General features: G+C 42.3%; 6 protein-coding genes and 3 long non-coding RNA genes across 16 annotated transcripts in view; 8 read left to right on the top strand and 1 right to left on the bottom strand.

The window, feature by feature from the left end:
* The window catches only part of LOC107307923 (uncharacterized), a 201861-nt gene extending 188044 nt beyond the window's left edge, over positions 1 to 13817 (top strand). The window contains exons 1-4 of one of the 2 annotated variants that reach the window (XM_085530429.1): positions 11752 to 11901; positions 12554 to 12625; positions 13003 to 13150; positions 13339 to 13817. In XM_085530429.1, the coding sequence (XP_085386555.1) occupies positions 11805 to 11901; positions 12554 to 12625; positions 13003 to 13150; positions 13339 to 13618 (597 nt within the window). In that variant the 5' untranslated portion in view covers positions 11752 to 11804 and the 3' untranslated portion in view covers positions 13619 to 13817. Of the gene's footprint in view, positions 1 to 11751; positions 11902 to 12553; positions 12626 to 13002; positions 13151 to 13338 lie in introns of those variants that run through there. The other variant, XM_085530430.1, reaches the window with a different exon arrangement.
* Positions 13818 to 24744: 10927 nt separating this feature from the next.
* LOC146753319 (uncharacterized) lies at positions 24745 to 25596 on the top strand. Its single transcript, XR_014939916.1, has 3 exons — positions 24745 to 24927; positions 25219 to 25290; positions 25482 to 25596. It is a non-coding gene; the product is annotated as an uncharacterized LOC146753319 (long non-coding RNA).
* Positions 25597 to 26712: 1116 nt separating this feature from the next.
* LOC146753318 (uncharacterized) lies at positions 26713 to 28950 on the top strand. 2 transcript variants are annotated; one of them, XM_085530425.1, is made up of 4 exons: positions 26713 to 26783; positions 26975 to 27758; positions 28138 to 28285; positions 28474 to 28950. In XM_085530425.1, the coding sequence occupies exons 2-4, from the start codon at positions 27440 to 27442 to the stop codon at positions 28751 to 28753; spliced, it is 747 nt and encodes a 248-aa protein (XP_085386551.1). In that variant the 5' UTR covers positions 26713 to 26783; positions 26975 to 27439; the 3' UTR covers positions 28754 to 28950. The 2 variants fall into 2 exon arrangements, with proteins under 2 accessions (XP_085386551.1, XP_085386552.1); XM_085530426.1 differs by lacking the exon at positions 26713 to 26783 and having other exon boundaries at positions 26933 to 27758.
* A 19158-nt stretch (positions 28951 to 48108) lies between these two features.
* On the top strand, positions 48109 to 53135 carry LOC146753317 (uncharacterized). The gene is made up of 7 exons (XM_085530427.1): positions 48109 to 49092; positions 49384 to 49455; positions 49647 to 50945; positions 51137 to 51199; positions 51871 to 51942; positions 52322 to 52469; positions 52657 to 53135. The coding sequence occupies exons 3-7, from the start codon at positions 50909 to 50911 to the stop codon at positions 52934 to 52936; spliced, it is 600 nt and encodes a 199-aa protein (XP_085386553.1). The 5' UTR covers positions 48109 to 49092; positions 49384 to 49455; positions 49647 to 50908; the 3' UTR covers positions 52937 to 53135.
* Positions 53136 to 63841: 10706 nt separating this feature from the next.
* LOC146753316 (uncharacterized) lies at positions 63842 to 64953 on the top strand. Its single transcript, XR_014939326.1, has 3 exons — positions 63842 to 64363; positions 64655 to 64726; positions 64918 to 64953. It is a non-coding gene; the product is annotated as an uncharacterized LOC146753316 (long non-coding RNA).
* A 59-nt stretch (positions 64954 to 65012) lies between these two features.
* Positions 65013 to 68409, top strand: LOC146753315 (uncharacterized). The gene is made up of 5 exons (XM_085528691.1): positions 65013 to 66223; positions 66415 to 66477; positions 67142 to 67213; positions 67591 to 67738; positions 67927 to 68409. The coding sequence occupies exons 1-5, from the start codon at positions 66187 to 66189 to the stop codon at positions 68204 to 68206; spliced, it is 600 nt and encodes a 199-aa protein (XP_085384817.1). The 5' UTR covers positions 65013 to 66186; the 3' UTR covers positions 68207 to 68409.
* Positions 68410 to 71812: 3403 nt separating this feature from the next.
* SRFBP1 (serum response factor binding protein 1) lies at positions 71813 to 106821 on the top strand. Of its 6 annotated transcripts, XM_085530420.1 has the most exons (9): positions 71813 to 71876; positions 73452 to 73526; positions 82889 to 82977; positions 83943 to 84015; positions 93508 to 93579; positions 103634 to 103715; positions 104030 to 104753; positions 105170 to 105207; positions 106084 to 106821. In XM_085530420.1, the coding sequence occupies exons 3-9, from the start codon at positions 82898 to 82900 to the stop codon at positions 106269 to 106271; spliced, it is 1257 nt and encodes a 418-aa protein (XP_085386546.1). In that variant the 5' UTR covers positions 71813 to 71876; positions 73452 to 73526; positions 82889 to 82897; the 3' UTR covers positions 106272 to 106821. The 6 variants fall into 6 exon arrangements, with proteins under 6 accessions (XP_085386546.1, XP_085386545.1, XP_085386549.1 ...); XM_085530419.1 differs by lacking the exon at positions 73452 to 73526; XM_085530423.1 differs by lacking the exon at positions 73452 to 73526 and having other exon boundaries at positions 71813 to 72016.
* Positions 106822 to 109721: 2900 nt separating this feature from the next.
* Positions 109722 to 121195, bottom strand: LOX (lysyl oxidase). Its single transcript, XM_015850056.3, has 7 exons — positions 119969 to 121195; positions 119767 to 119875; positions 118815 to 118952; positions 116516 to 116672; positions 114788 to 114883; positions 114524 to 114639; positions 109722 to 113564 (listed from the first exon to the last, which is right to left on the bottom strand). Exons 1-7 carry the CDS (start codon positions 120609 to 120611, stop codon positions 113558 to 113560), a joined length of 1266 nt encoding a protein of 421 aa, XP_015705542.1. The 5' UTR covers positions 120612 to 121195; the 3' UTR covers positions 109722 to 113557.
* Positions 121196 to 128361: 7166 nt separating this feature from the next.
* Positions 128362 to 141970, top strand: LOC146753314 (uncharacterized). The gene is made up of 2 exons (XR_014939905.1): positions 128362 to 128863; positions 138711 to 141970. It is a non-coding gene; the product is annotated as an uncharacterized LOC146753314 (long non-coding RNA).
* Positions 141971 to 142855: the final 885 nt, after the last annotated feature.

Below are 142855 nucleotides of genomic sequence, written 5' to 3'. Positions count from 1 at the left end.
GAAAAGAAGTAGAGAAGAGAAAGAAATAGAAAAAAAAAAAGAAATAGAAAAAGGCAGAGGAATAGTAAATGAAGAGAGGGGAAAAAAGGAAAAAGACAAATAAAAGGATCAGCCATGTTCTGGATTTCTCAGGTGTCCAGGTTTCTCTTTATTTTGGTGTATCTCACTTTGGGACTCATGATGACTTTAGCTGCTGTGACAGTGTCTGACTCTGAAGCGTATCAGGATTACCTTTACTTAAGCTGATCCTGTGCTATGGAAAAGCTGATGACACTCCCACTTTTCTTTGGCAAAGGAAAAAAATTAAAAAATAAATAATTTAAAGAAAAAGTAAATCTTACACAGTGTGTCCTGATAAAAACGGTGTTGTTCTGTCAGTTTTGTAGAGCGGACACCAATCATCACCAAACTCCATCCAGACATTGAGCCACTGACCAGCTCTCTCTGGACCCAATCCTACATCCAATTCTTCATTCATAGAAAAGTTCACCAATCAAATTTATATCTTCCCAAAGTGGAGAGAAGGATGTTGTGAATTACTGTGCCAAACGCCTTACAGAATCACAGAATCACAGAATCACAGAATGACCTGGGTTGGAAGGAACCTCAAGGATCATGTAGTTCCAACACCGCTGCCTAGCAGGGCCACCAAACATACACATTTACTAGATCAGGTTGCCCAGGGCCCCATTCAACCTGGTCTTGAACACCTCCAAGGACGGGGCATCCACATCCTAACCACTCTCCTAGTGAAGAACTTCCCCCTAACATCCAACCTAAATCTTCCCTCATTTAACTTAAAACCATTTCCCCATGTCCTGCTATTGTCAGCCCTTTCAAAGAGTTTACTCCCCTCCTGGGAGTAAGTTCCCTTCAGGTATTGAAAGGCTGCAATGAGGTCACCCCACAGCCTTCTCTTCTCCAGGATGAACAAGCCCAACTCCCTCAGCCTGTCCTCATAGGGGAGGTGCTCCAGCCCCCTGATCATCTTCGTGGCCCTACTCTGGACCCTTTCCAAAATCTCCATGTCCTTACAGAAGTCAAGACAGATAGGCATTGGTGACTCTTCCCTTGTCTATTGATGCAGTGATGCAGATGGGGCCTCACAGGAGGGAGACAATCACTTCCCTTCCCCTGCTGGCCACCCCTTTTCTAATTCAGCCCAGGATATGCTTGGCCTTCCAGGCTGCCTAAGAGAACAGAAGCTACGGTCAGATAAGTTGGATTGACCAGAAGCTGCATCAGCAGTGCAAGAACCCTATTCTTTCCATATGCACGGTGTGGCCAGTGCAAGGGAGCTCTTTGGTGGCTGCCTGTGCTGGGAGGGCAACGGACGCTATTCTGCAGCCTTGGTCATCCCTGCTTCATGCTGCCTTCCCCATCCCCATCCCCACAGACCAGGCTGGGATGACTCCTGGATCACAGGCCAAGGTGACCAAAGGACTTGCCTTGCAGCACCTCAATGTGCCAGCCTGCAGAAGGAGCTGACAGGCTGTTCCTGGTGCTGTGGGAGCCTGCAGTCCCCTTGCAGTGTCAGGACTTGGTGCTGTGCCTCCAGATGGGTCACAGAGCCCCAAGCTGCACCCAGGGCACGGCCACAGGGGAGGAGAAGCTCCAGCCACCTTGCCGGGGCTTGTCCTCATCTGCATGTCCTCCTGTGGAACACACAGCTTCCCTCCTGAGCCCATCTCCCCATTCAATCCCCAGGAAGGCCCTCATAGAGAAAGCTCTTAGGCACTTACTTATTTAGGTATATAGAAAAAATTATCTATAGATAAAGAAATATTTATTTAGGTAGGCTTATTGGGGTAGGTGGTGGTTTTCTCTTCCACTCCCCAGACCGTTACTCTGGTAGTTGGAAAGCCAGTGCCCTTCACTTCGACGTTCCAGTTGCTTTTGCCTCTGCTCAGGGACTTCTTCGACAGGGTCCGCTGCTTTTGTTTTTTGAGGCCTACCTCAGCCCAAGATGCCATGGATGTTGCAGTCACATATGAGCTGGTAGATTCTTCCTCCTGGGACACTGCAGGCTTTGATGGACTGGCTGAGGTAAGGAGGTTCTCACAGCGCTTCAACTTCAGGGAGCGGATGTGCAGCTCCAGGTTCTCGCGTGTCTTATTCAGGAACCAAGCCAGATGGCTGGGGAAGTATCTGTGAACCAGCTGGGATTTTGATGCCATGGTGCCAGCTGGGCGGGTGAGGGACATCCCACGCTGCCGCCACATGGACTTCTGCATTAACTCAGGTAAGCAGTGAAGCTTTATCTCCAGGCATTTTCTGGCCATGTGCATGGAGAGCTTCCCAAAGGTTTTATGACCGAGCTGCAGCTTTGAGATGACAGCATGCGCTTTGCTGACGCACTGGCTCCTGGATTTGATGTCAGTCATGCAAAAGCTTGCACAGTCTGTCTGACAGCTGGCATCCTTTATCTTTGATGTGTTGTCTGAGCCAGGAAGTGCTATGGTAGCTGTGGGATGCTCTTGCTCCTTGTCTGCTGCGTGGCTCGGAGGCAAAGCATTCTCTGCCGACTCCTGGGGGCAGCACTGCTTCTGGGGATGCTCCTGTGCCTCAGCCTGGCCCTGGCTGTGAATCTGAGCCTTCTGCTGGATGGTCTTCCTGGCTTGACCCACATTCCAGGGCAGCAGAATATAGGGGGGGCATGGCACCAGTATGGGGAAATCTCCAGGGCTGGGTACACCACGGTCACTCTTCTGTTTCTTCTTGAGAACGTTGCCTGCAATGCATTTGCCCTTGGCCTGGGTCTGCCCTGGCTTGATGGGCTTGGGAAGGACATGGCTGCATTGTGTTTCCCGTGCCAGCTGATGGGAGATCAAGAGCAATTTGGGCAGGGCGGCCATGCGCACTTCCAGGCTTTTCTGGGCCATATGGACCGTGAGGGCTTTGTAGGTATCAGCGCACCACAGGCATCCAGTGGGGCAGACTGGCATCAGCTTTGCCTGTGCTCTGCTGGCTGCTTTCAAGGAATCCATGTTGCCTTTTCCAGTGCAGCTTTGGATCTCAGCTGAACTGCAGTGTGGAGAGTGTTTATGCAGAATGGCTTCGTGAGAAAGGACATGATGAAATTCCATTAGTTAAATTGTAAGAGAAGGTACGTGACTGGAGGCAGCAGCTGAGGGGAAATCAGGATGTGAAAGACAGGATATGTAGCTAAAGACAGAATATGTATCTAAAGGCAACGACGGCCTAAGGGAAAAACAAGATATGTAGCAATGTATAGACATAGCTGTGAAGAAAAAGTAACACACGGACATGGCTCAGTCATGCTCTTGGGTGGTCTCGAAAAACTGCTCCTGACTCCCCCAGCCCCAAATCCCCCAGATGCAAGTCATCCCCACCCTCAAAATATCCCCTACCTGCAGGTTTCCCAGTAAACAGTGACCCCAATGTGATATCAGGACCAGCACAGCGACGCAGAGAGAGACCTCAGCAGGAGCGGGTCAGCTGGACTGACCTGGGATAAAGAAATCACTGATCATTGGAGTGGTGAACACAGCCGAGGGCAGGATGGGGTAGAGCACATTTGCTGAAGAACAGGCAATTATCGGACCCCTCCTGCATATCCTCACTAAGAGAGAGGTTAAGCATTATGCTGCAAGGGTCTGCTGGCTGATGGCATCGTTCAAAGCCAATGGATTTCTGGCTACAGCTGGCACTACTGTAGCCAGAATATAACAACAATATAACAACGGGCTGCAGATGCAATTTGGAAAGCTATAGGACAAGGAGGCTGGGATGCTTCTCCTTGGGACCCATAGACTTGTGGATGTTCAGATTCCTCAGGTGCTCATGAACCTGATCTTTGCTTACAGTGAGGATGTAGATTCCGAAACCCCCTCCTACCAAACCCAAAGTTTGAGGGCTGCGTGGTGAGTAGTTATCAGAAAAGACTGAGGCAAAAAAGTTGCTGAGTTCCTCATCCTTCTCCTCATCTGTTGTACAGGCCTGCGTGTGTCACTGACAAGGGGGATACGCCCTCCTGGATTTTCTTTTTCTGGTTGAGGTACATGTAGAAGAGTTACATGTTCTTTATGGCATCCCTTGTGAAGTTCAATTTAAGCAGGGTTTTGGCTTTCCTGAGCCTATCAACAGGCTCTGACTGATCAGGTGGCCTATAGTAGACACCGCTCACAAGGCTCTCTTTCCTGCCTTGGTGTCTTAACTGTCACCCATATGACTTCTTTAGGGACAGCTCTTCACATTCTGTTCTTTCCTGTGTAGGTAGCAATGCCCACTCCCTTCCTTCCTCACCTGTGCCTTCTGAACTGCTTGTAGCCACCAATAGGCACACTCCAGTCAAGATAATCATCCCACCAGGTTTTGGTGACAGCAACTATATTGTGGTTTTACAGGAGCACAGTAGCTTCCAGCTCCTCCAGATTGTTTCCCAAGCTGTGTGCACTGCTGTAGAAGCACTTCAGCTGGATAGCTGGTCTTCTCACTTCCTTAAAGGATAACTCCTTAATTCCTTTTAGGTATTTCCCTTGATTTTCCCCATTGGCTTCTCCTGTTGCTCCAGCACAGAATCACGGAATCACAGAATCATAGAATCACCAGGACTGGAAAAGACCCATGGGATCACCCAGTCCAACCATCCACCCATCACCAAGAGTTCTCACTAAACCACGTCCCTCAGTACAACTTCTCCCAGGTCTAATTCCTGAAAACTCAGCATGACAGGAGATAAGATCCAGAGGTACTGTGTTTATTCTGGGGTTTAAGGAGACCTGGAAAACAGCAGTAAGTAAAGAGCAGTGGAGGAAACGGTGCTTTGGAAAGGTGATTTCATGTAGGAGATGTTGGGGAGGGTGCAGAGGTCATCAAATCACTGTTATTTGCCTATGGAACAGCATCTCTGCTTCCTACCGGGGAAAACGGTGCAAATTTGTCACCACGACAGGTGCCAAGCACATACCCAGCACACAGCGCTGTTCAAGCACTTTGGTTTTGCAGAGGCTGCTCTTTGTAGATGTCACAGAGTTCTCTCTAGAGCTCACTCCGTGACAGCGGGAACAAACCCGGGCAGAGAAGGAACAAAAGTACCTCCCCTCTCTAACTGCACGGTGCGGCGGCCAGGCCTGGCCCGGCTACGTGCGCTCGGAGAAAGGGGAAGCGAAGGGAGATTGCGATTGGATCTAGGAAGGAAAAATATAAAAAAAAGAACGTTCTGAGAACAAGCGGCAGTTTAATGAACCCAACGTCACTAAACAACAACGAGAGAATTTCAACAAGGAGAAAAAAATTAAGTCCCAATCTCACCGGCGGGCTGTGGGAGGGTGGAAGGTACCTCCCCTCCGGTGCTGTCCCCTCCCCCCATGCCCATTTAATGCACCGAAAAGCAAAGAGGGGAGGGGAGGGGATCTGGACTATGCTCTCAGCCCCAGGGTTTCAATTCTGGGGTGCTCCTGTGTGGAGCAGGGTGTCAGTCCCTTCCAGTGCAGGATATTCTCTGATTCTTTGATTCTTAACAGTAACATGAAGTCGTTCTTTTCACCTTGCATTAGTTCCTGGTTTGTGGAAGCTTCTTCAAGCTACCTAATACTTATGACACGATGAATCAGTTCACCTCTGCTGGTGTCCTGGTTTCAGCTGGACAGAGCTGATTTTCTTCCCAGTGTCTGGTACGATACTGTTTTGGCTTAAGGAGAAAAACAATGCTGGTAGCACACCAGTATGTCACCTGTTGCTGAGCAGCACCTCGGACTGTCCTGCCAGCAAGGGGTTGCTGCTGACACAAAGAGCTAGAACGGGACAGAACCAGAACCACTGACCTAAAATGGCCAGAGTGACATTCCATAACGTACGAAATCATGTGGAAAAAAAACAAACAGCAGAACTGAGGAGAGAGGGCTGGGGGGACAGCTGCTGTGTGGGGACTGGCTGCACATCTTACTTTCATTTATACAACAGATTTGTTACCGGGGATGGTTGCATGCATTTAAAAATCAAAGAACAAGCGGAAAGCTATGCAAGGAAGTTTAATAGCAAATACTAAATACTTTTTATTGTGATTACATGACTGGCAAAAACCAACCTCTGGCAGTGTTCAAGAGGCACAATATAATTGAAATTAAGCTAACGAATCAAGCAAAATAGGAGAGAGAATGAGTCCCAAAACCGAGAGGCCTACTGTAAAACTCTAGGCAAAACGGCTGAAGGCTCCCACACACTCCCCTGAATGACAGAACTCAAAAGACGTCAGTCCAGCCTGGGAGTCAGATAATACAGTGTCCAGGTCCCATGACTTATCTCTGACCGTGCTGTTGTCTGGGATATGTAGTCTTCTTCTGTAAGTTGCACATTCAGTAAAATTATTCATGCTTTATATGATGTTATGATGTGGAATACTGATGGCAAAATTACAAAATTATTAAACTATGACATTCCACCCATTATTCAACATCATTACATTATGCTTAATACACACACACACACTCAAATGTATAGTTGTGAGTAATCAACAACCTTATTTTCTTATCAGTTTATATCTAGTCCACACAAATCCCTAAGCTGAGAATAAAACTTCATAACTTAACTCATTATCATTTATTAATTTTGAGAAAAATGGCAAAACTGCCAGAAAAAGGAAAACATGACAGCAGTGGAGGGGAAAGGCAGCTCTATTAGGGCGTCCCCCACATCAAGGTGCACTCATCCTTTCCCAGCTTCCACAGCAGATTCCTTTTGAATTATACTTCTTTCCATGTGTGCTCTACACATGCATGGCCAGTGCACGATATAGAGCCCAGATGGAAAACCTGCTTACAGAAAGCCTAGTTAAGGTATACAGAAAAAGTGTTTCCTTAACATTAATCCACTCTATCTCAAGTCCTGTACCTAACTGGACACTCGTCAAATATTTTCTGAGACTCTACCTATATATCTACAAGAAAATCATTGGCTGCACTCCCCCAACATCAAATTCCCTTGTGGTACACATTGGACATTCCCATTTTTGTCCATCACCCACCATGTACACCCAGGTCCCTGTGCAAAGACAGTACCCCAGAGAGGTTTGCCCTTTCCAGATGCTGGAAGGACCCAAACTGTTTTTCCCAACACACGCTTTATGTGTACTACAGGAACCTTATCTCCCTCCACGGTACGTAGGGAGCTGGATTGGTTAGGACCATTACGATTACTAGATCCTCGAGTGTTGACCAACCAGGTGGCTTCTGCTAAATGGTTCTCCCAATTTTTATACATTCTGCCAGTCCAAGTCTAAAACCTCTGCTGCTGTATGGCTCCACACGACAATATCATCAATATACTGCAAGTGTTCAGGAGCATTACCCTGTTCCAAGACAGCTTGGATCAACCCATGGCAAATTGTTGGGCTGTGCTTCCACCCTTGAGGTAAACGGTTCCAGGTATACTGAACAGCTCTCCAGGTAAAAGCAAACTGTGGCCTACATTTTGCAGCCAATAGGATGGAAAAGAAGGCATTAGCAATGTCAATGGTGGCATACCACCTAGCTTCTTTTGACTCCAGTTCATACTGGAGTTCTATCATGTCTGGTACAGCAGCACTCAATGGAGGTGTGACTTCATTCAGGCCACGGTAATCTACCGTCAGCCTCCATTCCCCACTGGTTTTACGCACTGGCCATATGGGGCTGTTAAAAGGCGAGTGAGTTTTGCTAATCACTCCCTGATTCTCTAATCATCAAGCCCCACAGCAGAAGGATCATCTGACAGACCAGGTAAAGCTGACAGCTGCTTAACACCGTTTGTGTTAACAGCAGTTATCCCAAAGGCCCATCGATACCCCTTGAAATCCTTAAAATATCCCATCCTAAGGTAATCGATACCCAAAATACATGGAGCCTCTGGACCAGTCACAATAGGGTGTTATTAAACCATGACATATAGTTATACATTTAGTTATGTTACATTTAATTGTACTATTTAGCTATCATAGTTTTACATACGTGTATATATGTATATATATCAACCATGACGTAATAATGTAGAATAAGGGGTGGAATGTCATGGTTTTGTAATTCTGTAATTTTGCTATCAGTATTCCACATAATAATATCATGTAAAGCATGGATAATTTTAGCGAATGCGCAGTTCACAGGAGAAGACTAGATATCTCAGAGAACATCACAGTCAGGGATAAATCATGAGACCAGGACACTATATAATCTCGCTCCCAGGCTGGAGTTCTCTCTCTCTCTGACTTCTCAGAGAGTGGGAAGCGTTCCAGCCGTGTCGCCCAGAGTTCACAGTAGGCCTCTCGATTTTCGGGGACTCTCTCTCTCTGTTTCGTTCTATTTATTAGCCTAAATTATTTTATATTATATTGTGTTATCCTGTATTCTGGTATCATATTTAGTAAAATAAGTTTTCCTCCTTAGATTGCTGCTGTTTTTATCCCATTCCCCTTTTTTCCTTTACTTTCCGGGCCAGGGAAGCCCTACGGGGTGGCTCCCCTCTATCACAGGCATAGGTAAATCTAGGTAACCCGTGACACTTGCCTCATGAACCAGATTTTCTCTTGTCTGAATTGTTGCCTGCAAAAGGTCCCATAAGGCTGCATTGGCAGGTCCATTAAGTGAAAGACATGTGGAACGCTACCTACTGGAATTTGTAACAGTAGAAAATACTACAATAAAATTAAAAATAAAACCTTGACTTGGAAAACTACAATGCATTGTCACGGTTTTGTAATTTTGCTATCAGTATACCACATCATAATATCATGTAATGCATGGATAATTTTACCGAATGTGCAGCTCACAGAAGAAAACTACATATCCCAGAGAACATCACGGTCGGGGATAAGTCACGGGACAAGGACACTATATGATCTCACTTCGGGGCTGGACTCGCCCTCTTGAATCCTCGGAGCCAGGGGGGAGCGTGTGGGAGCCTTCCTGCCGTTTAGCCTAGAGCTACAGTAGGCCTCTTGGTTTTGGGACTCACTCTCACTCCTATTTTGCTTGATTCGTTAGCCTTAATTTTAGTTATATTGTATTATATTGTGTTATCCTGTATTTCGATATAGAATTTAGTAAATAAGTGTGCCTCCTTAGATTGTTGCCTCTGTTCTCTTTTCTAATTTCCCTTTTTTCCCTTTCCTTTTCGGCCAGCAAACATGCAGGCCAGCTGTCCCCCCGTCACTGGCACAGGTAGATTTTCGCTTAACCCGTGACATGCATAAAGCAGCACACATTAATACTGTAGTCTTACTTGGTCTGCTTTTTAATACAGAAGTCACACTTAGGCTGTATTATTCTGCACAGGAAACATAGCTATATTTGTCAGGGGATGGGATCAGTGGGATTTCTGTTGTTTTGCATCCTGATACACTTCAGTCTGCGGTGAAGCTTGAGATTCCTTCAATGTGTACAGATGAATATGAAGACAGTATTGCACATCCAAACCAACTCTGCAGGAATACTAAAACAACGGGCCTTGTTTGGAAACATACTCCTTAATAAGGTGCTCAAAAAGTTCTAACTCAGAAAGGCCGAGCAGAGTTTTCTTGCCTCAAGGTGTGCCTCAAGAGGTGCTTTGTGAGGTCATAATGGGCACCATGGTGACGTTCAGGAACCCCATACTATGTCACGCCAGGAGGAACCAGTTGACCAGTCTTGCCTCAAGCCTCCAAGGAGGGTGCTTGCTGGTTGTGGACGAGAGGTAGCATGGGGCAACTACGGGAGACAACTGCTCCCAGGTGTTGCTTTTTGCTCTTCCTTCTCCTTTTCCTTGTGACTCCATGTCATGGGCGACCCCGCAATGTTGCGTGGGAAGGCCTTAGTCCAGGTAGGTTGGGCACTGAGCGAAGCAGAGGGGAAACAAACTCTTAAAGCTGCCTGGAAAGCAGTGTTGGATGGTGGGTCTGCCAGGGAAAAAACAGGCCCTTACATCGACTCTGTTCCCTTTGAAATGATGGCTTTCCAGCTTCACCAGGCATCCCACCATGGAGCAGAGAGGGACATCCTAGAGGGGAGAGCTGTGCCCACTGAGCACAGAGGGCCTGGAGCACAGCAAACTGATGGGTAAATGGTGCAGCAAGGAATATTGCATGGCATTTCTGCTTTTCTCTATTCCAGATTATCGTGTCGGTGACACGTATGAAGCAGATCCCATGGAAGGTGATCTGGAACGTCTCCAGGATTCCAGGGGTATGTTTTTCCTTGGGGATGCACCTGGTCCCTGGCCATGGCTCACCCAGGACACTACTCTAGGTCTGGCAAAATCTGGACCTACGTGTGGCTCACAAAACACTACGTGATCCCCTGCCAGGCTCTGCAGGCTCTTACCTTGATGCCTGGCACAAGATAGAAAGTAAGCGTTTCTTCTGTTTCTTTATAGATCTGCCTGTACGCCGTATATCTGGGCGGCACCATTTTCATCGACCTCAAGGCTACCCCAGGGGTGAGTGGTCTGTCTTTGTTCATTTCACAGCATCACCAGGTATTCTCAGTCTTGTCTTCCTGTGGAACATACCTTACAATGGTCTTTGCTGATGCTGGGATGTGGAGAAGAGCAGAGTGCCAATCAAGAGAGCACAGGGATATGGCCTGGGATTCTTTGCCCTGCACAGCAGTGTTTGCCAGCAGCTTCATCCCTGTGTCTCCTGAAGTGATGCCAGCAAGGGCAGAAGCATTTAGGGCATGGTTTAGAGCTTCCTTCTAAAAGGGACGTGGAGATTCAGAAAGCATGTATGTCCATGCTGCACTACAGGTCTCAGGCTGCAGAGAATGCCTGGTCCTGTCACTGCTACAGGAGGGCAGCAGGGATACCACCCGTGTGCGGTGTGAGCAAATGGATGATCTGCTCAGCCTGGTGGTAGAACTAAAGGGGGAAGTAGAAAAGTTTAGGAGCATCCAGGATTGTGAGAGGGTGACTGACTGATGGAATCACTCTGCCATACCTACAAGAAGGGTGCACAGGAGATGCTCTTCAGGCAACAGGGGATTATCTACACACTCACAGTCAGATGGGGAGGGCGGGGGGGGGTATCTCAAAGACAGCAAAAGATCAAAAACAAGTCCCTGTTCCGGGCAGCAAGCAGATCGCCTCTCAGCTTATCCCACCTTCCCAAATGATCTTACATAACAGCTATGAAGCTCTGGAGCTGCAAAACAGACTTGGATGGTGGGTCCACTGGAGAAACAACTAGTCTCTGACACACAGTCTGCTCACCCGTGCCCCAAGTAGGGGCTGGGATGGTGTCAGCAGAGCCGTTTGCTGTCCAGCAGGTTCTGCACTCACGACTAATGGAAATGCACACTTTTGTCCTTATGTGCTCCCCATGGGGTTTACGTATGCTTCAAGGATGTCACAGGGTCCCCAGTGAGCAAGGGCAGTCTGTCCTGCAGACAGGCTTCGAACTGCAGGCTGTTTCCTTGAGACAGCATCTGGGGAGCTGTCACGTCGAAGCCCACAGCTGAAACAGGCTCATGCACGCATTGAAAGAATGTTCATACGTGTGTGGATTCTGCCTGTTGCTCACGCAATCCATCTCTGGTCACTGCGGATCCCTTAAGAAGCAGCATATTGAGACAGCTCTTGACAGCTTTTCCGGTTTTCTCTATTCCAGATGCTGATCGTGTCGGTGACACGTATGAAGCATATCCCATGGAAGGTGATCTGGAACGTCTCCAGGATTCCAGGGGTATGTTTTTCCTTGGGGATGCACCTGATCCCTGGCCATGGCTCACCCAGGACTCTAGTCTAGGCCTGGCAGAATCTGGGCCTACGTGTGGCTCACAAAACACTACGTGATCCCCTGCCAGGCTCTGCAGGCTCCTTATCTAGAAGCCTGGCACAATATGGAAAGGAAGCCTTTCTTCTGTTTCTTTATAGATCTGCCTGTACGCCGTATATCTGGGATGCGCCGTTTTCATCAGCCTCAAGGCTACCCCAGGGGTGAGTGGTCTGTCTTTGTTCATTTCACAGCATCACCAGGTACTCTCAGCCTTGTCTTCCTGTGGAACATACCTTACAATGGTCTTTGCTGATGCTGGGATGTGGAGAAGAGCAGAGTACCAATCAAGAGAGCACAGGGATATGGCCTGGGATTCTTTGCCCTACTCAGCAGTGTTTTCCAGCAGCCCCAGTGTTGTGTAGGCAGAAGCATTCACAGAAGAGCTTAGAGCTTCCCGGGGATCCTTTTCCCTAGCTGATCTATACATGGTTTGTTTTGTGCCAATATGGTGCCTCTTTTGGCACCTGGTACCATATTGACACATACTTGTGAGTGGAATAGGGAAAGAAGTGTCTGTCAGTAGGAGTGTTTTTTGCCATTCAAGGCTTAACAGATTAATTGCAATGTATGTCAGGAGCTGTTATTATCTGCCTTTGGTTGCAGATGTGGCCTTGGGTGCTGGCTCTGCAGCTTCTCATAGGGTTCCTTATTTTGAGTCTTGGAGGAATTGCATGGCTAAGAGCTGTGTGTAGGTTTCTCTTGAGAGATGCCAAGTGCATCCAGAAGGCCAGCCTGACTCTCCTGAATTTGTTGATTATGAAAGAGTTACCACCATCTGAAATAAAAATGTTTCTCCTCTGTGTTTCCTTCTAGCTGTTGCACCTCAGATTCCTTATCCACGTTCTCAGATGGATCTTGATTTTGGGCCTGAAGAGTATCCCAAAGGTATGTTGTCAGTGCTGATTTACCTGAAGGAATAAACAGTTTCTTACTGAGAGGAGGATACAATCAACTGCTGTGGAGAGCTTCTGTAGAGGATGTGTTTACTGCCATTCAAAGCAGAAGAATTGCATTCAAACATGCAACTGGAGCTGTTTTGATGGTAGTGGTGGAGCTGGCCAAGTGGGATTAGTGGTACCATTGCAAGTAGGCTTGTGCTCAGGTGGACTGTAAGACATCATCCTCATCCTCTGCTACTAAGGCACAAGAATCAGGGATGATAATGGTGTGAATACTCCAATCACCTGCACTTCTTCACTACACTGTGATGTCGTCAGTAGTGCAGAACTCACGAGTGTGTTGCACTGTCTTGTGTTCTCCAGCTGCCGGAGGTGTGAGAACTGCAGAGCATGTGGAACAGAAACAAGGAGGATATAAATCTGCCTTTGCAGTGCTTGCCGTTCTGTTCTTTCTGATGGTTCTGGCTGCTTTGGCTTACCTGGCAAAACGTCTGCTGATGAAGAGACAAAAGTGAGTTGTTTCTCTAGTACTCTTCCCTAGGTGGCTGCGTTGTACAGGGAAGCTCTTGCAATGAGAGCCTACCAGAGCACAGTGAGCAATGGACAGCCATCTGCTGGGATTTCTGTTCAGGGATCACTTTGCCTCATAACTCCTACAAATTTGGAGTCTTGTCTAAAATCCCTTTCTTTTTGTTGCAGAAAAACAATGACATTTGAAGCTGTCATGAAAAATGAAGACCCAGCTCCAGCAGAAAAACGACAGCCAGTAGCTCGAATTACCATAGAAATTCAAGATGTTTCTGGGGATTCACAGTCACGTCGGAAGGGTCTTGTCCGATGTATATTCTCACCAATCACTGCCTTATTCAGACAGTCCCCACAGCAATCCTCTATGCTTGACCTTTGCAAGCAGTCAGGAATCGCTGGTACAAGCAAAAAGGCACTAACATCAGGAAAAGAGGAGAAAAATGCATCCTGATGTGGAAAAGCAGTGAAATTGGTTGAATCATAGAACTCCTGGTGGACTTTCCCAGTTCCAGCAGTCCATTTCCTGATGTCATTACTTAAGGATGACCATTATAGCATTCACCGCTTATTCCATATCATGACATCATGCCCAAGTTGTACAACACATATATGTATATCTAAATAGTCAATAAACTATAATTACCATCATATACAGATTTATGTACTTATGTGCACGTATACCTAAAACTTCTGACTGTTCTCTCCCATCATCAAGTCTCCTTCTGGTACAAACTCAACATCCCTGTTTGGTTTTTTGCATTTTCCACCATGTCCCTGAGCAAAATCAGTCCCACAGGTGGGCTGGCATTTGCCCAAGGCAATGGTGATCCAAACTGTTCTCCCTCATAAATTCTTCTTATGTACCACGGGGACTCCATCCCGTTGTTCAGTACATAAGAGGCTGGACTGAGCAGGGCTATCAAGACCGGCAGATCCCAGAGTGTTGACTAACCAGGTGGCTTGGGCTAAACGTTTATCCCAGTGCATGAATGTTCTGCCAACTATTGCTTTCAGTGTAGTTTTTAACACTCCGAAGTATTGCCTTTTCCAGAAGCTGGTGCATTGCAGAGGGTATGAAATGTCCACTCAGTGAAATCCTCTTTGGCCCAGATGTTTATGAGGGCATTATTAAAATGAGTTCTATTATCCTAAGATTTGCTATTCTGGTATTTTGGGTGGAGGTATGGGTCACAGGGTGTGTTTCCATACACACTCAGATGTTTGCTTCCACCATTGCAAGCACATTGTGCTTTCCATGGCAGGTTTATGGGAGTGAGATAGAATTCACCACCAGGCCTCCCCATATTTCTACTTAATCCACTGTCCCCTGCACCAAAGACTCTTCATGGGCTTGGCTTACTTATTTGCAGCACCAGCTTCACATTCACAGATTACCTGTGCAATAGTGTCCATGGTCAAGCCCACCCCTCAGTCCTGTGCCCATCCATATGTTTCATACCTTTCTTGATGGCTTCTGGTGTCATGAGGCCAGTGAGCTAGAAATGGCTTTTTATTACATTGCAGCGTAGATGTACCAGAGCACGAGACATTCAGCACACCCTGTGGACATTTTCACATTTGAAAGCATTTCTTTGGAGCTGCTTGCTTTCAAACAGGAAGGCCCAGGAATGTTTCCTGGCCAAAGACTGGCTGGTGCACCACTACTGATGATCAGCACCCCCTGAAACACAGGCAGTGCTGGATCAAAGCATGGTTACCTGCTTTGGTTTGCTGTTGTTAGGAAAATTTCTGTTCCAAGAAGCTTGCTCGATCATCTTTATCCCATAAAGAGACAGAGGAGAGTCTTCAGCTTTCTTTATTCCAATAGCAAGAGAGTCCACTAGGGCATAATGAAACATTTCATATGGCTTCTTGATGGAACATCAGGTGAAGCTGCCATTGACATCAGAAGCAAAGACCCTGCTCTCCTAGAGGAATAGCCAAAATGAAGAATTACCACAGATACAAAAGATCTTTCATGCACATCAAACCCACATCCGAAGGCTCATTTCAATGCCACATTCTCAGCACTCCCTGCCCTGTTTTTTCATACTCACAGCAGTCATCTCTCAGTCTGCTTTCACAGACCGAAAAAGATTGGTAAGCTCCTCTGCTGAGCTGCAAGCAAAGAGACACCACGTGTGGGAAAAGAGAGGAGTAATGTGGGCTGCAATGGTACTAAAGAGAAGTGGGGTGCACCAGACAGTCACTAGCAGAACAAACCCCACGGCAGCATGGCAAATGGCAGAAGACACTGTCCCCTTTCATCACCATCAAACGTGCAGAGGAGGTCCACAGTTGACGTGTTTCCCAGATCCACTGCCTAAAGAGAAGGCTGTGCAGGAGATGACAGAAGTTACTGATCTTGCTTTGGCTTGCTTGGAGTATGTTCCTGCTCAGTCCTTGATTTTCCACACTGGAACTTTCCTGGTCCCTGAATTTAGCCTACAGACACATGAGAACCTCAGGGTCTTCTGGAGACGAGGTCCAGTTGCCCTGAGGAATGCCCAGCAACCCTCTGAGAAACATGAGGATGCCTGTTGTTTTTAGGCAGGGATTAAGCTAAAGAAGATTAGTAGGGTGTATCTGAGGAAGTTCCAGAGGCTGCCACTGTGCTTTAGAGGCTCCTAAGGAGTGAGATTAGGTTTGCATCAAGGAAACACCGTGGGGCCATGAGCTCAACACAGATGCAAGACTACCGTGGCCAAATAGCCTACTAGGGGAGGAGCCTTGCCACCAGTCCTGCTGTTCATAAACTGTGAAGGGTTAGTGGGAGATGTGTTGTTTGGCATCTGTATTGAACAGAAGTGACCACAAAACTGTAGAGTTCTCAATTCCTGGTGAAGTCAGGAGGTGGGGAGGGTGGGGGAGGTTCGGGGCTGGCAGCATAACTGCTTCACTGGACTTCCAGAGGGTGGGCACATAACTGTACAGGACCCTGCTAGTGAAGGTCTAAGAGACTGAAGAGGCGTATTTCTGGCTCATACTCTGTGACAGTACTATACAGAACTGTAACGTGAATTCTGTCTCTTTCTGCACACTCTGCCTGGCAACACCTCCTGGCCCAGCTGAAGGGGTCCATCATATGAAAGGCATTGCAAACTTCACAGCTGGCAGTGCTCACCCCACTACGTCCTCAATCACCCCAAAAGAAGAAGATAGAGTAGGAAAGACGCTCAGGACATCACAGGGTCCACAGTGGTGACTTTCTTTTCTTTTTTTCCCCCCCCCCCTCTCCTTTTCTTCTCTTTTTCCTTTCTTTTTCCTTTTTTGATCTCCTGTATTTTAATAAATTAAAGCACAGGCACTAAGTTAACCCACAGGCAATATAAAATCGGGTAGCATAGAAAAGGAGGAGCCCTTCTCCCCATCTGTCCCAGCAACAAACTAGCACAGGCTCGGGAGAGACTCAGTATAGAACTGAGCCCCCAAGACAGATGGGACCTCTAAGTAAAGAGAAATTGAACTATGATGAGGAGAAGGGGGAGATCAGTCAACACTTACAACCAAAGACTCAGCCCAGGAGCTGGCTGAACTGCAGTGGAAGTACAGCAGGAATGCTAAGGAGACAGACAGAACTTGTGTGGAGAGGTTCCCTAATGGGAGGGGACTTCATACTTTTAATTGAGGAGGAGGCAGAAGGTTATTGGGGCCTGGTGTTTCCTTAACTACTGGGAACTACCAAGCCCCATGGTCCCTGACTCAGAAGGCAGCTCACTAGGCAGGAAGTCTCTACCCCACAGAAAAACACGACTGGGTTACAGTTCTGCAGGGGCTTGACCAACTGACTTGGAGTATTCAGAAAGCAGTCTGCTTACTTTAATGCATGAAAGAGCCTTAGTGTCAATCCAGAAATTTCCAGTGACGATACTAGTTGACCCAGAGGGAGGTTGGATATCAGGAAAAACTTCTCTATGTAAAGGGTTGTGAAGCACTGGAATAGGCTCCCCAGGGTCATGGTTGAGTCACCATCCCTGGATGTGTTTAAAATCCATCTGGGTGTGGTGCTCAGGGTCATAATTTAGTGGAGGGTTGTTAGGGTTAGGGTAGTATGGTTAGGTTGAGGTGGGACTCGATATTTAAGGTCTTTTCCAACCCAAACAATTCTGTGATTCTATGAAAACTCTGTTGATGTGGTCTACCTAGACTTCAGCGAAGCCTTTGACACTGTCTCCCACAGTATTCTCCTGCAGAAGCTGGCAGCCTGTGGCTTGAACAGGTACACTCTTGGCTGGGTAAGAAGGTGGCTGAAGGGCCGGGCCCAGATAGTGGTGGTGAATGGAGCTAAATCCAGAGGGCAACTGGTCACAAGTGGTGTTCCCCAGGTGTCGGTGCTGGGGTCTGTCCTCTTCAATATCTTTACTGATGCCCTGGATGAGGGCATTGAGTGCACCCTCTGTAAGTTTGCAGATGACACCAAGTTGGCTGGGAGTGTTGATCTACCTGGGGGTAGTGAGGCCGTACAGGATCTGGACAGGCTGGATAGCTGGGCTGAAACCAGTGTGATGAGGTTCAATAAGACTAAATGCCAAGCACAGCACTTTGGCCACAACAACTCCAGGCATAGTGCTACAGGTTTGGGGCAGAGTGGATGGAAGACTGTATAGAGAAAATGGACCTGGGGGTAACGATGGTTGATCAGCTGAACATGAGCCAGCAGTGTGCCCAGGCGGCCAAGAAAGGCAATGGCATCCTGGCCTGCATCAGAAACTGTGTTGCCAGCAGGAACAGGGCAGTGACTGCCCCCCTGTTTTCAGCTCTGGTGAGGCCACACCTCTAGTACTGTGTTTAGTTCTGGACCCCTCACAAGGAAGACCTCGGAGCCCTGGAGCATCTTTAAAGAAGGGCAACAAAGCTGGTGAAGGCTCTGGAGCACAGGCCATGTAAGGAGTGGTTGAATGAGGGGTTGTTCAGCCTGGAAGAGGCTCAGGGGAGACCTCATTGCTCTCTATAACTACTTGAAGGGGGGTTGTTGCAAGCTGAGGGTTGGCCTCTTCTCTGGTGTAACTGGTGATAGGACTAGAGGCTTCAAGCTGTGCCAGGGGAGATTTAGGCTGGACATGAGGAAATGCTATTCTTCAAAAGAGTGGTCAGGCAGAGGAATGGGCTGCCCAGGGAGGAGGTGTTTAAGAAACATTTGGATGTTGTGTTGAGGGACGTGGTCTAAGTCAAGGCTCTATTTTTATTTATATTCCATGTTACTTATCAGTATTACCCAGTTTCCACTGTAATATCCATGTCTCTGTTGTCTTTCGCTTGCTAAGCTGCAATTCATACTGCTCAAACTGCCATGCTGTCAAAAGGGTTTGAGTGTTTCATACCCAGATCTAATGGAAAAGAGAACAGAGTGCCCTGACAAGAAGATATTGGTGCTGCTGTTGCAGTCCATAGTGATCCTGGCCTTTCACGTGGAGTCTCTAAGTCTGTGAGAAATTTACCTTCTAGGTCCAAATACTGCAATTCTGCCTCCATTGGAAAATTTGGGCCAAGTGCGTTAAGAGTTGTATCTAGGTTACAGCCTGGTTTTGATCGAAATCAGTTGAGTCTGGAGTGGGCCTGTCAGCACCAGCTGCCCTACGCAGCAGATACTTGGCTGTTTCGGGACGCTGTTTGCTGCTATTGATATAATCTATGTCCAGTAATGTACAGTGTGGTTCAGTGCTGGTCTGGCCTGCATCATATGTATGACACCAAAAGAAATGTTGATGTTGCCTGTTTGCTGGTGTTGGACCTGAGCTGTCTCCCCGATATGATGGGGCAGCCCCAGGAGGGCCAAGGCAGTGGCTCAGGGCCAGTTTCTCTGTGGCCCAGGAGCCTTCAGAAAGACAGTCCCATCTGGGCAAGGGCATGGTCTGTTTTAGGCTGACCTGTTCACAGTGGAGATCCTGAAGTTTGTAGGCAGGAGTTTGGTGATAATTTTACCTGAGGTAAAGGCATGGCCACCTCTTCCAGCTGCTCTGGCCCAGAACTCCTTCTGCCTGCCTGCTTATGCTCAGCCTGATGCCCAGAGACCCGGGCTCGCAGTCCAGGCCAGGGGACATGGCTGCTGCTTTCCCTTTTGCAGGCACAGCTTGTAGCAGTGCAGAGTAGGTATCTCAGAGACATGCACACATAGAAAGGACACTGACAAGATGCTGACAAGCTGACTCAGCCAAGGGCTGCCTTCAATGGGACTCACGTAGCTAAGACACGATACCAGGCATGAGGGCTGTGACCTGCTGCCTCGCTGCAGCCATTGATGTGGAGCTCTAAGCTGGCCTCACTCACCACAGCACTGCCCATAGCTGATGTGGGAACACACACCATTCCTGTCCCAGTGGCTGGGATGGGAAGACCACAATCAATTCAGGATATGGCAACAGTCTGCAGGCCTACGCTACAGGCCTGACTCCAGTAGCTGCTTCACTCTCACACACACAGCCCCCACCGACGACTGGCACTTTTTTATGCTTTAATAAATGATGTTAAAAAGTAAAATGAGCTTTGTCACTTATATGCATTACTGATATCGTATATCTTATGAGGGCTACTCCCGAAGTAATGCCCCCTACTGTATATGTTAGCCCAAAACATCAGAGGTGGATGTGCATTCTTAAACAGCGCAATTGTGCTCTTTGTAGCAGTTGTAGTTTCCATTGAAATAAGTAGGAGGCATTAATTTTGGATCAGCCTACCTATATGTGTCCCAAGACAATTCCTCTTCACTCAGTGCAGCCCAGGCACACTAAAAGCTTGGGCAGTCATGCCCTACACACTCCAGTAGCTGGCACCAGAGTCTTGCTCCCCTGCGCCTGAGTCCAGGAGATGACACCAGCAGCTGGTTCACAGTATCCCGTGCTGCAAAGCCCAGGTAGCCCATCAGCTAGCATGACTGGGAAGTTTGTTGCTTGTCACTGTCCCTGTGTTTGCTTTGTCTCTGCCTCAGCATTTTGCTCTAACCTCCAGTCAAGACTGCTTGCAGATACACATTTAAAATAATGAACCGAGTCACTGAAATTTAGCTTTCGCATTCTGTCTGTGTCTGCACTGTTGTGTTAAAGAGCCTTAGCTAGAACAAGAGGAGTATCAATTTGTCTTTTTGGTCTTGTGTTACTTAACTGAGGAAATTAATCGACATGATGTTTTGAACACTTGCTTTAGGTGCTTTAGGCCTCATAGTTCGTTTTTATTCAGCTGAAAGACAGAAAATATTTTTCTATCACTGCATGACCTCAGATACCAGGGCAGACTTTGTCGTAATTTGTTGCTGTTGAGTTGTTTAGAATACAAAGGAAATCTCCAGTATGGCAAGATGTGAGAATTCACAATGAGACCCTGCACAAAACTAATGGTCTATTTGCTGCAACAATTTTGAAATCCAACAGTGCAAATTTGGTTTCATAGTTTATCAAACAGACCCTGACAAAACACTAAAAATTTAAACTTGTAAATGGTTCTAGACAAGCAGTCTTTTTCAGATGAAATATATTACACAGCACCAAGAAGGTGCAGTAATGTTCCTTGTAATAATCATAATGCATCTTCAGTGGAAAACCTGGAATTTTCAATTTGTAGTTAGTAGATGATGGAAAGATGTGCAGGAATAGCATGTAATTAATGAACTGAGAGGATAGGATTCCAGTAGAAATGCTGCTTATCCTGGAGGTCTCTCTCTACTGCTTTGGAACATCTTTGTCTATACTCTTTTGTTTATTTGTTTTTGTAGAGATTCATTCTGATGCTGAGTTTTGGATGCCAAAGGAATATGGTATACTGGGTGTAAACGACATGATACCAGCTGCAGCGGTGGCCACTGTGAGAAGGCACCAGGGGCTGCCCTGTGATGGATGCAGCCATCTCCATTTCACTGGCCACAGCTGAGCCCAACAACAACTCTTGATGATAACATATTTTAGATAACATACACAATATGTTATCTATCTGTCAACTAAGTCCAAAATAGACCTAATGGTCAAATACGTGCCAAGAGTAATCAGAAGTAAAGGCTGAGAAGAAGAGATGTGAGAGTCTGAGCCTCTTGAGGCTCAGGGCAGTGGCTGATGTATCCAAAACAGTGGAAGAATTGGCTGAGCTGAATGCAAAGTTGTCATTCCTGAAGTCTCATGGTACAGGAAGATGGAGGCATTTGGGAAAAGTAATAAAAGACTGATTAAATGCAGAGAGGGGAGGGTGCTTCTTTTCACAGCAGATAGCTGGTAATTTCAGCAGATTGAAAAAAGTGCTTAGGAGAATTAATGCAAACTAAATACATGATCATCCTCTAGGGGAGTGGTGGGAGCCCAAGGGGAAGATCCTGCAGGGAAAGGAGAGTTTGGCAGACTTTCTCGGCACAGCATTTGCTGTTGTCATCGGTAGGGATGAAGCTGTGCTTGGATAGACTATCACACCTATCCTGAGTGGCTTTCTGTGGTCCTACATGAATTCAAGGATGGAAGAAGAGAAACTTGACCTTTAGGTTTATACTGGCATAGGAACATATACATTTAGGCTGGATATGGAAACATTTATTTTGGCAGCTCTGGTGTAATTAGCCATTAGAGTAACTCAGTCACAGATAATCTTTTTTGTGAGAGTGGTGAGGAGAAATGGCATTCAGTGCTCTAAGGGTCAAGCTCAGGACACTGTTGGAAGAAAGTTCTTTGATATGGCACTGCCAATAGCGTGGATGCACCAGTCAGCTCTCTCAAGGTCTTTGTTCCTGTAAGCTTCCAATCTAGATAATAAGAGGTCTCCTTTGGGAAGTGGCTTTGAGCCCAGACCTAGGCTCCAGTGCCAGAAATGCACGTGTAGAGTTTAAAACATGAAATACAACAACAACTTTAAGTTGTTAGCAAAGCTTGGCAATTCTCCCTTGAATGCTGGAATTGCAGCACTCTGAATCAGTAATTAAAGGTGCTGTTCCTCGCTGTTTATTAGGAAAGCTTTTAGCACCTGACATAGGAGCAAGGTACTTATGAAGAAAGCAGTGACCTTCCTTTTCTTTGACCTTCTCTGTAACTACTTGCACAGGCTTTAAGGATAAGAGGGAATTTGGCTGCGTCTCACTGAATCAGGTCATTAAAGGACTCATAACTGCCACAGCCATAAATGCAGTCCTAGGGACAATCTAAAGAGAAGCTCTGCCGAGCATGAGTTTGCAGCAACTTGGAAGTTCCCATTGTTGTTGCAGAAATCACAAAAATCTTGCAGTTCTAGGATTTTCAGTCACTCAGAGTCACTGGCAAAGCAAAAGTTTCCTGTCACTGTTGAGACAAATAACACAGGAATGTCAAACACGGTGAATTATCAGTAATGCAGAATCTCCTCTTCTAATCAACAGAATTGCATGATTCCTTCCTTCCATTTGGAGATTATAACAGAAGCACAAGGGCCACAAATCATAAAGTCCTACGAAAGAAAGCAGTCTACCAGCAGTCTCTGGTTTTTATTGACTGGGGAGTGAGGGCAGTCACCAATAAGGAAATCTGCTGTCTCTCACACAACACCAGGGCTGCTGGAGACAGATGGGATGCACCTTTCTTACAGCAGAAAAAGGATTATTGTGCAGGAGATAGCAGGGCTGGCTGGTAGAACTTTAAAGTACATTCACAGGGAGAAAGGGATGAAACCAGGCTTGCAAGTGATAAGCTATGGAACATCCCATACAAACTCAGCATCAGAAAGGAATGAAGACCAGAGCTTTTGAAGCACTATTAAATCCCAAACCCACGAGCAGCTTCCACAAGTACCTGTTATCCACTGCTGTTGTTCAGAAACAAAAACAAGAACCTACAGTGCCTGCCTCGCAACTGTTTTGCAGTAGAGCCAAATTTGCAGTCTTATTTGATTATTTTTGTACTAGACATTTTGCATCATGAGACCTTTGCATTTGCCATTTTAGTTGGCGCGATTGCAGCTTGGTTCTGCAAGTGCTAGAAGAACAGATCTATTCTGTAATTATGCTAATAAAAATATGTTTCCCACTAGGCTTGGGTAGTTGCTGATGTTGGGACTGGAAGCATATTAACAGCATCACAGAGCAGTGAGAAATGGATCAAGCAAAATCTCTCCTTCCCTCTCCAAAATATTCAAACGTGACTAGAATGAAACACATTCCTGATAATTACACCGATTCCCATCTATGTAACAATCTGCCAACACATAGATTGCTGCATTGAACATACGAGGATATTTAGGGCTTCAATCTCCCTCCTGCAATATTTGTGCAATAGAAACAGCAACAACTACAAGGACTATACATTTTTTTACATGTGCCTACAGCTGAGCACCAGGATTTAAAGAACTGACAGAGCTGATGTGGCAATAACAATATATTGAAGATGCCAACAATGAATAGCGAGTGAGCCATCATTCATTGAGGAGGTTTGGAAGAAGTCTGGTAGCTGCACTCAGATTTCTAGAGGCAACATGACTTGGCAGACCTATAAATCTGATTCCTCAGAATAATTCAGATTTCTGCAATTTCTGCATCACTTGCCACATGGATCAGATTTTCTCTCGTCTGAATTGTTGCCTGCAAAAGCTCCCATAAGGCTGCATTGGCAGGTCCATTAAGTGAAAGACATGTGGAACGCTACCTACTGGAATTTGTAACAGTAGAAAATACTACAATAAAATTAAAAATAAAACCTTGACTTGGAAAACTACAATGCATTGTCACGGTTTTGTAATTTTGCTATCAGTATACCACATCATAATATCATGTAATGCATGGATAATTTTACCGAATGTGCAGCTCACAGAAGAAAACTACATATCCCAGAGAACATCACGGTCGGGGATAAGTCACGATACAAGGACACTATATGATCTCACTTCGGGGCTGGATTCGCCCTCTTGAATCCTCGGAGCCAGGGGGGAGCGTGTGGGAGCCTTCCAACTGTTTAGCCTAGAGCTACAGTAGGCCTCTTGGTTTTGGGACTCACTCTCACTCCTATTTTGCTTGATTCATTAGCCTTAATTTTAATTATATTGTATTATATTGTGTTATCCTGTATTTCGATATAGAATTTAGTAAATAAGTGTGCCTCCTTAGATTGTTGCCTCTGTTCTCTTTTCTAATTTCCCTTTTTTCCCTTTCCTTTTGGGTCAGCGACCCTGCAGGCCAGCCGTCACTGGCACAGGTAGATTTTCGCTTAACCCGTGACATGCATAAAGCAGCACACATTAATACTGTAGTCCTACTTGGTCTGCTTTTTAATACAGAAGTCACACTTAGGCTGTATTATTCTGCACAGGAAACATAGCTATATTTGTCAGGGGATGGGATCAGTGGGATTTCTGTTGTTTTGCATCCTGATACACTTCAGTCTGCGGTGAAGCTTGAGATTCCTTCAATGTGTACAGATGAATATGAAGACAGTATTGCACATCCTAACCAACTCTGCAGGAATACTAAAACAACGGGCCTTGTTTGGAAACATACTCCTTAATAAGGTGCTCAAAAAGTTCTAACTCAGAAAGGCCGAGCAGAGTTTTCTTGCCTCAAGGTGTGCCTCAAGAGGTGCTTTGTGAGGTCATAATGGGCACCATGGTGACGTTCAGAAACCCCATACTATGTCACGCCAGGAGGTACCAGTTGACCAGTCTTGCCTCAAGCCTCCAAGGAGGGTGCTTGCTGGTTGTGGATGAGAGGTAGCATGGGGCAACTACGGGAGACAACTGCTCCCAGCTGTTGCTTTTTGCTCTTCCTTCTCCTTTTCCTTGTGACTCCATGTCATGGGCGACCCCGCAATGTTGCGTGGGAAGCACTTAGTCCAGGTAGGTTGGGCACTGAGCGAAGCAGAGGGGAAACAAACTCTTAAAGCTGCCTGGAAAGCAGTGTTGGATGGTGGGTCTGCCAGGGAAAAAACAGGCCCTTACATCGACTCTGTTCCCTTTGAAATGATGGCTTTCCAGCTTCACCAGGCATCCCACCATGGAGCAGAGAGGGACATCCTAGAGGGGAGAGCTGTGCCCACTGACCACAGAGGGCCTGAAACACAGCAAACCTGATGGGTAAATGGTGCAGCAAGGAATATTGCATCGAATTTCTGCTTTTCTCTATTCCAGATTATCGTGTCGGTGACACGTATGAAGCAGATCCCATGGAAGGTGATCTGGAACGTCTCCAGGATTCCAGGGGTATGTTTTTCCTTGGGGATGCACCTGGTCCCCAGCCATGGCTCACCCAGGACTCTACTCTAGGCCTGGCAGAATCTGGACCTACGTGTAGCTTTCAGAACGCTACAAAATCCCCTGCCAGGCTCTGCAGGCTCCTTATCTAGAAGCCTGGCACAATATGGAAAGGAAGCCTTTCTTCTGTTTCTTTATAGATCTGCCTGTACGCCGTATATCTGGGATGCGCGGTTTTCATCAACCTCAAGGCTACCCCAGGGGTGAGTGGTCTGTCTTTGTTCATTTCACAGCGTCACCAGGTATTCTCAGCCTTGTCTTCCTGTGGAACATACCTTACAATGGTCTTTGCTGATGCTGGGATGTGAAGAAGAGCAGAGTGCCAATCAGGGGAGCACAGGGATATGGCCTGGGATTCTTTGCCCTGCACAGCAGTGTTTGCCAGCAGCTTCATCCCTGTGTCTCCTGAAGTGATATCAGCAAAGGCAGAAGCATCTGGGGCACAGTTTAGAGCTTCCGTCTAAAAGGGACGTGGAGATTCAGAAAGCATGTATGTCCTTGATGCACTACAGGTCTCAGGCTGCAGAGAATGCCTGGTCCTGTCTCTGCTACAGGAGGGCAGCAGGGATACCACCCGTGTGCGGTGTGAGCAAATGGATGATCTGCTCAGCCTGGTGGTAGAACTAAAGGGGGAAGTAGAAAAGTTTAGGAGCATCCAGGATTGTGAGAGGGTGACTGACTGATGGAATCACTCTGCCATACCTACAAGAAGGGTGCACAGGAGATGCTCTTCAGGCAACAGGGGATTACCTACCCACTCACAGTCAGATGAGGAGGGGGGGGGAATCTCAAAGACAGCAAAAGATCAAAAACAAGTCCCTGTTCAGGGCAGCAAGCAGATCGCCTCTCAGCTTATCCCACCTTCCCACATGCTTTTACATAACAGCTATGAAGTTCTGGAGCTGCAAAACAGACTTGGATGGTGGGTCCACTGGAGAAACAACCAGGCTCTGACACACAGTCTGCTCACCCGTGCCCCAAGTAGGGGCTGGGATGGTGTCAGCAGAGCCGTTTGCTGTCCAGCAGGTTCTGCACTCATGACTAATGGAAATGCACACTTTTGTCCTTATGTGCTCCCCATGGGGTTTACGTATGCTTCAAGGATGTCACAGGGTCCCCAGTGAGCAAGGGCAGTTTGTCCTGCAGACAGGCTTAGAACTACAGGCTGTTTCCTTGAGACAGCATCTGGGGAGCTGTCACATCGAAACCCACAGCTGAAACAGGCTCATGCACGCATTGAAAGAATGTTCATACGTGTGTGGATTCTGCCTGTTGCTCACGCAATCCATCTCTGGTCACTGCAGATCCCTTAAGAAGCAGCATATTGAGACAGCTCTTGACAGAATTTCTGCTTTTCTCTATTCCAGATGCTGATCGTGTTGGTGACACATATGAAGCAGATCCCATGGAAGGTGATCTGGAACGTCTCCAGGATTCCAGGGGTATGTTTTTCCTTGGGGATGCACCTGATCCCTGGCCATGACTCACCCAGGACTCTAATCTAGGCCTGGCAGAATCCGGACCTACGTGTGGCTCACAAAACACTACGTGATCCCCTGCCAAGCTCTGCAGGCTCCTTATCTAGAAGCCTGGCACAATATGGAAAGGAAGCCTTTCTTCTGTTTCTTTATAGATCTGCCTGTACGCCGTATATCTGGGATGCGCCGTTTTCATCAACCTCAAGGCTACCCCAGGGGTGAGTGGTCTGTCTTTGTTCATTTCACAGCGTCACCAGGTACTTTCAGCCTTGTCTTCCTATGGAACATACCTTACAATGGTCTTTGCTGCTGCTGGGATGTGTAGAGGAGCAGGATAGCAGTCAGGAGAAAACAAGGATATGGCCTGGGATTCTTTGCCCTACACAGCAGTGTTTTCCAGCAGCCCCAGTGTTGTGTAGGCAGAAGCATTCACAGAAGAGCTTAGAGCTTCCCGGAGATCCTTTTCCCTAGCTGATCTGTAAATGGTTTGTTTTGTGCCAATATGGTGCCTCTTTTGGCACCTGGTACCATATTGACACATACTTGTGAGTCGAATAGGGAAAGAAGTGTCTGTCAGTAGGAGTGTTTTTTGCCATTCAAGGCTTAACAGATTAATTGCAATGTATGACAGGAGCTGTTATTATCTGCCTTTGGTTGCAGATGTGGCCTTGGGTTCTCTGCAGCTTCTCAAAGGGTTCCTTATTTTGAGTCTTGGAGGAATCGCATGGCTAAGAGCTGTGTGTAGGTTTCTTTTGAGAGATGCCAAGTGCATCCAGAAGACCAGCCTGACCCTCCTGCAGTTGTTAATTATGAAAAGAGTTATCACCATCTGTAATAAGAACGTTTCTCCTCTGTGTTTCCTTCTAGCTGTTGCACCTCAGATTTCTTATCCACGTTCTCAGATGGATCTTGATTTTGGGCCTGAAGAGTATTCCAGAGGTATGTTGTCAGTGCTGATTTATCTGAAGGAATAAACAGTTTCTTCCTGAGAGGAGGATACAATCATGTGCTGTGGAGAGCTTCTGTAGAGGATGTGTTTGCTGCCATTCAAAGCAGAAGAATTGCATTCAAACATGTAACTGGAGCTGTTTTGATGGTAGTGGTGGAGCTGGCCAAGTGGGATTAGTGGTACCATTGCAAGTAGGCTCTTAGTCTCAGGTGGACTGTAAGACATCATCCTCACCCTCTGCTACTAAGGCACAAGAATCAGGGATGATAATGGTGTGAATACTACAAGCCCTTGCACTTCTTCACTACACTGTGATGTCGTCAGTAGTGCAGAACTCACGAGTGTGTTGCACTGTCTTGTGTTCTCCAGCTGCCGGAGGTGTGAGAACTGCAGAGCATGTGGAACAGAAACAAGGAGGATATAAATCTGCCTTTGCAGTGCTTGCCGTTCTGTTCTTTCTGATGGTCCTGGCTGCTTTGGCTTACCTGGCAAAACGTCTGCTGATGAAGAGACAAAAGTGAGTTGTTTCTCTAGTACTCTTTCCTAGGTGGCTGCGTTGTACAGGGAAGCTCTTGCAATGAGAGCCTACCAGAGCACAGTGAGCAATGGACAGCCATCTGCTGGGATTTCTGTTCAGGGATCACTTTGCCTCATAACTCCTACAAATTTGGAGTCTTGTCTAAAATCCCTTTCTTTTTGTTGCAGAAAAACAATGACATTTGAAGCTGTCATGAAAAATGAAGACCCAGCTCCAGCAGAAAAACGACAGCCAGTAGCTCGAATTACCATAGAAATTCAAGATGTTTCTGGGGATTCACAGTCACGTCGGAAGGGTCTTGTCCGATGTATATTCTCACCAATCACTGCCTTATTCAGACAGTCCCCACAGCAATCCTCTACGCTTGACCTTTGCAAGCAGTCAGGAATCTCTGGTACAAGCAAAAAGGCACTAACATCAGGAAAAGAGGAGAAAAATGCATCCTGATGTGGAAAAGCAGTGAAATTGGGTGAATCATAGAACTCCTGGTGGACTTTCCCAGTTCCAGCAGTCCATTTCATGATGTCATTACTTAAAGATGACCATTATAGCATTCACCGCTTATTCCATATAATGACATCATGCCCAAGTTGTACAACACATATATGTATATCTAAACAGTCAATAAACTATAATTACCATCATATGCAGATATATGTACTTATGTGCACGTATACCTAAAACTTCTGACTGTTATCTCCCATCATCAAGTCTCCTTCTGGTACAAACTCAACATCCCTGTTTGATTTTTGCATTTCCCACCATGTCCCTGAGCAAAATCAGTCCCACAGGTGGGCTGGCATTTGCCCGAGACAGGGGTGAACCAAGTCGTTTTCCCTCATTAATTCTTCTTGTGTACTACATGGACCGTTGTACAGTACATAAGAGGCTGGACTGAGCAGGGCCATCACGACTGACAGATCCCAGAGTGCTGACTAACCAGGTGGCTTGGGCTAAACGTTTATCCCAGTGCATGAATGTTCTGCCAACTATTGATTTCAGTGTAGTTTTTAACACTCCGAAGTATTGCCTTTTCCAGAAGCTGGTGCATTGCAGAGGGTATGAAATGTCCACTCAGTGAAATCCTCTTTGGCCCAGGAGTTTATGAGGGCATTATTAAAATGAGTTCTATTATCCTAAGATTTGCTATTCTGGAATTTTGGGTGGAGGTATGGGTCAAATGGGGTGTTTTCATACACACTCAGATGTTTGCTTCCACCATTGCAAGCACATTGTGCTTTCCATGGCAGGTTTATGGGAGTGAGATAGAATTCACCTCCAGGCCTCCCCATATTTCTACTTAATCCACTGTCCCTTGCACCAAAGAGTCTTCATGGGCTTGGCTTACTTAATTGCAGCACCAGCTTCACATTCACAGATTACCTGTGCAATAGTGTCCATGGTCAAGCCCACCCCCCAGTCCTGTGCCTATCCATATGTTGCATACCTTCCTTGATGGCTTCTGGTGTCATGAGGCCAGTGAGCTAGAAATGGCTTTTTATTACATTGCAGCGTAGATGTACCAGAGCACGAGACATTCAGCACACCCTGTGGACATTTTCACATTTGAAAGTATTTCTTTGGAGCTGCTTGCTTTCAAACAGGAAGGCCCAGGAATGTTTCCTGGCTGAAGACTGACTGGTGCACCACTACTGATGATCAGCACCCCCTGACACCCAGGCAGTGATGGATCAAAGCATGGTTAACTGCTTTGGTTTGCTGTTGTTAGGAAAGTTTCTGTTCCAAGAAGCTTGCTCGATCATCTTTATCCCATAAAGAGACAGAGGAGAGTCTTCAGCTTTCTTTATTCCAATAGCAAGAGAGTCCACTAGGGCATAATGAAACATTTCATATGGCTTCTTGATGGAACATCAGGTGAAGCTGCCATTGACATCAGAAGCAAAGACCCTGCTCTCCTAGAGGAATAGCCAAAATGAAGAATTACCACAGATACAAAAGATCTTTCATGCACATCAAACCCACATCCGAAGGCTCATTTCAATGCCACATTCTCAGCACTCCCTGCCCTGTTTTTTCATACTCACAGCAGTCATCTCTCAGTCTGCTTTCACAGACCGAAAAAGATTGGTAAGCTCCTCTGCTGAGCTGCAAGCAAAGAGACACCACGTGTGGGAAAAGAGAGGAGTAATGTGGGCTGCAGTGGTACTAAAGAGAAGCGGGGTGCACCAGACACTCACTAGCAGAACAAACCCCACGGCAGCATGGCAAATGGCAGAAGACACTGTCCCCTTTCATCACCATCAAACGTGCAGAGGAGGTCCACAGTTGACGTGTTTCCCAGATCCACTGCCTAAAGAGAAGGCTGCGCAGGAGATGACAGAAGTTACTGATCTTGCTTTGGCTTGCTTGGAGTATGTTCCTGCTCAGTCCTTGATTTTCCACACTGGAACTTTCCTGGTCCCTGAATTTGGCCTACAGACACATGAGAACCTCAGGGTCTTCTGGAGACGAGGTCCAGTTGCCCTGAGGAATGCCCAGCAACCCTCTGAGAAACATGAGGATGCCTGTTGTTTTTAGGCAGGGATTAAGCTAAAGAAGATTAGTAGGGTGTATCTGAGGAAGATCCAGAGGCTGCCACTGTGCTTTAGAGGCTCCTAAGGAGTGAGATTAGGTTTGCATCAAGGAAACACCATGGGGCCATGAGCTCAACACAGATGCAAGACTACCGTGGCCAAATAGCCTACTAGGGGAGGAGCCTTGCCACCAGTCCTGCTGTTCATAAACTGTGAAGGGTTAGTGGGAGATGTGTTGTTTGGCATCTGTATTGAACAGAAGTGACCACAAAACTGTAGAGTTCTCAATTCCTGGTGAAGTCAGGAGGTGGGGAGGGTGGGGGAGGTTCGGGGCTGGCAGCATAACTGCTTCACTGGACTTCCAGAGGGTGGGCACATAACTGTACAGGACCCTGCTAGTGAAGGTCTAAGAGACTGAAGAGGCGTATTTCTGGCTCATACTCTGTGACAGTACTATACAGAACTGTAACGTGAATTCTGTCTCTTTCTGCACACTCTGCCTGGCAACACCTCCTGGCCCAGCTGAAGGGGTCCATCATATGAAAGGCACTGCAAACTTCACAGCTGGCAGTGCTCACCCCACTACGTCCTCAATCACCCCAAAAGAAGAAGATAGAGTAGGAAAGACGCTCAGGACATCACAGGGTCCACAGTGGTGACTTTCTTTTCTTTTTTTTCCCCCCCTCTCTCCTTTTCTTCTCTTTTTCCTTTCTTTTTCCTTTTTTGAGCTCCTGTATTTTAATAAATTAAAGCACAGGCACTAAGTTAACCCACAGGCAATATAAAATCGGATAGCATAGAAAAGGAGGAGCCCTTCCCCCCATCTGTCCCAGCAACAAACTAGCACAGGCTCGGGAGAGACTCAGTATAGAACTGAGCCCCCAAGACAGATGGGACCTCTAAGTAAAGAGAAATTGAACTATGATGAGGAGAAGGGGGAGGTCAGTCAACACTTACAACCAAAGACTCAGCCCAGGAGCTGGCTGAACTGCAGTGGAAGTACAGCAGGAATGCTAAGGAGACAGACAGAACTTGTGTGGAGAGGTTCCCTAATGGGAGGGGACTTCATACTTTTAATTGAGGAGGAGGCAGAAGGTTTTTGGGGCCTGGTGTTTCCTTAACTACTGGGAACTACCAAGCCCCATGGTCCCTGACTCAGAAGGCAGCTCACTAGGCAGGAAGTCTCTACCCCACAGAAAAACACGACTGGGTTACAGTTCTGCAGGGGCTTGACCAACTGACTTGGAGTATTCAGAAAGCAGTCTGCTTACTTTAATGCATGAAAGAGCCTTAGTGTCAATCCAGAAATTTCCAGTGACGATACTAGTTGACCCAGAGGGAGGTTGGATATCAGGAAAAACTTCTCTATGTAAAGGGTTGTGAAGCACTGGAATAGGCTCCCCAGGGTCATGGTTGAGTCACCATCCCTGGATGTGTTTAAAATCCATCTGGGTGTGGTGCTCAGGGTCATAATTTAGTGGAGGGTTGTTAGGGTTAGGGTAGTATGGTTAGGTTGAGGTGGGACTCGATATTTAAGGTCTTTTCCAACCCAAACAATTCTATGATTCTATGAAAACTCTGTTGATGTGGTCTACCTAGACTTCAGCGAAGCCTTTGACACTGTCTCCCACAGTATTCTCCTGCAGAAGCTGGCAGCCTGTGGCTTGAACAGGTACACTCTTGGCTGGGTAAGAAGGTGGCTGAAGGGCCGGGCCCAGATAGTGGTGGTGAATGGAGCTAAATCCAGAGGGCAACTGGTCACAAGTGGTGTTCCCCAGGTGTCGGTGCTGGGGTCTGTCCTCTTCAATATCTTTACTGATGCCCTGGATGAGGGCATTGAGTGCACCCTCTGTAAGTTTGCAGATGACACCAAGTTGGCTGGGAGTGTTGATCTACCTGGGGGTAGTGAGGCCGTACAGGATCTGGACAGGCTGGATAGCTGGGCTGAAACCAGTGTGATGAGGTTCAATAAGACTAAATGCCAAGCACAGCACTTTGGCCACAACAACTCCAGGCATAGTGCTACAGGTTTGGGGCAGAGTGGATGGAAGACTGTATAGAGAAAATGGACCTGGGGGTAACGATTGTTGATCAGCTGAACATGAGCCAGCAGTGTGCCCAGGCGGCCAAGAAAGGCAATGGCATCCTGGCCTGCATCAGAAACTGTGTTGCCAGCAGGAACAGGGCAGTGACTGCCCCCCTGTTTTCAGCTCTGGTGAGGCCACACCTCTAGTTCTGTGTTTAGTTCTGGACCCCTCACAAGGAAGACCTCGGAGCCCTGGAGCATCTTTAAAGAAGGGCAACAAAGCTGGTGAAGGCTCTGGAGCACAGGCCATATAAGGAGTGGTTGAATGAGGGGTTGTTCAGCCTGGAAGAGGCTCAGGGGAGACCTCATTGCTCTCTATAACTACTTGAAGGGGGGTTGTTGCAAGCTGAGGGTTGGCCTCTTCTCTGGTGTAACTGGTGATAGGACTAGAGGCTTCAAGCTGTGCCAGGGGAGATTTAGGCTGGACATGAGGAAATGCTATTCTTCAAAAGAGTGGTCAGGCAGAGGAATGGGCTGCCCAGGGAGGAGGTGTTTAAGAAACATTTGGATGTTGTGTTGAGGGACGTGGTTTAGTGAGAACTATTGGTGACGGGTGGATGATTGGACTGAATGATCTTGTAGGTCTTTTCTAACCTTGGTGATTCTGTGATTCCTGCACAGCATAACAGACATCACCACTGTCTCAGTGTCTCTGGTTAAACTGAAGGCTTTCAGCTGACTGCAGTGTTCCAGCTGAAGCCCAGAATAAAGCAACTTTCTTTTGATATAATGGGCTGTGCTTTAGGCTGTCCTGAACAAAGCAAAAGCAAGGATTTGCAGCTCAAAACCCAAGGCTGAAATTCCTGAAACAGCCTTTAGAGGACAATGAAGAATTGCAAATGAAACGTTTTCATGTCTGGCCTGGGTCTGAGATCATTTAGGGCATGGTTGGGGTCGTGGGGGGGTTGTGGGGGGAAAGCAGGAGGGAGGGCTGTGTTTGCTTTTAGTTGTTTTTTATTTTATTTTTAATATGGGTTATGAGTCCTCATTTAAAATGCAGCCCATGTGTTTATTCTGTATTTAAAATGAAGACCAGATGTGACTACTGTGTTAATATGTGCTGGTGTATGTGTTATGGCTTTCTAAGTCAAGGCTCTATTTTTATTTATATTCCATGTTACTTATCAGTATTTCTCAGTTTCCACTGTAATATCCATGTCTCTGTTGTCTTTCGCTTGCTAAGCTGCAATTCATACTGCTCAAACTGCCATGCTGTCAAAAGGGTTTGAGTGTTTCATACCCAGATCTAATGGAAAAGAGAACAGAGTGCCCTGACAAGAAGATATTGGTGCTGCTGTCGCAGTCCATAGTGATCCTGGCCTTTCACGTGGAGTCTCTAAGTCTGTGAGAAATTTACCTTCTAGGTCCAAATACTGCAATTCTGCCTCCATTGGAAAATTTGGGCCAAGTGCGTTAAGAGTTGTATCTAGGTTACAGCCTGGTTTTGATCGAAATCAGTTGAGTCTGGAGTGGGCCTGTCAGCACCAGCTGCCCTACGCAGCAGATACTTGGCTGTTTCGGGACGCTGTTTGCTGCTATTGATATAATCTATGTCCAGTAATGTACAGTGTGGTTCAGTGCTGGTCTGGCCTGCATCATATGTATGACACCAAAAGAAATGTTGATGTTGCCTGTTTGCTGGTGTTGGACCTGAGCTGTCTCCCCGATATGATGGGGCAGCCCCAGGAGGGCCGGGGCAGTGGCTCAGGGCCAGTTTCTCTGTGGCCCAGGAGCCTTCAGAAAGACAGTCCCATCTGGGCAAGGGCATGGTCTGTTTTAGGCTGACCTGTTCACAGTGGAGATCCTGAAGTTTGTAGGCAGGAGTTTGGTGATAATTTTACCTGAGGTAAAGGCATGACCACCTCTTCCAGCTGCTCTGGCCCAGAACTCCTTCTGTCTGCCTGCTTATGCTCAGCCTGATGCCCAGAGACCCGGGCTCGCAGCCCAGGCCAGGGGACATGGCTGCTGCTTTCCCTTTTGCAGGCACAGCTTGTAGCAGTGCAGAGTAGGTATCTCAGAGACATGCACACATAGAAAGGACACTGACAAGATGCTGACAAGCTGACTCAGCCAAGGGCTGCCTTCAATGGGACTCACGTAGCTAAGACACAATACCAGGCATGAGGGCTGTGACCTGCTGCCTCGCTGCAGCCATTGATGTGGAGCTCTAAGCTGGCCTTACTCACCACAGCACTGCCCATAGCTGATGTGGGAACACACACCATTCCTGTCCCAGTGGCTGGGATGGGAAGACCACAATCAATTCAGGATATGGCAACAGTCTGCAGGCCTACACTACAGGCCTGACTCCAGTAGCTGCTTCACTCTCACACACACAGCCCCCACCAACGACTGGCACTTTTTTATGCTTTAATAAATGATGTTAAAAAGTAAAATGAGCTTTGTCACTTATATGCATTACTGATATCGTATATCTTATGAGGGCTACTCCCGAAGTAATGCCCCCTACTGTATATGTTAGCCCAAAACATCAGAGGTGGATGTGCATTCTTAAACAGCGCAATTGTGCTCTTTGTAGCAGTTGTAGTTTCCATTGAAATAAGTTTCCATTGTCACGGTTTGAACTAAAAATCCACCTGCGTCCGTGACAGGGGGCCGTAGGCCCCGGAGGGGCCCTAGGCCGAAAGGAAAAAGTTAATTAGGAAAAGAAAACGGCGGCAACGATCTAAGGAGGCACACTTATTTACTAAATACTATATCGAAATACAGGATAACACAATATAATACAATATAATTGAAAATTGAGCTAACGAATCAAGCAAAATAGGAGAGAGAATGAGTCCCGTAACCGAGAGGCCTACTGTGAATCTAGGCGAACGGCTGAAGGCTCCCACACACTCCCCTGAACGCCAGAACTCGAAAGATGACAGTCTGTTCTGCGACAGAGTTAATATAGAGTCCAGGTCCCGTGACCTATAGTGTTGTTCCCTGGGAGATGTAGTCTTCTTCTGTAAGTTGCAGATTCAGTAAAATTATTCATGCTTTATATGATGTTATGATGTGGAATACTGATAGCAAAAAATACAAAATTATTAAACCATGACATTCCACCCCTTATTCTACATCATTACATTATGTTTATACATACATACACACTCATATGTATAATTGTGAATAATCAGCAACCTTATTTTTCTCAACAATTTATATTTATTCCATACAAATCCCTAAGTTGAGAACAAAACTCTATAACCTAACCTACTATTTATTAATTTTGAGAAAATGGCAAAACTGCCAGAAAAAGGAAAACATGTCAGCGGTAGAGGGGAAAGGCAGCGCTAGTAGGGCGTCCCCCACATCAAGGTGCACTCATCCTTTCCCAGCCACCACAGCAGATTTCCTTTTGACTTATACTTCTTTCCATGTGTGCTCTACATATGCATGGCCAGTGCAGGATATAGAGTCCAGATGGAAAACTTGCTTACAGAATGCCTAATTAAGGTATATAGAGAAAAAGTGTTTCCTTAACATTAATCCACTCTATCTTAAGTCCTATACCTAACTGAACTATTCTGTACCTAATTGAAATATTTTCTGAGACTCTACCTATATATTTACAGGAAAATCATTGGCTGCACTCCCCCAACATCAAATTCCCTTGTGGTACACATTGAACATTCCCATTTTTGTCCATCACCCACCATGTGCACCCAGGTCCCTGGGCAAAGACAGTACCCCGGAGAGGTTTGCCCTTTCCAGACGCTGGAAGGACCCAAACCGTCTTTCCCAACACGCTCTTTATGTGTACTACAGGAACCTTATCTCCCTCCACGGTACGTAGGGAGCTGGATTGGTTAGGACCATTGCGATTACTAGATCCTCGAGTGTTGACCAACCAGGTGGCTTCTGCTAAATGGTTCTCCCAATTTTTATACGTTCCGCCACCCATTGCTTTCAACATAGTTTTCAACAACCCATTGAATCGTTCAATCTTACCAGAAGCTGGTGCATGATAGGGAATATGGTAAATCCACTCAATGCCATGATTTTTGGCCCAAGTGGTTACAAGGGAATTTTTAAAATGGGTCCCATTATCTGATTCAATTCTTTCTGGAGTGCCATGCCGCCACAGGATTTGCTTTTCCAACCCTAATATGGTGTTTCGGGCGGTAGCATGGGGTACTGCATATGTTTCGAGCCACCCAGTGGTTGCCTCCACCATGGTGAGTACATAACGCTTACCATTGCGAGATCGTGGCAAGGTGATATAATCAACCTGCCATGCCTCTCCATATTTATACTTTTGCCATCGCCCTTCCCCCCAAAGAGGTTTCATCCTCTTGGCTTGTTTAATTATGGCACATGTTTCACAATCATGAATAACCTGAGCAATAGCGTCCATAGTTAAGTCCACCCCTCGGTCTCTGGCCCACTTATATGTTGCATCCCTTCCTTGATGACCTGAAGTCTCATGGGCCCACCGAGCTAGGAATAATTCACCCTTGTTCTGCCAGTCCAAGTCTATTTGAGCCACCTCAATTTTGGCAGCTCGATCAACCTGATGGTTATTTTTATGTTCTTCAGTAGCCTTACTTTTAGGCACATGAGCATCTACATGGCGCACCTTTACAACAATGTTCCTTATTCGGGCAGCAATGTCTTTCCACAGTTCAGCAGCCCAAACAGGTTTACCCTTTCGTTGCCAATTATCATCTTCCCACTGTTGCAACCACCCCCATAAGGCATTTGCCACCATCCATGAATCAGTATAAAGATGAAGCATTGGCCACCTCTCCCGTTCAGCCACATCTAAAGCCAGCTGAACAGCCTTTACCTCTGCAAATTGACTTGATTCTCCTTTACCTTCAGTGGCCTCTGCAACTTGTCGTGTGGGGCTCCATACAGCAGCTTTCCATCTGCGATGCTTCCCTACAATACGACATGATCCGTCTGTGAATAGGGCAAATTTCTTTTCGTTTTCTGGTAGCTCATTGTATGGTGGTGCCTCTTTAGCACGTGATACCTCTTCTGTAGGTGGTATTTCAATTTTTTTACTCTCAGGCCAGTCCATGATCACTTCTAGAATTCCAGGACGGCTGAGTTTTCCCATTCGAGCTCGTTGAGTAATTAATGAAATCCACTTACTCCAAGTGGCATCAGTAGCATGATGGGTGGAGGGAACCTGTCCTTTAAACATCCAGTTTATTACTGGCAAGCGAGGTGCTAGAAGAAGCTGAACCTCTGTCCCAACTACTTCAGAAGCAGCCCGAACCCCCTCATACACGGCTAAGATCTCCTTCTCAGTTGGAGTGTAGCGCTCCTCAGACCCTTTATATGCTCGACTCCAAAATCCTAGGGGTCGGCCTCGGGTCTCTCCTGAGGCTCTTTGCCACAAACTCCAGGTGGGACCTTTCTCTCCAGCAGCAGTGTAGAGGATGTTCTTCACATCCTGCCCCGTCCGTACTGGCCCCAAGGCCACGGCACGGGCTATTTCTTGTTTTATCTGCTCAAAAGCCTGCTGCTGCTCAGGACCCCATGAGAAATTATTCTTCTTCCGTGTTACCTGATAGAGAGGGCTCACTATGTGGCTGTAGTTTGGGACATGCATTCTCCAAAAGCCCACTACTCCCAGAAAAGATTGGGTCTCTGTTTTATTTGTGGGCGGAGACATAGCAGTGATTTTGTCAATCACATCTGCTGGGATGTGACGACGTCCATCTTGCCATTTTATGCCTAAGAACTGGATTTCCTGGGCAGGCCCCTTCACCTTGCTGCGCTTAATGGCAAAACCAGCTTTCAAAAGAATTTGGATTATCTGTTTCCCTTTCTTGGAAACCTCTGCTGCTGTATGGCCCCACACCACAATGTCATCAATATACTGCAAGTGCTCAGGAGCATTACCCTGTTCCAAAACAGCTTGGATCAATCCATGGCAAATTGTTGGGCTGTGCTTCCACCCCTGGGGTAAACGGTTCCAGGTATACTGAATACCTCTCCAGGTAAAAGCAAACTGTGGCCTACATTTTGCAGCCAATGGGATGGAAAAGAAGGCATTAGCAATATCAATGGTGGCATACCACCTAGCTTCTTTTGACTCCAATTCATACTGGAGTTCTAGCATGTCTGGTACAGCAGCACTTAATGGAGGTGTGACTTCATTCAGGCCACGGTAATCTACCGTCAGCCTCCATTCCCCACTGGTTTTACGCACTGGCCATATGGGGCTGTTAAAAGGCGAGTGCGTTTTGCTAATCACTCCCTGATTTTCTAATTGGCGAATTAGCTTTTGAATGGGGAGCAATGAGTCCCTATTGGTGCGGTACTGCCGTCTGTGAACCACTTTGGTGGCAATTGGTACCTCTTGGTCTTTTACCTGGAGCAACCCCACAGCAGAAGGATCATCTGACAGACCAGGTAAAGTTGACAGCTGCTTAACACCATTTGTGTTTACAGCAGCTATCCCAAAGGCCCATCGATACCCCTTGGGATCCTTGAAATATCCCATCCTAAGGTAATCGATTCCCAGTATACATGGAGCCTCTGGACCAGTCACAATAGGGTGCCTTCGCCAGTTTTTACCAGTGAGGCTTATTTCGGCCTCCAACATAGTCAATTCTTGGGAACCCCCAGTCACTCCATGGATATATATTGGTTGTGTCCCTTGGTGACTTGAGGGCATTAGGGTGCATTGTGCACCAGTGTCCACCAAGGCTTTATATTTCTGTGGTTGAGATGTGCCAGGCCACTTAATCCACACAGTCCAGTATACTCTGTTGTCCCTTTCCCCCCCCTGGCTGGGGGCAGGGCCCCTCTATTGTTTACCTCGTTGACTTGCAGCAACTGGAACTCTCCCCTTCTTGGAAGAGTTCACCTTGGTAGTTGTTTCACCTTGTAATTCTTTCACTCATGCCTGAAGTGCAGAAGTGGATGAATCACACCACTTCTTCATGTCCTCCCCATGACTACAGAGGAAAAGCAACAAGGCAAGACGTGTAGTCTCATCGTTGATTCGAGGTGACTTATCATCGTCATTTGCTTGAATACGAGGACGTCTCTTTTTAATGGTTGAGATTTTCGATGATACAGGTCGAGAGGAACTCATGTTGTTTAGCTTCCTCAATAGGCGATTGTGGAAATCCTGGTTTCCATCATCTTGTACCACCGTGGATTCATCTACATCACGCGCATTAGCCAATTTGTCAATAATATCATTTTGTGTTCCCTCCACTTCGTTTAACCTTTCCACAATTTTGACAATGGCTGAAGTATACAGATTAACTTCTGTGGCGCTTATAAATAATTCAAGTTCCTGAAGTCTGCCAATTAGTTCATTCACAAGGGGTTTCCTGTCCCCTTTGCCATATACTAATGCAAGTGCACTGGCATGCTTTTCTGGAGCTGCTTTTGTAAAGTCACGCCACATTTGTCGTGGAACGCGGACTGCTTCGGGATCATGTAATTGGTCTGGATCATTACGATTGAACTCGCGGCTGTATAGCATTTCCACCAGAGCATTTTCTCTCAAAAACTGGATACCTTTCTCAATATCAGTCCATTTCTTTCTCTCAGGCTCCAAGTCCCGTTTAAAGGGGAATCTATCTCTTACCGCTATCAACATCCGCTTCCAGAGGGTGTAGGACCGATTTTGGCATGTGCCAATACCTCTGTCCACACGTGGGTCCCTGGAAATGCTACCCAGTTGGCGAGCTTCACTGCCATCGAGCCATGCACTGTTGGCACCATTGTCCCAGCAGCGAAGTAACCAAGTGACCATATTTTCTTTTGGCTGACGTGTGTAATCCTTTCTTAGATCTCGAATTTCACTCAGTTTAAAAGATCGATCAATAATGGTCGTAATACTTTGCTCACCTTTTGCTCTATCAAGAGTCCCAGGTGTTGATGGTGGCAACTGTGTTGATGAGGCTGCCCCATCTACAAGTTTGGACTTGAGAAATTCTCGTAAAGAAAAAGTAGCTTTTGGCTCCTCTTCTGACTCTGACCCTGACCCTGATGCTTGTGTTATTTCCTCCAGGTAACCCTCCTTCTTTTTCCTCTCTCCTAACTTTCTCTGCTCCTCTAACTTCTTCTGCTCCTCTATCATCTTCTGCTCCTCTAACCTCTGCTCCTCTATCATCTTCTTATACCCCTCTAACATCCTCTGCTCCTCCAACTTCTTCTGGTCTTCTGACTCCCCCTGCTCCCCTGAGTCTCCTGAGTCCTGCTCTCCTAACTCCCTCCGCTCTTCTAACTCCTTCTGCATTTTCTCTAACTGAGTTGAAACTTGTTTTGTCTTTCGCCCTCTTACAGGGGCAACCAACATTGTATCTGGTGTCCCAGATGGTTGGTCCAATTGGACTACCTGTGCCCCCGGTGGCTGGTCAGATTGGACTACATGTGCCCCCAATGGCTGGCCAAATTGGACTACATGTGCCCCTGGTAGTTGGTTAAATACATTCAACTCACCCTGGAGGGCACATAGCTGGTCTCGGAGAGCGTTCCGCTCAAACTGGACAGCACCGAGCTCAGTCTGGAGGCTGTTGTAGTTGGACTGGAGAGTGTTGTACCCGAACCGGAGGACGTTATGCTCGGCCTGGAGGGCAGTGTGCTCAGTCTGGAGAGTGTTGAGCTCGGTCCGGAGGGCATTGTGCTCAGTCTGAAGAGCGTTATGCTCGGACTGGAGGGCATTATGCTCGGACTGAAGAGTGTTGTGCTCGGTCCGGAGGGCATTGTGCTCAGTCTGAAGAGTGTTGAGCTCGGTCCGGAGGGCATTGTGCTCAGTCTGAAGAGCGTTATGCTCGGACTGGAGGGCATTATGCTCGGACTGAAGAGTGTTGTGCTTGGTCCGGAGGGCATTGTGCTCAGTCTGAAGAGCGTTATGCTCGGACCGGAGGACATTATGCACAGACTGAAGAGTGTTGTGCTCGGACTGGAGGGTGTCGCAGTTGGATTGGAAGGCATCATGCTTGGCCTGGAGGGTGCCGCACTCAGACTGGACGGCGTCATACTTGGACTGGAGAGTGTTGTGCTCGGTCTGGAGGGCATTGTGCTCGGTCCGGAGGGCATCGCGCTCAGTCTGGAGAGTGTTGTACTCGGACCGGAGGGCGCTGTGCTCGGACTGGAGAGTGTCGTGCTTGGACTGGAGGGCACCGTGCTCGGACTGGAGAGTGTCGTGCTCGGACCGGAGGGCGCTGTGCTCGGACTGGAGAGTGTTGAGTTGGGATTGCAGGGAGCTTTTCTCATCCCAAAGTTTTTCTGCGTCAGCTCTAAGACTCTCTTTCTCGTACCAGATTGAGTCTCGTTGGTACAGGAGATCTTTTCTCTCAGCTTCAAAAACTTTTTCTCTCTCTACCTTCTCATCCCAAAGTTTTTCTGCGTCAGCTCTAAGACTCTCTTTCTCGTACCAGATTGAGTCTCGTTGGTACAGGAGATCTTTTCTCTCAGCTTCAAAAGCTTTTTCTCTCTCTACCTTCTCAGTCCAAAGTTTTTCTGCCTCAGCTCTAAGACTCTCCTTCTCGGCCCTGAGACTCTCTCTCTCAGCTTCAAAAACTTCCCTCTCAGGAATGGTATTGACTAAGGCCCGATAAGCATTAGCTAGGCCCAAAATCATTTGTGCCTCCTGAGATCTGCCTGAGCCACAACATTCCTGCCTCAAATATGCAATCAAACTCTCAGGATTCTTCAAGTGTTCAGGAGTGAAGCTCCATAACACTGAAGATGTCTGTCCAGTGAGAATCTCTTCAATTCCCTGCCACTCAGTATTCTCTGGTTCTAGGGAAGACTTCCTCCGGATGTTATAAATCCAGATACTGAGTGAGATTATTACAATAATCAACAGTAAGATCAGGGAGATGAAGAGTGTGGCCCACTGATCATTCAAGAACTGCATAGAGGATTCATAGAAAGAAAGAGGAGCACGCTTAAAAATCACCATTTCTGTATAATTAGTTGCATTAGTTGCTCCCTCTGGAGCTGTATACAGATACGAAGTGAGCATTGCTAACCATGCTTTCAATCCATTATACAATTGTATAGCTCCATAAGAAAAAGTGGCTAGCTTAAACATGGCCCAATATGTTCGGAGCGTCTCAAAAAAGGAACCAATGGCACACAGTCCCTGGTAAAACAAATTTAGTAGAGAAAACATTTTTTTTTTTTCCTCCAATAGAGAGAAAAAAGTAAAAGAAAACAAAGCTCAGCAGTGTTTATAAAATATACCGGAGTATTGGCAGTCCGCCTGGACTTTCAAGGTCAAGCTCGCAGGTGCAGAATCGCAAACACGAGATAGCTCCTTAACAGGGAAAAAACTCGTAGCTCTGTTAAAAGCTAAAAGAGCAACAGAAGAAAACACAGAAAAACAGCAACTCAATTTGCCCGCATTCTCCACCAAAATCTGTCACGGTTTGAACTAAAAATCCACCTGCGTCCGTGACAGGGGGCCGTAGGCCCCGGAGGGGCCCTAGGCCGAAAGGAAAAAGTTAATTAGGAAAAGAAAACGGCGGCAACGATCTAAGGAGGCACACTTATTTACTAAATACTATATCGAAATACAGGATAACACAATATAATACAATATAATTGAAAATTGAGCTAACGAATCAAGCAAAATAGGAGAGAGAATGAGTCCCGTAACCGAGAGGCCTACTGTGAATCTAGGCGAACGGCTGAAGGCTCCCACACACTCCCCTGAACGCCAGAACTCGAAAGACGACAGTCTGTTCTGCGACAGAGTTAATATAGAGTCCAGGTCCCGTGACCTATAGTGTTGTTCCCTGGGAGATGTAGTCTTCTTCTGTAAGTTGCAGATTCAGTAAAATTATTCATGCTTTATATGATGTTATGATGTGGAATACTGATAGCAAAAAATACAAAATTATTAAACCATGACACTTTAATAAATGATGTTAAAAAGTAAAATGAGCTTTGTCACTTATATGCATTACTGATATCGTATATCTTATGAGGGCTACTCCCGAAGTAATGCCCCCTACTGTATATGTTAGCCCAAAACATCAGAGGTGGATGTGCATTCTTAAACAGCGCAATTGTGCTCTTTGTAGCAGTTGTAGTTTCCATTGAAATAAGTAGGAGGCATTAATTTTGGATCAGCCTACCTATATGTGTCCCAAGACAATTCCTCTTCACTCAGTGCAGCCCAGGCACACTAAAAGCTTGGGCAGTCATGCCCTACACACTCCAGTAGCTGGCACCAGAGTCTTGCTCCCCTGCGCCTGAGTCCAGGAGATGACACCAGCAGCTGGTTCACAGTATCCCATGCTGCAAAGCCCAGGTAGCCCATCAGCTAGCATGACTGGGAAGTTTGTTGCTTGTCACTGTCCCTGTGTTCGCTTTGTCTCTGCCTCAGCATTTTGCTCTAACCTCCAGTCAAGACTGCTTGCAGATACACATTTAAAATAATGAACCGAGTCACTGAAATTTAGCTTTCGCATTCTGTCTGTGTCTGCACTGTTGTGTTAAAGAGCCTTAGCTAGAACAAGAGGAGTATCAATTTGTCTTTTTGGTCTTGTGTTACTTAACTGAGGAAATTAATCGACATGATGTTTTGAACACTTGCTTTAGGTGCTTTAGGCCTCATAGTTCGTTTTTATTCAGCTGAAAGACAGAAAATATTTTTCTATCACTGCATGACCTCAGATACCAGGGCAGACTTTGTCGTAATTTGTTGCTGTTGAGTTGTTTAGAATACAAAGGAAATCTCCAGTATGGCAAGATGTGAGAATTCACAATGAGACCCTGCACAAAACTAATGGTCTATTTGCTGCAACAATTTTGAAATCCAACAGTGCAAATTTGGTTTCATAGTTTATCAAACAGACCCTGACAAAACACTAAAAATTTAAACTTGTAAATGGTTCTAGACAAGCAGTCTTTTTCAGATGAAATATATTACACAGCACCAAGAAGGTGCAGTAATGTTCCTTGTAATAATCATAATGCATCTTCAGTGGAAAACCTGGAATTTTCAATTTGTAGTTAGTAGATGATGGAAAGATGTGCAGGAATAGCATGTAATTAATGAACTGAGAGGATAGGATTCCAGTAGAAATGCTGCTTATCCTGGAGGTCTCTCTCTACTGCTTTGGAACATCTTTGTCTATACTCTTTTGTTTATTTGTTTTTGTAGAGATTCATTCTGATGCTGAGTTTTGGATGCCAAAGGAATATGGTATACTGGGTGTAAACGACATGATACCAGCTGCAGCGGTGGCCACTGTGAGAAGGCACCAGGGGCTGCCCTGTGATGGATGCAGCCATCTCCATTTCACTGGCCACAGCTGAGCCCAACAACAACTCTTGATGATAACATATTTTAGATAACATACACAATATGTTATCTATCTGTCAACTAAGTCCAAAATAGACCTAATGGTCAAATACGTGCCAAGAGTAATCAGAAGTAAAGGCTGAGAAGAAGAGATGTGAGAGTCTGAGCCTCTTGAGGCTCAGGGCAGTGGCTGATGTATCCAAAACAGTGGAAGAATTGGCTGAGCTGAATGCAAAGTTGTCATTCCTGAAGTCTCATGGTACAGGAAGATGGAGGCATTTGGGAAAAGTTATAAAAGACTGATTAAATGCAGAGAGGGGAGGGTGCTTCTTTTCACAGCAGATAGCTGGTAATTTCAGCAGATTGAAAAAAGTGCTTAGGAGAATTAATGCAAACTAAATACATGATCATCCTCTAGGGGAGTGGTGGGAGCTCAAGGGGAAGATCCTGCAGGGAAAGGAGAGTTTTGCAGACTTTCTTGGCACAGCATTTGCGGTTGTCATCGGTAGGGATGAAGCTGTGCTTGGATAGACTATCACACCTATCCTGAGTGGCTTTCTGTGGTCCTACATGAATTCAAGGATGGAAGAAGAGAAACTTGACCTTTAGGTTTATACTGGCATAGGAACATATACATTTAGGCTGGATATGGAAACATTTATTTTGGCAGCTCTGGTGTAATTAGCCATTAGAGTAACTCAGTCACAGATAATCTTTTTTGTGAGAGTGGTGAGGAGAAATGGCATTCAGTGCTCTAAGGGTCAAGCTCAGGACACTGTTGGAAGAAAGTTCTTTGATATGGCACTGCCAATAGCGTGGATGCACCAGTCAGCTCTCTCAAGGTCTTTGTTCCTGTAAGCTTCCAATCTAGATAATAAGAGGTCTCCTTTGGGAAGTGGCTTTGAGCCCAGACCTAGGCTCCAGTGCCAGAAATGCACGTGTAGAGTTTAAAACATGAAATACAACAACAACTTTAAGTTGTTAGCAAAGCTTGGCAATTCTCCCTTGAATGCTGGAATTGCAGCACTCTGAATCAGTAATTAAAGGTGCTGTTCCTCGCTGTTTATTAGGAAAGCTTTTAGCACCTGACATAGGAGCAAGGTACTTATGAAGAAAGCAGTGACCTTCCTTTTCTTTGACCTTCTCTGTAACTACTTGCACAGGCTTTAAGGATAAGAGGGAATTTGGCTGCGTCTCACTGAATCAGGTCATTAAAGGACTCATAACTGCCACAGCCATAAATGCAGTCCTAGGGACAATCTAAAGAGAAGCTCTGCCGAGCATGAGTTTGCAGCAACTTGGAAGTTCCCATTGTTGTTGCCGAAATCACAAAAATCTTGCAGTTCTAGGATTTTCAGTCACTCAGAGTCACTGGCAAAGCAAAAGTTTCCTGTCACTGTTGAGACAAATAACACAGGAATGTCAAACACGGTGAATTATCAGTAATGCAGAATCTCCTCTTCTAATCAACAGAATTGCATGATTCCTTCCTTCCATTTGGAGATTATAACAGAAGCACAAGGGCCACAAATCATAAAGTCCTATGAAAAAAAGCAGTCTACCAGCAGTCTCTGGTTTTTATTGACTGGGGAGTGAGGGCAGTCACCAATAAGGAAATCTGCTGTCTCTCACACAACACCAGGGCTGCTGGAGACAGATGGGATGCACCTTTCTTACAGCAGAAAAAGGATTATTGTGCAGGAGATAGCAGGGCTGGCTGGTAGAACTTTAAAGTACATTCACAGGGAGAAAGGGATGAAACCAGGCTTGCAAGTGATAAGCTATGGAACATCCCATACAAACTCAGCATCAGAAAGGAATGAAGACCAGAGCTTTTGAAACACTATTAAATCCCAAACCCACGAGCAGCTTCCACAAGTACCTGTTATCCACTGCTGTTGTTCAGAAACAAAAACAAGAACCTACAGTGCCTGCCTCGCAACTGTTTTGCAGTAGAGCCAAATTTGCAGTCTTATTTGATTATTTTTGTACTAGACATTTTGCATCATGAGACCTTTGCATTTGCCATTTTAGCTGGTGCGATTGCAGCTTGGTTCTGCAAGTGCTAGAAGCACGGATCTATTCTGTAATTATGCTAATAGAAATATGTTTCCCACTAGGCTTGGGTAGTTGCTGATGTTGGGACTGGATGCATATTAACAGCATCACAGAGCAGTGAGAAATGGATCAAGCAAAATCTCTCCTTCCCTCTCCAAAATATTCAAACGTGACTAGAATGAAACACATTCCTGATAATTACACCGATTCCCATCTATGTAACAATCTGCCAACACATAGATTGCTGCATTGAACATACGAGGATATTTAGGGCTTCAATCTCCCTCCTGCAGTATTTGTGCAATAGAAACAGCAACAAGTACAAGGACTATACATTTTTTTACATGTGCCTACAGCTGAGCACCAGGATTTAAAGAACTGACAGAGCTGATGTGGCAATAACAATATATTGAAGATGCCAACAATGAATAGCGAGTGAGCCATCATTCATTGAGGAGGTTTGGAAGAAGTCTGGTAGCTGCACTCAGATTTCTAGAGGCAACATGACTTGGCAGACCTATAAATCTGATTCCTCAGAATAATTCAGATTTCTGCAATTTCTGCATCACTTGCCACATGGATCAGATTTTCTCTCGTCTGAATTGTTGCCTGCAAAAGCTCCCATAAGGCTGCATTGGCAGGTCCATTAAGTGAAAGACATGTGGAACGCTACCTACTGGAATTTGTAACAGTAGAAAATACTACAATAAAATTAAAAGTAAAACCTTGACTTGGAAAACTACAATGCATTGTCACGGTTTTGTAATTTTGCTATCAGTATACCACATCATAATATCATGTAATGTATGGATAATTGTACTGAATGTGCAGCTCACAGAAGAAAACTACATATCCCAGAGAACATCATGGTCGGGGATAAGTCACGGGACAAGGACACTATATGATCTCACTTCGGGGCTGGACTCGCCCTCTTGAATCCTCGGAGCCAGGGGGGAGCGTGTGGGAGCCTTCCATCCGTTTAGCCTAGAGCTACAGTAGGCCTCTCGGTTTTGGGACTCACTCTCACTCCTATTTTGCTTGATTCATTAGCCTTAATTTTAGTTATATTGTATTATATTGTGTTATCCTGTATTTCGATATAGAATTTAGTAAATAAGTGTGCCTCCTTAGATTGTTGCCTCTGTTCTCTTTTCTAATTTCCCTTTTTTCCCTTTCCTTTTGGGTCAGCGACCCTGCAGGCCAGCTGTCCCCCCGTCACTGGCACAGGTAGATTTTTGCTTAACCCGTGACATGCATAAAGCAGCACACATTAATACTGTAGTCCTACTTGGTCTGCTTTTTAATACAGAAGTCACACTTAGGCTGTATTATTCTGCACAGGAAACATAGCTATATTTGTCAGGGGATGGGATCAGTGGGATTTCTGTTGTTTTGCATCCTGATACACTTCAGTCTGCGGTGAAGCTTGAGATTCCTTCAATGTGTACAGATGAATATGAAGACAGTACTGCACATCCTAACCAACTCTGCAGGAATACTAAAACAACGGGCCTTGTTTGGAAACATACTCCTTAATAAGGTGCTCAAAAAGTTCTAACTCAGAAAGGCCGAGCAGAGTTTTCTTGCCTCAAGGTGTGCCTCAAGAGGTGCTTTGTGAGGTCATAATGGGCACCATGGTGACGTTCAGGAACCCCATACTATGTCACGCCAGGAGGTACCAGTTGACCAGTCTTGCCTCAAGCCTCCAAGGAGGGTGCTTGCTGGTTGTGGACGAGAGGTAGCATGGGGCAACTACGGGAGACAACTGCTCCCAGGTGTTGCTTTTTGCTCTTCCTTCTCCTTTTCCTTGTGACTCCATGTCATGGGCGACCCCGCAATGTTGCGTGGGAAGCACTTAGTCCAGGTAGGTTGGGCACTGAGCGAAGCAGAGGGGAAACAAACTCTTAAAGCTGCCTGGAAAGCAGTGTTGGATGGTGGGTCTGCCAGGGAAAAAACAGGCCCTTACATCGACTCTGTTCCCTTTGAAATGATGGCTTTCCAGCTTCACCAGGCATCCCACCATGGAGCAGAGAGGGACAACCTAAAGGGGAGAGCTGTGCCCACTGAGCACAGAGGGCCTGAAACACAGCAAACTTGATGGGTAAATGTTTCAGCAAGTAATATTGCATCGAATTTCTGCTTTTCTCTATTCCAGATTATCGTGTCGGTGACACGTATGAAGCAGATCCCATGGAAGGTGATCTGGAACGTCTCCAGGATTCCAGGGGTATGTTTTTCCTTGGGGATGCACCTGATCCCCGGCCATGGCTCACCCAGGACTCTAGTCTAGGCCTGGCAGAATCTGGACCTACGTGTAGCTTTCAGAACGCTACAAAATCCCCTGCAAGGCTCTGCAGGCTCCTTATCTAGAAGCCTGACACAATATGGAAAGGAAGCCTTTCTTCTGTTTCTTTATAGATCTGCCTGTACGCCGTATATCTGGGCGGCACCGTTTTCATTGGCCTCAAGGCTACCCCAGGGGTGAGTGGTCTGTCTTTGTTCATTTCACAGCGTCAGCAGGTACTCTCAGCCTTGTCTTCCTGTGGAACATACCTTACAATGGTCTTTGCTGATGCTGGGATGTGGAGAAGAGCAGAGTGCCAATCAGGAGAGCACAGGGACATGGCCTGGGATTCTTTGCCCTGCACAGCAGTGTTTGTCAGCAGCTTCATCCCTGTGTCTCCTGAAGTGATATCAGCAAAGGCAGAAGCATTTAGGGCATGGTTTAGAGCTTCCTTCTAAAAGGGACGTGGAGATTCAGAAAGCATGTATGTCCTTGCTGCACTACAGTTCTCAGGCTGCAGAGAATGCCTGGTCCTGTCACTGCTACAGAAGGGCAGCAGGGATACCACCCGTGTGCGGTGTGAGCAAATGGATGATCTGCTGAGCCTGGTGGTAGAACTAAAGGGGGAAGTAGAATGGTTTAGGAGCATCCAGGATTGTGAGAGGGTGACTGACTGATGGAATCACTCTGCCATACCTACAAGAAGGGTGCACAGGAGATGCTCTTCAGGCAACAGGGGATTATCTACCCACTCACAGTCAGATGAGAGGGGGAAAACCTCAGAAACAGCAAAGGATGGAAAACAAGTCCCCGTTCAGGGCAGTGAGAAGATCACCTCTCAACTTATCCCACCTTCCCACATGCTTTTACATAACAGCTATGAAGTTCTGGAGCTGCAAAACAGACTTGGATGGTGGGTCCACTGGAGAAACAACCAGGCTCTGACACACAGTCTGCTCACCGGTGCCCCAAGTAGGGGCTGGGATGGTGTCAGCAGAGCCGTTTGCTGTCCAGCAGGTTCTGCACTCATGACTAATGGAAATGCACACTTTTGTCCTTATGTGCTCCCCATGTGGTTTACGTATGCTTCAAGGATGTCACAGGGTCCCCAGTGAGCAAGGGCAGTCTGTCCTGCAGACAGGCTTAGAACTGCAGGCTGTTTCCTTGAGACAGCATCTGGGGAGCTGTCACGTCGAAACCCACAGCTGAAACAGGCTCATGCACGCATTGAAAGAATGTTCACACGTGTGTGGATTCTGCCTGTTGCTCACACAATCCATCTCTGGTCACTGCGGATCCCTTAAGAAGCAGCATATTGCGACAGCTCTTGACAGAATTTCTGCTTTTCTCTATTCCAGATGCTGATCGTGTTGGTGACACGTATGAAGCATATCCCATGGAAGGTGATCTGGAACGTCTCCAGGATTCCAGGGGTATGTTTTTCCTTGGGGATGCACCTGATCCCTGGCCAGGGCTCGCCCAGGACTCTAATCTAGGCCTGGCAGAATCCGGACCTACGTGTGGCTCACAAAACACTACGTGATCCCCTGCCAGGCTCTGCAGGCTCCTTATTTAGAAGCCTGGCACAATGTGGAAAGGAAGCCTTTCTTCTGTTTCTTTATAGATCTGCCTGTACGCCGTATATCTGGGATGCGCCGTTTTCATCAACCTCAAGGCTACCCCAGGGGTGAGTGGTCTGTCTTTGTTCATTTCACAGCATCAGCAGGTACTTTCAGCCTTGTCTTCCCGTGGAACATACCTTACAATGGTCTTTGCTGATGCTGGGATGAGAAGAGAAGAGAAGAGTGCCAATCAAGAGATCACAGGGACATGGCCTAAGATACTTTGGCCTGCACAGCAGTGTTTCTCAGCAGCCCCAGCCTACTGTCTCTACAAGTGATGACAGCAAAGGCAGAAGCATCTGGAGAAGAGCTTAGAACTTCCCAGGGATCCTTTTCCCTAGCTGATCTATACATGGTTTGTTTTGTGCCAATATGGTCCCTCTTTTGACACCTGGTACCATATTGACACATACTTGTGAGTCGAATAGGGAAAGAAGTGTCTGTCAGTAGGAGTGCTTTTTGCCATTCAAGGCTTAACAGATTAATTGCAATGTATGTCACGATCTGTTATTATCTGCCTTTGGTTGCAGATGTGGCCTTGGGTTCTCTGCAGCTTCTCAAAGGGTTCCTTATTTTGAGTCTTGGAGGAATCGCATGGCTAAGAGCTGTGTGTAGGTTTCTTTTGAGAGATGCCAAGTGCATCCAGAAGGCCAGCCTGACTCTCCTGAATTTGTTGATTATGAAAGAGTTACCACCATCTGAAATAAAAATGTTTCTCCTCTGTGTTTCCTTCTAGCTGTTGCACCTCAGATTCCTTATCCACGTTCTCAGATGGATCTTGATTTTGGGCCTGAAGAGTATCCCAAAGGTATGTTGTCATTGCCGATTTACCTGAAGAAATAAACCGTTCCTTCTTGAGAGGAAGGTACTAGTAATTGCTGTGGAGAGCTTCTGTAGAGGATGTGTTTGCTGCCATTCAAAGCAGAAGAGGTGCATTGAAACATGTAACTGGAGCTGTTTTGATGGTAGTGGTGGAGCTGGCCAAGTGGGATTAGTGGTACCATTGCAAGTAGGCTCTTAGTCTCAGGAGGACTGTAAGATATCATCCTCATCCTCTGCTACTAACGCACAAGAATCAGGGATGATAATGGTGTGAATACTCCAATCACCTGCACTTCTTCACTACACTGTGATGCCGTCAGTAGTGCAGAACTCATGAGTGTGTTGCACTGTCTTGTGTTCTCCAGCTGCCGGAGGTGTGAGAACTGCAGAGCATGTGGAACAGAAACAAGGAGGATATAAATCTGCCTGTGCAGTGCTTGCCGTTCTGTTCTTTCTGATGGTCCTGGCTGCTTTGGCTTACCTGGCAAAACATCTGCTGATGAAGAGACAAAAGTGAGTTGTTTCTCTAGTACTCTTCCCTAGGTGGCTGCGTTGTACAGGGAAGCTCTTGCAATGAGAGCTACCAGAGCACAGTGAGCAATGGACAGCCATCTGCTGGGATTTCTGTTCAGGGATCACTTTGCCTCATAACTCCTACAAATTTGGAGTCTTGTCTAAAATCCCTTTCTTTTTGTTGCAGAAAAACAATGACATTTGAAGCTATCATGAAAAATGAAGACCCAGCTCCAGCAGAAAAACGACAGCCAGTAGCTCGAATTACCATAGAAATTCAAGATGTTTCTGGGGATTCACAGTCACGTCGGAAGGGTCTTGTCAGATGTATATTCTCACCAATCACTGCCTTATTCAGACAGTCCCCACAGCAATCCTCTACGCTTGACCTTTGCAATCAGTCAGGAATCGCTGGTACAAGCAAAAAGGCACTAACATCAGGAAAAGAGGAGAAAAATGCATCCTGATGTGGAAAAGCAGTGAAATTGGGTGAATCATAGAACTCCTGGTGGACTTTCCCAGTTCCAGCAGTCCATTTCATGATGTCATTACTTAAGGATGACCATTATAGCATTCACCGCTTATTCCATATCATGACATCATGCCCAAGTTGTACAACACATATATGTATATCTAAACAGTCAATAAACTATAATTACCATCATATACAGATTTATGTACTTATGTGCACGTATACCTAAAACTTCTGACTGTTCTCTCCCATCATCAAGTCTCCTTCTGGTACAAACTCAACATCCCTGTTTGATTTTTGCATTTCCCACCATGTCCCTGAGCAAAATCAGTCCCACAGGTGGGCTGGCATTTGCCCGAGACAGGGGTGAACCAAGTCGTTTTCCCTCATTAATTCTTCTTGTGTACTACATGGACCGTTGTATAGTACATAAGAGGCTGGACTGAGCAGGGCCATCACGACTGACAGATCCCAGAGTGCTGACTAACCAGGTGGCTTGGGCTAAACGTTTATCCCAGTGCATGAATGTTCTGCCAACTATTGCTTTCAGTGTAGTTTTTAACACTCCGAAGTATTGCCTTTTCCAGAAGCTGGTGCATTGCAGAGGGTATGAAATGTCCACTCAGTGAAATCCTCTTTGGCCCAGGAGTTTATGAGGGCATTATTAAAATGAGTTCTATTATCCTAAGATTTGCTATTCTGGAATTTTGTGTGGAGGTATGGGTCACAGGGTGTGTTTCCATACACACTCAGATGTTTGCTTCCACCATTGCAAGCACATTGTGCTTTCCATGGCAGGTTTATGGGAGTGAGATAGAATTCACCTCCAGGCCTCCCCATATTTCTACTTAAGCCACTGTCCCCTGCACCAAAGAGTCTTCATGGGCTTGGCTTACTTAATTGCAGCACCAGCTTCACATTCACAGATTACCTGTGCAATAGTGTCCATGGTCAAGCCCACCCCTCAGTCCTGTGCCTATCCATATGTTGCATACCTTCCTTGATGGCTTCTGGTGTCATGAGGCCAGTGAGCTAGAAATGATTTTCTCTTACATTGCCAGCATAGATCTACCACAGCACGAGACATTCAGCACACCCTGTGGACATTTTCACATTTGAAAGCATTTCTTTGGAGCTGCTTGCTTTCAAACAGGAAGGCCCAGGAATGTTTCCTGGCCGAAGACTGGCTGGTGCACCACTACTGATGATCAGCACCCCCTGAAACACAGGCAGTGCTGGATCAAAGCATGGTTAACTGCTTTGGTTTGCTGTAGGCTAAAAAATAGAAAATGTAGAAAATTTCTGTTCCAAGAAGCTTGCTCGATCATCTTTATCCCATAAAGAGACCGAGGAGAGTCTTCAGCTTTCTTTATTCCAATAGCAAGAGAGTCCACTAGGGCATAATGAAACATTTCATATGGCTTCTTGATGGAACATCAGGTGAAGCTGCCATTGACATCAGAAGCAAAGACCCTGCTCTCCTAGAGGAATAGCCAAAATGAAGAATTACCACAGATACAAAAGATCTTTCATGCACATCAAACCCACATCCGAAGGCTCATTTCAATGCCACATTCTCAGCACTCCCTGCCCTGTTTTTTCATACTCACAGCAGTCATCTCTCAGTCTGCTTTCACAGACCGAAAAAGATTGGTAAGCTCCTCTGCTGAGCTGCAAGCAAAGAGACACCACGTGTGGGAAAAGAGAGGAGTAATGTGGGCTGCAGTGGTACTAAAGAGAAGCGGGGTGCACCAGACAGTCACTAGCAGAACAAACCCCACGGCAGCATGGCAAATGGCAGAAGAAACTGTCCCCTTTCATCACCATCAAACGTGCAGAGGAGGTCCACAGTTGACGGGTTTCCCAGATCCACTGCCTAAAGAGAAGGCTGCGCAGGAGATGACAGAAGTTACTGATCTTGCTTTGGCTTGCTTGGAGTATGTTCCTGCTCAGTCCTTGATTTTCCACACTGGAACTTTCCTGGTCCCTGAATTTAGCCTACAGACACATGAGAACCTCAGGGTCTTCTGGAGACGAGGTCCAGTTGCCCTGAGGAATGCCCAGCAACCCTCTGAGAAACATGAGGATGCCTGTTGTTTTTAGGCAGGGATTAAGCTGAAGAAGATTAGTAGGGTGTATCTGAGGAAGTTCCAGAGGCTGCCACTGTGCTTTAGAGGCTCCTAAGGAGTGAGATTAGGTTTGCATCAAGGAAACACCATGGGGCCATGAGCTCAACACAGATGCAAGACTACCGTGGCCAAATAGCCTACTAGGGGAGGAGCCTTTGCCACCAGTCCTGCTGTTCATAAACAGTGAAGGGTTAGTGGGAGATGTGTTGTTTGGCATCTGTATTGAACAGAAGTGACCACAAAACTGTAGAGTTCTCAATTCCTGGTGAAGTCAGGAGGTGGGGAGGGTGGGGGAGGTTCGGGGCTGGCAGCATAACTGCTTCACTGGACTTCCAGAGGGTGGGCACATAACTGTACAGGACCCTGCTAGTGAAGGTCTAAGAGACTGAAGAGGCGTATTTCTGGCTCATACTCTGTGACAGTACTATACAGAACTGTAACGTGAATTCTGTCTCTTTCTGCACACTCTGCCTGGCAACACCTCCTGGCCCAGCTGAAGGGGTCCATCATATGAAAGGCATTGCAAACTTCACAGCTGGCAGTGCTCACCCCACTACGTCCTCAATCACCCCAAAAGAAGAAGATAGAGTAGGAAAGACGCTCAGGACATCACAGGGTCCACAGTGGTGACTTTCTTTTCTTTTTTCCCCCCCCCCCCCTCTCCTTTTCTTCTCTTTTTCCTTTCTTTTTCCTTTCTTGATCTCCTGTATTTTAATAAATTAAAGCACAGGCACTAAGTTAACCCACAGGCAATATAAAATCGGGTAGCATAGAAAAGGAGGAGCCCTTCCCCCCATCTGTCCCAGCAACAAACTAGCACAGGCTCGGGAGAGACTCAGTATAGAACTGAGCCCCCAAGACAGATGGGACCTCTAAGTAAAGAGAAATTGAACTATGATGAGGAGAAGGGGGAGATCAGTCAACACTTACAACCAAAGACTCAGCCCAGGAGCTGGCTGAACTGCAGTGGAAGTACAGCAGGAATGCTAAGGAGACAGACAGAACTTGTGTGGAGAGGTTCCCTAATGGGAGGGGACTTAATACTTTTAATTGAGGTGGAGGCAGAAGGTTATTGGGGCCTGGTGTTTCCTTAACTACTGGGAACTACCAAGCCCCATGGTCCCTGACTCAGAAGGCAGCTCACTAGGCAGGAAGTCTCTACCCCACAGAAAAACACGACTGGGTTACAGTTCTGCAGGGGCTTGACCAACTGACTTGGAGTATTCAGAAAGCAGTCTGCTTACTTTAATGCATGAAAGAGCCTTAGTGTCAATCCAGAAATTTCCAGTGACGATACTAGTTGACCCAGAGGGAGGTTGGATATCAGGAAAAACTTCTCTATGTAAAGGGTTGTGAAGCACTGGAATAGGCTCCCCAGGGTCATGGTTGAGTCACCATCCCTGGATGTGTTTAAAATCCATCTGGGTGTGGTGCTCAGGGTCATAATTTAGTGGAGGGTTGTTAGGGTTAGGGTAGTATGGTTAGGTTGAGGTGGGACTCGATATTTAAGGTCTTTTCCAACCCAAACAATTCTGTGATTCTATGAAAACTCTGTTGATGTGGTCTACCTAGACTTCAGCGAAGCCTTTGACACTGTCTCCCACAGTATTCTCCTGCAGAAGCTGGCAGCCTGTGGCTTGAACAGGTACACTCTTGGCTGGGTAAGAAGGTGGCTGAAGGGCCGGGCCCAGATAGTGGTGGTGAATGGAGCTAAATCCAGAGGGCAACTGGTCACAAGTGGTGTTCCCCAGGTGTCGGTGCTGGGGTCTGTCCTCTTCAATATCTTTACTGATGCCCTGGATGAGGGCATTGAGTGCACCCTCTGTAAGTTTGCAGATGACACCGAGTTGGCTGGGAGTGTTGATCTACGTGGGGGTAGTGAGGCCGTACAGGATCTGGACAGGCTGGATAGCTGGGCTGAAACCAGTGTGATGAGGTTCAATAAGACTAAATGCCAAGCACAGCACTTTGGCCACAACAACTCCAGGCATAGTGCTACAGGTTTGGGGCAGAGTGGATGGAAGACTGTATAGAGAAAATGGACCTGGGGGTAACGATTGTTGATCAGCTGAACATGAGCCAGCAGTGTGCCCAGGCGGCCAAGAAAGGCAATGGCATCCTGGCCTGCATCAGAAACTGTGTTGCCAGCAGGAACAGGGCAGTGACTGCCCCCCTGTTTTCAGCTCTGGTGAGGCCACACCTCTAGTACTGTGTTTAGTTCTGGACCCCTCACAAGGAAGACCTCGGAGCCCTGGAGCATCTTTAAAGAAGGGCAACAAAGCTGGTGAAGGCTCTGGAGCACAGGCCATGTAAGGAGTGGTTGAATGAGGGGTTGTTCAGCCTGGAGGAGGCTCAGGGGAGACCTCATTGCTCTCTATAACTACTTGAAGGGGGGTTGTTGCAAGCTGAGGGTTGGCCTCTTCTCTGGTGTAGCTGGTGATAGGACTAGAGGCTTCAAGCTGTGCCAGGGGAGATTTAGGCTGGACATGAGGAAATGCTATTCTTCAAAAGAGTGGTCAGGCAGAGGAATGGGCTGCCCAGGGAGGAGGAGTTTGCTTTTAGTTGTTTTTTTTTTATTTTTAATATGGGTTATGAGTCCTCATTTAAAATGCAGCCCATGTGTTTATTCTGTATTTAAAATGAAGACCAGATGTGACTACTGTGTTAATATGTGCTGGTGTATGTGTTATGGCTTTCTAAGTCAAGGCTCTATTTTTATTTATATTCCATGTTACTTATCAGTATTTCTCAGTTTCCACTGTAATATCCATGTCTCTGTTGTCTTTCGCTTGCTAAGCTGCAATTCATACTGCTCAAACTGCCATGCTGTCAAAAGGGTTTGAGTGTTTCATACCCAGATCTAATGGAAAAGAGAACAGAGTGCCCTGACAAGAAGATATTGGTGCTGCTGTCGCAGTCCATAGTGATCCTGGCCTTTCACGTGGAGTCTCTAAGTCTGTGAGAAATTTACCTTCTAGGTCCAAATACTGCAATTCTGCCTCCATTGGAAAATTTGGGCCAAGTGCGTTAAGAGTTGTATCTAGGTTACAGCCTGGTTTTGATCGAAATCAGTTGAGTCTGGAGTGGGCCTGTCAGCACCAGCTGCCCTACGCAGCAGATACTTGGCTGTTTCGGGACACTGTTTGCTGCTATTGATATAATCTATGTCCAGTAATGTACAGTGTGGTTCAGTGCTGGTCTGGCCTGCATCATATGTATGACACCAAAAGAAATGTTGATGTTGCCTGTTTGCTGGTGTTGGACCTGAGCTGTCTCCCCGATATGATGGGGCAGCCCCAGGAGGGCCGGGGCAGTGGCTCAGGGCCAGTTTCTCTGTGGCCCAGGAGCCTTCAGAAAGACAGTCCCATCTGGGCAAGGGCATGGTCTGTTTTAGGCTGACCTGTTCACAGTGGAGATCCTGAAGTTTGTAGGCAGGAGTTTGGTGATAATTTTACCTGAGGTAAAGGCATGGCCACCTCTTCCAGCTGCTCTGGCCCAGAACTCCTTCTGCCTGCCTGCTTATGCTCAGCCTGATGCCCAGAGACCCGGGCTCGCAGCCCAGGCCAGGGGACATGGCTGCTGCTTTCCCTTTTGCAGGCACAGCTTGTAGCAGTGCAGAGTAGGTATCTCAGAGACATGCACACATAGAAAGGACACTGACAAGATGCTGACAAGCTGACTCAGCCAAGGGCTGCCTTCAATGGGACTCACGTAGCTAAGACACAATACCAGGCATGAGGGCTGTGACCTGCTGCCTCGCTGCAGCCATTGATGTGGAGCTCTAAGCTGGCCTCACTCACCACAGCACTGCCCATAGCTGATGTGGGAACACACACCATTCCTGTCCCAGTGGCTGGGATGGGAAGACCACAATCAATTCAGGATATGGCAACAGTCTGCAGGCCTACACTACAGGCCTGACTCCAGTAGCTGCTTCACTCTCACACACACAGCCCCCACCAACGACTGGCACTTTTTTATGCTTTAATAAATGATGTTAAAAAGTAAAATGAGCTTTGTCACTTATATGCATTACTGATATCGTATATCTTATGAGGGCTACTCCCGAAGTAATGCCCCCTACTGTATATGTTAGCCCAAAACATCAGAGGTGGATGTGCATTCTTAAACAGCGCAATTGTGCTCTTTGTAGCAGTTGTAGTTTCCATTGAAATAAGTAGGAGGCATTAATTTTGGATCAGCCTACCTATATGTGTCCCAAGACAATTCCTCTTCACTCAGTGCAGCCCAGGCACACTAAAAGCTTGGGCAGTCATGCCCTACACACTCCAGTAGCTGGCACCAGAGTCTTGCTCCCCTGCGCCTGAGTCCAGGAGATGACACCAGCAGCTGGTTCACAGTATCCCGTGCTGCAAAGCCCAGGTAGCCCATCAGCTAGCATGACTGGGAAGTTTGTTGCTTGTCACTGTCCCTGTGTTTGCTTTGTCTCTGCCTCAGCATTTTGCTCTAACCTCCAGTCAAGACTGCTTGCAGATACACATTTAAAATAATGAACCGAGTCACTGAAATTTAGCTTTCGCATTCTGTCTGTGTCTGCACTGTTGTGTTAAAGAGCCTTAGCTAGAACAAGAGGAGTATCAATTTGTCTTTTTGGTCTTGTGTTACTTAACTGAGGAAATTAATCGACATGATGTTTTGAACACTTGCTTTAGGTGCTTTAGGCCTCATAGTTCGTTTTTATTCAGCTGAAAGACAGAAAATATTTTTCTATCACTGCATGACCTCAGATACCAGGGCAGACTTTGTCGTAATTTGTTGCTGTTGAGTTGTTTAGAATACAAAGGAAATCTCCAGTATGGCAAGATGTGAGAATTCACAATGAGACCCTGCACAAAACTAATGGTCTATTTGCTGCAACAATTTTGAAATCCAACAGTGCAAATTTGGTTTCATAGTTTATCAAACAGACCCTGACAAAACACTAAAAATTTAAACTTGTAAATGGTTCTAGACAAGCAGTCTTTTTCAGATGAAATATATTACACAGCACCAAGAAGGTGCAGTAATGTTCCTTGTAATAATCATAATGCATCTTCAGTGGAAAACCTGGAATTTTCAATTTGTAGTTAGTAGATGATGGAAAGATGTGCAGGAATAGCATGTAATTAATGAACTGAGAGGATAGGATTCCAGTAGAAATGCTGCTTATCCTGGAGGTCTCTCTCTACTGCTTTGGAACATCTTTGTCTATACTCTTTTGTTTATTTGTTTTTGTAGAGACTCATTCTGATGCTGAGTTTTGGATGCCAAAGGAATATGGTATACTGGGTGTAAACGACATGATACCAGCTGCAGCGGTGGCCACTGTGAGAAGGCACCAGGGGCTGCCCTGTGATGGATGCAGCCATCTCCATTTCACTGGCCACAGCTGAGCCCAACAACAACTCTTGATGATAACATATTTTAGATAACATACACAATATGTTATCTATCTGTCAACTAAGTCCAAAATAGACCTAATGGTCAAATACGTGCCAAGAGTAATCAGAAGTAAAGGCTGAGAAGAAGAGATGTGAGAGTCTGAGCCTCTTGAGGCTCAGGGCAGTGGCTGATGTATCCAAAACAGTGGAAGAATTGGCTGAGCTGAATGCAAAGTTGTCATTCCTGAAGTCTCATGGTACAGGAAGATGGAGGCATTTGGGAAAAGTAATAAAAGACTGATTAAATGCAGAGAGGGGAGGGTGCTTCTTTTCACAGCAGATAGCTGGTAATTTCAGCAGATTGAAAAAAGTGCTTAGGAGAATTAATGCAAACTAAATACATGATCATCCTCTAGGGGAGTGTTGGGAGCCCAAGGGGAAGATCCTGCAGGGAAAGGAGAGTTTTGCAGACTTTCTTGGCACAGCATTTGCTGTTGTCATCGGTAGGGATGAAGCTGTGCTTGGATAGACTATCACACCTATCCTGAGTGGCTTTCTGTGGTCCTACATGAATTCAAGGATGGAAGAAGAGAAACTTGACCTTTAGGTTTATACTGGCATAGGAACATATACATTTAGGCTGGATATGGAAACATTTATTTTGGCAGCTCTGGTGTAATTAGCCATTAGAGTAACTCAGTCACAGGTAATCTTTTTTGTGAGAGTGGTGAGGAGAAATGGCATTCAGTGCTCTAAGGGTCAAGCTCAGGACACTGTTGGAAGAAAGTTCTTTGATATGGCACTGCCAATAGCGTGGATGCACCAGTCAGCTCTCTCAAGGTCTTTGTTCCTGTAAGCTTCCAATCTAGATAATAAGAGGTCTCCTTTGGGAAGGGGCTTTGAGCCCAGACCTAGGCTCCAGTGCCAGAAATGCACGTGTAGAGTTTAAAACATGAAATACAACAACAAATTTAAGTTGTTAGCAAAGCTTGGCAATTCTCCCTTGAATGCTGGAATTGCAGCACTCTGAATCAGTAATTAAAGGTGCTGTTCCTCGCTGTTTATTAGGAAAGCTTTTAGCACCTGACATAGGAGCAAGGTACTTACGAAGAAAGCAGTGACCTTCCTTTTCTTTGACCTTCTCTGTAACTACTTGCACAGGCTTTAAGGATAAGAGGGAATTTGGCTGCGTCTCACTGAATCAGGTCATTAAAGGACTCATAACTGCCACAGCCATAAATGCAGTCCTAGGGACAATCTAAAGAGAAGCTCTGCCGAGCATGAGTTTGCAGCAACTTGGAAGTTCCCATTGTTGTTGCAGAAATCACAAAAATCTTGCAGTTCTAGGATTTTCAGTCACTCAGAGTCACTGGCAAAGCAAAAGTTTCCTGTCACTGTTGAGACAAATAACACAGGAATGTCAAACACGGTGAATTATCAGTAATGCAGAATCTCCTCTTCTAATCAACAGAATTGCATGATTCCTTCCTTCCATTTGGAGATTATAACAGAAGCACAAGGGCCACAAATCATAAAGTCCTACGAAAAAAAGCAGTCTACCAGCAGTCTCTGGTTTTTATTGACTGGGGAGTGAGGGCAGTCACCAATAAGGAAATCTGCTGTCTCTCACACAACACCATGGCTGCTGGAGACAGACGGGATGCACCTTTCTTACAGCAGAAAAAGGATTATTGTGCAGGAGATAGCAGGGTAGAACTTTAAAGTACATTCACAGGGAGAAAGGGATGAAACCAGGCTTGCAAGTGATAAGCTATGGAACATCCCATACAAACTCAGCATCAGAAAGGAATGAAGACCAGAGCTTTTGAAACACTATTAAATCCCAAACCCACGAGCAGCTTCCACAAGTACCTGTTATCCACTGCTGTTGTTCAGAAACAAAAACAAGAACCTACAGTGCCTGCCTCGCAACTGTTTTGCAGTAGAGCCAAATTTGCAGTCTTATTTGATTATTTTTGTACTAGACATTTTGCATCATGAGACCTTTGCATTTGCCATTTTAGTTGGCGCGATTGCAGCTTGGTTCTGCAAGTGCTAGAAGCACGGATCTATTCTGTAATTATGCTAATAAAAATATGTTTCCCACTAGGCTTGGGTAGTTGCTGATGTTGGGACTGGATGCATATTAACAGCATCACAGAGCAGTGAGAAATGGATCAAGCAAAATCTCTCCTTCCCTCTCCAAAATATTCAAACGTGACTAGAATGAAACACATTCCTGATAATTACACCGATTCCCATCTATGTAACAATCTGCCAACACATAGATTGCTGCATTGAACATACGAGGATATTTAGGGCTTCAATCTCCCTCCTGCAATATTTGTGCAATAGAAACAGCAACAAGTACAAGGACTATACATTTTTTTACATGTGCCTACAGCTGAGCACCAGGATTTAAAGAACTGACAGAGCTGATGTGGCAATAACAATATATTGAAGATGCCAACAATGAATAGCGAGTGAGCCATCATTCATTGAGGAGGTTTGGAAGAAGTCTGGTAGCTGCACTCAGATTTCTAGAGGCAACATGACTTGGCAGACCTATAAATCTGATTCCTCAGAATAATTCAGATTTCTGCAATTTCTGCATCACTTGCCACATGGATCAGATTTTCTCTCGTCTGAATTGTTGCCTGCAAAAGCTCCCATAAGGCTGCATTGGCAGGTCCATTAAGTGAAAGACATGTGGAATGCTACCTACTGGAATTTGTAACAGTAGAAAATACTACAATAAAATTAAAAATACAACCTTGACTTGGAAAACTACAATGCATTGTCACGGTTTTGTAATTTTGCTATCAGTATACCACATCATAATATCATGTAATGCATGGATAATTTTACCGAATGTGCAGCTCACAGAAGAAAACTACATATCCCAGAGAACATCACGGTCGGGGATAAGTCACGGGACAAGGACACTATATGATCTCACTTCGGGGCTGGACTCACCCTCTTGAATCCTCGGAGCCAGGGGGGAGCGTGTGGGAGCCTTCCAGCCGTTTAGCCTAGAGCTACAGTAGGCCTCTTGGTTTTGGGACTCACTCTCACTCCTATTTTGCTTGATTCATTAGCCTTAATTTTAATTATATTGTATTATATTGTGTTATCCTGTATTTCGATATAGAATTTAGTAAATAAGTGTGCCTCCTTAGATTGTTGCCTCTGTTCTCTTTTCTAATTTCCCTTTTTTCCCTTTCCTTTTCGGCCAGCAAACATGCAGGCCAGCTGTCCCCCCGTCACTGGCACAGGTAGATTTTCGCTTAACCCGTGACATGCATAAAGCAGCACACATTAATACTGTAGTCCTACTTGGTCTGCTTTTTAATACAGAAGTAACACTTAGGCTGTATTATTTTGCACAGGAAACATAGCTATATTTGTCAGGGGATGGGATCAGTGGGATTTCTGTTGTTTTGCATCCTGATACACTTCAGTCTGCGGTGAAGCTTGAGATTCCTTCAATGTGTACAGATGAATATGAAGACAGTATTGCACATCCTAACCAACTCTGCAGGAATACTAAAACAACGGGCCTTGTTTGGAAACATACTCCTTAATAAGGTGCTCAAAAAGTTCTAACTCAGAAAGGCCGAGCAGAGTTTTCTTGCCTCAAGGTGTGCCTCAAGAGGTGCTTTGTGAGGTCATAATGGGCACCATGGTGACGTTCAGGAACCCCATACTATGTCACGCCAGGAGGAACCAGTTGACCAGTCTTGCCTCAAGCCTCCAAGGAGGGTGCTTGCTGGTTGTGGACGAGAGGTAGCATGGGGCAACTACGGGAGACAACTGCTCCCAGGTGTTGCTTTTTGCTCTTCCTTCTCCTTTTCCTTGTGACTCCATGTCATGGGCGACCCCGCAATGTTGCGTGGGAAGCACTTAGTCCAGGTAGGTTGGGCACTGAGCGAAGCAGAGGGGAAACAAACTCTTAAAGCTGCCTGGAAAGCAGTGTTGGATGGTGGGTCTGCCAGGGAAAAAACAGGCTCTTACATCGACTCTGTTCCCTTTGAAATGATGGCTTTCCAGCTTCACCAGGCATCCCACCATGGAGCAGAGGGGGACAACCTAAAGGGGAGAGCTGTGCCCACTGAGCAAAGAGGGCCTGAAACACAGCAAACCTGATGGGTAAATGGTGCAGCAAGGAATATTGCATGGCATTTCTGCTTTTCTCTATTCCAGATTATCGTGTCGGTGACACGTATGAAGCAGATCCCATGGAAGGTGATCTGGAACGTCTCCAGGATTCCAGGGGTATGTTTTTCCTTGGGGATGCACCTGGTCCCCGGCCATGGCTCACCCAGGACTCTAGTCTAGGCCTGGCAGAATCTGGACCTACGTGTGGCTCACAAAACACTACAAAATCCCCTGCCAGGCTTTGCAGGCTTCTTATCTAGAAGCCTGGCACAATATGGAAAGGAAGCCTTTCTTCTGTTTCTTTATAGATCTGCCTGTACGCCGTATATCTGGGCGACAGCATTTTCATCAGCCTCAAGGCTACCCCAGGGGTGAGTGGTCTGTCTTTGTTCATTTCACAGCGTCACCAGGTACTCTCAGCCTTGTCTTCCTGTGGAACATACCTTACAATGGTCTTTGCTGATGCTGGGATGTGGAGAAGAGCAGAGTACCAATCAAGAGAGCACAGGGATATGGCCTGGGATTCTTTGCCCTGCACAGCAGTGTTTGCCAGCAGCTTCATCCCTGTGTCTCCTGAAGTGATGCCAGCAAAGGCAGAAGCATTTAGGGCATGGTTTAGAGCTTCCTTCTAAAAGGGACGTGGAGATTCAGAAAGCATGTATGTCCTTGCTGCAGTTCCGGTCTCATGCTGCAGGGAATGCCTGGTCCTGTCACTGCTACAGAAGGGCAGCAGGGATACCACCCGTGTGCGGTGTGAGCAAATGGATGATCTGCTGAGCCTGGTGGTAGAACTAAAGGGGGAAGTAGAAAAGTTTAGGAGCATCCAGGATTGTGAGAGGGTGACTGACTGATGGAATCACTCTGCCATACCTACAAGAAGGGTGCACAGGAGCTGCTCTTCAGGCAACAGGGGATTATCTACACACTCACAGTCAGATGAGGGGGCGGGGGGGGGGAATCTCAAAGACAGCAAAAGATCAAAAACAAGTCCCTGTTCCGGGCAGCAAGCAGATCGCCTCTCAGCTTATCCCACCTTCCCAAATGATCTTACATAACAGCTATGATGCTCTGGAGCTGCAAAACAGACTTGGATGGTGGGTCCACTGGAGAAACAACCAGGCTCTGACACACAGTCTGCTCACCCGTGCCCCAAGTAGGGGCTGGGATGGTGTCAGCAGAGCCGTTTGCTGGCCAGCAGGTTCTGCACTCATGACTAATGGAAATGCACACTTTAGTCCTTACGTGCTCCCCATGGGGTTTACGTATGCTTCAAGGATGTCACAGGGTCCCCAGTGAGCAAGGGCAGTCTGTCCTGCAGACAGGCTTAGAACTACAGGCTGTTTCCTTGAGACAGCATCTGGGGAGCTGTCACGTCGAAGCCCACAGCTGAAACAGGCTCATGCACGCATTGAAAGAATGTTCATACGTGTTTGGATTCTGCCTGTTGCTCACACAATCCATCTCTGGTCACTGCGGATCCCTTAAGAAGCAGCATATTGCGACAGCTCTTGACAGAATTTCTGCTTTTCTCTATTCCAGATGCTGATCGTGTTGGTGACACCTATGAAGCATATCCCATGGAAGGTGATCTGGAACGTCTCCAGGATTCCAGGGGTATGTTTTTCCTTGGGGATGCACCTGATCCCTGGCCATGGCTCACCCAGGACTCTACTCTAGGCCTGTCAGTATCTGGACCTACGTGTGGCTCTCAAAACACTACGTGATCCCCTGCCAGGCTCTGTAGGCTCCTTATCTAGAAGCCTGGCACAATGTGGAAAGGAAGCCTTTCTTCTGTTTCTTTATAGATCTGCCTGTACGCCGTATATCTGGGATGCGCCGTTTTCATCAACCTCAAGGCTACCCCAGGGGTGAGTGGTCTGTCTTTGTTCATTTCACAGCGTCAGCAGGTACTTTCAGCCTTGTCTTCCTGTGGAACATACCTTACAATGGTCTTTGCTGATGCTGGGATGAGGAGAAGAGAAGAGTGCCAATCAAGAGAGCACAGGGACATGGTCTGGGATACTTTGGCCTGCACAGCGGTGTTTCTCAGCAGCCCCAGCCTACTGTCTCTACAAGTGCTGACAGCAAAGGCAGAAGCATCTGGAGAAGAGCTTAGAACTTCCCAGGGATCCTTTTCCCTAGCTGATCTATGCATGGTTTGTTTTGTGCCAATATGGTCCCTCTTTTGACACCTGGTAACCATTTGACCCATACTTGTGAGTGGAAGAGGGAGAGAAGTGTCTGTCAGTAGGAGTTTTTGTTGCCATTCAAGGCTGAACAGATTAATTGCAATGTATGTCAGGAACTGCCTCTGCTTGTAGATGTGGCCTTGGGTGCTGGCTCTGCAGCTTCTCAAAGGGTTCCTTATTTTGAGTCTTGGAGGAATCGCATGGCTAAGAGCTGTGTGTAGGTTTCTTTTGAGAGATGCCAAGTGCATCCAGAAGGCCAGCCTGACCCTCCTGCAGTTGTTAATTATGAAAAGAGTTATCACCATCTGTAATAAGAACGTTTCTCCTCTGTGTTTCCTTCTAGCTGTTGCACCTCAGATTCCTTATCCACGTTCTCAGATGGATCTTGATTTTGGGCCTGAAGAGTATCCCAAAGGTATGTTGTCATTGCCGATTTACCTGAAGAAATAAACCGTTCCTTCTTGAGGGGAAGGTACTAGTAATTGCTGTGGAGAGCTTCTGTAGAGGATGTGTTTGCTGCCATTCAAAGCAGAAGAATTGCATTCAAACATGTAACTGGAGCTGTTTTGATGGTAGTGGTGGAGCTGGCCAAGTAGGATTAGTGGTACCATTGCAAGTAGGCTTGTGCTCAGGAGGACTGTAAGACATCATCCTCATCCTCTGCTACTAAGGCACAAGAATCAGGGATGATAATGGTGTGAATACTACAAGCCCTTGCACTTCTTCACTACACTGTGATGTCGTCAGTAGTGCAGAACTCATGAGTGTGTTGCACTGTCTTGTGTTCTCCAGCTGCCGGAGGTGTGAGAACTGCAGAGCATGTGGAACAGAAACAAGGAGGATATAAATCTGCCTTTGCAGTGCTTGCCGTTCTGTTCTTTCTGATGGTCCTGGCTGCTTTGGCTTACCTGGCAAAACGTCTGCTGATGAAGAGACAAAAGTGAGTTGTTTCTCTAGTACTCTTTCCTAGGTGGCTGCGTTGTACAGGGAAGCTCTTGCAATGAGAGCCTACCAGAGCACAGTGAGCAATGGACAGCCATCTGCTGGGATTTCTGTTCAGGGATCACTTTGCCTCATAACTCCTACAAATTTGGAGTCTTGTCTAAAATCCCTTTCTTTTTGTTGCAGAAAAACAATGACATTTGAAGCTGTCATGAAAAATGAAGACCCAGCTCCAGCAGAAAAACGACAGCCAGTAGCTCGAATTATCATAGAAATTCAAGATGTTTCTGGGGATTCACAGTCACGTCGGAAGGGTCTTGTCCGATGTATATTCTCACCAATCACTGCCTTATTCAGACAGTCCCCACAGCAATCCTCTACGCTTGACCTTTGCAAGCAGTCAGGAATCGCTGGTACAAGCAAAAAGGCACTAACATCAGGAAAAGAGGAGAAAAATGCATCCTGATGTGGAAAAGCAGTGAAATTGGTTGAATCATAGAACTCCTGGTGGACTTTCCCAGTTCCAGCAGTCCATTTCATGATGTCATTACTTAAGGATGACCATTATAGCATTCACCGCTTATTCCATATCATGACATCATGCCCAAGTTGTACAACACATATATGTATATCTAAATAGTCAATAAACTATAATTACCATCATATACAGATTTATGTACTTATGTGCACGTATACCTAAAACTTCTGACTGTTCTCTCCCATCATCAAGTCTCCTTCTGGTACAAACTCAACATCCCTGTTTGATTTTTGCATTTCCCACCATGTCCCTGAGCAAAATCAGTCCCACAGGTGGGCTGGCATTTGCCCGAGGCAGGGGTGAACCAAGTCGTTTTCCCTCATTAATTCTTCTTGTGTACTACATGAACCGTTGTACAGTACATAAGATGCTGGACTGAGCAGGGCCATCACAACTGACAGATCCCAGAGTGTTGACTAACCAGGTGGCTTGGGCTAAACGTTTATCCCAGTGCATGAATGTTCTGCCAACTATTGCTTTCAGTGTAGTTTTTAACACTCCGAAGCATTGCCTTTTCCAGAAGCTGGTGCATTGCAGAGGGTATGAAATGTCCACTCAGTGACATCCTCTTTGGCCCAGGTGTTTATGAGGTCATTATTAAAATGAGTTCTATTATCCTAAGATTTGCTATTCTGGTATTTTGGGTGGAGGTATGGGACACGGGTGTTTCCAGAACTCAGATGTTTGCTTCCACCATTGCAAGCACATTGTGCTTTCCATGGCAGGTTTATGGGAGTGAGATAGAATTCACCACCAGGCCTCCCCATATTTCTACTTAATCCACTGTCCCCTGCACCAAAGAGTCTTCATGGGCTTGGCTTACTTATTTGCAGCACCAGCTTCACATTCACAGATTACCTGTGCAATAGTGTCCATGGTCAAGCCCACCCCTCAGTCCTGTGCCTATCCATATGTTACAAAACTTCCTTGATGGCTTCTGGTGTCATGAGGCCAGTGGGCTAGAAATGGCTTTTTATTCCATTGCAGCGTAGATGTACCAGAGCACGAGACATTCAGCACACCCTGTGGACATTTTCACATTTGAAAGCATTTCTTTGGAGCTGCTTGCTTTCAAACAGGAAGGCCCAGGAATGTTTCCTGGCCGAAGACTGGCTGGTGCACCACTACTGATGATCAGCACCCCCTGAAACACAGGCAGTGATGGATTAAAGCGTGGTTACCTGCTTTGGTTTGCTGTTGACAAGAGACAGAGAGTCCTTGGATTTCTTTATTCCATTTGCGAGAGAGTCTACTGGGGCATAATGAAGCATTCAATAGTTCTCCCTTAGCAGCTTTCCCAATTCCAGCAGTTCATTTCATGATGTCCATACTTAACTGGACTTGATCTTTAAGTTCTTTTCCAACTTGAGCAATTCTTTGATTCTTAATGGCTAAACCAATAAGGATTTACAAATGCTTGTTCACGACCTGGTGGGCAAAGTGAATAACAGTCTCCCTTCATCTGCCTCCCCGGAGCAGATCCTATATATCACTACGTTGTCAGTGCTAGCTCCCATTGTAGCCCCCTTGGAAGAGTTAGCTAAGCTGGACTTAGGGCCTGGAGTGCAAAAGCCTTCTGTCAGCACAAGACGATGGACATGAGTGCACCTCAGCAGGTCTGCAGATGACACCAAGCTGAGCAGTGCAGTCAGTGCTTTAGATTGGAAGGGAAGACATCTGGAGAAACTTGGACAGGGTGGAGAAGTGGGCCCATGAGAACTCAGTGAGGTTCAGGAAGGCCAAGTACAGTGTGTTGCACTTGGGCTGGGGCAATCCCAGGTATTTATACAGACTGGGGAAAGTACTCCTCGAGGGCAGCCCTGCGGAGAAAGATGATCTTGGATGATCTCGTAGGTCTTTTCCAAGACTTGGTGATTCTGTGATTCTGTAATTTGACAGCTACGTCAAGTGGAGACCCCAACACGATAAACATGACAGACGTGACGAATGTGGTAGTGTGAATGTGATTTGCGATTGTGGAGACCCAAGTCTATTTGAGCCACCTCAATTTTGGCAGCTCAATCAACCTGATGGTTATTTTTATGTTCTTCAGTAGCCTTACTTTTAGGCACATGAGCATCTACATGGTGCACTTTTACAACAATGTTCCTTATTCGGGCAGCAATGTCTTTCCACAGTTCAGCAGCCCAAACAGGTTTACCCTTTCGTTGCCAGTTATCATCTTCCCACTAATGCAACCACCCCCATAAGGCATTTGCCACCATCCATGAATCACTATAAAGATGAAGCATTGGCCACCTCTCTCGTTCAGCCACATCTAAGGCCAGCTGGACAGCTTTTACTTCTGCAAACTGACTTGGTTCTCCCTTACCTTCAGTGGCCTCTGCAACCTGTCGTGTGGGGCTCCACACAGCAGCTTTCCATTTGCGATGCTTCCCTATAATACGACTTGATCCATCAGTGAACAGGGCATATTTCTTTTCATTTTCTGGTAATTCGTTGTATGGTGGGGCCTCTTTAGCATGTGACAACTCCCTCTGTTGGTGATGTTCCAAATCTTTTACTTTCAGGCCAGTCCATGATCACCTCTAAAATTCCTGGACGATTGAGGTTTCCCATTCGCGCTCGCTGTGTAATCAGCGTAATCCACTTGCTCCAGGTGACATCAGTAGCATGATGGGTGGAGGGAACCTGTCCTTTGAACATCCAGTTCAGCACTGGTAATCGAGGTGCCAGAAGGAGCTGTGTTTCAGTACCAACTACTTCGGAAGCAGCCCGAACCCCCTCATATGCAGCTAAGATCTTCTTCTCAGTTGGAGTGTAGCGCTCCTCAGACCCTTTATATGCTCGACTCCAGAATCCCAGGGGTCGGCCTCGGGTCTCTCCTGAGGCTCTTTGCCACAAACTCCAGGTGGGACCTTTCTCTCCAGCAGCAGTGTAGAGGATGTTCTTCACATCCTGTCCCGTCCGTACTGGCCCCAAGGGATACCCCTTGGGATCCTTAAAATATCCCATCCTAAGGTAATCGATACCCAAAATACATGGAGCCTCTGGACCAGTCACAATAGGGTGTCTCTGCCAGTTTTTTATGGTCTCTGCTGCCATCTCCTGTCCTATATCGGTACTAATAATTCAGTCTGGGATGCTCTTTATTCCAACCAACCCAGGGACTCTGATATTTCTCATTATTTGCCCTTATGGTGAACTTTCCATATTGACTCACGCTTAGTAGGTAGCTAAAGCCATTAAACACAATGCTGTACGTGAAAGGAGGCCCTGAGACAGCACCGATCTGATGAGGAGCAGCTTTACTGCACCGGATTAAAGCAGGAATCATCCCTATATCAACATGTATATGTATATATATGTATATATAAAGGATTGGACACATAAACCACCCCAAACGTGTGGTAATAACACACAGCGCTCTACGGGACCCGCCAAGCCGCACCACACAGCCCTGCGCATGCGCACTGCTGCTTCGGCCGGCCGGAAAGCGAGACCGGAAGTTAACAACCGGAAACAGCCGCCTAGAGCGGCTCCAACCATAGAGTTTCAGCCTAGAGCGGCACCACGGCGGACCGAGTGGAGGCGTGGGGACGGCAACATGGCGGCGGTGCTGAACCTGAACAACGAGGTGAGCGCGGCAGGGATGGGGACGATAGGGAACGGATGGGACAGAAAAGGGAAGAGCCGGGCCCGTTTTCATGCAATGGGAGAAGATGTGTTAAAAGTCAGCTCTGAGGGTGATTTCTGACCCAGGAATTTAATGGGGAGGTAAACGTGATGTTCGGAAAACGTGCATTATAATGTGAGGTCAGATGCTGCTACAAGCCTTTGGTTCTTGTGACTGCTAAATGAGGTTAAATGTAAAGTAATCATAACGTTTTCTTGGCCTGGATAATCCTCTGTGTGTTTATATGGGAAGCTTTTGTGAGAGTTTGTCTTGCTGTTAATATCCCTTTCTCAGGTGAAGGTGGCATGCTAGCCGGTGAGCTAAAGTATATAGTATATAAAGTAATCATATTAAAACTGAATGACTCATGTGCTTCCAATTTGGTAAGGGATAATATTAATGTATAAAAATCAGCCTTATACAGTGTACCTGTTGGACTGCATCGATCAGATGCAATGGGAACTACTGCAGAAAGAAATGTAAGTTCCATTTAAATGGCTAATGAAATTGCTTCATCTTATCTGGATTTATAGTAGTACTCTAGAAACCCTTGTAGACTTGGTTATTTACTAGCTTTTAATTTTCATAAAGATAGGCCTCTGCTCTTAATGAAGAAACTATGTTGCCTATTAAATGTAGGTTCCTTTCTTTCTGACAGCCTCTGGGTTTATTTGGTAATGTCAGAGAATTTGGAGAGGGGACCTTGGAAGTCTTTTAAAAGGTATAATTTGGACAGAAAATAGTGCAGCCCTGAAACAGCAATTTTTCTCTTGCTCAGAGATATGATTTAGCAGAGGGTTGTTTGAGTTAGGGTGCTATGGTTAGGCTTGATGATCTTTGAGGTCTTTTCCAACCTGAGTTCTATGGTTCTGCCATGCTTGTCTGTGTTTGGCTATAATTGTATTCTCACCTCATCTTTAATTTTACAGGCATACACGCTGAAGGAATCCTTTAAAAATATTGCAGTGTGATGTATGTTTCTTGTTCTAGCGAGCATTTCAAGGGTTTTCAGGTATCAAAGAATAGCCTGCCGTCCTAAAAAATGCATATGAACTAAACTTTCTGAAGCATGTGCTAGGTGGCAGCACATCAACAGCCAGAAAAACCTAACAGTCAGACTCAAAGTGCTGTTTTCTGGGTCCCAGGACTTTGAGCTGTGTTGTTCTATGTTGCAGCACTCAGGTTCTCATACTTCTTTGGTTTACAACTGTCAACTTCTGGGTTGTCTAGACTGGAAGTAATGTGTTCAAAAGGTAATTTGGGCATGTGGCAGAAGAATAACAGAAGAATAAGAGGCTTGAAGTGTTGCTGCAGGAAATACTTGTAGCACAGGAAGAAGAACTGAAGTATGTTTTATGAAGTTCTAAAACTGTATTTGTGCTAAACCTGTATTTTTCTTACATCATTTATCACTGCACAGCTGGAGGGAAGCAGAGTCCAGAAATGGGTTATTTCTGTGAGGTGTATTTAGTGTGAAATATTTATTTATCCATGTTAGTCCTTAGCATATAATTATTTCTGTTATTGATGGAATAGGTCTAGCATGCTGATACAGAATGACAGAAACATGGGTTCTGGAAGGGACCAGGATCCCTACAGCAGGTCACCCAGGTGGGTATCCAGCCAGGACTTGGATATCTCCATAGAAGGAAACTCCACAACCTCTCTGGCAGCTTTGAGGCTACTCCAGGGTATTTATTTGCTGTTACTTAAGCTCTTTTTTACTTGGAGTCTTCAGCATGTGAGTGCCACATCACTCAGGTGTGATTTACCTCTGCACGTTTCCATTGACATTACATAACATTTGAAACAAGTAATTCGATATTTTACAGTGTTTTTTTTTCTTTTTCACATTTTTGACTATTGTAACTGGGGCAGCTCTTACAGTCTTTAATTTGAGGCTGTTTGTGAAGAACTGCTTTGCTGTTTCTGTCCTCTAGTCAGTAAAGCAAAGTGTAATTTTCAAGGGTTGTATTTCCTGCAGCTTTCTAGCTTTTTATTATTATTATTATTATTTATTTTTAAAGAATTCAGTTTTCTCCGTCGAACAAACTGATGTGAGAATTCAGTTTCATAGTTTATTTTGCCCCAATAGCTAATGTTACCTAAGGAATGTTGTGATACTTTAAAGTACATTCCTGGACCTTCTTACTAGTGATAAAAAAGAATTCTAGACTGAAACTTTCAAAATAACAATGACTGAGTGCTGTTAGGCATTATGGTATTTAAAGCAGTCCAAAATACTGGGCAGCCAGCCCAATGCGGTTATCCAAACTTCTCTTTGAAATAAAATAGCTGCCCTCAAAGATCCGTTTTTTTGTGCTGTACTCTGGGCTGTGTGGTGGATCTAGGAGCTCCTTTAGTGCAACTTAATATTCCCGTATGCTGACTTTGTAGCTGACTAAAGGGGAAGTGAGGCATGAGCTGCGGTATCTGACTAGTTGTCTGGTATTGGACCGACCTATGAGATGGTTTATTGCTCGTAATTCAAAATACCGTGCTCTCTTTCAAGGCATGAGTCTGTCTGAGGAAGAAACTGCTGCATTTTTGTGTAACAGCTTAGTCGTCAGAAAAACATTATGGTAGTTGAGAAGACTGCCCTGTGGTATCCTGTTCTTCAGTCTGAGATGAGTGGAATCCTGTGATCTCAATCACCAGCAGAGTGCACTAATCACAAATACTAGCAGGTTTCTGCTTAGGGAAAAGTTTGACTGTATGTGTTAAGGGGAGCCTGGTCATAAAGTTAGCCAGTGGGAGTATTGCCTTAGGAAAAGCACTTGGCTGTGTTTCAAAGGCTGCTTATCCAACAATTAACATGAAATACATGAGCTCCCTCCAAGGAAGTACTGGAACTTGGGTGTATTTACTCTGAAGAAATTCTTCTTGCAGGTCTACAGATGAGTTCCATTTTAATATTTAGTCTCTGGCTCGGGCATCTTGTTTGTTCCGGCATCATCTTAGTCTAGCATGTGGGTCAAGCCACTCTCTTTAAGCAGAAGCAGTTGTCTTGGACTCCTTCACAGTGAACATATTCTGTAATTTTTGGCTTCTCAGTGCTGGTAAGTGCTACAAAACCCAGTCTGTTCTTCAGATGGTGGACACCAGTTCTGGCTACCTGCTGGTATGGCCAGGTTGTATCAGACAGACTATTTCTCCTGGGCAACCTGAGTCAGCTTTAGTTTGAGCACTTCAAAATTAGTCTTGATCTAAATACAAACAATTAGTATTCTTTGGGGGAAAGTACAGGTGCCTGGAATGTTCTATGGCTGAAATTGAAGCTGTTGGCAGAGTTCTGGCATGGCCAAGATCTGCTAATTCCAGGCTTATGCATATTCTTAAATATGTAATTGAAGATGATCATACTGTCTCTTCTATGTCAATGAAATCAATTGAATGTCATTATTGGGAAGGTATATAAAAAAGCTGCAAGAGTTAAAAAAAAAATAAAGTAAAATGAAATAAAATTACACAATTCAAAACCAAATAGCTAATCTGTACCGTCACATTTCTCAATATGCTGGCAAATTACTACTTCTGCTGTAAATTTTAAGTCTTTGCAAAGTTAGAATGCTAACAGTACTTTCTCTTTAAACTCTGGAATACTTGACAGCAGTCATATTTCAGCTCTATGGAAATGAATGTAAAAATTCTTGCATTCCTTCTGTTACTAATAAATAACTCTAAGTGCAACGGTTCCTTGAAGGAGAAAAAACTGTGTTAGGTTGGGCTTGAATTCTGTTTAAAACAGTTCAAGTATTAAATTACTGACATTCTTTTACAGACCATGTAAATGTCCTAAGGAAAAGGTCTTTTGAAAGCTTATGAAATTTCCAAACTTATACTCTGTGAGATAGAATTCTGAGGAGCTGTGGCTTTATTTTTTCTAGGAACAGTTCCAGCAGCTGTTTCTAAAGTTTCTAGAGTTGCCACATCATCAGTTGCACTAATAAAAACAGCAAATTCTGATCAGCCATTGACACAGATTTTCTTTCAGCAGATTACGGAAGCGATTAAACATGGCAAACTCTTGCTTTTTGGCAATACCGTGTATAGCCCTTATCAAGCTATCGTTCTTCAGAGCAGAAATGAAAACTTTTCCATAGCACAAGTGGTTTATATAAAGTGTGTGTGGTAGGCCACGAAGGCTAGCAAGATGCTCTCATAAAACATCTGTGGTTGCTTGGTGTGGTAGTGTACAGTAATGAAAAAAACATGCAAACACAGTCATGGGAAACTTTAACTCGTATTTGAAAGGAGCTGTGAGGTACTTGCAGTGCACAGTATATACTATCAGATTTAATCCGTGCTTAAAATATGGTGTTTTTTATTTTAGAAATGCTTTTTACTGTTGTAAATGTGCTTAATTGCTTGCTGCTGTCATTGCAGATGTCTTTTTACAACCTCTGCATAACCAGGCATGAAACTTGCTGCTGACTGAAAAAGAAGAAAGGCTGAAATGGGGTAAAAGGAAGGGAAATGTTATGGTGTTGGGGTTTTTTTTGCCCAATAGTTTTTTAGAGCAGGGGGGAGTGTGCTAGAAGAAGATTGGTAGTCAGTTGTGAATTCACTGTGAGTTGGTGGCTGATATAACCCTGATACAATTCCTTTCAGTTTGTCTTGTGCAATTAAAAGCTTTTCAGTTGGGGTTTCTGGCACAAAAACATTGAGCTGCTAAATTAAGTGACTCTTTAGTTGCCCTTTAAATCACAGTAAGAAAAGGATTTTAAAATGTACTTAGGTTTTAATGAAAAGTTGCAAGTACATTACTTATTCTCTTACAGAAGTAGGTCAGAGTGGTGAACATTTACTCATGTTGCATTTAACACCAAATAGTGCATCTATATTCAAAATTTAATTAGAAATTAAATCAGTGATTGTGTTTTTACAGTGCAAGTATTCTGTTCATTCAGTAATGAACATGCAGTCCAAAATTGAGTCCAGCAGAGTATTTCTATAATGGCTCATACAGAACCTCCATTTAAATCATCAGTAGGCTTGATACTGACCAGAAATAAGCTAGGGCCACTAACTCACTAATTAGAGTATAACATCTGGAAGTCTGGTTGGAGTCATTCAGTTGTGTTGAAAGCTGTTTTCTCACAGGCTGGAAGACTTGTTTATGTATAGTCTAGCAAAGATCAGATATAAAGTGGATCTCCACCGTTGAATTGGGCAGCTGCCAGGTTATGATTGGATAGCAGTTTGGTAGGATGAGAAGTTAGGTTGGAAGGTCTTTCAAATTGAACAGAATCTCAACACTGCATTGTCCTGTTTGGGAGCAGAAGTGAGGAGTACTCCAATAGGAGCCAAGAGCTCAGGGCAAGAAATATAATGTTAGGGACTTCATATTTCCCATTATTAGCTCTTATAGCTCCTCAGACTACTACTGAAATAACATTTATTCCAAAATGTGTGAGTAAAGCTCGTCAGAATTTTTTACTGTGGTAATATGTTTTCTTCAAGTGCTATGGCTCTTTGCAGTTGTATGAAACCAGAAAGCTTCTTAGGTCTTGCACAGATATGCTGATGCATTAATGAATGTACTGGTTGCATGAGAAGCTAGTAAGAACTGTTTTGAGTAGCAGCTGGTTCAAAGGAATGAATAAGGGATTTCATCCAGAGGCGAAATCTCTAGAGGTCTGCTGCAAAGGAAATAAGTAACATAGGAACAGGATAGCATAACTTAAATTTAGTTGCATGATAAAATAGGAATTCCAAACAATATAAAGCAGAGGGCAGTTAAGGTGATTGCTTGCTCTTGAAGTGATGTAGAAATAACCAGGAGGATGGAAGGGAAGAGAGATACAGCAGCATTACAGGGACAACACTACATAATGTAGTTATGTATGTAGTTAATGAAGTTACACCATGTAACTTCAGTTACATAATATTCTAACATATATGCATTTACTAAAATTCCTTATTGTTAGATCAATTTTATTAACTATTTTGAGGGAGTAAAAAAACCTTCCATAGGTGCAGAGAAAAGGAAATTGACTTAATATGTATTAATAGGTATTTGTCCAATGTGGTAATTTCTCTGCTGGTACTTGCTTTCAAACGATAACATGGCTTGGGTTTACGTTATTAACTTGAAAGCATTTTTCTTGTGTGATTTCTTTGTGTTTTCATGACAACTGTATAGTGACAGTGAAAAGAAAGTTTTAAGTGGGTGAGTCTCATTAGGAGACGAGTGGTTGTGTTGAATGACATCTTCACAAAAACACTTAGTGCCTTTTCAGTTACTATTAAGATGTGGATGTTTGCCAGATGTTGCTCAATGATAATCTTTTGCAGGCATCCCACTCACTCCCTGGCTTCCCTGCATGTGGGACTAATCTGAGCTGTGTATAAAAATGTCTTTTTTTATGTGGCATCCTGTACTCGGAAGAACCTCTCCTACTTCTATCTACTTCATCAAGCAGCGTTTGATTCCGCCTTGAAATTTCACTTGTCAGGTTAAAAACATCAGCCAAAATAACATAGTAAATGTAAAATATCCTGTGTGCTTAAGCTGCAGAACCTGTGAAGCCTAGCATCTTACAGCTTTGCACCTCGTTGTCCATAAAACTTCATACCAGTATCCTCATTCATCTCTACAGCTTTTTACTTAGAAGTCCCCCTCACTCTTACCATTCTCCTCTTCTCAACATTGATACCATGCACTTTTTCAGATGTCTTACAGACACTTGGAGTGGCTTATAGAGGTGAAACTGAGATAGTTGTGGAAATGATCAAGTTTTGCAGATCATTTGCTAATCACTGTGTTTCAGGTTATTAAGAATCTGAGGATTCATGATGTTGCATCTGGTTTTGAAAGCACCACTAACTGAAGAGTGAAAGGAAACGGATGCACTCTATTTGTTCTTCTGTGTTTATTTTGATAACTCCTGTGTCACAATTGCAACTTCTTCTATTACCATCTTCCTGTGAAAGCACAGCATAATGAGATGTGAAAGTCCCAAATGGCTTCTAGCCATCTCTGGGGTCTGATTAAGAAATCCTGACTATAGAAATCCAGTTATTTGAGCTTAGCTATGTTGATTGCCTTGGTCACATCCCCTTGCAAACAGTCCATGGTGGTACTTTTAGCACAATGCTTGCTGTGGGTTTTCAAACTTGTGCCCTTGAAATGCCTTGAAATCACCTTCAAGTAGTTCTCAGATGTATAAGACTTATCAACTGTACCCCTTTCCCCTCTCCCATTCACCCAGTGTGGTAATTTCTGGTTGTTGTGGTGTCTTTGGGATACATCTCATCTACATTTTGCTTAGACATATTGCAGTGCTATCCGGTCTACTTGCTGCAAATGTGTTTATCTGAAGAAAGAATAAATAATAAATATAAATAAAAGGTAAAGGCAAGACCAATACTGGGAAGAAAATAAGCTAAGAGGGGCTGAAAGAAACAGTGTGTTCCTTAGCTCTCACCTTGCTGAGATCTGATCCTGGTGTTAAATAAGAGGATTGCTTATTGATCAAAGTCTGGTTTGTGGTATCCAGCTCACCCTGTCTCCATCTGTATGCTCCCACCCTGTTCTTTTGCCCTGGAACTAACCAGCATTCATGTGACTGTGAACCAATGTAGGAAACTAATCTGACTGGAGATTGAACTTGCTTTCATTCCTCGTAAGGTTAGAATCTATTTTGTGGATTGTATGTAGATGTGTATGGATTATTCTTGCTGCTTTTACCTCCTGTTCATGCTTTTATAATGCAAATATGTGAAGCTACAGCTAGTCTAGTAGTGGCTATTTCCAAATATTTTGACAAGTATAAAATTCATAATGTAATACAGTGAATCTTTTTTTATTAAAAAAAAGAAAAAAGGAAGGAAAAAGACAGGGTAAATTTGGGAACGTCTAACTTCTCCTAAGAATCTGAAAAATCATTAGATATTTCAAGCTGACATTCCAGATAATAGAGGGAAATATTTGTAATGAAGTTCCAAAAACTTTTTATTTTTTTTAAACTCAAATTATTCACTCAAAAGATCACATACTGTTGTTCATTCTGGCTAGTACGTGATCCAGCCACAGGTGTTTTGAATTTGAGAACTCACTGTTGCCAAGGAGCACCAAAATTTAACATTTAGAATACTACATTGCCATGGTAATTTCTTGGTTAGAAGGCTGCCAAGTAACAAAAATGAAACCAATGCTTCTGGTGTATCCTAGGAAAATAAAGTTCTATGAAAACTGAAATATTTGTTCCATTTTTTTTTTCTAGGTATTGGAGAGATGCTGAATACTGAGCTTAAATACATGGTTTTGTTTATTTGTTTGTTCTTTACGCTGGATTTCTTCTTGGGACTTTTGTTCATGCATAACTTAAGCAATGTACACAAATCTTTTGGTTGTGTTTCTAATGAATTCTTTTCTATGCATAAGCAGATTTACTTAAACTTCCACGGTTTCAGTCCCAGTGCAATACAGTCAGGAAGCTATTGTGTTCATCTGAGCATATTTAAAGATTTTCTTTTTTTTTTCCCCTTTCTCCTTGAGTCATTCTGGTGATAATGGAGCAAAACCTGATTTCAATCTGCTATGATTCCTTTGTCATGTAAGGTCTCAACCAGGGCTGAAATACAGCTTGTACCTATTTCATTTATAGCAGGTAGGTAGATTATTGAATTTTTGTTGTCACCATTCCACTCTCAGATATGTTTTTGTGATGGAGCCTGCTAGCCTTGCAAGCACATGAGGATTCTCAAGTATGGGAGCAAACTCAAAAATACCCTCTTTTTTTTCAGGCATCAAATGATGTCAGATAACTTTTGGCTTCTATCAGAAAAGCATTTCTAGCACACATATCTGATTTTCCTGAAACAATTATTAGGAAAAGATACAGTAGACCTTGAATTCAGATCTTTATGTCTAGAGTTGTAGAATGTTGCATTGGAATAATATCTTCAAAGTATAACTTTGTAAGATTTCTTGTAATTGTGCCTGGATATTAAGTAAGTGATCTCGATACAGAAGAGACATCTCTGTGTTAGTAATGACAAGACAGTTCTTGTCTGGCTAGTAATTTCCTGAATACTTTGCCTTCATTACTCTCTTTAAACAGAAAAAACTGCTTTCTGCCTATGGCAAAAAAAAAAAAGGCTGAAATGAGCCTGGCAGCTCAAAAGTAATGTCTTCATTATGTATGTCATTGTACTCCTTGTGTCTCTCATAGTTTCTATGGAAACAAATAGGAGGCATTACTTTCGGAGCAACCTATGTACATCGTGTATGGGGGAACGCTTTATATTGCAAACTCTTGGGGTGGTGAAAGTCTGTTCTGTGAAATAGCTACACACATGGTATCTATTTATTTATTTATTTTGCATTTCAACTTTGTTTAGGATTTATAGCAATAGAAATACCTCTTATGGTATCTGAGAAAGGCGTAGTGTTGATTGGATGTAGTTTTTGGTGCAGTTCCTAAGCTGAGGTTTTTACTTCTGAAATATTCTTGTTTTCTTTCAGGCTTGTGTGCTTCTCCGTATTGGCTTGTTTTTGAAAGTGAATTAATTTCCACTGTTATTCCTTTAGGATTTAAGAATTTATGAATTATCTATAATACATTTGTGGAATATTTCTTGATGACTATGTCCAGTTCTCTTTACAGTTTAATAATTAGAATGCAGTTTCCTCTTACATCATGTTTTTTTCCTCAAAACAAAAAGCATCCCATGTACTGTATTGCAAAGAGCCCTTGAAGTGGTTGCCTCCACTTAGAACAGCTGACCTTTTAGGAATCCTGGAATGTATTGCTATTGATAGGTCTGCTTTGAGATTTGTCTGAGGCTTTGATTATTCTTTTGAGTTTACTGTTGCCTTTAAGTGTATTTATATAAATACATAATAATAATACATATACTTAATAATACATATATAAATTCTTGTCTTTGTGCCCTAAAGCATTGGTAAGTCTGACCCTGTCTGATAGCTTAGCCTATGCAAGTTCCAGTGCAAAGACTCATCCTTTTTTGTTGTCCTTTATTACTTATTTACTATATGTATATATTAAATAATACTATATGTGTATGTATGCGTATCTATATATATATATCTAATCTATATCTATCTAGTATTATCTGAGACCCGTTGTTTCAGGCACACTGTATATCTGAAGCAAAGCCCTTTTCGAATTCTCTTCCAAATAACTGACTGCTTTCTTGAGAACTTCATGAGTACTTCCAAGAACAGAGTTGATGCATACTGTCCCGTGTGAAAGAAGTGACTGTGGATTACATAAATTGATGTGCCTAGCCTGCCAAGCAGTGAATACCTTCCCTCATTCCTGCTGTCATATGTCTACAGAGATTTTATTGGCTGGCAGTTGGAGAGGCAGGGTCTTGGCTCATTTATGCCCCAGAAACATGCTGTGTCTGCATTAATATTTCTATAAAAATACATTACAAAACATTTTGGAGAGAAAGCTAAATATACTTAGTTATTTGGATATGCAGTAACTACCATGTTAAGTCACTGTATGAATTCTTCGAATTCGGATGAGTCTGTAGCTTGGAGATAGTTCCAGTGGTGATTTTAAAAGCAAACAAGAAACAACCACCTTCCTTCTGAGATGGTCTACCCAGTTTTTGTCTTTTTGAACATACCTAAGAGGTGTTCAACTAGAATGTGCTTTATTTTCTTTCCTCCATTTACAAGAAGATGTATTACAGGGAATTATTCTCTAAAAAGATAACTCCCCTCAAAATCAAATGTAAAAAAAATATAAAATAAAAATGTTTACCCTCTAATATGGCAAATGTCAAGCATTTATTTGTCAGTGCTTGGAGACTTACAAAGTGCAGCTATCTAACATAGGTTTGGCAGACTCACCACTCACTGGCTAAAGGGATTTCCTCCTACCATCTAATCTTAAGTGTTAAGTTAAATGTAAGTTAATGTAACAAATGTGTTTTACATGCAAATTCATCAAGACATATGAGCTTCATCTTGTTTCCCTTCCTTCTGACAGGTTGTGAAGATGAGAAAAGATGTGAAGAAAGCCAGAGTCCTGACCATTCGCAGACTGACCAGACACATCGGGAAACTGAAGTTGAAAAAGTCAGTTCTAAGCATCAGTGCTCTTGAGTATTTTAATAAATGAGATAGTAACTGGATTATCTTCCTAATAACAGGGACAAGGGATAAAAATACATTACACAGAAAGCTTAAGGCACACTGATATATTCTATTAGTCATATTTTTATCTTAGGTAGGCTCAAAATACTAACAGAAGAGTAGTTTCATGAAGTAGAATTGAGCTAACATTTAAAAAGGAGTTAGTGTTTGGAAGTTCATCACCACAAAGGACTTTTTACAGCATTTCCAAAACCATCAGACTCTATCTTTTAGGCTCTTCTGCTCTTGATTAGAAGTTGCCCATTATTTTCTCATTGCAGTACTCTGCAAAGTTGTATAACAACAAAAATATTATTTAGTATGTGTATTTATACAAATTATACTTTTTCTTTTTTTCTTTTTTTTTTTTAAATAATTGGGGTTAATATTATTAAAGCAAAGTTGTCAAGGTTATACTTTTGAAGGTAAGTGGCCCAGAATGACTTGAGTTATCTCACTGGAGATAAAAAAGATAAGTCTGTTACAGTGTTGGAAGTGTAAATTGGATGTAATATTCTATGAACAAATTGTATGGGCCTAGTGAGCCCATATTTAAATAAAAAAATTAAATATTTATATTTAAATGTTGCAGCTCTTAGACTGTAGTTGTATTTGAAGCAGGAGTATCTCCTACGTGCTGGTGGTAGGAATTGTAGTCATTCTCTTCTAATCAAGTAATGCTTGTTTTTTTATTACTTTGCTAAATCTTCAGTGTGGGTTTTTTTTTCCTTCTGTTCAAAAGAGGAAAGCACTATACTACAAAACCACTCTTCAACAATACGTTAATTTAACAAGGGGATGTGATTGTGCTTATTCTTATGATTGTGTGATGCTTAGTATCACCATGCTGGGAGAAGAAAGTGAATAAAACTCGGGTGTTTTTTTTTTAATAAAGACTCCATTTACAGGGGCTCAGAAGAATTGAAGTTAAAGAACCAAAAACGAGTTGAGAGATTAATAGAAGAAATCCATGCTATGAAGGTATTGCCATATTTACATATTTACATATTAAGTATAATTAAGTTTAGCACTAAAAACTTTGTTTTTTAGGACTGCATTACTGAGGCCTACCTGAAATATTTTCAAAGTCAGCTTGGCTGTTACTGCAACACATCTGGAAAATCAAGAGTGTTTCCATATTTCCATCTTTGTTTGCTGCATCTGTCAAGGTGTTAAACAGTTTGAGTCTTAAACTTGCCAAACTAAACTTGAATTCGTCTGGGCTGAGTGGTGCTAGAAGTTTGTGCTTTGACAGTTTAAGTGCAGGAATTAATTTTTTGTTCCAATTAAGATGGTAAGAAGTGTTTTGTATAGCTGATTATGGTTTGTCAGTTCTCATAGCTTTAAATGGCATAATACTGGAATATTGTTTTCAGCTTTGAAGTTCTGTTTTAGTTTTTGAAACTTATCTTCAATAGAGAGGCAGAACGTGATTCAGCTTTTTCCTTTTTCTTTTCTCCTGCTGTCCATTGGTACAGTTTTTATATCCTTTTCATTATGATGTATGAGCAAATGCTTCAAAGGCTTAATGACTTCGTACTGTTCTCTACTTCTTGTATCTGGATTTTAGCAAGTAATGCTTACAGCTGTGTGTTTTAAAATGGGTGTAGACTCCCATTTCAGCACAGGCATTCACTATTGCATGAGAGAACTACTTTGACGTTAAATGGCTGTTTTGTTTGTTTTCTTTCCCTTGATAACTACAGTGGTTGTATGACCTCTACCTATTTATTTATTTACCTAACAATTAGTGTAGTCTTCAAAATAAGCTGGCTAATGGAAAGGCTTCGTTAATTTGTTTCCATGACCTGCTTTTTGCCAGATTCGTCAGACAGAATCTCATGGATTTTTAACGTATTATTTGTAAAACAACAGAGCTCCCACAGATCAGTAAAGGGGAAATGTTCATCAGAGAATTGCAAGGGTTGGAAAGGACCTCAGGAGATCCTTGAATCCAACCTCCCTGCTAAAGTAGGTTATCCAAAATAGGTCACTATCACTGTGCTGCTCTGTAAAGCATTCAAACAACATAAGTGTTGTCCACATGGTGCTTTTCCTTCCAGGGCTGGCTCATACAGACATCCTAGTGTCTGCCAGCACTCAAGACTGTATTGGTCACATAACCTTCAAGTAGTTTTGTAAGTTGATAGAAGCTTTCTTTCAGTCTGCATTTTTCCCTGTGCTCCTACAGTTGTGCTCAATTAAGGCCAGTGATATCTTGGGGTGCATTTAAGAGTATGGCCAGCAGAACATGGGACGTTCTTCTCCCCTTATACTGTCTCCTGGTGAGGCCACATTTACAGTACTGTGACCATTTCTGGGCTCCCCAGTTAAAAAAAATACATGTTTTCATGTTGCAAGAGAAACTTGTTTTTCTCCAGCCTGATTCTGGAAGCTTGGACCTTCAGTTTATTCAGCATCAAGGCACAGTAGTCTGTGTTGATAGCTTGTCCAGGCTGCAGGAATCACCCCTTTCCTATCATTAAGGACATCCAGTTTACCTTCTGAGGTCTGCATTTTGAACTTTTAATGGCAAATTCATGTTTCTGCTCCATAGACTGCTGTTTTGACTCTGGCTTCTGGTGGCACCACATCTCTGATAATGATGTGAGACAGGAAACTGTCACTTTCAGCCTTGTATTGGTCCAGTAGGTCCTGACAAAACTGACAGCCATTCCTACTTTTGTATTTCATTATAATAACAGAAAGAATGATTTTTTTTACATCAACTACATGTTTAGATTGTACTTCTTAAATATAAAGATAGTTAATGTAACGCTGACTTCATTTTAAGCCTCCATCATTGACAGAATACTTAAATAGAAGCAGCTATCACGTGTTCCTTTTCTTGTACACGTTAGGTTCTTAGTTACAAAGTGAAAACAGATTAGAAAGACAGTATTTTGTTGGATTTGGGACAACTTGAGGAAAATATTAAAGTAGGTTCTAAATAGTTCTGTCAACTATCTTAAAAATATGGCTTGCAGATGAAGCTTTTTCCTACCAAGTCTTGCATAAGAATTTTACTATTTTGTAGTTGGGATTTTTTTGGTAAGGATGCAAAATAAGCTATTTTCACTTTTTTTTTTGCAATATGGCTCGCAGATGAGACTCCATCTCCTTTCTGAGTCCTACATAAGTATTTTTATTGCTTGCTTTGATAAAAATGCAACCTTTGCAGTAGTACCAAAAACAAGTTAATGAAACCCATATGCCTTGATTTATTTGCAAATTGAGCAGTGACAGCAAACCAAAACACTTCTTGTTACTGTTATTCAAAATAACTGGAGCAGCGTCAGCGTGTCCTTGTGCCCATTTTGAAAACATGTATATTCCAAGTATATACTAATTTTGTTGTTGTTGGTTTTTTTTCGTAATTCACTTAAATTTGAGGTAGAAAGGAGCATGTCTGTAATCACTGTATAAACTTAGTTTGTAGTTTGTCCATCTCATGCTGTGGTGTAAGTTTTTCTATGGCAGTTCCAATCGACAACCTTTTGCTTTCTACCACCCTGTCTTTGTATTGTAATGTTTTTCTAAAGCAGCTAAGAAGAGTATCTCCAGGAGACAGTAAGTCTGTTTAATCATTGTGGTGGATCTATACTAAACTCAGTCCGGCACTAATATCAGCTGTCCATTTTGGGACTCTGCTTCTGAAGATATTTTGACAGAAAAATTACATCTCTTCACAACTGTAAAAGAAATTCTTCTTAAATAATGTAGTGAAGGTTTATTCTTATTTCCTCTAGAGGGAAATTTCTTATTTCTATAGAGGGAAACAGGAGGCCAACCGTAAATCTCTTTATAGTCACAGAGAAACTAATTAGTTCAGAATGGTGACTGCAGCTGCTATGATTTTTTTTTTATTCTAATTGATTGCTTTTGTGTGTAATTTCCCCCCTGGTTGCCTCCTGCTTACAAAGAATATGCATAAAGTCTGTTCTGGGAATGCAATACTAATGTAAACATGACTTTAGTGCTGGACAGTCTCATTGGCACTTCTGTTAAGGAAAAGATTTAGTGAGTGTGTGGGTGAATAGGATAAGGCAGAATAATTGTGCATTTAGGAAATGAAACTAATGCCCTGCAAATGAGTGGGAGTTCTAAGATATCAATACATGCAGTAAATATTGTCCACCGAATCAGTATCTAGGCTTACATTTCTAATTAGTCTTTGGCCATCTTACACCAAAGTCTCTGTTTAAAAGGAAAGGGAAAAAAATGAATTCTTGTTTTCCTAATGAAAAGTTGGACATAGTAAGTAGAAGTCAGACATGTATGAGTAGCTATCATGGTGTTGGAAAGATAGCAGTGCTGTTCTTTGGGTTCCATGAGAGTGAAAATTGCATGGTAGTGCATTAATGCTTTGTTTTCATTGGGGTCTGAATTGGCTATTATCAGTGAGAAGGTGGATTTTGGAGTTACCATAGCTGTGTGAAGTTGATGCATTGTTATTTCATGTCTTCAGGCAGAAGACAGTCTGTTCCTTTTGAATCCATTGTTTTCCCATATACTATGTGAATTTTCCTGCTGCAATCATGTGTGTTTGTGGGGGGTGGGGGGAAGGAAGGAAAAAAAAGAGTTTAACTAAAAGAAATATAAAGAAAAGTGAGAAGGATGATCAGAGGTATGATTCAGCATCTATGTAAGATACAACAACATTGGAATAGGATTCCCCAGGATACAAGGTGAACAACTGGTCTTGGAGGTCTGCTCTCTTTATGTACTTGTGCCAGATAGTTCTTTTGTACACTGTATGCTAACGTTTTGATCAGGAGTTTCTAGCAGCCAATTCCAAAATCTGTAGGTACTGAAAATAGTCCTGATTTTAATGTTTTGTTGCCAGATCTCTTCTTTTCACCTCCATCCATGACCTATATGCAGAATTATCCAAATTTGTCACATTAATGAAAGAGGCTGCAATGAAGTGAACAGGCCTGATAAGAATGTGTAATGCAGTTATTGGCTTGCAATATTATTAATTTCTTCCTTGATTTCTGGGATTGAGGGAATATGTGATGTGATTATCTTAGCTTATTCTGTTGTGCTGTTTTGTTTTTTTTTTTCTTTATTTTTTTTCCTCATGTCAGGCAAATGAAAAAAGAAGGTTTACCTTGTGCAGGTTTCAGGATATCTAGGAAAGGTCAAAGTTAACATATTTTCTTTCTTCCATACTTTAATAAGTGATTGAAGGAGTATTGCTCCAAGAGGAAGGGATTGGAAAAGGGAAGTCTTTCCTTGCATTACTACATCTGTTCTCTGAACTCATGTTTTTCATGCCCTCTGGAAGTAGATGAAAAAGGGCTGTGTACGTGCTTGTCTGTATTTGTGCTCTTCCATCTCCATCCACACCTCTTTGGTTTCTCCTACCTTCACTAATAATTTCCATTTCTATTTAAAAGCAGGTAGAGCTGAGTGGCATCCATCTGTCTGTCACTGTCTTCAGCAGGAACTTGGTAGCATATCCTTTTCCTGGCTGCTTTTTGCTCTTACAGGCAGGCAGAGCAAAGAGGTGTAGCTGAAAGGAAGGCATCTTTCAGCTTGCTGTACGTAGCGTCCCCTTCTGGCAGGCACTGCTGTTTTTCTTCAGTTTTTACAAAAACAGTTCATCTGGCAACAAGTGCTGTTGGCAACAATCGTGAATACCAGGGATAGTAATTCAAAACTGAAGATAGTTCCAGCCAACACAAGGCTGTTTAGAAGTATGTTAACCCTGAAATTGCATGTGGTTGCTATTTTAATAATAAAAAAAGCAGTGTGGAACAAATTTCCAGTACAGAGTGAAGTTACAGCTTGTGCCAGTCCAAGTGAACACTGACATTCAGAATCAAAAGATGTTGAAGGAAAAAAATATTTAAATAATGATCATTTTGGCAACAACGTGTTTGCTGTATTGAATAATGTGGTGAGCTTGTTTTTTCCCTTTCTGTATGGCTTTTTTGAATCCTTCTCATTGTAGTTACTTTCATAATACCTACCACTTTTTGAACTGTCACAAGATTACAGGCTTTCTGATCCTTTTTTGTGCTATGGTGAAAGGAGTGACTTGCTCCCTGAATGTGGCTACTGAATCATATGGGAACCTCCAAAATTAAACAATTCATTTAATCTAATTAAATAAATAAAATGCCGAGTTCACAGTGTTCATCTCTGTAGACTGATGTAATTGTTGGCATTTGACTTGCATACCTCTTGAAATATTAAATTAGTTTATAAACGTGGCAGAAAAGAGCAGCTTATACTTGCCAAATAAATTTGGGTATTTTACAACAGCTTAAACAAGCTAGCTGTGTTAACTCTTGTTTTGGGGAGTTGGTAAGTTTTCTTTTCTTATTAAGCTGTATAGCTAAGCATCAATCCCCTGGGTTCACAGTTTGCTTTTAAGAGAGCTTGTAAAAAAATAGCAGAATTTAGCACAGCAGAATATTTACTTAGAGGAAAATATTAATTTGGACAAAATTCCATTTACAGTAATAACGAGTTTGGTTCGATGAGAATTTTAATAGAATTATTTTTTTAGATAGCCCTAAAAGCAGAAAACGTGGAAGAATCTTAGTATGAAACCTAGATAAAAACTCACAGGTTGACATTGAATTTCACTTGGATCTAAACTGAGACAGCAATACTGTAGACATTTAGTAATGTTTAAAATTGGTGCCAGCAAAAACCTGACACCAATATAGATTACAAAAAGAACAATTGCTAGGCTAGTTCCTCTTGAAATACATGCTTACATTCCCAGTGATTAACTGTAGTTTTGGAGTGCATTTTTTAACAGGTTAGTGAGAATTAATTCTCATCAAAACTGACTGCCATGTATTAATCTACACAGAGACTGCAGTAGCTGCTGATCTTCTGGGGAGGTTCTATTTCATGTTATCATTTCCTCTGGTGATTTCTTTCATTCTGTTACTTTGAAAGGCAAAATAACTTTCAATGTAAAAATTTAGAAATGTAAGGCAATTGATAAAGAATGCAAAGTCATATTGAAAAAAAAATGGTGTTTCTTTGAGTAAGCGCTTCAGGAGAATTAGTAACTGTAAAGCCTTTTCTTTTTATATCTTTTTCTTTTCTTCCCTTTTCTTTGAAATCTGGATGTTTGAGAAGTGAAAAAACTGAAATTACTGTAGGACGTAATAACAGTCTTCAGTCATAATGGCACGGGGGAGCATATTTAAATTATAATTTGTTTAATTTGTCTGCAATTAGAGATAAAATGCATTCATTTTTACTGTATGAAACCTTTGGGTTCGGTATGTGATGATGTAGCATCAGGTCACCCAGTCAGACTGTGTGGGAAGGCTTTGTTGGTTTTGCTGGTTGATCAAAACATTCTTCTATGAGATTCTCTTTCTGTTGTGGTTTTGCTTTCTTGTAGCTGTCTGTTCTTTAAGATTTTAGTATTTACAGTAAAATTTGCTTTCTGTGGAAAACTGAATCTGTGCATCCACTTTCTTTGAGCATTTACCAGACCAACGTTGCCTGTAAGTTGAGCAGAAGTTTAATTTGGTGGAATATTTTATTAAAATGCTTCATCCTTCTTGACATCAGCATTTATTCAGTCAGTATTGGTACATTCTTAAGGCAGTTTAATAAGGACGAGTCTGCACAACATGCCTTGCATTGCTACTTCACTGTAAATTCCTATTGTATATCTCTCACTGTAATGTGAACTGTCATCTTAGTTGATAAAGAGGAATGCATTGCAATTGTGCTGGTTTCTTTTCCTTGTCTGTACGAACTTTGAGTGCACACATGCCTCAAACATTCAGTCTTTACTTTGACAGTGTATTGCTTTATACTAAACGAAAATGATTGAGAATCTCTGTTTTTTCTCTAAATTTTCTTAATATTCAGATTTGGGCCTGTGGCAGGTATGATAGTGACAGTGCCATCCTAGACACCATGTGTGTCAGTCTACTTTCAGTCAGACTGTTAGAAGACCTCATAGGATTCTCACTTTTGGACTTAAAACCTCATACCTCCTCAACAGTATTTGGTAATTCCAGCACAATGCTTTTTCTTCCACGTGTATGAAGAAGTGAGGAAAGTGTCTGTTTGCAGTCTGCTGCAATAGAAGATGATGGCAGGCCTTTTTAGAATGGAAAGAGTGAAATTCTAGGTTGAATTCCTGATAGAAAAATTCATTTTATTATTTATTATCATCTCAAACTGCTGTATTTTTAAGAGAAACACATGGACATTAGGACATGTATATTTTTCATGGCTGCTAGTAATAGAATTTGTAGTACCAGGGTATTGCTACTGTATTGATTCACCTAATAGAAATCAACCTCTTTTGTTAGGTTTTTTTTTGGTCAGTTTTGGACAGAAAGAGTTTAATGATTATCCAGTCTGCTCAATATACCTAAGAGTGGGTCTTCAGCTGTCAAAAGCTTTACTCCAAAAGTTGTGGTTGGGAACAGACAGTGAATAACATGCTGTGAGCTTACCTAACACCAAGTCACAGTTACTGATCTGTTGCAAATTTCCATATGCTTCTCTGGAAGGATTTTATGTAATTTAAATGTCATGGATAAAGATGCATGTAACCTGGATTGCCAGGATTCCGCTGAGGAAAAAAAACTAAAGCCAAGTGAAAGCTTAAATTTCCAGGAGTCAGGAAGGCTACGAGCTCTTTGTCCAGAATGAGAGTCCCCTTCTTCAGTATGATATTGCCAAGAGAGAAACTGTGGCCCATTTTACCCCTTTCCTAAATCGGAAGAAGAAAATGAGAACAAAACAAAACAACATACCAAAAAAAATCATTCAGCAATGATTATTTTCTGCCTCTTTGTCCATACTAAAGGACCTAGAAAAAATACAGGAAGCAACAAAATGAGGCTGAGGGCTAAAGAAACACATGAAACTCGTTGATGAGAAGGTATCCTCAAACACTCATTCAAGGGTAAGGAAGATGATAATGTCTCAATAGATGTGAATTCAGTGAAGAGTAACAGAATGCAGTTGAAGTTTCATCAGAAATATGTGATATTAGGCACGCTGTTGCATTAGCAATCTGTATATGTCCTGACTCCATTACTTATTATTTTAGAGACATTCTTTAAATGTAAAATAAAATAAACCAAAATTGTCCTGGAAAGAAGGTACATATTGCATGATTTCATAAGGAAAGGCTTACCACTTGCATGGTTAAGAAAAATTGAAACACATGGTGTGGAAAATGATTGAACTGATAAAGGTAAAAGGAAAACACTGGTGGAAACAAAATTGTCTCTGGATGATAGGTAAAATTTTTATTGGTGTGAGGACTGATACTCCTAAATTGTTTTCACAGGCAGAACCACTGGCAAATTGTTCTTCTGAGTCATCTGAAATTGCCTTAGACAGCATAGCTGAGAGCACATGTGTTGTGAATAACGTTGCATTTCTGAGCTGTGTTAAAGCCTCATATGACAAGGCTGGAGTTTTCTTTCTGTCCTCCCTGGCTATTCTATAAATCACATTTCCAATTGCTTTAGGTTCAAGCATATATCCTTCTCACTATCGCTTTGATAAAGAGTAACCTGAGTAACCATTACCAGTGCTGATATGCCATATGTTCTTGACTTCCATACAGTATGGTCTTGTTTTTCCATGTAAGACAGTTTAGTTAAATAACTGCATTGTTGGAAAACAAAGAAAAAAACCAAACCAACCCAAAAGCAGAAGAGTAAAATCGACCATATTGCCACCTTCTTGCATTATCTGTCACATCCAGAGGTAGAATGAAGATCATATAAAATATTATATAAATCCTTTTTTTATTTTAAAGAAACACCTAGATTCAATGAAGCAGTTGTGGGTTCCAGGTCTTCATTCATAACTTCCAGCCGACTCTGACTATAAGCGTGTCACTTAACCACCACGTCCTACTTTCACCATCTGTAAAACACTTCTGAAAGTCATGGAAAACTGAATCATAGGTCTTTTCCATCTCTAGATTCTATTAGGTCATCCAGTCTGTCCATCTGCCAGCATGAGATTGTTTCCTACATTCACCGGTGTTTTTCCAGTCTGGGTTCTGTGTGCCAAGTGGTTGGGTACCTATGGGAGGTGAATTTGCAGACTTTTAGATCTCGGCATGAGGAAGCTCTTCCGACAATAACAAATATTGACACAAATATCTTAATTGACCTCAAGTGTTGCAGTTTACTATGGATTCGACTTAGGGCATATACTTCTGTGGAGTTGTTTGGGGGGGGGGCGGCTCTTTGTTAATTTCTTTGGTTGTTGTTTTACTTTTCAACTTCAATTTCATGGCCTTCATGCTGTGTATTTGTGTATGTCAATAAGAAAACATAATATTTGCATAAACAACAATAGAAATTTCTATATATAACAACCGATCTTCTTCCTTTAAGTAGTCAGTGGACGATGCCAGGTACTTATAGTACTTAAAAGGAAGATAAGCCTTAGAATATAGTAGTGAAGTCTGATCATGAAAAGAATAAAGATGTCTTTCACCCACAGGAAATAAAGCCAGACCAAGTTACCAGACTTGCACTTAGGAAAGAAGTTAATTTTGAAAGTGTCTGCAAAAAGGTAAGAATTGCTGATTTTGTTGCTCTGTATCTATGAGTGTGAGAAAAGACATGAGCCCCGTACAATGATATATTGTGCATGTATGTGAGTGGGATTATCTGCATTTGCATGGTGTGTGATGTATGTTATTTTGGACCTTAACTATAAATCTTCTGTTTCTAAAGACTTCGCTCCAATAGGACATGTCTGCAAAAAGTAGTATAGCTGTTTTAGCACAAGTGGCTTTTAATTAAGGCTGGTGGGCTAACATCTAGCAACAGGAATTGCCTACCAGGAGGCATAGTCTTTATAAATAGGTTGGTCATGTTTTTAGTACATTTACATGGATTAGTTAATGTAAATAATCTAAGCTTTCAACAGCAGTTGAAAATAGGCTCTAAATATTTAAGAGTCAGCGAGAAGCTTATCCATTCTAAAGAAACATTAGCCTGAAATAAGGGTGAAATGTTAATGCAGTCCTTTTCAACACAGTGTTTCTCCTGATGTCCACTGACTAAATATTAACTAACTAGTGATAACTGTAAGGCATGAAATGAAAACATTGGAAAGAGCAGGAAAAAAGCAGCCTGTTAAGCAGTTTGCTGCAGAAATGATCTAATGAAGCAACTCTGAATCAAAAATATCAGTAAAACAAATGGTAGGTTTTCCTCCAAATCCTCCTGGATTCCTTTGGATGGGTTAGCTGAGGACTGTGGAGAGTCTGAGGTATGAAAAGTACATCATACACAGTCAGAGTTTTAATGTAGATCATTTCCTCACATATATGATACCACTAGTTTAAAATGTAATTACACTTTATCAAAGCATGTCCATGTATGGTGCAGCTCATTTATCAGCATAGAATGCAGCAGGATGTCACTGAAGCAAAATGAAGTTAGTATACTAGGGCAATTACAATTTGGATCTTATTAACATATGACAGATGTTCTGAAGGTAATACCTCCTGTTTTATTCTGTTGTCCCATGACATCAGAGGCAGATATTGGTGGACACCTTTCTGCTATCTATTTTATGTTCAATGCATCAGCCTTGTTCTGATTGCATTCTCAAAAAGCATAGAAGCCCCAAAATGAGATACTTGATTCAATTGTTTTGAAGGAGTTTATGGGTTTATATGTTCGGAATTGCGTTGTCTAAGAGGATAATTCTGCTTCACTTGCCAAGAACATAGAAGGGAGTATTGATAATTTACCAGTTTATTTCATCTATCCATTTCTTTTCATAGGATTTCTTCAAATATAAGCAAGGGATGGCAAAGGATAGGAGAAGGCTGTGGAATTTTCCTAGCTATGGATATGTTCTCCTAGATAATACGATTCTTGTTTTCATAGTCATGGCTGACTGTATATTTTCCAAATTTAATTAAAATTGGCTTTTATTTTGCCATAATCATTGAAAACTTATAACATAGCTGTCTTGAGGGACCTGTTTTGTTTCTTGAAGTTCTTATTTGTGTCACTGTCTGCTGCTAGTAGGGTTTTACAGTGGTACGAAAGACTTAATCTCACTTACTATAATGAAAGAGTCTCATTAAAAACAAACAAACAAACAAAAACCAAGTTTTTGGATGAGTTCTGGTGCTGTTTTAAACTAACAGTGTCACCCTGCTGTTGTATTTCTATTAACAAGTGGTAGCTGAGCCTCTGAAACCACTGGCTGGCCGTACATTCCCACTGCTAAAAGGACTATCTTTGTGTGCTTTAATAAAAGTTAATATATCAATGCATTCATTATTTTATCTTTTCCCACAGTTAGTTATTAATAATATTTTGGGGGGAAAAAAAGTCTATCTCCGGCAGTATTCTGTAGATCACATAAGAAGTCGACCATACTGTTTACCTTTTCATTAACTTGAGTTTTGAAATATTTGAAGCAAAACATCCTGTGGCTGTTTTCATTTTCCAAATAGGTTTGTTTTCACTGATAAAAGGCAATCTGCTTTTAATTCACTGTGGAATGCTGAATATTAGTTTTGCGTAGTGGATGTGTAGTCAAGATATTTGTTTAATTCCTTCTGCCCACTGAGATTTTATTTTCTATTACTATTTTTCCCCCTTTTTTTTTTTATTTTTATTTTTTTCAGAATAAGTTAGGCATACTTTTCTATTTAAGAAGACATTTTTTCTGGGTTTCATTTATAAAATAGTGCTTGCCACATTAATATAAGAGAAGAAGCAGTGGCAGAGCTGTCCTTCGTGCACCTCTGCTGAAACTCTTTATGTCATACTGTTTCAGCTGGCAGTATTGCTATTAACAGATGGTAAACTCTGCTGTAATGACTGTATTAAATGTTGCTATGTGACTGCGGTTGGACTTTATTGTTGGTGCTTAGTCACAGCTGTTGAAAATGGAACCTTTATTCTCCAGGTTTTCACTGAGCTTTTGTACAGGTTCTGTATGCAGTTCTGTGCTGTATTCTTTGTAGATTTTACCATGAAAATGCAGTCTGTTGAAAGCATTTTATGAAATGATATTATTATATTAGAGTTATTAACTTAGCGATCGTAATGCTGTAAATGAATATCCTTAATTGATATATTAAATTTACGGTAGCATAGTCTCTGAGTGCTTACTTGGAGCAAGAGGTTCCTCAGATTCTATCAGTAAATGGTAATCTTGGATCACAAGACATGAGTAGGGTATGGCTGCACAACAATAACGTTTAAACTAAAAAATACCCTTACATTTAAAAGCATACATTTCCTTAGCAGGAAAATTTAAAGATGGTTCTAGTGCTTTTCAGCTTTGTGACATGGAAAGAAGGGAAGGTGGCAATTCTAAATCAGGTAGAATTTCAACTAAATAGCTGCATCCAAGGAGGGACAGTCACATCTGTATTTTCTGTCATTGAAAAACAGAAAGGATTCTATTTGAGTTAATGTTAATAAATGTACATTTTTTATCTTGGTTTTAATTTATTCATTTTTTTTTAAATGTACTTTCTAATGGGAAATATATTTTAAAATGTCACTGTTCTATGTGGATTTAATCTGAGGAAATGCATTAAATCATGGAAAGGGCCTGATGCATAGTCCTGTGCCTTTTAATTGAAGGCTTTCTGTTAACTTCAAAGGCTTTGGATCAAGCACAGAATAGTTGCTGTCTTTCATTTGGACTCTGGGGGATTTTTTCTATCTATCCCCCCCTCCCCAAAATATTCTTCTAGCTACAAAAACAGTCTGGTTAGGATAGATTCATTTATTGATATAAAACTTCTGTTGCTGCTGCTAGTGCCTTTAATAGCAGCATAACTAGATAATTACATAGGTGGATTTTTAACATTCTTTGCTTATGAAAATATTTTGCTTGCAATCCATAAAGCGTAGAGAAAGGACTACTGTATGAATCAGTCTTTTGTGTAATACTGATGTGATGGTTCATCGGCTTTCCGTAATACACTTATCATTAATTCCTTGCACTTAGCTGTTTTGTGGTTTGATTTTGGCAACCTTGTAGGAAAGCAGCTGCTGTTCTTGAGGGAACCATGAACATTTTCCTTTAAAAAAAAAACAAAAAAAACCCTTAATTCTGGTTGTTAAGCACTCTTGAAATTAGAAATTGTGTGTAGACAATCAATGTGTAATTATAATAGGAGTAAATTAATGATGATTTAATCTGTTTAGGAAGACTTAGTGATCATCTGATAATACTTTTCTCCTTTTTTTTTATTGCTTTTAAGTAAAGATATGGTCAACCCGAAATCATTGTTACCCATTTTTGCTGTAGCATGAATACACATTGCCTCATGCATATGAAGATGGTTCCATTCCTCAGCAGTGTTTATGCTGTGTAGTTGTTCTCCACCTTAGGCATTATATTGCAGGTCCTTTCTTATTTCAGTATGGAACTGAAATTTCCATGAATTTCAGTGAAATACAGTGATTTGCGTAACTGTTCCTGATTTCTTTATATAATAGCTGCATCTGCCAGCATCATTTGTTCTTTGGCAATGTGTTGCATTGATTTACGCTGCTTAGTAGAAATGGAGTGATGCTGGGAATCAATGTTGCAGCGCTGAATTCCTTATGTCTCCAGCATTATGATTCTGATTGAATGGAAGTTGCGCTGAATGTATGAAACCACCGTTTCCTGAGATTTTTTCCATGTCAAACGCCAGATGTTAACTTTAAACAGGAATGTCTGTGGTCTTTCTAACAATATAAGAAAGACTTAAGTCTCAAAAGCGATTGCTTTTGATTGGTATTAGTTCATTTCAACCATTTGGCTTGTCAGAACAGAATGTGGATGGGCATATTGCTGTCAACAGCAGTCAGTTCATGTTTTTCTAACCAGTGTTTGGCATTTAACATCCAGGTATCTTAGTCACAGTGATCACACTTACAAGAGCGTAAATGGACCGAAACATGGGTGGGGAAGCAGAGTTTTTCAGCCCAGATATTCCTAGAATAGCGATGATTCAATGCATGCAGCTTTGTATACATGCAGCTGTATTCTTTCATTGCCAGAATATGACGCAGTATATGTAAAAGCACGTGCAACCCTGAACTTCTGTTCTTATTTTAAATGAATATTTAAGTTCTATGCATACATTTTTAATGGGGCATGAGCTGTAATGGGAGCAGCAGAGGGAAATGTTTGAGCTAGTCTTGTTTTTTATGTTTTCCTTGAGGAAAATGAAAGAAAGAAAGTATTGTAACAAGAGGTTCTCGAAGCGTGGTGGGTTTGATACTGAATAAAAGAATGTCAAATTACTGATGTCAGAATTTCCATGATATAATTTTCAGAAATACTTTCCAGACATGCATGGAATGCCCGAGAAGCAGGCAGTGATCCAGAGCCTCAAAGCATGCATGGGACAGCGGTATAGAAAGGAGAGATTAAGGTGCCAGAGGAACTGAGGGACGTTAAGACATGAGAGGAGCCAGGGTGAGAAAGATGAGCTAGCATACTAATCAAAATTGAACCAGGCTGCCGACACAGAAAGTCTCCATAAAGTAATTAAAAAAATAAAAGAATAAAAAAGCAGGAGAAAGACAACATACATAGAACATCTGATTCGCAGTCTTGTGATCAGCAAGGGTTATTGAGTTTGTCAGAATCTCTCTTGAAGGCTGAGGAGGGAACAGCTCAATGCAGGGAATAATGAAGGCAAATCAGGCTGCCTGCAATACCAATTGGTTAGCATCTCCAGTACTGAACTACAGAGAGAGAGTATGCATCATGAATGCTTCCATACCAGTCCCTGAAGCCTAAGAATATAATGGGTGATCATGGAATACCTTACACCCAATATCATCACAGATACGATTGGTATTAACTGCAAAAAAGTGTGACAGGAAAAGGGAAAGTAGTGAGAGTTTGGTGCTAGTAGTGTCCTACAAATTCTAGCTAGAATTATGATAGCAGAAAATGATAAATCAGAATATGGAAACCACAAGTCTACAGCTGGTAATGGTGAGAAATTTCACTTACCCTTAATTAATTTGATTACTAAAGGCAATCTCTGAATTGCATTCTTTATGGATTCATAGGGAAATTAATACATTTTTAAAGTTCACCTTCACAAAGGGGTAGAGAAGAGGATGGGCTCAACCAAACCAGGAAGCCGTCTTGCCATTAGACTGCTAATTCTCTAGATATTGGGACCCCTTGATCAATTTCAGTCAGTATTGATGGAGGTGGTTTTAGGAGTGTATAGTTCCATTAGTGTTTGTGCCAGTTCTCATCTGAGTAGCATAAATTCAAATCAGTGTTGCTCTCAGTGAGGAAAGTGCTTCTGTTGACAGAAAAATTCAATGCCATTCAGTCCTGTTTTAAGAAACACCATGGAGTTGGAGCAGAAGGGAAGTGAAAGGATGTAAGGTACAACATACATGAGCTGGAGTCTTCCATTACTCCTTTTGCTTATAGAAGTTACGGTGTTAAAATGTGCTTAATGTTATGTAAATTATGAGTATGTATGGGGAATGTGATGTATCTAGTAGCTCACTGAAAGTATAACAGCATTACCTTTGAGGGCTGTTGGCCTAGTTTTTCTTTGTTTTGGAACAGAAATAATTAAATGCTGATTGAAAGGGTTGAGTGATTACACAGCCGGGAAGTACTTTAGTCACAATAATGTAATGACCTTAAAGACAGTTGAGCCTCCAAGCATGAAAGTGATGATTCTTCATGCCATGTGGTGAAATGTCTGCTAGAAAGAAAAGACCATTCAGGATTTGCATTTGTTTTGCATTCATCATCTGCTGAAATTCTCAGGTATCATCAGGGCTTCCCCATGTATCTGATATTTGACTATGAATAGAGTAAGATCTGAATGCATGTACTCTCTTAGCCTTGTAAGAGATATATCAGAGCTATCAACCTTGTCGTTTCAGCCTATAGCTAGAGTCTACACCTGTTCACTAAGTGATAGAAGATAACTGGAGTCCAGGCCTGTTTTATTCTGGATTTCTTGTTCTGACTTCTCTTTATTGAAGCAATCACAGGAGTGAATTCTTATAGAGATGAAGGAAAGAATTAGTTGTAGATTAAACACATGATTTGTACTTGGGCAGGTCTGGGGTTTATTCCAAGCTCTGCCGTACTTTACAGCAGATTAAATACTATTATATTATAGTTTATTTTTATAGTTTATTTATAATTATATTATATTATATTTATATATATATATATAATAGAGATTAAATACTATTTCTTTTTGACCCAGTGTGAAAAAAACAGGCATTTACCCCACAGTTGTACGGTTAGCTAAATTAGTTGTGACAGCTTAATCCAGAGGAATGCTGTTGACTCTTCTGAACTCCACATAAATTTGATCTTGAAACACATGCAAAGTGTTGTATTGGGCTTCCTAAAGGGCCTTCAGACTTTGTTCAATGCTTAGACTGTAGTTCCTGTAATCACAGAATCACAGAACTGTAGGGGTTGGAAGGGACCTCCAAAGATCATCGAGTCCAACCATCCTTCCAAAGCAGGCAAAGAACTGGCAATCTACTTTTGTTTGTGCTTCTTACTCATGTTTTTCTCCATGCAATGACAATAGAGACAACTTTATGCTCTGTACTCCTTTGAGCAGGAAGGAAAAGACAACTTAAATTGGATATAGGTAAATCTGAACAAGTATGTTAGGGGGAAAATAATAGCTTCTAATAATAACTTCTATTCAGAAATAGAATTTCAACAGCTCAACGCTAGTTAGGAGATCTTGATCTCATTAAGATTGATTTTCATCAGCTAATCTGTATAGAGTCCAATCTTGAAAAACCAAACCAAAACAAAGAAAACCCACAGCTTTGAAACTTGTATGATTTTGTGAGATTCATATACAATTAATTGCCATAAGTATTTCCCCCCTGTCTTCTTGTTCAGCTTGTGTTTCTACTTCAGAAGAGCTGTACCATCATTTTGATGTTACTTGGAAGATTGGAGTGAGTAGAAACATAGTAAAAACTGAATAAAATCTGACAATTTGACAATTTCTGGTTATCTTTTTCCAGCACAGTATTTGATGCTGATGTTTCTTTCCTGTGCACAGCATGTGATTGTTCCCTGCTATTTCTCTATTTAGGGGGGTTGCTCTCTTTTGAACTCCCGCCTTGCCTTGCCTGGTGAAGATATGTTTCATGCCTTCCCTTGCTACAAAGGGTATTTCAATTACATCTTATTTTGGCCCAGAAATTTGGATTTTTTTTATGCTTAACCTGTTTAGCATTATCTTCTCCTTTTATTCTTTTTCCCGAGATCAGGCTGCTGTTATGCTTTAGGCTGCACTTCCAGTTATTTTATACTGTTATTTTAATAATTAGTTATTAGATTTTAATAATTTATTATATAAATAATTATAATCATATAATAATAATAATTATAACTATTTTAATAATTAGTTATAAAATCATTATTTTAATAATTAAGTTATTTTATTTATTTAATGCAGCAGGTGCCACCTACACAAATTCAGCCTGACGTTCCCATCCAGCTGCTTCATTTTACCCTGCCAGCCCTCAGAGTCATTCCTTACTTTTCCTGACCTCTATCCAACACGTTTCAAAACTCGTAATGTAAATCTGGTTTTTATTTTAACGCTCTTCTAATGTCCATTCTTTCCTTAATCATTGCCACATTTTACAGAGTTTGCCTCCCCTGTACAGGGTCCCCCTGTGTGTTTGTTGGTGTGAGTTACACACGTCTTACTTCATTATGTTGTAACTGGCAAGTTGCTGTTTGAGGTTTGTGCCTCATCTACCTTTCAGGATGAGAAACACCTCCTTTATACAAGGCTTCTTTTTTTTTTTTAATTTTAAGGTTTGAAAAACGCAAAGATCAGTGCAATTAATTCTGCTACGTATCCCTGTAGAGTTTAGCATGGCGGTGATGGCAGGCATTTAGATATATAAATATATATATATATTTAGATATATATATTTAGATATATATTTAGAGATATATATATAAATAACGCATTGCTTACCAAGGTCAAATCTGAGGAATTCAGATTCTTGTGTAAGTAGCATACAGCCTACCACTGGAACATATCACTATTCAGTGCTCAGTTGCTTTGTTAATTTTGTTGTGCATAAGTTGCAAATTGAATGAGGCACAGCATTCCTATGGGAAGTGTTGCCTGGAAGAAATTAAGTGGAACCAGTGAAAGCAAGTGTTTACAAAAGCAAACATAGTGAGGGGAGGTGAGGAGTGGGGATGTTCTTGCTATAGAATCCGTAGGTACTTTGAGTTTTTTTCTCTGTCAAGGCTTTATATGCTGGAAAATAGTCGAGGAAAAATAAATTGACCATTGGATGTGCCAGAAAAATAGAAAAAATGGGAATTTTTTTAAGAATGCGACTGTCACATTATATGTTTGTTGGCTGCTGTCTCGCTGTGTGAGTAGCATTTGTGAAGTATTTTGCTATAAGGAAAAAATGCGGTTATTCCATATGCATTGGCATGTATATGCTTAAACCCTTTCTATAAATATTTGAATTAAAGGACACCAGATGTTGCACAGAAGCTGCTGCCGCTTTCTGAACTTCATGGTATATTCTTTCAAAACCCACAGGAAGTAGTGAGGGGAAAAAGTGTATTAATTAAGTTCAGAAATACATTTTCCATCGAGACAAAAATCTCCAAAGAAAATACTCTTTGATCTCCAGAAATGTGAGCTGGCTGTCCCAGGAATCTGGTGGGAGATGCTCTGCGCTTCGAATTTAAATCTGAACAGACAAAAGAAGAGTGTATTTTTTAAGCTATAGAACAGCAGCAAGTTAGATTTGCTTAGAATTGGTTCAGAAACGAGCTTTATGTTTTGCAGACCAATTAAATGCTTCCATATTTGGAAGGAGTAGACCTGCTGTAGCTGTATTGCCTTTGTTATATTAAGTAACTTAGCAGGAAGATGTAAGATTCCAACTTTCAGGATCTGCTCAGTTTTCTTCAGACCCAAAGCACCAAAAATGACTCTCCTACTCTAGAGATTAGTGATGTAATGATACTGTAGTATCTCTACTCCGTGATACATAGCTGTATCTAATGTATCATTAGATAATATCATAATCTAATTATGCACATACTAAGTGGCATAACTGATAGAAGAAAAAAGTGCTTACAAACTGTTAAGATTCTATGATGAACACTCATATATCAAATTGGATATTCTTCTTAATATTCTATAAGTATTCTATAATACTTCAGACGTGTGGCTGATGAGCATGGCAGTGTTTGTATGTGTGATGATTTGAGCCCAGCCAGCAACCAGGCACTCACCAGCAGCTTCCAGAATATGTATTCCAGAAACAGAATATAAGATATGTGACTGGTTCTTTTAGAGTAAAAATTGTATTATGCTTCTTCATTACATGATAAATCGCAGAATTATGTCTGTTCTGTTTCTGACAATTTTTGTGCAATCAGATTTTTCCCCAGAATTATTGTAATATAGGAAAGCTAAGAAATATTCAAATATTACAAGTTTATAACCTTTTCTTCTTGTTTGTGTAGTAGTCCAGAATCACAGTAATATGCATAGTAGTATGACTGATACAGACCTATCCTGTAAGTATTATTCTGCTTATTTTATGTATTTTGTTTTTTATAGCCAAAGTCCACTGCAAATGAGCGAGCTATTGCAAGACTTGCAACACACCCCCTTTTGAAAACCAAAATTGCTGAACTTAAAGGTATGAAACAGTATATTAACTTGTTTCACAGAATCACAGAATTATCAAGGTTGGAAAAGACCTATAAGATCATCCAGTCCAACCATCACCAATACTTCCCAGCTAAATCATATTCCTCAACACAACATCCAGACGTTATTTGCCAGACATTATTTGCCCTACCTCTTCAGTGAAAGGTTGATAATGACATTCAAAACATGTTTACTCAGCGCAATAAATTTAACTTAGAAAAATGTTTTGTTTCATTAGAATAGCTTGTGTGCTTAATTCAAGTGTAGCAGTAACAAATGGCTTTTCTTCTGCCCCTCTTGTAGCTGCTGTAAAAGCTTTTAAGGATGCAAGGCAGAACCCAGCCAAAGCCAATCCTTCAGGAAAGAAGTCCGAAGCTCAGCCTAAACCAGCACAAAATCCTAACAGCAATTCGAATGAGCAAGTTCTTAAACCAGTTCAAAAGCAGGAAAGACTTGAAGACAGAACAAAAATGAGTGTGAAAATGGAAACTGTAGGAGGAACTGATAAACTTAATGAGAGTGAACCTGAACAGGAAATGATGGAAAATGAGAGAATCCCAATAGAGTTTTCATCTCATTCGATAGAAATGCAAGCAGTCACTCAGACAGGAGAGAACCTTGACTGTAAAAACAGAAAAGAAAATGTGAGCATGAATAAATTAACTGCAGTGAAGCAAATAAATAGGGATGATAGTGACCTGGAAGAACATAGTGAAAAGGAGTACTTTGATGATAGTACTGAAGAGAGGTTTTATAACCAGACATCAAATTCTGATAGCGATAGCGATGATGATTTCTTCATTGGCAAAGTAAAAAGAAAGAAGAAAACAGCAGCAGTTAATGATCCTTCTTCAGTAAAAGAAGAGAGTGCACCTCAGAAAAATGTATTGAAGGAAGAAAAGAGAACAGCATCTGGGACAGTGCAAAATTTGATCACAGAAGGAAAGCCACATGGAAAAGCAAGGAAGCTGGAATCGGTGTTCTGCACTTCTTTGTCTAGCTCCAATCAGAAATCCCAAAACAAAAGGTAAACCCTTTCCTCCTGCTTTGTTCTCCAGTCTCTCCCTGCTATCCAGTAATAACAATTGTTACAGTTTTTATTAGCAGTTACCAAACAAGGAGAATTTCAGTCAATTGCAGCTCAGGATGCCTTCATGTAAACTGCTCTGCGGTTTCCTTGTGTTTTCTTGATACTACTTGAGATTTTTCACATTATTATGGAGATACTTTAGCATAGGATTCCCAGTACTGTATCCAAATTAAGTCAGTCTGAAGTACTTCTTTTTTTTTATTCCTTTATTAACAAATAGTAAAAACTATATGTGATTTTTACATATACATTTTTGAAAAGTCATTGCTCAAGTGTTTTAGTGAAGGCAGTTCTTCACTTGTGTATGTCTTAAAAATTTCTTGACTAATGCCAAATTATATTTTCATTTTTAGAAATGCAAGAGACCAACCTCTCACAAACAGACCAGCAGGTATGTATTGCTTTACCTGGTACAGGATCGGGAACAAAGATAACTTGAGATTTTCTTACCTCTGCTATTTAATATTGCTCATTTTTTAATATTGGGCTCATTTTTTGTTTGTTTGTTTCAACAACCTGTTAAAATTATCAGGTTTTCTGGTTTCACTTTGGTCCATGGATTTTGCTTGCTATTTCCTATTTTTGCATATTAATGGATAAAGACAGATACATACAGGAAAATGCTTTTCTGTCTGTATTTACCTTGAGCAGCTAATGTTACCTGTACACAGGTAAGGGTGAACAGATTACAGTATCTAACATACAGTATGTCTTGTGAGTACTATATTTCATTTCTCCATATTTTTTTGTATGTACATTGCTCTGAAAGTAATGTCTCATATTTATTTCCATGGAGATTACCACAGATAGAAAAAGCATGACGAGACTATTTAATTGAGCAAATTCTCAGTTCCACAAACACTCTTTTTCAACACAGTCATCACTGTACTAGCTGTTGTAGTATATCATATCTGATTCCACACAGCAGTTTGTTAAATCAGGGGGGTCTTTTCAGTCCTATTGAATTGTGTTGCGTAGTCCCTGACTGACTTACAGTGAAGAAAGAAGTTAAGGCTATGGTGAATATTTGTCTGCACAGAGTTTCAGCATGATCTGTCATAGTAAATTATAGACTATTCTATAGCTTACCAAGTGACAATTGATGGGGCTGCAAGATGAGAAGATCCCACTGTGAACATTCAAACGGATACATACCCCATGGCTAATTAATAAATTACTGAAAATGTCCACAAATTTAAGGTTGTTTTAGTGTATTTTTATGAAGGTTCCTATGTACTTAAAGTTCCATGTTGTGCTTCTCACACAGCTCTTCTTAAAAAGGAACCACAGCTCAAGAAACAGTCATTTGCCAAAACTTCCATTCTTAAACGTGACAGTAAGAATCCACCTTTGGAGCAGCCTCTTCATCCTTCATGGGAAGCAAGCAGGAGACGTCGGGAACAAATGTCACAAATTACAGCATTCCAGGGCAAAAAGATTAAATTTGATGACTAGACTGTATATAAACTCAGATTTTAAAATAGGTTTTTTGCAAATCTGCATCTTACGATACATTTGTATGTGGTGAAAACAGGAGTTTGAACAATTTTTCATTATAAGGACAGAAAACAATGTGGAAATCTTCACCGAGATAACATTTTACGTCTCTCAAGAATTTATGGCCATTAAGCCATGTTTGGGTGTTTTGATAATTCCAATTTCATAATGCCACTGTTTAGGGGATATGCCCTAACATGACTGAATGGGTTTTAAGCACATCATCTGTGCCAAGTAGGAGCGGTACAGATTCTCTGGAGTTTTATTTTTGTACAAATGTACTTTGGATTGCTTGAGGTGTTGGATCTAAGGTAGTAGGTAAGAATACTGCTACGGAAGTGGTAGTTCTAGGTCTGTGTTATCAAATAACATCTACAGCAAGGAAAAGAAATCTCTTAAACTTGAACAGACTTTACAGATCTGTGATGAGTCAGGTAGCAATGAAAGCCAATTAGTGATGCACATGTTGTCAAAATTCTGGTAAGCAATAAAATACTGGCCTGTTAAATTGTGATCTCTGCTCTTCTTTGGACATATTGCTACTGAAGATGCATCTTTAATACTCGTGCCCTGGAGATTGGATCCGGGTGGTCTGTTGTTTCTTGCTCTTGTACAATTAGAAGTCATCTTTCTTATTTGATATTGTTGATAGTTAAGCAAATAGAATGCATACAAAAAGGTATTGTCGGACAAAATTCTTTAGTTATTTTGGTATTTTTCTTCAGGAACTTTTTCTGCAACTTAATTGAAACAAGTCAAAAGGAAGGATGCTTTATGTATAGGGATTATGGGAGCAGACAGCAGTACATCATTCTAAGATTCACCACTCTCCTGGTGTTATAGCTCAGGGAATTATTGTGATGTGGTAGTTTACTGTGTTTAATAATCCTCAGTAGATATCTCTTCTGCAGATTTATTTGCTGTGAAATCCACGTCAAGTTGTGCAGCCTCTCATCTCCTGAAGAAGTCTGTCCTTTATGTCGAACTCTGTGGAAAAGCAATCTCTTTTTCTGTGTGTTAAGCCACAACCTGTTAGGTTTAGTAAGTACTCATAACAGAATTTTTATTAGCTCTTTGAATGTCACTTAGGATAGGGGATGGGATGTTGGGAAGAACAGTGGATGTTGTTTGTCTCAACTTTAATAAGGTTTTTGTTGCTCTTTCCCATAGCATCTTGCATTAATATGGACTACGTAAATTGACAGTAAGGTGAATCAGGAACTGGCTGACCTGCTGAGCTCCAAAGGTTTTAAATAGCAGAAAGCCAACATAACTGAAGAGGTAACTAGTGGTTCAGTACTGGGCTCAATAGTATTTAACATCTTCATTAATGAACTGGATCACTGGACTGAGTGCATATACAGAACTGGGAGGAGTGGCTTAAAAGGCAGATGGTTGTGCTGCCATTCAAGCTGACATGGACAGGCTAGAGAAGTGGTCAGAGGGAAAGTTAGCTTAAAATCTTAGTTAAGGAAAATGGAAAGGGTATTTTTTAACATAGTTTGACCACCACTGTGTCTCACTCCCTGCTGTAGACATGCTCCCCGCATGCAAAGTCCTCTGGTTTTCCAGATGCAAGTGCTGATCCTTAGTACCTAAATTAAATAAATGAACAAATAATCCTAGTCTAATGCTATTCCCAAACAAATGTTTGACATGTGACTTCTCTGGTTCCAGTGAAGGGCCAGAAGAATTTCTTTTGTTTGCTGTCATCAGTTCTAATGCAGTATTTTCATGGACGGATTATCTTTCTTTGAGTAGATGAGTGTCGTATTTTAAGGGTTGACTCACTTTGAAGGCTGAAAAGTTAAAGAGTGCAAACAGTTTGAAACAAAATGTCTTTAAGGAGCATATGTTCTAAAGTGCTTTTTTGCATGTGCTGAGAGATCTAAGAGCATTAGTTTGTCTTGGCATTTGAGCAAGTTTCTTACTACATTCTTGCAGCTATAATTTGTGCCCATAGAATTTTTCCTGATGAAAATCTAGTTTATCAAAACATCTCTTTTTCTTCTTCAGAAACAGAACTGAACTTCTGAGCTCCTATCTAAACAAAATAAAGAAAGAAACAAAAGATAAGCTGAACATGAATGAGAGGAGGGAGATTACGTTGTTGGCATTGCTTCAGATCTTAATAGGCCGTTAGCACTTGTAGCTGGTGCTTGGTGACTCACCTGGATCACAGCCTCAGTGTGCTGAGCACTGTACAAGCCAGTGCTGATGGCTGAGACTTGATGTTTTTTACATGCAGCTGGAGGATTTTTGTGAACCGATAAACCCGATGAACACGCCTGGAGCTTGTTGATAAAAGCTCAAGGCATTTTTTTTCTTCATGATGGCAAGATTTGCAATATGTATATGATGTTAACCTGGTTTGTAACATCATTTAGGCAGTGACCTCTCGCGAAGTATTACCAGTTGGTTTTTCTAAGGAGGTGGGAAGATAATTCACTATGTGACTGAATTCTGGAGAATCATGCTTTCCACTCCATTACCTCCATTGTAGGAGAGGTGTTCTCACTCTGTGTATGTGCAGTCAGTCACTCATAGAGTGCTTTTAGGCGCACAGTGTTCTCACTTCAAACAAACAGCAATTGGACTGACTGCATTTTCACATGGAGTCAGATCCACAGCAAGTTCTGCACTCTACACAAAGAATTCACTTGAAGGAATTTCTGCTTTGAAGCTTTTAGCTCTTAACTGTAATCATTTTGCTGTATTCTAGTAACAACGCCACGTTTCTGTCTTAAATAATGCTGCATTTGCTTTATGAACTCCATATTACGTCATTGCCCGAAGTCAAGAACAATAGAAAGAACATTACAATGTTTTTAACCATATTCTGCATTATACCCTCAGTGAAGGGAACAGAGATGTTTCCTAATTCATAATATTACATCAGTCTAGCATACAGATTGCAGAGGCAGCAGGGTGCTGATTTGCATCCAAAAAATGTAAATAATGGATAACACGTTTCTGGAATAAGTGAGTGTTCAGTGTGTTAAGTCTACTGTCTTGCATTGCATTGACTATCTACTACAGAAACGTTTCTTCCATGTGAGAAAATTTTTTGATGCAGAAATTCTGACAGTGGTTTCTGAGCTCCTGTTCCTGCAGAGACAGCTGATTTGGTAAAGAAAACTTCATCAATGAGAGCTATGTCCAAATGAGACACATCTTATCCTATTATGCCTTCACTTATTAAGCTTTTGTGTAGTACGAGAGGTAGTCAACATCATCACATCTTTTCCTTTCTTGTTTTGCCTTGGCATGACTCTTTCTCCAGGCAACGGCATCTTCCCCATGTTCTTGTTCACATAGGCACGCACAGCTTTGATTGAGGCTTTCTCATCACAGATGGATATTGCCTATGGTGACCTCCTGCATTAAGTGCCACACTCAGACAAGTAGAACGCTTGAAAAATTTTATTCAAGTCATTTTCACATAAACTTGCAACCATAATACGGGCATGTAACACAAGAATATGAAAGTGCAATAAAGAATACAAAGCTAGTGTCTGAATATTATAAATAAGAACTCATCAGATAAAGATGCAAAGTTTTTTCTGAAGTCAAGACTCTTGGAAGAAAAGTGAAGGAAATAATGAAAACTTCAAAAAAGCTGCAAAAACAAGTGGCATTTCACTGAATCTGTAGCAGTTAGTTGCATAATAGAAACCTCCCCATAACATATTCTTTGGTTTTAATTCAAGTTAAAACCTTTCAGCACCTTCTAGGATTTGGAGAAAATGAAAAAATGCCATGTCAGCATAAATGTGAGACACAGGATAAAACCACCTTTAGTTGTCTCATGTATGAAATTCACCCTGCTGGTTTGAATGAGTACAGTACAAACAACACGTACATGACTACGGTACGTTTGGTGTTTGCACCCATTCAACGCTGCATAGTAAACTTTGGAGCAGAGAGAAAACCGAGTAGACTTTCATCAACACAAAAACATCTACACAATATGCTGGTTCAGATGGTGACCAATCTGTCATTTCTGTCCCGTTTTTGTCTAGCAGTATTTGAACGCTGAATATATTTCAGGATTAAAAAAAAAAACCATTTAACGAACCCTTTCTGACCTGAAACGTGGGAGGCAATTGCTTCACACGTGTATTCTACGTTCTCATGTTTTAAAGAAAACCTGAGACTACACGGCATTGATTTTGTACTGCAGGTTGCCTGGTATTGCTCCCAGTGTGACTCCTCCTCAAGCACCTACTAGAAAGGGTTCCGAAACAGAATTTGTTTTGTATAATAAGATGTTATCAAAACTGGTTTTTATAAATGGTTTTCAACAACAACAACAAAAGAAAACGCATGTAATTTCTTAAATATATTCCAGTATGAAAATAGTTAAGATAATATCTGGGTCAAAACTGCAAAGCCGAGATACTGAAGATACTGGCTGGTACTCCCCTATTTAGAAATGCTTCTACACTTGCTATATGATCAACTCTTCTACTGCATTGTGATTAACTATAGTTAAATAGGGTAAGTTAAAGTCACATTTCTTCATTTTTTTTAATCCTAAAATCTCTTGCTTTTCTAGATAGATTGTTCGTGTTATCTCAGGCAACGTTTGTGCTATTGTACATTACTGTTAACGTTCCTTAACATATACTTTAAAACAAATAAGAACATTTTGCTACGGAAAAGAGCTACATCTCTGTAACCACAATATCCCCAATACTCAGTTATGGCGTTCAGCACCTTTCCAAACCAGGCCGTTTCCCACTGAAAGGTCCAACTCCAGTACTACAACATGCTCCACCTACACAGGATGCTTAAGCTCCTCTGGCTTCTTGCTGATCTCAGTGGAACTCTGCAAGCAGTTTGGATATAGATATGCAAGCAGGGTACTGCCTTGAAAACTGAGGGAGACTCCTCAGCTGCTCTGTGTCCAGTTAGCACTCTCTTATCCCACATTCAGTGTCAAGCACCATGAAGTAAGAGCACACCACCTCTTACCAGGAAGCAGTCTGTGCCCACCACAGCTTAGCTTCCCTTACAGTAGTAGCTTGTGTGTCTATTTCACAAGCTGCTGCCAGGACTTTCACCCCAATTCTGACCTAAGTTTCTAGAAAGGTGAATGCAATTGCATCTCTTAAACCTTAATCTTAAAGACTCTTTGAGCTGAGATTTCAGAAGCCTAAGCTTGAGCCAGGCTTTGCAGACACGTGTAACAAATGGCTTCCTAAGAAATCTGGTTTCCAAATTTTGCTCCTGTTTGGGGCCCACAGTGGTAACCGATTGCTAAAATGGATCGAACAAAAAAGGGACCTGAACAAACAAAAAAGGGACCTGCAGTCTAAACTGCATTCAGGACACGCTTCAAACATTGGGTATTGAGAAAGGGGCTGTTGGTTCTGCGATGCTTTTTCAGCATACCAACTAGCTGTACAAGCATAACCTAGTCATGATTAAGGTGGAAGTACTTCATCGTCCTGAAATAAATACATGCAGTAAAGATCCTTAACGGTTATCATGACAATGGATAAAACTTCCAAATAGACTTCATAGGGTTCTATTGCATAAAATACTTCCAAATACTACCTGAAGTATTCTCAGCAGAGATCAAAAACCTTACAGATTCCTCAGAATTTTTCCCTTCTTCAACTATACTGAACAACACATGTATTTTATATATATATACACACATATATATATATATAAACATATATGTGATACTGAGGTTTCTCTTTTCGTTAGGTATTTGGAACTGCTGCTTAAACATAACCAATACCAATCAGTACTTCCAGGTCATGGTTTCAAAAGTAGATCCTTCATTTTACATGATCTGAAATCTTCCGAAAGGAAGCACGAGATCCCCTTGTGATAACGTTATTTCACAGTTTAAAAAACAACATCACAGCTACTGTAGCTTACAGCAGGGTGCACTGCAAAAGCAAAATGATTTGGGGATGGGAGGAGGGGTGGTGTACCCAGCACCAGTAAGAAGATCAGTGAAAAACAATTTGATGTGGGCTGGAAGTTTTTCCCCTTAACAATGTTTGAGTCCTGGACAGCCTTAGTTAGGATGCTTAATGTATTTGCTTTTGTTCTCCCTCTATATTTTCAATTTCGACGGTTGAATTCTGAGATAGATAGAAATTTTAACAGCCAAATGCAGTACTTAAGGGGGAAGTAGGCATTTGGCTTTCTCACAATGAAAATAGCACGTTAGAGATTCTGACCTGCTTTTATTTTGTGGCGCCATCCAAGTTAGTTAGTTAACTGCCTGCACTGTTCTGATGGCTAACCTGTTCCAATGGTCTGTTCCTCACAGATGACTACGCCAGGGACTCTCCATCATCTCCGTGAGCCCTCCTCTTGACAGGTAATCATTTCTATCCACATTGTGTGCGGAAGTCTTTTAAAAGCCCCACCTTGAAAGATCTCTTCAACGTACAAAGGTGGATTAGTTCTTTAATTCGTTCCTATGGATGAAAGGCTTCTTTCAAAACCCCATCTGCTTTTGACTTAAGAAAAATGGTAACACTTCTAACGTATTAAAAATGTAAACATAACTTTCCTTGCAGGGGTATAACTGATAGATAGATATAGATATATGTATTTCTCTGCTATATGTTAATATCCCTTGAAAACTGAACATACTTTTCTCATTCGTTATCAACATGTCCCAGCAAGTTTTGCTTGAATGGTTACAAAGGAATCACTCTCAAGCAGTTTTTTCATCCTGGTGCTTTCTGAGATGCTGGCGTTAGTACTTCCTATTGCGTTTTACCTAATTCATTTTACAGAAAGATTCGCTACCTTTTAGAATATGCTCAACTCGTTCACCAGTAATATTCTGACTGAAGTCTATCTATCATCACCTGAACTCCAAATTTGCAGGAGTTAAAAAAATGCTCTTTTTTAGGTTTTGTTTTGGTTTTGGATTTGTTTTTGGTTGTTTTTTTGTTCTTTGTTGGTTTTTTGTTTGTTTGTTTTTTGTGCAAATGAGTTAATATTTCAAAATTTAGAATATCGGTCACCAGATCCACACGTTTCAATAGTCATAAAACATAATGCCAATTCAAATGCTTAAAACCCAGCTTCGGATTTTGCTGAGAAGCAGCCGACGTGCTTCAAAAGTCACGTTGGTGTGTGTGGGCGTACGTGTGTATGTTCTGTAGTTTTGCTTCTATACTGTTTACATCCTACGGAAAATTTTATATAGTGATACTTCAGGTCAAAACATTTGGCACCGTCTCATCCATTTTCTCGCATCTCTCTCAGTATCTGCCAAAGGAAAAGAAGCAGTGTTACGCAAGTGGCCAAAAAAACAAAGATCTGCTAAATATGCTTCCATACATTCATTTGATTGCGTTTACTGAGAAAACAAGGAAACCATTGAGTTAAGGAATAAAGTATTAATTTCTCTTCCATTGGAATGTGAGTGAATAGAAAGAAGCTGCCTTTGCTGAAGTAACCCATTAGTCAGCTCTGCTACACATAAGTGCTTTTAAAAACAACATCCAATGGTCCATCATTGATTTCTTTGCCCCGTAAGACACCAGCTCTGCCAGTTTCCTGCAAGCCTTACCACTACACAGCGAGAACAAAGACAGAATGAGGCTGATGCCATTTAACTTGTTGCATTCGTGACCTAAGTGTGATTATAAATACAGATCTCCCTGCTAGACTGAAAAAAGATATTTCTCATTTTAGTCTCCCTTCATTACCCATTTCCTTACATTCATAAGGCTAACTGTACAATATTCACACTGACTATGTTTATTTCCTTGATGCTGTTATGGTAGACTGTGCTGCCATTTATTCTTCATTATCACTCTGGAATTTTTCTAAGATGAATCTCCATGCATTGTTAGCACACCATTTCTTTTGCCATTTTGCTACTGTCAAGTGTCACATATCCTAGTAACAAGACTTCAGAAGCAAAGTTCTCACTTCCTAGGATTGTTTTCAAGCCTAAATACTATTTCTTTAAAAGTTAATGCTGTGTAATGCAAATCATTTATTTACAGCAGGTCAGGATTCTCAGTTTATACACTTATCAATTGTATCAGTTATGATTTCCAACCTTCTTGCCAAAAAAAAAAAAGGACCTTTGAAACGCACCATCTGAACTTCAAATTAACACACCAGATCCTTGAAGCTATGGAGGTTCTAACCTCCATAAATCTGAATGTCAACTTCTGTGCTGTGAGCACAAAGCAGTCAAAAAGAAATATACTTACGGTGAAATTGTACAGCCAGAGGCATATGCGTGGTGGCCGGTATAGCGTATATCACAGCGTACTATGTTGTTGGAGTAATCAGATTCAGGTACCAAATAACTGGGGTTTACACTGACCTTAAGGGAAGAAAGTAGAACGTTGTATCTTGGTTGGTAATTTTACGTTCAGAAGGACATACACACATGATTTGTATTTTGGCAGAGGAGAAAGGAGAAGAAGAAGAGAGAAAGAAAAGAAGCAACTCTGCTTTCCCTAATTCCTTACCTTCAGAATGTAGTTTCCAGGTTTCACATCTGTGATATCAATCCACTGGCAATCTATGTCAGCATTGTAAGTGTCGTAACAGCCAGGACTCAATCCCTTAAAAACGAAGGGAGAGAGGTGTCAAAAATCCTTTAAGGAAGACTAAATTCCATGCATTGGTAGCACTGAGACCAAAGTACACTTAACCTTCACAGTGTCTCAACGGGGAAAATTAAAATTACTAAGAGGTCTCATCTGTATTTTATTGCCTTTTATGTTACGCTATTGTTTCTACACAAACAACGCTGTTGCAACTACTCACTCGTATTTCCAAAATAAGAATAAAATCAATTTTGACCAAAGCCTGGACCTAAATATCCACAAACCTCAAGTAGGTCACTGCTGAGGTTCTTGAGGATGAGTTTGCTCACCAGTGTTGGAAATTGTTACTGCCCTTAGGAACAAGGCACCTTTTTGCTACTGTGCCTATTTGCTGCCTCTGGATACAGAAAAAGCTATTTTCACATCTAGTTTTGTAGGGGGGTGGCCTGGAAGTACTTTTCTTCAGGCCAAGACAGAGATGTAAGAGCTCTCATAAAGCTGAAAATGCTTTCTTCCTGACATGTCTTTTCTGAAATCTTCTTTGCTGTCGAGGAACTTCAATAGCAATCTCTACATATGAATTTATCAGTGATTCAAACTTGGCATCTTTCACCACGGCTGATAACAGATTGCCTTAGGGAAAGCTGATACATCCTAGTTAACACACAGACTACACAAAATCCAAGCCTTGCAAGAATTCCCTCTTGACCCAGCTGGTGATCAGCTCAGACTCTCTCATCTATGTGCCAAGTCTGAGGCTGGAGGAAAATTTTACAGTCCAATTGCAAGTCTCTGAAATATAGGCTTCCAGTGGAAATGCTGACACAGGCATTATTCTAGTGACACAAATACTCCAGCAGTAAAATATGCACATTGCTTAGTTAGATGTCATAGTCTGCAGAAGGAGAAAAGATATTTAAAATAAAACCTCTTCAAAGCCTGTGTGTAGCACATTATATTTAAAATTTAAATGCTGCCCTGTCAGACAGTCAAGTACGGCTGTCATTTCTCTGTAACATAAATAACATAATTACCTCCTAAATTAAAAACTGCAGAACGAGGGATTCAGATTTACAGGATGGCCACAATGAGTTAAACCACTGGTCAGTCAATCTCAATGCTGTGTCTATGACAGTCATCAGCAGCCCAGGGCTGAACAAAAGGCAATGTAAGAAGTGAGAGCTGTAGGGTCTTTTACAGAGCTCAAGTCCCTCCATTAGGCATTTAACAATATTTGAGACACAGATTATCACATTAAACACCCTCCATTATTTTGCATAAACCTTTTTTCTTAACTCAGGTAAATACTTTTGGTCCCTGCAACTCCCAACGCCAATGAGTTCTGTAGTTTATTCATTCCCATGTTAAAAGAGCACCTATCTCTGTTCTAAAGCTGTTGTCCAGAAGTTCTTCTGGATATCCTCAATTATTGCACCACAAAAATCATCCAGCATCAACAGTTTCCTATCGCCATCCAGGCCCACTCACCACTTCACACTATTTCTGGCTTCCCAAGTGGAACAGCCTGGTCTCCATGCTACACTCCTGGTCATCACATTGGATGACACAGCCCACAGCGTCAGCGGGCAAAGAAAATTGATAAATTAGATGGGAAAAACTCTTGGCCATCTCTGAACCAGTTCTTACCTGTGTGTGCGCTGTACACGCGTACCGTCTGTAATACCCGTAATCACAGGAGGTATCTTCAAGGCAGAAACTTGCTTTGTGTCCTTCGGCAACTTTTCTGTGCGAGCTTGCATCTAACAAGTCATAGTGGCTGAATTCATCCATGCTGTGATAATGCCTGTTAAATAGGTTATTAAAGATGGATCAGATGGACTCAATGTAGTTTTTAATATATTGCTATGTCATTATCTTCTGTTCAACCTGAGCAATTTCCTTCTCCTTACTGGAACTCCTGAGTCAATATACTTTCCTCCTACAAGCCACTCAGTTAAGTATTGCTTTTGTCATTCCACTTTTCAGTGACCATAGGAACGCCACATCCTTTAAGCCAGGTTGTAACTCATTGAGTGAAAAATGTTCTATTTTGTTCTATAATTGTTTTTCCAACAATTCCAGTTATATAAGGAATAAATCGTTATTATCAGAATAACAATAGCAGGTATTAAGTAGCTCATGCTTGAATCATAAATCTCATAACTTGGCCTTTAGGTAGAGTCTGGCTAGGAATGCTTACCTTACATGTTATACATACCAGAGAAGTTTCCTACTTCTTACAAAAACAAAAAGCAGGAATTTACTTTCCTATTCCCACACTCATAAGATGATAAGTGAAAAACAAAAGATAAAGCCTGCCTGGAGGGACTATCATTTGTACACTCATCTCACTATCTCAGTTATTAAGAGCTAACAGAGTCGGGATGCTTTGTAGGCTGCACTTGACGTGGTCTCTATTCCAAAACCATGTATATGCTTCCCATTTAGCTTCCACTACTGACTCAAACACGGTGCTATAGAAATATCTTTCTCTTAAAAGGCAGCGACCTAAACGCATACTACCCATCCACACTTTGTCTCTGCAGCATTTGTCTGCTGCTCCTTATAAAACACTTCCAGATCATCAGGTATACAAAGAAAAAAAAGATCATTAAAAAAGGTTTCGAACACATCGTTAAAGTGAAAAGAAACCCACAAGTCTGGAGCATGCACACCAAGAGCACTAAAACCAGTCCACAGATGATGACTAACGCTTGTGGCTTGCCAAAGTCATTGGTAGTGGTAGATCATTTCCAAATGGGCTTGTTTCACTGTCAAAAAGATGATCATGAGAAATGCCTTCTTTTGTTCTCGTTGGCAGCGTATCTTCTGCTTCTTGGAATTAATATCAGAGACATTCTGCATCTGGATAATGATATCTAGGCTACAGTGGCACAGCAAGAAACAGCTTTTCTACCAGTGGAAGATTTCAAGTTATCTCCATTCATTTCATCCATTTATCAACCAAGTTATCACCCAGGTGGGGGATTTTAGTGTCTGTAGTTTTTCTTTTTCCCCACAGTTGGGGGTTAAGTACTGCACTTAAGGAAGCTTGTTCTGTTTTCTTCGTTTGGTTTTAGCTTTTTGCAATATTTTTCTGAGCTTTATAACCCAGTGGCATCAGTCTGTCTTTGAAAGAATTGGTTTTAATATAGCTGGGTTTTTTTTCATTCAAGTCTGACCACAGGCACTTGAGGTTAATCCCCCTGTAACCTGAGAGAAATATTCCATTGACTCCAGTGGATTAAAGGTCAAGCCCACTTCACATATTATTTCTAATGGTATAACAATTAGCTATATATATATATTAAATATATATATATAATTAAGCTAACACAGATGTACCCATAACTTAGAATTATACTTGAAGCAAGGCAAACTTGGTCCAGTAGTTTACACCTGGTTCTGCCAGAAAAGAGTTAAAATGGGAACAAAAGATATTCAAGTGCAAAACTGCTTTGAGGAAAGATTGAGATGATCAGGGTGTGATATGGATATTGATAAGGAGGTCATTCAGCTCAATACCTCGTCTACTCCCCATTGACCTGAACACTCCTCACCAAGGTAACCCAAGAAGTTCAGGTCATAGAGTTAGGGTGGATGTTTAGAATGATAGGTAGAAGGAACATGCTACTGAATGCACATTTCAGACTTTCAATGGTTCCTTTAACTTGAACCTAGCCAGTAACCTACATAAAAACATGGATATATAAAGGTGCTGATGTCAGAAGTGATTTGAGGCTTGTAACATATTTATACTAAGAGTTTTATACTTGCAGATATCCAAGCTTGACACCCATTCAGTTTTCATGTGGCTCTACAAAGTGTGACTACCACTATCACAAATGCCAAAGCATTCCCACAGCTTCCACTCATTCCACCCCAGTTTCACAAAACATCACAAAAAAGACAATTAGAAGATACCATACTAAGGCACTTCACTCACTGGTGACAGCTGTGCCACTCCCAGGAATAACGAGGTCTGCTCGGTAGGAAATCTGAAGTTCCTTGGTTTTTCACTCTTTGAGGGAATCTCAGGAGCACTCGGTTATCATAGTCTCTAACATCCGCTCGGTAAGCTGAACTATAATAATGCAGGGGAAAAAAGAAAAGAGCCATCAACTTCAAAGTACTTTGGGTTGTTCCAGAGGTAACTGAATGGCACAGATGTTATAAGCCCGCTTAAAGCTCACGCACAAGAACTCTATACGGTGTGAATAAAAGTTCCCCCTGCTATCAGACAAAGAACAGAGTAAGATTCAGACCTGCTCCTAATCCTGGGTCACCAACTCTGGCTTTGTCTCTTTATCAAATCACTGCTTGGTTGTGAAAGTGCCCGGGTACCAACAGCACAGTCTGGCCAAGACAACACTATGTGAGTGTAAGGTCACAGAACAGATGCTTGTTTCCACTGTTATAAAGGATTCCTGAGCACATGCCCTGTGCTTATCCTGTTTTATACAGCTGTGATATATGTCGTTTGTATTTTTTTAAACATTGGAATACTGCAACCAGCTGCTAGAGAAGAACTTTTCAAGTAGTCTAAGATGTGAAGAGAGCATGAAAAACACCGGTTCTGACTATACCATGTTCTTCTATTTCAGCAACTAAAGACTGTGGAAACGATCTGACATCAGTTAATGATGCTGCTGAATAAATAAATCTGTTCTGCATGAGAAGGTATGAAACCAGTTAAACGGTTACAGCCAGCCGCCTTGGTTTTGCTCCAAACAAAACAGGAAAATCCTTCACTGCCAAGTGTGGAGGACCCGGCTGGGTCTGCAAAGCTGTTATCTACGACCCTTAAAGGACTCGGGGGTACTTTACAAAGAGATTCTAGTCTTAAAACGCAGTCTTAAGACAAACAGACCCGAGGGGTCCCGTATTGCGGTATCTACCTGGCCAGGCAGTTCTCTTCGGCGGCGCATCGCAGGTTATACATGGACATCCTCTGCACGTACGTGGACGCCTGGATGTAGTAGGGATCCGGGACGAGGTCGGGCAGACCTGCAGTTCATCAGAGGGACACGGCTCAAGGCTCAGCCCCTCCGAACACAACCTCCCCCAACCCGCAGCAGCAGAAGGGGGTCGGGTTCTTACCGTATTGGAAGTAGCCGGTGCCGTAGCCGGGCCGGTACCTGCTGCCCTGTCGTGGTCTCTCGTAGGTGTCGTAGTAGTTGTAATAGGGGTTATCATCCGTATACTTGTAAGGGTTGTAGGGGTCGTCGCCCACCATCATATCCTCCCGGCCGGCCCGCAGACCGCTGGGTGCGGGCAGCCCTCCGGTGCTCCGCTCGCTCTCATCTCCGGTACCGCCGGACCGAGGTGCCGTCGCGGATGGGTTGGCGGCTGTACGACCACCGGAGGGAGCCTGATAACCGGCCTGGAACCAATGCCGAGCCCCCGAACCCCGGCTGCCGCCGGGCTGGGACCGTGGCCGGGTTTGAGGCTGGGTTTGGGGCTGGGGGTCGGGTTGGGGCCGGGCGGCGGCGGTCCGAGGCACAGAGCCGTTCCCTCGGAGCAGCAGCACGGGGCTGCTGGCCGGTTCAACCGCCTGCCGGCGTCGGGGGGGCTGGTATTGAGCCCCCTGGCTTAGCAGGCTGTACACCTGCCCGTTGTTCTCCCACTGGATGCGCTGCCTCCAGGCGGCGGGGGGCGGCTGGCAGCCGACGGGATACAACCCGCTCCAAAAGATGCAGGCGTGAAGCTGGGCGAGCAGCAAACCCGACGGAGCAAAGCGCATCGTCTCGTCTGTCCGGGGAACGAGGGTGGGGAGAGAAACGGGAGAGGACGGGGACTGGAGGGGGGAAAGAAGAGGGGGAGGCCGAGCGGAGCGAAATGCGGAGCGAAATGCGATGCTCAGGCGCTGCGGTAGCCGGGCGGTGCCATCGGGCTGCTCGAACCGACGGCAGGGAACCCAGGAGAGACTGTCTTTCCCCGCTGTATTTATAGATGAAGGATGCAAAGCGAAGCGGCAGCGAGCAGTCAGCCTCTCGCCGTCCCGCTCGGTCGTCTGCAGCGAGGAAGGAGGAGCAGCAGGAGTTGGAGCAGGGACTTTAAACTCGCTGGCACGCTCGCACAAGTTACACAAGCCCCGCTGGCTGCGCCCCCGCTATTCGTGCACGTAATGCGGATGAAACGTGCGGCCCCGACGGTTCCCCTCCGCAGCCCCCCACCCCGAGCGGGGGCGGCCGTGGGGCCCCGGGCGGAGCCGGGCCGGGCCGGGCTGGGCTTGAGGAGGGCGAGCGAGCCCAGACACACGTAGACTGCCAGGGCTGGGACGAACCAGAGTATGCAGTGCTGCAGAGCCAAAGTATGCAAAGGAAAAATGCTATTAGCTCATCAGAGCTGGGAGACGGAGCGGGGCGGAGGGAGGGGGAAGGGGCCGCGAGAGAGAGAGAGGAAATATATTGATGGGAAGTGTGCTGCTGGGGAGCGACCTCCATCCCTTGGTAACGACCCCTTAATTAGGAAAAAGCCCTCGTTAAATAAATCTTCCACTGCCAACTTGGTGAGAAATAGACACACGCCGCTCCTCCCGAGGGGGTTCCCATTGAAAAAGCGAAATTTCGCCTGGCAGCTCCCCATTGCTGATAGTAGGAATGCGGTGCTGCAGGCACCATATGCACAGCTCATTCCTTGTAGTCAAGCAGGTAGCAAAGTGGGATTCTCTGTGAAATCAGTGGTCGAAGATGATCAGAGGGCTGAGCAACTCTCCTGTGCAGAAAGACTGAGAGAGGTGGGTTTCTTCATCCTGGGGAATGCTTTGGAGTGAGCTCATTGCATCCTTCCAGTCCTTGAAAAGAGATTATAAGGAAAATAGGGACAGGCTTTTTACAAGGCCAGTTAGGAGTAGGACATGGGGTAATGGCTTTAAATTAAAAGAGAGGAGGTTTGAGTTTGATATTAGGAGAAAATTTTACCCCCCAGAGGGTGGTGAAGCCCTGTCACAACTACTCATAGAAGTTGTGGATGCTCCATCCATGGAGGTGCCCAAGGTTGGATGGGGTGCTGGGCAGCCTGATCTTATGGGTGGCAACCATTGTGTGTGGGTTGGAACTGAAATGGGCTTTAAGGTCCCTTCCAACACAAACCATTCTGTGATTCTATGTGTCATGGTTTGGTGACACTATGATTCTTGCTTGGAGTACCCCAGCATCAAACTTGAGTGTTGCTTCTCACTGCTGGCCTCTGCCACAACCATCTGCTGGTGTTTCTCCATGTGTGGGATGTGTCTGACAGTCCATACTGGGAGCAGCTTATTGGGGCTGGATTTTCTTATTCATCACAGTTTGTCCCCTCAGGTCATTCCAGTTGTGGTTTTGATAGTATTCTTCTCTGTTCAAATCTCTGCCTGGAACAGTCAGTGACTAAGACTGAGTAAAATGGAAAGGTTGAAGGCAGGGAAAATACAACACTGAAGAAATGAGATCTCTGCCTTTCTAATCTTCCTCTAAATCTTACTGATGTTACAAACAGCAGGTTGCTGCCCAGCCTGTGATACTAGAAAATGTTTCCATGCTGTGGTCTTTTAGCCATCTTTCTTTATTTTTCTTTTTTTGCCTGATTAAGTAATTATTTTTCATGAAACCGGATACAGGGACACAGCAGAGTTGATGGTAGTCCTGCCCATTTATCAGCCATTCACTCTGTTTGCCATTTTCTTCCACAGCACTACCATCATTTGCTAAGGAATCTACATTCTATAAATCACAACCAGCACTAAAGAGTCTCATCCTTCATTTGTTGTTAGCTGTTCATGGCCATTCAGCAGCTGTACTCTTCCCCACAGGTTGCCTGGCTGCTTTTTTACCTTGGTCCCTATTTCACCTTGGTAGAGCCCAGCAGCAGCATTGACCAGATGTAGCATGGTGAAAATCTCTTGGTAAGACTTTAAAACCCTTATAAACAAGCCAGATAAAGGGGATTGCTTTAGAAAATGCCCTAAAAATTGCCAAGTGCTCTGCTACTAAGCTTTCTCATGAGTTTAATGCAGCTGCTGTGCAATGACCAGTTCTAATGCTGGGTTGCAGTTCTCTTAATGACTTAAGAGAACTTAATGACATGTGTCCTAAAGAAAGAGATTTTTATGTTCTTCATGTTCATTTTGTTCAGTGTGCTGATGAAAGCAGTCTGGGGTGGTTTAAATAAATATATTTAATTTTATCTCTAAAAGATTATCGACTAATTTGTGTCCTTGTCTAATGTAAGATTGGGTTCTTACCTACAGGCACATACACGAAGCAAGAAACACAAATCCTTTAATAAAATCTTAATGCAAAACTAGACAACCTTAAAATACACGAAGTGCATTTTATCGAGGCTATTATTTATGTGTTACAGGAAGGTTGGCTGCTGAGGAGTTACTATGAGGAAGGGCTTGAAGAGTGGTGCTGCTAATGGTGAGGAGTTCCCCTCAACAGCTTGAGTTATTGGGGTAAGATATTCTTCATAGTACATGACCTTAACTGGAAGCTTTAGGACACTAAGATTCAGGTTTCTGATGAGATTTTTTTTTAACAAACCAGCTTAATTAGAGACCAGGATCATTCCATTTCCCTGACATCAGTAGGCTTTGGAGAAGATTCTATGGGAATTTGCTTTTCACAAAACCTAATTTTCTAGTTAAATTTAGCTGCTGTTTGATTTTGAAGTCTCTCATCAAGCAGCTTCCTATGACCACAAGTAAAATGAAAAGGTAAACTTTCAGACCTTTTTTTTTTTTTCTGTTCATATGGGAACACATATATTTTTCTGACTTTAATGATCTTGTTCACTTGTCAAATGAGAAGAAAGTACAGAATTTTACTAGTAGGTGGTCTCCTCAATTCAATCTAGATGACAGATTGTCACCTAGCCTTTGGGTTTAATTACTAATCATTTGGGTTAATCAAAACCCAAAATGATACAAAACTTGTATCACGGTTTTTACGCACTGCGTAGACCCATTGAATTGCACATATCTACTTCCAGTGCATAAAAGTGTTGGTCTCACCAGCTGTGAGACTTGAGGATGAACGCCTTCTTATTTCAGTACACTTTTTGTTATACTGAAGCTTTGCAGTGAAGTTATATTAGTAATATAATGTGATTGTCAGCGTGTTGTTAGAACTGCATATAAATGGCTTCAGAACTTCTGGTTCTGCTGCTTCTTACCTGAACCTGAATAAAAACAGCATCATGAAAACTTAACCAAAAACAAACATTTTCCTTTGAATTCATTGTGTATTTCATCCCTGATTAATGTTCTTCCAGTACTTGTTGGTCTCTGAAAGGTAGAAGTGCTTAGCTGTCCCATATACCAGCATCTGATCGCTCTTTTCTATTTAGTGGATAGCTTTTTTGTCTCCATAATCATCCCTGTATTTGTGTGGCTGTCATGGAGACAGGTGATCCTAATTTTTCCATTGGTATCTGATTAAAATGGCAATATATAATAGCATTTGTAATGCAAATTCCATCATTCTATGATTCCATTCTATGTTTATCCTACCCGCTGCATTATCTTGGTCCCATTACCTTTCCTTTTTTACTGTTCCTATCTTTATTTGTCCCCCATGTTGTTGTGTCTTCTCAAGTCAAACTGCAAGCTCCCCAGGACAGGGACCATAGTGTCATGTGTGTGTGCTCAGTGATGCTCACAGTAGGGCACTGAGACTGTCTGTTTCTTTTGGCTACTCTTGCAATATGAATAGCAGCGCTGAATGCAGAATGCTGTATTGAACAGATGCTGCATTTAGAACATGTGAAAGCCCTCATGCAGCTGTGTGTATTATTGAGCAAGGCTGACACTCAGCAATCCTGACTCAAATAAAACACGCGTGGTGGTTTTCCCTTTGGTCCAATTTTCATCATAATATTTTGTCTCACATACCAATATTATGAACTCTTGCTATTCTGCTCTGTAGGAGAATAGTAGATCCTTTTTGAAACACGTTCCTAATCTAATTCCTATTTTCATCCGCAGGTAATTATCAGATTTCACTTTGGGCCTTCGCATTGCTGGGGGTGGTTGAAGAAATAAAGCATTAACTCACGCAGTTAATTGGAAATGCTTGTAAGAAGATGTGGGAGGTCATTGAAAAGAGTTGCACAGCGCTTTTTCAGCTTCAATGTGTTGATAAAAAAGTTGGGAAGTACTGTATTCTATTCACTGTGAGCAAACTGAGGCAGGTACCAACTGAATATAACTGAATAACCACGTGAAGGTCTACATGGGGATAGGAGATGGGGTGAGGGAGAGAACAGAGCACAACACTCCTCACTCTTGAGCAAGTGACTTCTCTGTATCATTGGAGGCACCAATTTATGGCTGTGGTTTCATAGTGACTGGCTTTGTATGAATGATCTGTGTGGTGGCATGGGACATAAGGACATGAAAATGGAACAGATGGGAACAATTAAACCTCTTACTTATCCTACCATTATATCTACGTCTGAAACCACAGCAGTTTTTCTTCTAGGATAGTTTAATTGTGCTGTTTTCCTTCTGTACTCCTCATTTAACAAAGTTTCTTGTATTGAGGTACATAATACTGTATCTCAATATAATTACCATGTGTAGCCAAGTTCTGTACAGAGATCTATACAAAAACACAGGTCAACATACAGTCCTAAACTTTAGGAAATTTTATATTTCTGGGCCCCATCCACACTTTTTTGTAGGGAAACTCAGCTATAGAAGGGAGCTACCCTTCTACCTTTCCTAGGGTAGGAAGGCATACCATCCCCTAGATGTTCTTCTTTTCCTCACAGAAGGTCACTGGACTCCTCCACTGGAATCAAGCTTCATTGAGGAAGCCAGAAAATCAGTGAGGAATAAAAAGTTTTCTTGGTGTGGTGGAATTATCTTACCATCCTGGATCTCTCAAGGCAAAAAGGACGGAGTCTATGGGAACTCCTGCAGGGCTTCCTTAGGAATCACATCAATGGAAGAGACTGTAGGAAGAAAGAACCTGGAGAAGTTGTGGCAAGTAGAAGGAGAAACGTTATATTTTGTATTAAAATTGGAATGATTTCCAGCACCGCTCTACCTCTGTAGAACTTGAAGCAATTACATGTTGAATCTTACTGATGTGGGAAGTAGAAGCAGAGCACGACATAAAACATCTGAGCTAATTAGCAAGAGGAATCTGAGCTAATTAGCAAGAAGAAGGTGCTGTCATTCTCTCTCTTCACTACCGTGTGTCTTTTCACTGTTACTCTCCTGTTCTATTTCCTAGAGATGCGCTAGTAACAAGTAGTAACTTTAGTTTGCATTACATCATGGAAGATTCTAAAGCGCATTATGGAAAACTCATTCACTGCTGTTCTTTGCAGTTTATGGAGCGTGTCATCTGAGTCGCAGTGTTTTTAATGAGCAGTGTTGGATAGGAAGTAAATGAAATATTCTTTTATAGAAACCTCCAGGGAAAGCTATATGGAAGATTATATGTGTTAGAATTTGGATCGGAGCTTGGATTTGCAGAATTTCAAAGCCAAGATGATCTATATAGTCTAATCTTCTGTATAACACAGGCCATAGAATTTCACCCAGTAATTTCTGCATAAAGATTATAATTAGTTGCTGAGCTAAGGTAGCTTTTTTAGAAAGACTGTCTTGGATTAAAGATTTCAAATGATAGAGAACATACCACATCCCAAAGTCAGGCAGTTTTTTCCCTTCCCCTCAAAGCAAAACATAAGTGTGTCTTTTATGTATTGAACTGAACTCTTTTGTTGAGGTAGTCATCTTGAAGACAGCATCCACAGGCAATAGCACACCTGCCACACACACAAAAGCATGTTTTAAGCATAAAAACTGGTGAATGGAAGACCATAAAATTAAAGCAACATTCTGTTCTCTGTCTCTGTTCATACACCTTTGAAAGTTCCTTTGTTCCATGAGGAACCGGTAGGGTTGTACAGCTCTGCAGCTCTTTTTAAGAAGGTTCTCTAGCATTATCTTGGTTTCTGGAGTTGCTCCTCTCATTCTTCAGTGGGAATGAAGAGAGGAAATATTACTATACAGCCTAAAAAAATCTGTTTTTTTTTTTTTAACCACTCCAAATTTATGTATTCAGGTCAAATTATCACAGCTCTTTCTTAAAGTTTGTCTTGTTTTACTGATTCAGTATCTGCATTTTATAAACGATATTTTTTGGTTGTTGCTGAAGAACACAAGTTTGTTAGTTTTCTGTGACAGAAGACAAATGTGTTGTAATTCATGCTGCCTGAAATCGTGCTTTCCTAACTATATTTAAAGTATTTTATTTCAGAGAGGTGTTCCAAACAATGAACAAATTGCATATGTTGAGTATGATATCCTTGGGAAAAACAAACTCAACTCATTTGAACCCATGAAAAACTAAGCACTTGAGGTTAAGCCATAAAATGTGGCAAGACGTTTCCGACCATGCTAAACCACTGGACAATTAGGTATGCAGGCAATAGGTGTTTGTTTGCTCCCACGGGTACTGAAAGCATTCTGAATTCCTCAGGACTTCAAATATTATGTTATAAAATGTTAAACCAATACCTTTAGGACAAAAACAGAATCCAACACATGCCACCTAGATTATTTAAAGGTTGAAAAATAAAAAGTAATAAAAAAATAATAATAATAATAAAAAAATCAGGACTTCAGAAGAATTTTTCCATTGGATCGTATTTCCACTTCAGCTATAAAAACCTCCAGCCTAAACCCCTGCACTTGTTTACACCTGAGAATAATGACATACCTTATTCGTTTGCTTTTGGGAAAGGTTATTTTTATTTCAGCCGAAGCAGATTTTAAAAAAACCAAAAAATTACTACAGCATTTTTGAAGTTAGAAGTTACCATGTCTTTTTAGAGGGAGTATCCTGTCAAAGAAAACTAAGAAAATTATATGCCTCCATCCAATAGGACGATTTATTGCTGTTTATGTCTGCAGTGGATCTAACAGCAACGCATACAACAACAGGCTTTCTTTCTGGGAAAACCTAACAAAAGCTGTCCTCGTTTTGTTAATGAACAGACAGATTTTTATTTTTTATTTTTTTTCCCCCAGAGTTCACCAAATGTTAAACATTCTGAGAAGATCAAAATGCAACAAATAAACTTCATAAAAGCAGCATGCTTTGGGAAAGGATCAGCTCGGAGTGTATTCCTGCGAAGATTATTGTGAAAGCAATTTCTTAGAACAGATCTTTTTTGCAATGGTTTTTCCACTTCTAAATTCTGATTATTGTTCCTTTTTTTTTTCTTTTCTTTTCTTTTTCTTTCTCTTTTCTTTTCTTTTCTTTTCTTTTCTTTTCTTTTCTTTTCTTTTCTTTTCTTTTCTTTTCTTTTCTTTTCTTTTCTTTTCTTTTCTTTTCTTTTCTTTTCTTTTCTTTTCTTTTCTTTTCTTTTCTTTTCTTTTCTTTTCTTTTCTTTTCTTTTCTTTTCTTTTCTTTTCTTTTCTTTTCTTTTCTTTTCTTTTCTTTTCTTTTCTCTCTTTCTTTCTTTTTTTTTTTTCAATGCAAATTTCTGTGGCATTAATTCTGGGAATTTGTCCAGTTAAACACATTCTTTCATTTAGCCCTAGAGGAAACTCTCGGCTGCAATTCTGAACTGTTTTGTGTTTCAGAAGATTGATGTGGAAACCTTTGCTTTGTTCTCAGAGACCCGTCGGCCTCTCATGTGCACTGTGATGATACTTAACTTCAGAAATGCAGCTTTTTCATAGCTGATGATGGGGCAAATAAGTGTTCAAATGAGGAAAATATCTTACCATTCAGATACTCGGGCCTTTCTATCTACCAATATTCTGTGTGCTCATTGCCCTCTCCTGGTTTCATCTGGTAATTTTGGGGGTTTCAAATGTCTGAAATGGGTGTCCTAATATTATGTGTTGCCCAGCCACATCTTTGTGATCGTTTTTTTTCCTTTTCCAGTGGATTATATCAACCCTGAGCACTGTTTTCCTAGTGTTGCACACCATTTCTCATCCACGTACTGGAAACAAGATATGAGGCAGCACTGAAATCAGAGGTGGTGAGTTCTGAGCTCTGTCAGTTTTTCACACAGACACTCAGGCTTCCAGGCACTTATCCATTAGATTTTAAAGTTGTTTTTGATAAAATCCTGCTTTAGACACTTGCAACAAAAGGAAGTTGTCATCAGACAATAGATTGTTATAGGCAAGGATCTTCATGAAATGTACAAGGCCCTTTTTTCTCATTAAGGGGAAGGGGATGTTCATTGTTCCAGCAGTGAGCAGCTCCATGCTGACATTTGTTCTGCTTATATTAAGTAGCCTATAATTTAGGTGCAAATAGAATCATAGAATTGCTCAGGTTGGAAAAGACCTTAAAGATCATGGAGCCCAACAGCAATCTAACCATACCTCCCTAACTCTAACACCCTCCACTAACAATGAGGTATTAAAAAAAAAAAGCTTATTATAATACATATTGTTTGGGAGTAGCTAGGATGGGAGCTATTGCTGGAATCTGATATAATATAATAGAAATAGTAATATAGAAAGGAGAAAAATCAACCCAGCTCAGTGTTTATGGTGATTGTTTCAAACCCAACTCTAATGGATAAGAAAAGAACAGCTCATCTATGAAAGTGAGAGCCTATTCCCAAGGTGTATCACTCCATGCACTGCGTGTCTGTATGTGCCTTCTGAGCCATCCCATGACGAGTGCCATCAGAAGCCTGTATGGTAAAGGAACCCCAGGGCCTGCATTCATGATCCAAAAAAAAAATAAAGAGAAATTTAAGACATGGATTTAATGGCATGAGGTGGAAAATATGCTGATAACAGAATTATCACTGACTGTAATCTGAATGTTTTACACATCCATGTATTGTCTGTGTGTGTGTGCTCACATATGCACATATATATGTAGAAAACATAAAAATATAATTTAGATTTAATCTATAAAGCTACTATCTGACATGGTCATAAGGACTATACCAACAGTAAATGTGAAGGTGAAATTCATAAGTAGCAATGCAACACAACATGCTGTAAAGGCTTCATGTTGTACTGTATTTCAGAGCAGCCTATGTTGAAGAGATGCCCAGAGAACCAAGGAAGAAACCTGAGGCCTTCCCTTCTGATAGTACAGGATCATCTCAGATTTTCCTGCTTTGAATGCGTGTCCCTTCATTTTCTAATGCACAACCTGAATTCCTGTGCATATATATTTTTTTCTTCTTTTAACCTAATCCTCATTCACTTCATCTGTTAGAACAAGTACATGAAGGTCTATGAGAACTTAAGCAAGGCTTTGGACCTCCCGGATCCTTATACAAACATATCAGATATAGTGTTGTCCTGAAAGCCAGTTTGCTGGAACATTCTTGGAACTCTACTTATGTGTAAGCTGTGTTATTTATTAATCTTCTCCATTTGAAGATAATTCCATTCAGATCCCAAATTGTCCAGGAGGAATGTGGTGGTTCAGGGACCTCCCAGGCATAACAGAAGTCTTTAACTTGCAAAGGGATGAGACTTAAACTGAATGTTTAGACTAAAGAATTTGTCTAAAATAACTTCCTTCAGCTTCACTGTGCTCTCAAAAATAATCTGTGCCAGATTTAGCAGACATTCTGGTAGGTCTTAGTGGAAGTGTCCACATCCTGGTATCTTTCTTTCATAGAACATGGTAGCACTAAAAGGAGGAAGGGTTTTGGTTGTCCTTACAGCAAGAGAAATAAAGCTCCTGTTAGTATATAGAGTCATATAGACTAGTTGATTGGTGTGGGATGATATGATTCTATACCTATCTGCACGTGCTGTTTGTAATGGGTCAGATATTCAAAAATCCATGCAAAATTTCATGCCTTTTGAGGAAATGTAATATTTGATCTACTGTTAAAAAGGTAGGCACCACTTCTGTCCTTCAGCAAATCTATGTTTTTTCTACCAAGGGTCAGGGTTTAGTCTTAATCTGTACAAAGACAACAGTACTCTTCACCAAACCCTGCCTGAATTCTCCATGCAATTAATTTGTGAGGTTTAGCATCTATTTCTCATTCTGTTTATAGCATGTACACATTTTATAAGCTCAATTGTCTTTTATCGTGCCACTTATTCTTTCACAAGGTGACTCCCAGCTCCTTTACATTTTAGCTATAGAGAGAGAGGCAAGAACTTGAAGAAAATAGGTAAAAAAAAAGAGGTGAGAAGAAACATCTTAAATGTAACCTAGAAGTTAAATCACATATCATGGCCTTCTGACTCACTGAAAGCACTGCTATGGCACTGTGCTATATGGTGGTATCACAGCTCACTGGGTGACCCTTTATTTTGTAAGCTAGCCCAGGCATCCAACACAAAAGCAGGAAGTGCTGTGTTGCTCAAGGTACAGAATGTTACATCAACATGAACGTATCTAGAAATAATCACGAAAGAAAGGATGTTAGCCTTGGCAGAAAATACTAGTTATTAATAATAAGGGTAAGAACCACACCCATGTAAATTCCCCTTTATATCTGCATCATATTGATAGGCAAAAAAAGTTACTTAGAATTATGTTTTGGTCACTTGTAGCCAAGAAAATGGTTTTATATGTGTACATTCCATCATGTTTTAACATCCAAAATGAATGTTTTAACATCCCTGGTGAAACTAAGACACCCAGCCAAAAGGACATGACTGTTGCTTTGTTTTGTGTCATGCTGCTGATACCCACCTCATTTTGACAATGAACCTGATCACCCTGCTCTTCTAGATTCCAGCATACTAACTAAAGTACCAGCTCTCCTGACTGCTCAAATTTAGAGGGGAAAAAAAATGTTATTTCCAAGTATTATTTCTGTTCTAATAAGTTTATACTGGAAGTAAATTTGAGATATTATTTGTGATGCAAAATATGCCTATTTCAGATAGATCCATGAGGATGGGATTGGGAAGCTATATTGGGAATATAGTTTTTCAGTCATAGGTAACATTCACATTATGCCTAAGGAACCTGAATGAATTCTTCATACGGTAGACAGTAATTCAAGATCTGAGTGTGGTGGGTTGTCTACAGCAAAAGAATTCATAGTCTCTTCTTAGCTTGTCTGCCCTTGTTCTGACATGCAGGCACTCTCTAAAATGAATGGACATAGTTTGTATTTGGCTCTGTGGCATCTCTTTTTGTGCACCAATAAGTACTAAATGCGAGATAAGTTTTATTTCTTGTACACATTGGGTGACACAATGCAAATCATGGGTCAGCAGGAAACTGACTGACAGGCTTCTTCTTCAAGGCAGTACCACTTTTGAAATGCATTGAATAAAAATATCCTCTTTTCCTCTTTCATCTTTTTCTCATTTCCTCCTACTGGTAACTTTTACTCTAGTCTTGTTTTGAGACATGACTGAGTTTTGAAGAGGCAAAAAAAGGAGGGTAGGGAAAATAAACATCTTATTGAAGCAAATAAATGAGGGATGGAAACCTTGTCTTGTGAAAACAGTAATGCTTCAAAAAGAACATTAGATGTGAAAACATTTCTCTGTATGTTTCTCCATCATTCAGGGTCCAGTGCAGCCATGATGGGTGTTTGCATTGCACACATTCAGTTTTTATCTTCCACAGGTTTCCCAATAGCAAGTTTTTATGTTTCTTTGCCCATATAACACACTGCATTTTAATGCTTGTACTCTGTGCGAAGATCTGGCCATGAAGGCTTAAGGGACTACTACAGGAAGGATTACCAGTCCCCAGAGCCCAGAACTTGTTTCAAGGTCTGCACTTTCCACAACTGCCCTCAGAATTCCTCTCTTTACAACACTTGTTATAGGTGTAATGTCAAACAGATGCTGATTTTTCTGTGATGAGCTGTAACGCGGATTAGCTTTAACTATCGCTAAATATCATGAAATTTCTACCATGGGCTGAAAAACTAGCTCTAAGGCAAGCATCTCTTTGTGGAACTAAGAAATATATCAGTACACAATGTTATTGGGCATCTCTGCATAGCCAGGGTCTGTCAGGCTCCTCTGGGATGGACAGCTGAGCCTGCCCTATGCTGGACACAGCAAACTCCAGTGGTCCCACTGCAGAGCTATGACAGTTCCCAGCATCCAAGTTGAGGACACCTAAGGGGAAAGTGTTAAAGAAAGGGTAAAATAAGTTCTAGGGAGAGAGAAGGAGGGGACTAAAGAAGTGATAAACCTCAGAAGTGACACCAAACTTAAAGGAGAAGGAGGAGGTGCTCTGTGTTGGAGCAGATATTCCCTGCACACCTTGGAGAGGGCCCATGTTGGAGCATGGGAAAAGCACCTGGAATAGGAAGAGCAAAGAGAAAGCCCTGAGCACTGTCTGCAAGACCCCAACCCTCTGTCCCTCAGTAATAGGCTGCTGATTCAGGAGTGAAGAAGTTAATTTGGGCCTGAGGAAGGAGGTAGGTAGATTTAATGATCATCTTTGTTTCTCATATACAAAGCTATTTTAATTGGCAGTGAAACAAACTTTCTCTAAGTCTGCTTTGCTGATGGCAGCAACTGATAAGCAGCCTGTCTGAATCTCAACCCTTTCTAAGCCTATTTTCTCTCCTGGACCTACTGAGCAAGGGGAATGAGCAGCTAGGCAGGAGTCTGGACATTAGATTTTAGTCAGCCTGTTCAGTCTGTGATGTTGAATAATAGTCTATAATGTTGAATAAGCTCAGTCAAAATCTGGTCCAGCTGTAAATAAAATCAACTTAAAGCATCAAAGAAAGAACAGCAGTTCATGTTAGGCTTTATTATTATTATTATTATTATTATTATTATTATTATTATTATTATAGGCTTTTATGTTTTTAATTAAAATAAAATAAAATAAAATAAAATAAAATAAAATAAAATAAAATAAAATAAAATAAAATAAAATAAAATAAAATAAAATAAAATAAAATAAAATAAAATAATAAAATAAAATAAAATAAAATCCTAGAGTATGTGTTTAAAGCTTCATCCTATGTGTACTACAAGTCCTCAGCTTCTTTCTGTCAGTGGGCTCTGGGCTCTGTTTCTACTTGTTTAGGAACAATTGCAATCAGAAAATCTGTTCATTGACTGGTGCTGGCCTAGGTTTAATCCACTGAAAAACACACTGAAATAAATCATGCCGCTTGTCTTTGACACTATGATAGGTGTATGGCTATGATCAGTTCATCTTTCTGCTCTATCAGTATACACCATTCCAGAGTTACGTTGGGCTTCTGCATAAGTCAGTTAACCTGTGTTCATGCCAATGGCCAATCTTCACACTCATTGTATTCTGAATCACAGAACTGTGGAGGTTGGAAGGGACCTCCAGAGATCACCGAATCCAATCCCCCTGCCAAAGCAGGCAAATCTTTTTTCTTAATTTCTGTTGTGATAGACATTCTGAACCCAGACCCTACGTTAAAATCATAAATTATTTTTCATCTGAATACTGCTGGGTTTTGGCAAGAGACATTGCCTTAATCTTTCACCAAATAAATAAATGCTTAGTGAAATATATGTACAATTTTTTTATTTTTTTTTTTGTTTACCCAGCTGGATGAGGATGTTGTTAGAAGTTGTTTGAAGTAGGTGGGTACTGATGTAATTTTGGAAAATGCACCGAAGAGGGAAAGATATTTTTCTTTTATTATAAATCAATACCAGGAGGGAAGGAAATGCAATAAAATTTGCAGAAAGCAAAAGAGCAACAGCAAAAATTTACTGCTTAGTGGATACGGTCTCCTTGTCAGACCAAATAATACTTTATTGAGTGCATTCAGGCACATTGTGTTTGCATAAGTAGCTGTCTGATAAAGTCTGTATTTTGTATGTGACCAAGTGTAACTCTGTAATGTAGAATGTTTACTTGTAAAGGAAGTCATAATATTCAACATTTTGTTTTAATAGATGTTTTGTGACAAAATATCTCACCTGTGCTGGAATATGTGATTTCCCGTGTGATTAGTTACTGTCTTCTAAATACAGTTCATGGTTAAACACTCTGTATTTTCTCTTGAGCTGTATTTTCCAATGAGGCTACTTGAAAGGACTACTAGAGACTCAGCTTGAACTTTGAAAAGTCAAATATTTTCCAAAACAGAAAAATGTTTTATTAAGCAATGGTAAGGTCAAGAGTAACACAAAAGTGGCTTCTGTTTGACTGTCTTTATGTGGTTGAGGAGAACTGGATGCTGTTGTTGATGAGAAGACAATGTGGCAATGACAGCCTACAGAAAAGATTTCCACCAGAACATTACTGCTGAGTGCTATCATTCTGTATTTTGAAGGATAAGTGACTCAGTGGTACTGAGTATAATCACTTTTATGCTGTGGATTTTGATCTGTCAGCAGTGTGGACCAGAACTGTAAAGAAATCTTTCTGTAGTTGCACATCTTGCTGTATCTCAAGGGGTACAGGAGTAGGGGAAAAAAATATAGTCATTTGTCATGAGTTGATTGTGAATGGAAGGAGATAGGCAATAGAAAGGGACAGAAGGTACGGTCCAGCATTTCTTTTGATGTTAAAACAGCACTTTCATTACACTGTTTTCAGGTTCAAGAAAGTTTTCTTGTCTGAATTTTACAATTCTGTTTCTAATTACGCAATTACAGCACTAAAACTTGTCAAAAACAGGCTGTGAAACAGATTAACTTTCAGAAATCAACTGTGAAAATGTTATGAAAACTGGAGGTTAAACAAGAATCGAATGTTTTACCAGAAACATACAAAAACAAAGAAAGCAACAAAGCAAGGACTCCTAAGAAATAAAGTGAAGCCCTTGACACTACTGAGTGCCTGCAGTATCTACACTAGAGTTACAGCAGCTTGCCCCACGGAGAATATGACCCATAGTATTTAACTTTGTAATTTCCCTTTAAGAATCAGATAAACAAAACAGTCAATGACCTTGGCAGCAATATCTGAGTATCTTAGTTTCACTAGGATGAACTGTTCTTGGAAAAATTCTCCTGTCTGAGTCACAATCAGGTTTTTCCTTCTGGAGTAGGAATGTGTGCTGTTCTCCTTTCTCCTTCCCCATTCATCAGTGCGTGCACATTCCAGTTCTCTAATCTGGCATTTCGATTTCTTAGGGTCTTGTTTTAATGCCAGTGTAGAAGGTTTCACATTTTTTTGTAACATTCTTTTATAACAAAACTGCTCCAGAGCACCTCACCCTAGTCCAATACCACTCCAGAAAGGAGTGGTAGGAATATTCCTGTGAGAATAAATGAGAACTGCCCAGGAAATGTGATCTAAACATCCCATTAAACAAAATAAGTAAAAATGGATATACTGTTCGGATCAAAGCACATCTAGCTGTTTCCTATAGTAGGCACATCATCTTTCAATTGGCTGGCATTTCAGCCACTTCTGAGAAAGGGGGTACTGATGGCAGTGCTTTTTATCAGTAGGTGACGTGTCTGTGGTGTTCAATGATACGGGCAGTGTAGATCTGATATCCTGCTCAAGCTGCAGTTTGAACCCTATGAAGAAGCAAAGAGCTCAGCTCTTTGCTCACCAGGTTCATGTAGATCTGCTCTCAGCCCCTTTGCCTGCTGCTACCTTGTTCCATAAGCCAGTTATCCTCATCACCAGGTTGGACGGCTCTTCTGTCTCAATATCTGTCAATGCTTTTTGAGCAAAGTATATAAATGTGGATAGATAGAGGCCCTTCCTTGGGGCTTGCTCTTCCCCAGTGATGAGGACACTGGTGTGACCAGCACATAGAGGTTGGTCTGACTCTGTCAGACTTGAAAGGATTACCCATTGGGGTTTATAATCTCTTTGTCTGACCTATAGTAACACCATTTTTCTTCAAAACAAAGGAACCTCTATGCTGGCATGAGGCTATTCTGTGTTACACCGCATTAAAATAGCTCTTAGCTGCACCAGCCAAAAATAATTACGATCAATTCTCCATTATTTGATGGAAAGAAGAAAACGTTTTCCCCATAATAGAAAAACATGGATGATGCAAGTACTGGGAGAAACCACGGAATCATTTCTCATAAGACTAGCCAGACTTGGGAGTATCTTTATACTGTACCCTCCAACATTACACACTGGAGGAGGACTTACTCATTCTCACACACACTGCCCGACCTAACTGGCTCTCTCAATGCACCACATTGCAACAGACAGAGCTAGAAAGCTTTCTAGGAACCCAGCATACTCTGCAGCACAGCAGGAGCCAGATCACACTCGGTATGGCACAAGCACAAGCATATTCAATGTATTGGCCTCCTGCTGGCAAAGAAGAGCCCCCTGGACTCACCTTCAGAGGGTTCTTTGGTGGTGGTTCAGTATGTATGGTGTGGACACAAGCCTGCTCTCCATTGGGATAATCCTAGTTCAAACTGTTGAAAATGTGAGTCATGATCTTTTTACAGTTGACGTCTACCTGTTACAAGGTGTTTGTTAACATTTTTGTTCTTTGGGATGCAAGCAACTTCAAAATGAATTAATGGCAATGAGTTACAATAGGTCCGTGTTAGGCTGAAAGTCTCATGAGTAACATAATAAAACAAAATAAAGAAGTGTTTGCCATAAAAATAATGAAATCAGGGGTGCGGAATAAAATTTACTAAATTATTTCACAATGCAACATTCTTTAAAAACAATCTCACGTGTCCTTTGTCATCTGTAATGATGGCATCGTGCAGTAAAATCACTGTGAACAGCAAAGATAAAATAGCCGAGTAAACAATTCATATTCATAGTTCTCAGAAGGAAAAAGGACTGAGCATCATCTTGCATTTTTTCTTAAATATGTATCAGATAAGTAGAAGGTTTAGTTTACAGGCAGTATCTCCTCTTTCCTTTCCATTGTAGTTACCAAAATTTCCACTCTTCTAATGGCTTATGGAAGTTTATATTTAATTCTGGTAATATCTAAAAAATACTATTCATATACTAACAGGAGCATGGCACAGAATTAAGGATGCTGTAGAATTAAGGATGAGAAAGACCACAGCAGATAAATGACAAGGGGGAGCATCCGTATAGTCCAGGTAGTACTACAGATTTGTGCAGCCAAGTCCAGGAAAAACAGCAAAGCAAACAAACAAAATACCCAAACCCCCTGTAAAAAGAAGTGAAATACTGTTTTAAACCCTTAGTTTTTTTGGGATGGGTTTTTTTTTTGTTGTTATTAATATTACTATTTTGTATCTCCCTCCTGCTGGTCTTGGCAAGCCCTAAACTTAAAAGATTTGGAAAAAAACAGTTGTTTCTTCCCACTTCATCCATGCTTTCTCCTAACCCCCAAAATCATTTAGCATCGTGGTGCTGGCTGAAATCCTGTTTACTAAAACTGCTTTATTATGTGAGTATTTCCATGTTTTTAAAGGAACTTTTTGTTCCTATGGAGAGAAGTCTCCCAGCGTCATGCCAAGGTGCTGATAGCCTCCTGCAGTGAGGGAGCATGAAGAGAGAGAAAAAAACGGAGAGAAACAGAGCAGTCTTCTCAACTGTCAATATTTATTTAAACGTAATCATGAGATTTGGCTGTTCCTTGAGTCATGTGGTGTCTGCCCATTCTGCAGGGTGGGGCTGGAATTACTGCTGGCATGAATTTGTTTGGCTTCTTATTTTCGTAACCCTTCAGAGCCACACAAGGGGAAAACAAGAGGCCACATGAGTACATTGGAGGGCTGAATGTCTGTCTGGCATGCTTGCATCATGCAGGACTTGGAAGGGCTAAGGAAATCCTCTGAGCTTAGGGAATGCGAACTGCCTAGGCTAACATGCAGACAAAGCGTTGAGACAAATGTAAGAAGGGAAAATGCATATGTAAAGTAGTGAGAGGGGATAAACTCCACAGGGGAGAATGAGTAAAAACTGAATCATCTTCCATTTTTATGACTTTAAATGCACTTCTAGCTAAACTATTAAATCTTTTTCTCACTTTTATTCCCTTGCAGACCTTGTTTCTTCTATAATATCTCCTTGGCGCCCACCTTCTCGCGGATGGAAAATAGTTGAGAAGTTGTGTGCCTTGGTGATACCTAGAGAGGCCAGAAGAGAATTAGATTACTATGGGGTCTCCGAGGAGACAACAGTAGATACCCTGAAATCAAAGAGGCTGAGAAACTCAGAAACTGGTGAGCCTGATCCTGCAGAGAGAAAGTAGTTACTGCCCTGCCAAAAGAAACAAACAAGAATGGGGTGTGAAAACATGTGAGATAGAGCTTGGGAGGAAGTTGCAGAAGACCTGGATAAGGTTTTTTTTGTGTGGGTGAATAAGGAATTCAACAGGCTATTTCCAGTTATAAATTACTCACATAGGTTGAATAATAAATGGGTATGTGCCTGGGGAAAATGTGCATCTAGAAGCACAGAGTGTCCTTGACAAAGATGGATGGTTACTATAGATGTAGGGGGACAGTGAATGTACAACTGAAATAGTCGTGTTTCTTGGGAAAGGAGAGTGAGGTTACAGCATGACAGAATACACTCAGCCAATACAACTGGCCAGTGAAGACAAAAGGGAGAGCATGCTGAAAACTGGTGAGTGGAAAAGCAGAAGATGATAGTTCGCACTGGAGAATTCAAGAGCTTGGAGGATATAAAGACTATAAATGGGGAAAAAAAAATATGATCTAGGAAAAGTGTGAGATGAGAAAAGATTCCAGCATGGAAAATAAAGAGGGAGCAGACAGAAGAAATACAGAGTGATGGATGTGACAGTGGTGGAGGCACTAGTCTCAATTCATGCAAAGGGGCTGCACTCTACTTCCCAGACCAAGACTTCATTTTGTCTCTTCGAGAATATATCTCACTGTACTCAGAAATGGTCAGAAATGGCCTTAGCAGACATTTTACTTGTTTCCTCTGATCCTTTGCATGTTGCAGGCCTTCAAGTGTTTTCAGACCTATTTGAAGACCCGAGGATCTCCACAGCTTGGTTGAGTACAGATTGATTTATAGATCCCATGTCTAAGTGCAACTCTTGACATTTCATCTAAAATGAAGTTGGGAATAATGCTTAAATGTGACTTTTAAGAAAGGATCGAAAATCGGTCCTTCTAGCTGATGGTATCTGTGGCTTGTTTAGTTTCCAGGGCAATTAACTGATGGAAAAAGGTGAAATATATAGAAATATACAGAATCACTTGTAGCCCTTTTACTAATCTGGGGAAGGCAATGTGAAGAAACTGGAAACGAGAGGCTGCTATTTGAAAAGATCTTTAATTTGTAGCTGAAAATAGTAGAGGATTTAAGTCACTGAGGCCTAAGTCCCTGAGAGGGCCACTTAGGAAGAATTGCATGACTCATAGAATTCAGAGCCAGAAGCATCAACAGTCTGTTAGTCTGACCTACTGTGTAGCATGGGCCACAGTATTTCATCCAGCTAATTTTGCAGCAAGTTTACAGCTTGCCTTTTCCAAAGTCAGGTAGATTTGATCTGAAGATTTGAGGTAATGAAGAATTAACATTTAACCCTTTGTCTTCTGGCAGTATATTCCTTGCTGCCTTAAATCTCCTGGCTTTACATTTATCTCAAGTTTGTACAGCTTCCACCTCTTTGTTTTGTTTCGTTTTGGACTGCAATAAAGTGTTTTTTTTGCTTTATTGCAGTCCTTCATTACCTGTTAACTTCTTTATGTGAAAGATGCTTGTGAGGTTGTGCTAGGTATCACAGCTGTGCAAAAGGAAGGACAGCATCTGTCAAAGCTGCAGTAATGTGAACAAGTGAAATCTGTTCTCAAGCAAACAGTCTCATTCACGGATATACTGCATGTATCTGGGCCCTCCTATTCCATTTTGCCTGTGTCATCATGCTAGCAGGCAAGGGGCACAGGCTCATCGACAGCTCTATTCTTGTTTTCTCACCACAGCAGTAGCTGGACACAAGGTTATTCCAACTCTTGGGACAGTTTTTGGCAGCAGTGGTTGCCTATGTGGGACATAACAAGAAAAGACAGACTGCATGAGGCTGCAGTAAGGCATGAGTCAGCCACTCCAGGGGAGCTGGAAGAAATATATAGGCTATATAGAGGAGCACTGAGCTGCCCTGAGCTGGAGGCTAAGAAGTTCTGGTTTCTGCAAATCCAATTCATCTGATGATCTTGGCAGCCTGCAGGGGAAACTCACAGCAGAGAGCTCTGGTGTGTGAGGAGTGATGACTCGGGATGCCTTATGAGAAGGCAGGCCAAGAGACGTGGTTACCATGTACTGCAACAGCAGTCCTGGAGAGGGAGCATAAACCAAGAGGAGTATCCAGGGCAGAGAGCAGAAAATTGCCTCCTTTGTGGTGGAGTGAGTAGCATACAACTTGAGGCTGAAGGTTAAAGTAATGGACACTCATTGCCAGGAAACAGCTATGTGTAGATGTCCCTCGTAACTAATGGTTTTGGCTCCTCCTGCCAGGAGAGGGAAATTTAATGTCTTAACTAAAATTCTTCTTCACGCAGGTTTTTTTTTATGTTTTATTTTGTTGTTTTGGTTTGTTTTTCCTAGTAAGTTCATCATCTCATGGGCTTCATACAGTGTTTTATTCTACTCTTGCTTCTTCTAAATGTTGGGTCTGTTCTTTTTCCAGCCAAACACCAGAAGAGTTTTCACGCCCTTATTTCTTTTCGTAGTTTCAAAATTCAGTCTCAGAACTTCTCATTCTCTTGTTAATTATGCTAATTCAAATGGCCTGACATTTCTCCTACTGAATTCTCTTACTGAGAAATGATTTGATGACAGCTCACAGAGATATCAGAGGTGATGTAAGAAAATAACACTGAGGTAATGAAGTTTTTAGGGAAAAAAGCTGTAGGTGTTTTCAGGTGGTTTGCCCAGTGAAGTGTCATTAACGCTGTGTAATTTGCTTAGAGTTGTCCAGCATTGGAATGTGTGGCGGTATTTCACTACATGAAAAATTACTGTTGCTTCAGCTGTGGTCATATCCATCTTGCTGGGAAGACTTCCAGCTTCGAAGGGAAATCTGCTTGAAGATGTTTGGATGGTGTTTTTAACTGCAGAGTAACCTTTTTCTGTCTTCTGGCTGTCCATTAGGAATGGTAATGAAAACATGGCACACGGTTCCCTCAGCCTCAGCATAACCTTTCCCTTTCTCAGGAAAGAAAAGCTCCTTGACCCAGAGGGTAAATCTGTTCTGACATCCTTTTAAGTGTTTCCATGTTATGCTTTGTTGGAGTGTCTGTGAGCTAATTTACAGAGCAAAGAAAAAGGATGGTACTTATGAAGGCAATGACAAATAGATATATATATATATATTTATCAGACTTCTAATTAATGCCTTCTCAACAAGAGGGTTATATTAAACACAGACTGATTTCTTAGGCCGAATAGTCGGGTTGTTAAATCTTCAGCTATGTTGTAATAGAAAAGTATTGAGTGAATCAATGATTATTTTGCAGCACAACAAAGAAGGAATGTTGGTAACGGGTGAGCCATATAGCAAGTATTTCTAAACCTTCATAAAAGTGGGTTAAAAAAGTGAAAAATGAGTAATGAAATGGAATGCCCTCATTTGTCGTTTCTGTACAACAAAAGTAAAAGAGAAATAATAAAGAATAAAAGCAAGGAAGTCCTAGAAATCGACAGATCTTCCCTTCACCCCATTCAGGATGCTTTTTAAGGCACATTTCATATTTTTATTTGTTTATTGTTTTTCTTCTTTTTTTCCAAGTTGACATTCCGATAGGATTCCACTCAGACTTTTGAGAGGAGCAAAACAGGGCAACAGAAGTAGGACAGTTATTAACTGGAGTGATGATTGCAAAAGTATGCACAAAGTAGTTATATTAGAGCTGTCTCTGCATTGCTCAGTTATGAATATTTCACTGATGTTTGCCCCAGACCCTTTGGGAAATTCTCAGATACATGGATATCCTATGATAAACTTCTGTATTATTTCTTATATTTTCTCATGTCTTCTCTGTGACCCTTCGTGTTGTTCCAGGATACACACTCTGGAAGATATTAAGGCCACTGTCATTATAATGGATTAGCAAACATGGAAAAAAAGAATGACTACATTATTCTCCATATAAATTCTCACTAATTGCATGTGTACATGAAATCTAAACTGTTTCTTATAATAAAACATGTT

The sequence above is a fragment of the Coturnix japonica genome, chromosome Z (genome assembly GCF_054131305.1).
Source record: "Coturnix japonica strain WE chromosome Z, WE-NBRP24, whole genome shotgun sequence".
Classification (NCBI taxonomy): domain Eukaryota; kingdom Metazoa; phylum Chordata; class Aves; order Galliformes; family Phasianidae; genus Coturnix; species Coturnix japonica.
The sequence above is the reverse complement of the archived record's forward strand: the minus strand, read 5'-3'. Positions and strand labels throughout refer to the sequence as shown.

Coding starts and splice junctions, on each gene's coding strand:
- LOC146753318 (XM_085530425.1), top strand. CDS start 27,440: ATGTATGACAGGAGCTGTTATTATCTGCCTTTGGTTGCAGATGTGGCC. Junction 27,759..28,137: donor GCCTGAAGAGTATTCCAGAG/GTATGTTGTCAG, acceptor TGTGTTCTCCAG/CTGCCGGAGGTGTGAGAACT. Junction 28,286..28,473: donor CTGCTGATGAAGAGACAAAA/GTGAGTTGTTTC, acceptor TTTTTGTTGCAG/AAAAACAATGACATTTGAAG.
- SRFBP1 (XM_085530419.1), top strand. CDS start 71,847: ATGGCGGCGGTGCTGAACCTGAACAACGAG. Junction 71,877..82,888: donor TGCTGAACCTGAACAACGAG/GTGAGCGCGGCA, acceptor TCCTTCTGACAG/GTTGTGAAGATGAGAAAAGA. Junction 104,754..105,169: donor CAGAAATCCCAAAACAAAAG/GTAAACCCTTTC, acceptor TTTCATTTTTAG/AAATGCAAGAGACCAACCTC.
- LOX (XM_015850056.3), bottom strand. CDS start 120,611: ATGCGCTTTGCTCCGTCGGGTTTGCTGCTCGCCCAGCTTCACGCCTGC. Junction 119,876..119,968: donor CACCGGCTACTTCCAATACG/GTAAGAACCCGA, acceptor GATGAACTGCAG/GTCTGCCCGACCTCGTCCCG. Junction 118,953..119,766: donor GAAGAGAACTGCCTGGCCAG/GTAGATACCGCA, acceptor GCATTATTATAG/TTCAGCTTACCGAGCGGATG.
- LOC146753317 (XM_085530427.1), top strand. CDS start 50,909: ATGGAAGGTGATCTGGAACGTCTCCAGGATTCCAGGG. Junction 51,200..51,870: donor ACCTCAAGGCTACCCCAGGG/GTGAGTGGTCTG, acceptor GTTTCCTTCTAG/CTGTTGCACCTCAGATTCCT. Junction 52,470..52,656: donor CTGCTGATGAAGAGACAAAA/GTGAGTTGTTTC, acceptor TTTTTGTTGCAG/AAAAACAATGACATTTGAAG.
- LOC146753315 (XM_085528691.1), top strand. CDS start 66,187: ATGGAAGGTGATCTGGAACGTCTCCAGGATTCCAGGG. Junction 66,224..66,414: donor ACGTCTCCAGGATTCCAGGG/GTATGTTTTTCC, acceptor GTTTCTTTATAG/ATCTGCCTGTACGCCGTATA. Junction 67,739..67,926: donor CTGCTGATGAAGAGACAAAA/GTGAGTTGTTTC, acceptor TTTTTGTTGCAG/AAAAACAATGACATTTGAAG.